General features: G+C 35.3%; 12 protein-coding genes, 1 long non-coding RNA gene and 4 pseudogenes across 20 annotated transcripts; 8 read left to right on the forward strand and 9 right to left on the reverse strand.

The window, feature by feature from the left end:
• Positions 1 to 15,152: 15,152 nt before the first annotated feature.
• LOC132068552 (uncharacterized) lies at positions 15,153 to 18,856 on the forward strand. The gene is made up of 5 exons (XM_059462176.1): positions 15,153 to 15,371; positions 16,049 to 16,119; positions 17,161 to 17,369; positions 18,210 to 18,336; positions 18,474 to 18,856. The coding sequence occupies exons 1-5, from the start codon at positions 15,233 to 15,235 to the stop codon at positions 18,612 to 18,614; spliced, it is 687 nt and encodes a 228-aa protein (XP_059318159.1). The 5' UTR covers positions 15,153 to 15,232; the 3' UTR covers positions 18,615 to 18,856.
• Positions 18,857 to 21,904: 3,048 nt separating this feature from the next.
• On the forward strand, positions 21,905 to 23,370 carry LOC132066393 (putative disease resistance RPP13-like protein 1). Its single transcript, XM_059459713.1, has 2 exons — positions 21,905 to 23,284; positions 23,350 to 23,370. The coding sequence occupies exons 1-2, from the start codon at positions 21,905 to 21,907 to the stop codon at positions 23,368 to 23,370; spliced, it is 1,401 nt and encodes a 466-aa protein (XP_059315696.1).
• LOC132068553 (putative disease resistance protein At3g14460) lies at positions 23,234 to 26,592 on the forward strand. The gene has a single exon (XM_059462177.1). It carries the CDS (start codon positions 23,379 to 23,381, stop codon positions 26,166 to 26,168), a length of 2,790 nt encoding a protein of 929 aa, XP_059318160.1. The 5' UTR covers positions 23,234 to 23,378; the 3' UTR covers positions 26,169 to 26,592.
• A 7,957-nt stretch (positions 26,593 to 34,549) lies between these two features.
• On the reverse strand, positions 34,550 to 35,381 carry LOC132066394 (uncharacterized). The gene is made up of 2 exons (XM_059459715.1): positions 35,283 to 35,381; positions 34,550 to 35,113 (listed from the first exon to the last, which is right to left on the reverse strand). The coding sequence occupies exons 1-2, from the start codon at positions 35,379 to 35,381 to the stop codon at positions 34,550 to 34,552; spliced, it is 663 nt and encodes a 220-aa protein (XP_059315698.1).
• Positions 35,382 to 37,319: 1,938 nt separating this feature from the next.
• On the forward strand, positions 37,320 to 42,904 carry LOC132068554 (phosphomannomutase). The gene is made up of 12 exons (XM_059462178.1): positions 37,320 to 37,457; positions 38,310 to 38,405; positions 39,007 to 39,051; positions 39,139 to 39,205; positions 40,254 to 40,330; positions 41,200 to 41,235; positions 41,733 to 41,788; positions 41,983 to 42,082; positions 42,185 to 42,280; positions 42,372 to 42,461; positions 42,543 to 42,594; positions 42,703 to 42,904. Exons 2-12 carry the CDS (start codon positions 38,337 to 38,339, stop codon positions 42,771 to 42,773), a joined length of 759 nt encoding a protein of 252 aa, XP_059318161.1. The 5' UTR covers positions 37,320 to 37,457; positions 38,310 to 38,336; the 3' UTR covers positions 42,774 to 42,904.
• A 3,784-nt stretch (positions 42,905 to 46,688) lies between these two features.
• On the reverse strand, positions 46,689 to 52,355 carry LOC132066395 (katanin p60 ATPase-containing subunit A1-like). The gene is given in 8 exon segments (XM_059459716.1): positions 46,689 to 47,143; positions 47,764 to 47,851; positions 47,960 to 48,109; positions 48,877 to 49,121; positions 49,758 to 49,949; positions 50,051 to 50,053; positions 51,269 to 51,586; positions 52,323 to 52,355. Coding segments are annotated over 8 exon segments (1,311 nt in total). The 3' UTR covers positions 46,689 to 46,861.
• Positions 52,356 to 57,081: 4,726 nt separating this feature from the next.
• LOC132068555 (putative threonine aspartase) lies at positions 57,082 to 67,629 on the forward strand. 3 transcript variants are annotated; one of them, XM_059462181.1, is made up of 11 exons: positions 57,082 to 57,315; positions 58,810 to 58,860; positions 59,811 to 59,978; positions 60,100 to 60,184; positions 60,871 to 60,952; positions 62,525 to 62,651; positions 63,801 to 63,970; positions 65,673 to 65,836; positions 66,048 to 66,168; positions 66,274 to 66,378; positions 67,104 to 67,629. In XM_059462181.1, the coding sequence occupies exons 2-11, from the start codon at positions 58,821 to 58,823 to the stop codon at positions 67,188 to 67,190; spliced, it is 1,149 nt and encodes a 382-aa protein (XP_059318164.1). In that variant the 5' UTR covers positions 57,082 to 57,315; positions 58,810 to 58,820; the 3' UTR covers positions 67,191 to 67,629. The 3 variants fall into 3 exon arrangements, with proteins under 3 accessions (XP_059318164.1, XP_059318162.1, XP_059318163.1); XM_059462179.1 differs by having other exon boundaries at positions 59,825 to 59,978; XM_059462180.1 differs by having other exon boundaries at positions 57,083 to 57,315; positions 59,825 to 59,945.
• Positions 67,630 to 68,253: 624 nt separating this feature from the next.
• Positions 68,254 to 68,379, reverse strand: LOC132069029 (U5 spliceosomal RNA; annotated as a pseudogene).
• A 1,875-nt stretch (positions 68,380 to 70,254) lies between these two features.
• Positions 70,255 to 71,022, forward strand: LOC132068556 (putative ripening-related protein 1). Its single transcript, XM_059462182.1, has one exon. The coding sequence runs from the start codon at positions 70,282 to 70,284 to the stop codon at positions 70,867 to 70,869; it is 588 nt and encodes a 195-aa protein (XP_059318165.1). The 5' UTR covers positions 70,255 to 70,281; the 3' UTR covers positions 70,870 to 71,022.
• Positions 71,023 to 83,800: 12,778 nt separating this feature from the next.
• On the forward strand, positions 83,801 to 86,172 carry LOC132068558 (actin-depolymerizing factor 10-like). The gene is made up of 3 exons (XM_059462183.1): positions 83,801 to 83,953; positions 84,971 to 85,236; positions 85,879 to 86,172. Exons 1-3 carry the CDS (start codon positions 83,951 to 83,953, stop codon positions 86,027 to 86,029), a joined length of 420 nt encoding a protein of 139 aa, XP_059318166.1. The 5' UTR covers positions 83,801 to 83,950; the 3' UTR covers positions 86,030 to 86,172.
• Positions 86,173 to 86,792: 620 nt separating this feature from the next.
• LOC132068557 (kiwellin-1-like) lies at positions 86,793 to 87,499 on the reverse strand (annotated as a pseudogene).
• Positions 87,500 to 90,069: 2,570 nt separating this feature from the next.
• LOC132066396 (uncharacterized) lies at positions 90,070 to 91,318 on the reverse strand. The gene is made up of 2 exons (XM_059459717.1): positions 91,259 to 91,318; positions 90,070 to 90,819 (listed from the first exon to the last, which is right to left on the reverse strand). The coding sequence occupies exons 1-2, from the start codon at positions 91,316 to 91,318 to the stop codon at positions 90,070 to 90,072; spliced, it is 810 nt and encodes a 269-aa protein (XP_059315700.1).
• Positions 91,319 to 92,567: 1,249 nt separating this feature from the next.
• On the forward strand, positions 92,568 to 93,131 carry LOC132066397 (kiwellin-1-like; annotated as a pseudogene).
• A 4,450-nt stretch (positions 93,132 to 97,581) lies between these two features.
• On the reverse strand, positions 97,582 to 108,194 carry LOC132066398 (uncharacterized; annotated as a pseudogene).
• Positions 108,195 to 110,710: 2,516 nt separating this feature from the next.
• On the reverse strand, positions 110,711 to 111,678 carry LOC132066988 (uncharacterized). 2 transcript variants are annotated; one of them, XR_009416978.1, is made up of 4 exons: positions 111,617 to 111,678; positions 111,304 to 111,369; positions 110,940 to 111,048; positions 110,711 to 110,783 (listed from the first exon to the last, which is right to left on the reverse strand). It is a non-coding gene; the product is annotated as an uncharacterized LOC132066988 (long non-coding RNA). The 2 variants fall into 2 exon arrangements; XR_009416977.1 differs by lacking the exon at positions 111,617 to 111,678 and having other exon boundaries at positions 111,304 to 111,508.
• A 2,314-nt stretch (positions 111,679 to 113,992) lies between these two features.
• On the reverse strand, positions 113,993 to 123,549 carry LOC132068559 (uncharacterized). Of its 3 annotated transcripts, XM_059462185.1 has the most exons (8): positions 123,330 to 123,549; positions 119,621 to 119,847; positions 117,582 to 117,613; positions 116,943 to 117,469; positions 116,602 to 116,794; positions 115,870 to 115,934; positions 115,567 to 115,777; positions 113,993 to 114,643 (listed from the first exon to the last, which is right to left on the reverse strand). In XM_059462185.1, the coding sequence occupies exons 2-8, from the start codon at positions 119,829 to 119,831 to the stop codon at positions 114,281 to 114,283; spliced, it is 1,602 nt and encodes a 533-aa protein (XP_059318168.1). In that variant the 5' UTR covers positions 119,832 to 119,847; positions 123,330 to 123,549; the 3' UTR covers positions 113,993 to 114,280. The 3 variants fall into 3 exon arrangements, with proteins under 3 accessions (XP_059318168.1, XP_059318167.1, XP_059318169.1); XM_059462184.1 differs by lacking the exon at positions 123,330 to 123,549 and having other exon boundaries at positions 119,621 to 119,936; XM_059462186.1 differs by lacking the exons at positions 117,582 to 117,613; positions 123,330 to 123,549 and having other exon boundaries at positions 119,625 to 119,936.
• Positions 123,550 to 123,746: 197 nt separating this feature from the next.
• On the reverse strand, positions 123,747 to 131,344 carry LOC132068561 (tRNA-specific adenosine deaminase TAD1). Of its 3 annotated transcripts, none has more exons than XM_059462187.1 (11): positions 131,180 to 131,344; positions 130,987 to 131,107; positions 129,386 to 129,561; positions 129,143 to 129,274; positions 127,122 to 127,235; positions 125,409 to 125,575; positions 125,247 to 125,323; positions 125,040 to 125,159; positions 124,665 to 124,752; positions 124,202 to 124,359; positions 123,747 to 124,110 (listed from the first exon to the last, which is right to left on the reverse strand). In XM_059462187.1, the coding sequence occupies exons 1-10, from the start codon at positions 131,337 to 131,339 to the stop codon at positions 124,252 to 124,254; spliced, it is 1,263 nt and encodes a 420-aa protein (XP_059318170.1). In that variant the 5' UTR covers positions 131,340 to 131,344; the 3' UTR covers positions 123,747 to 124,110; positions 124,202 to 124,251. The 3 variants fall into 3 exon arrangements, with proteins under 3 accessions (XP_059318170.1, XP_059318171.1, XP_059318172.1); XM_059462188.1 differs by having other exon boundaries at positions 123,747 to 124,120; XM_059462189.1 differs by lacking the exon at positions 127,122 to 127,235.
• Between the last annotated feature and the right edge of the window lie 12,835 nt (positions 131,345 to 144,179).

A 144,179-nucleotide genomic window follows, 5' to 3' on the forward strand; every position in this document is an offset into this window, starting at 1 on the left:
GTCACCCATCCTAAAATTTCTCTACTCAAAGACGCTTAACCTGGAACTACGATGAAATCACGATGCTCTAATGCTAATATGATAGCGTCCACCACCGCATGACCTTCATCGCATAACTAAGAGTAAGTTGAAGGCTTACTTGTATTTCAAAACGTTCTCATAACACATCTCCCTCCGAATTAGAAAGAGTCTCTTACTCTTCTGACTTCACAATTACTATTTTAGCCCTTTTGCAATCCTCAATATTAACTTTTCACCTATAGATATGACTACCCGTCCTAAACTTCCGCATTCCCAATGGTGATGGACACCCTGATCGCCGTTACTAACAAATACTTGGTTATCGGCCTTTGGATTTCTCGCTCGCCGCTATTAAGTAACATTCATACAAAGAAATACACATACATAAAAGTATTCCAATAAGGACTCATATACCTGTAACCGCATTTGGTGACGCCTCCTGCTCCTGTCTACTCGCCAAAGCATATAGGCGGTTCGATGGACCGCTAGAACTGGAGGCTCCGCCACGGCCTGCCACGGCCTGCTGGTGTCGGTATACCCTGCCCCATAGGGCGCATGGGTACAGGAGAAGATGATCCAAAGCCCGACCCGATGGGTAGAGCCGCCCACTTTCGAACTATCCCTATGCGGACACTCCCTCGTAATATGGCCGGACGGCTACAAGAAAAGCAAGCACCGATCGCGAAAAACCGCATTCCCCAAAATGAGGCCTACCACAACGAGAACACCGAGGCAAAGGTGGCCTCCGACCGACCCGAACTCCCTATGCATCCGTGAACTCGAAGCCCACGGAGCTCGACCGGCTCCCCGAATGCCCTGTGCTATCCAATCTCCTACCCGAAAACCGTGGGGGTGCACTCCGTGCTGGCTGAGAAGAATACCCGATTATACATTGAGGGCCGCCCCGCCTCGAAACTCCCCAAAATAACCCGGTCGATTTAGCCCTCTTGGGCGGCCTGTCTCATGATCTCCTGTCGGCCGACGCCCGTGTCGATCCTCCATCCCCTGTGCATAGGCCTGCACTCGAGCAATATCCATACCGGGCTGGGAAGCCATAATTATACAACTATCAACCAAATAATGGTCCAGCCCCATCACATAACGGTGCATCCTATCAGTCATATCAGCTACAATAGTGGGCGCATATCTGGCAAATAATTCAAACTCAAGGCTATAATCTCGAACGCTCCACCCGCCATTTACGCCTCGAGGGCGAGGAATCTATCAACTCTGACTCGCCGCATCTCTAGAGGCAGAAAATGGCCCAAACATTCCTCCACAAACTCATCCCATACTGCTGGAGGAGCATCTTCGCCCCTAGACAACTCCCACGACTCATACCAATTAACGGCTACATCACGCAACTGATATGAAGCGGCTCGACGGACTCGGTCTCGTAAGCTCTAATCATCCTCAGTGCGCGCTGCATCTGTCGAATAAACTCCTGGGGATCCTCCTCGGGCTTTGACCCGTAGAACTCTGGAGGATTACAAGTCAAGAAATCACGGGCCCTCAAACTATCACGTCGGTCTGCATGGTCACCTCCCAATCCGTGCCTGCGAGCCTGCCCTGCCACTAGTCCGGTCGGCCACCGAACCGCATCCCTCATGGCCTTGTCCTCCGCCCCCGGGCCGGGGAGCCCCGAGGCTCGGCACCGGAACCCCGGAGCCGGCGGTGGAGCCTCACGGTGCCCGGTGCTGCCGCCCATGCTCCTCCCGATAGCGGCGGCGCGCAGAGCTCGCCGACGGAGCACAACCTCGAGCTCGGGCCGAGCACGGCCCTAGTAACTCTCCCCGGCCTAGCTAGTCTCTCCGAGCTACCGTCGACTTGTTCTTCCCGGGGCGTGTCGCTTTCCTTGGAGGCATCGCTGTAAACATAACAATTCGTTAGGGAGGAGTCATCCTGATAATACAACTCTATCGCACGATCTAGGATAAGAAGGAAAGATAACATCCTAAATGTCCTGTAGCTTCCTGTTTATAAATGTGGTGCACAACACACCGATAACCAAGACTCTACTAGACACGATCTGTAGACACTCCGAGGACGAACCGCTCTGATACCACTTTTGTCACGACCCAACCCCGTGGGCCATGACTAGTGCCCGAGCTGGACACCCTACACACCTATTAACCATAATCAGCATATAAACCACTTATATACATACACAGGTCAGTCGTCGTCTCAAACTATCGTATATAAACATATGTATACATATCGCATACGAGCGCGGCAAGGCTATCACAATAACCACAACATCTCGACAAAAAACATATATATACACGCGGACCGACAAGATCGCACTTGCGGATGGGACCGCCCAAAACATAAATCACACGTACATAGCCGAACAAGAACAATTCACAACCCACACATGTGTCTACGGACCTCAGGAGTAATCACGGAACCATATGACGGGACGGGCCCCGCCGTACCCCCCCGAATAAACGTACACATATACAACGAAGGAATGCACTGCAAAATATGGGCTCCGGACAAGGGAGCGCTCCAAGACACGAGAATGGATGTCCTAAAGCGGCGGATCACCAAAACGATCGTCCGTACCGGCGGCATGAACGCACCCCGAAGAACATGTCGAGTATGTAAAACACGGAATACGAAAGAATAGAATCGTCGAAGTAAGGAGTATGGAAAATAGTACGAGCCGTAAAACCACAAGGCTTGCCTTTGAAACATAAACCATGCATGTCAATATCATATCCAATTCATTATGGGACTTAGATACATAAGTGAATAATCATCTTGTACATATATGCATACATAACGTGTCCCGCCCTCCCATGAGGGACTCGGTAAATAAAATCATCATATCATCATGTCATCATATCATATATATATATATACCGTACCCGGCCCTCTAGTGAGGGACTCGGTGAATAGAATCATCATATCATCATGTCATCATATCATCATATATATATACCGTACCCGGCCCTCTAGTGAGGGACTCGATGAAGTAATCACATATATACCGTACCCGTCCCTCTAGTGAGGGACTCGGTGAAGTAATCACATATATACCGTACCCGGCCCTCTAGTGAGGGACTCGGTGAAGTAATCACATATATACCGTACCCGGCCCTCTGGGCCGAGGACTCGAGGGAGCATCCCCCTTCATCATGTGTACATCATACTCGGCCCATCCTGTGGGCTGGCGCCATCATCACATCATCATATATATATCGTACCCGGCCCTCTAGCAAGGGACTCGGTGAACAATGCAGTGAACTGTACACGAATACATACCCGAAATAGTCTTGTCCTTAGCTTATCATGGTTAGCTCGAATTATCCCAATGTACAAAATACGGGATATAACAGAGTGGATACTCAAAAGATTGAAGCCGTAAAGAATTGGCCAAGGCCCACGACACTAACGGAGATACGTAGTTTCTTGGGCCTAATAGGATATTACAGAAGGTTCATGGAAGGATTTTCTTCTCTTTCAGCCCTACTGACTAAGTTGACTCAGAAATCACCTAAGTTCCAGTGGACAGATGCATATGAGCGGAGTTTTCAAATGTTGAAGGACAAGTTGACCTCAACACCCGTCTTGACTCTTTCGGAGGGAACAAATGGCTATGTGATATATTATGATGCTTCAAGTATTGGGTTGGGATGTGTTTTGATGCGACATGATAAGGTGGTTGCCTATGCTTCTAGATAACTGAAGAAGCACGAGATGAATTATCCAACCCATGATCTTGAGTTAGTTGCAGTGATCTATGCCTTGAAGATGTGGAGACACTACTTATATGGTGTCCATGTTGATATCTATACTGATCACAAGAGCCTCCAGTATATCTTTAAGTAGAAGGACTTGAATTTACGTCAGAGGTAATGGCTAGAGTTGTTGAAAGACTATGATGTTGATGTTCTGTACCATCCTGGGAAGGCTAATGTAGTAGTTGATACTTTTAGTCATAAATTCATGGGTAGCCTGTCATATTTGCAGCCAGAGAAAAGAGAGATAGCCCGTGAAGTTCGTCAGTTAGCTAACCTTGGAGTTTGGTTGTTAGATTCAGGTGATACAAGAGTTACAATTCAGGATACAGCGATGTCATCTTTGGTAGCTGAGATAAAGGAGCATCAGTATGAAGATCCTATTTTAGTTCATTATCGGGATACAGCTCCTAAAAAAAAAAGACACCCTTCGTGATCACAAAAGATGGAGTACTTAGGTATCGAAGTAGATTGTGCGTTCCTAATGTTGCAGGCCTCCGTCAGCAAGTTATGGGAGAAGCCCACTATTCTCGCTATTCTATTCATCCGGACACAACAAAAATGTACCATGATCTCAAGGAAGTTTATTGGTTGGATGGTATGAAAAGAGATATAGCAGAATTTATCGCTTAGTGTCTGAATTGTCAGCAAGTTATGATAGAGCACCAGAAGCCTGGAAGTTTATTGCAGGCTATGGAGATTCCGACGTAGAAATGGAAGTAATCAATATGGATTTCATTACAGGTTTGCCCCGTAATCAGCGAAAATATGATTCAATATGGGTCATAGTTGATAGGCTTACAAAGTCAGCTCACTTTCTTCCTGTCAAAACTACTTATTCAGCTGAGGATTATGTGAAGCTCTATCTTAGAGAAATTGTAAGACTTCATGGTGCTCCTACAGCCATTATTTCATATAGAGGAGTGCAATTTACAGCTAACTTCTGGAAATCTTTTTAGAATGGATTGGGGACTCAAATGAGTCTTAGTACTGCATTTCATCTACAGACAGATGGACAAGCGGAGCGTACTATACAGAGACTTGAGGACATGCTAAAAGCTTGTGTGATTGACTTCCAAGGTGGCTGGGATGATCATTTGCCTCTTATTGAGTTTGCATATAATAATAGTTACCATTCTAGCATTCAGATGGCTCATTATGAGGCTTTATACGAGCAGAGATGTAGATCACCTATAGGATGGTTTGATGTTGGAGTCCTTCTTCACATTGATTATTGATGAGTGGTTATACCACAAGTTTGTGCATCCTAGGAATGTTGGTCGATTTGCTTGTGCTGACACTAACCCTCAATTAGCTCATAACGCAAGTGTGAGGAGGGGGTAGGTTAGCTTAGTTAATGGTGGATTCCATTGTTGGTTTGTGAACCAAGCTTGAGTGCAAATACGAGTGACGTGAAGAACCGTGAGAAGTGATTACCTTCATTCATAACGGGAAGAAATAGACAAATGTATCAAAGTGATGACCGAGCATCTACACCTAATGAAGGAACACTTACTCAAGAAGCAACATATAAAGAAGAAAGCTAACCTCTGTGGCTTTTCTTGGTCACATTATTTCAGATGAAGGCATTAGATTAGATACTCAAAAGATTAAAGTTGTGAAGAGTTGGCCAAGGCCCACGACACCAACGAAAATACGTAGCTTTTTGGGTTTGGCAAGATATTATAGGAGATTTATAGAGGGATTTTCTTCTCTTTCAGCCCTGTTGACTAAGCTGACCCAGAAATCAGCTAAGTTCTAGTGGACGGATGCATGTGAGCGGAGTTTTGTATATTGAAAGACAAGTTGACCTCAGTACCCGTTTTGACTCTTTCAGAGGGAACAGATGGCTATGTTATATATTGTGATGCTTCAGGCATTGGATTGGGTTATGCATTAATGCAACACAGTAAGGTTGTTACTTATGCTTCTAGACAGTTGAAGAAGCACGAGAAGAACTATCTAACCCTTGATCTTGAGTTAGCTGCAGTGATTCATGCCTTGAACATGTGGAGACACTACTTATACGGTGTTCATGTTGATATTTATACTAATCACAAGAGCCTCCAGCATATCTTTAAGCAGAAGGACTTGAATTTACGTCAGAGGTGATGGCTAAAGCTGCTGAAAGATTATGATGTTGATATTCTATATCATCTTGGAAAGGCCAAAGTAGTAGTCGGTGCTCTTAGTCGTAAATCCATGGGTGGCCTGTTATATGTACAGCTGGAGAAAAGAGAGATAGTCCGCGAAGTTCGTCAATTAGCTAGCCTTAGAGTTCGGCTATTAGATTCAGGTGATATAGGAGTTACTGTTCAAGACACAGCAGTGTCATCTTTGGTAGCGAAGATAAAGGAACGTCAGTACGAGGATCCTGTTTTAGTTCATTATCAGGATACAACTCCTCAGAAAGAAAAGACACCCTTCGTGATCACAGGAGATGGAGTACTCGGGTATCGAGGTAGATTATGCATTCATATTGTTACATGCCTTCGTCGGCGAGTTATGGAGGAAGCCTATTATTCTCGCTATTCTATCCATCCGGGCACAACAAAGATGTATCATGATCTTAAAGAAATGTATTGGTAGGATGGCATGAAGAAAGATATAGCGGAGTTTGTCGCTCAGTGTCCAAATTGTCAGCAAGTCAAGATAGAGCACTAGAAGCCCGGAAGTTTATTGCAGACTATAGAGATTCCGACATGAAAATGAGAGGTAATTAATATGGATTTCATTACAGGTTTTCCCCGTACTCAGTGGAAGTATGATTCGATATGGGTCATAGTTGATAGGCTTACAAAGTCAGCCCACTTTCTACCTGTAGAACTACTTACTCAGCTGAAGATTATGCGAAGCTCTATCTTAGAGAGATTGTACGACTTCATGGTGTTCCTACAACCATTATTTCAGATAGAGGGGCGCAGTTCACAGCTAATTTCTGGAAATCTTTTCAGAATGGATTAGGGACTCAGGTGAGTCTTAGTACTGCATTTCATCCGCAGACAGATGGACAAGCGGAGCGTACTATATAGACACTTAAAGACATGTTGAGAGCTTGTGTGATTGACTTTCGAGGTAACTGGGATGATCATTTGCCTCTTATTGAGTTTGCATATAATAACAGTTACTATTCCAGTATTCAGATGGCTCCTTATGAGGCCTTATATGGATGGAGATGTAGATCACCTATAAAGCGGTTTGATGCTGGAGAAAATAAGCTAGTAGGCCCAGACCTAATACAGCAAGCAGTTGACAAAGTCAAAGTGATTCAGGAAAGGTTACTAGCGGCGCAGAGTCGACAGAAATCCTATGCAGATAATTGGCGGCGTAAGCTAGAGTTTGAGGTAGGCGATTGGGTCTTCCTGAAAGTTTCACCTATGAAGGGAGTAATGAGACTTGGCAAGAAGGGTAAGTTGAGCCCTCGATACATTGGGCCATATAAAATCATTCGTACAGTGGGTAAAGTGGCATATGAGTTAGAGTTACCTTCTGAGCTGGAGTCTGTACACTCGATATTTCATGTGTCCATGCTCCGTAAGTGTATAAGATATCCTTCGAGAGTTGTGCCGGTAGACGATATCCAGGTGACCGAGCAGTTATCATATGAGGAGACTCCAGTGACTATACTGGATGCTGTGTTCGCCGATTGCGAACAAAAGACGTGGCTTTTATTAAAGTACTTTGGAGAAATAATAATATTAAAGAAATGACTTGGAAAGCGGAAGAAGAGATAAAGGCTAAATACTCGTATTTATTTTCGTCATCTCAGAAGGCTCATTCTAAGACATCATCTTCCCCAGGTATTAGTTATACTTATAGTTGTTGTGATTGGTCGTGTGAGGCCATAATGTTGTATATTTTGGTATACGGCCCTGTGTGGCATTATTTTGCGTACAGGTTAGATTGATGTATTTACAGGGGAGACTCTAGCGAAATTTCTGTAGAATCCCTAAGAGTCTAACATTCAAGGACGAATGTTTCTAAGGGGGGAGAAATGTTACACCCCGTGGTTTTGTACTTTGAGATTCGTCATGCGTTAGTGGTTCTAGTCTTGGATACGAGGGTTATCAAGGTTAAACGAGATTAGACAAGCTTATTCCATGGGTGTAAAAGATCAATTTCATGTTTAGCAGGTGTTGGAAGAATTAGAGATTCAATGAGTTAATGAGAGAATGGTTTAGAAGAAAAAAAATTGAGATTTACGGTCAAATGTACGGACCGTAAAATGGTTTAGACTCCACCATAGAATCAAACCAGAGAGTGGTGGTCTTCTGTTTGGGATTTACGTTTGGATTTACGGACCGTATATTTTATACGGATCGTAAATTCCATAAACCCCCCACCGTATAATTTAATTCAGTGGTTGGTGCCTTCTGTTGAGGATTTACGGTCCAATGTATGAACCATAAATTATTTATTGTCCGTATATTGAACCGTACATCCGAGGCAAAGTTGATGCTTTTTTTTTTTTTTTTTTTTTTTGGATATATACCCGACCCTCCTTCATATTATTTCATTTCCAACATTTCCCAACTTCTTGAGAGCTCTAGAACCTTCTCCCTATTATATTTAACAAAATCCAAGTGAAATCAATGATCAAAGGGCAAGGATCAAGAGATTCAAGTGTTGAAGGACTCACTAGGGTTTGTAGAACCTAAGAATTTCTTTGGTGTTGAAGTTAGGGTTTCACTCAAGTGGGATAGTTGACCCAAAGCTTTCTCTTGTGTGATTAAGGTAAGTTTTCACATCTATTTTCATGTATTAAGAATGTTTAGTAGTTGAATAACTTGATTGAGGGAAGAATGCAAAAGAGGAAGTTCAAATGTGGGTTTTGATAATATTTTCAGTAATAAATTGACTTGAGCTGTAATTGTTGGAATGTTTTGAGTATAATCTTGTTATGAATGGTGGTAACCATGATGAGGAAGTATGGTATACGAGTGTATATAGCATTGTGTTGAAAATGTTGTTGTGTGTTGATGATGAAAAGGAGTTTTGGGCATTAAATGAGGTCTCTTGATTATGGTATTAATGATAATGTCACTGTGGATTGGGAGCTATTTTATGATTTAGTGGAAGTCGACAAAATAGGGGAAAAAAGCTGCCCAAATTTCGTTAATTCGTTAAATTACGCTAGTTTGAACTTAAGAGTGTTTTCAAGACTTAACCTTAGTATGATCCTCTTGAATGTAGACTTTGCGAACTTGGAAGGAGAACGTTAAGTGATTAAGGAGACGTTAAGGTATGTTAAGGCTTACCTTTCTTTAATTTTGACATGATCTTATTATATGAACCAACAAGCGAGTAAATGAGCTTCCATATTACTCTACTCTTATAAGCACTGGGAGTACTTCAGTCATTGATGTTCCTGTACCCTTTTATGACTGATCCTATTGTTCATGACTTGAAAGTTCTTATATTGATGATATTAGTTCAAAGATGTATATCGGAGGTAGTACGACCTTATGTCACTCTGATAGTCCCATGTATTCATTTTATTTATGCATTGCATTCACTTATACATATGCATATTGACCTATGACCAGAAGGCGTTATATACGCGTCTATCATATGTGTATGGGGTATGGGTAAAGGGATAGGCGTTATATACGCATTACCACTTGATCAGCTGGTGCACAGTGATGATGATGATGATATATGGATCGGGCCGTACGTTCCTCGGCACTATTATATGATATATGGATCGGGCCATACGTTCCTCGGCACTAACATATGGGATATAGATCGGGCTGTACATTCCACAACACTAACAGTTATATTATGACCTATGCATGTCATACGCCCTTAGAGACACTTTCATGTTATACAGAGTTATATAGATGTTCCCAGATGTTCAGGCACAGATGCATTCAGATGTTGAGATTTTCTTCATGTTTTAGATGTCTCTCATGATTCTTATATACTTGATGTTCTTATGCCTTGCCTACTCGGTACATTTTTGGTACTGACTCCCCTGTTGTTCGGGGTGGGGGGCGGGGGGCATTCGGCGACCGTAGATTCGAGTGTAGACGGACAAGCGGTCCCGGCTCGCAGGCTTTATCCGGCGGTGGTCGGCGTGCTCTACTTGATCCCCGAGTCATAGCTTCATTTTGGTATGCTACTTTTGAGATGTAGAGGTGCATATGGGTATGACGGGGCTCTGTTCCATCCTTTCTACAGCTTTTATTCCAGTAGAGGTCTGTAGACAGTTGTATGTAGATGACATGTGATGTAGCCTTGTCGGCTCTTATTCTTTTGTGTACAGCATATGTAGCGGCCTAGTAGAATAAGGGATTTCATTTGTCAACTTTGAGGATTTTGAAAAATTGAACCAATGAAAGAAAGAAAAGTACCTAGAGCTCAATTCTAGAATTAAAAAAAAAAAAAAAAAGGAAAATAACAAGACATGATCGAAATTTGAACGGCCAATTTCACTTGTAGAGGTGCACACAATAATTATTGCATCGTAGGACATGCAACTTGAGTTTGGGTGTACACATATATATATTGAAGTAGTCCTAAAATATAACGTTGCTATAAATAGTCTAATGAGAGGAGAATGATTCACATAACTCATACCCCTCCACCTAGAGTGAATGCTATAAATTACTACTATAAATTTGCTTACGAGGCACCTTACATTTGATGTGAATGCATTGAATGGATACAGATTGAGAGCAATGGATGATCAAATCCAAGTCCATAATGACATTGAAGATACTGAAAGTGGAGAATCTGGTTGAGTATAGGGGCACGTCGAAAGAAAGACAATCATACTTTTCGGAGTGGAGCTAGTGAAACTTCAAAATACGCATGATAGAAAAAAAGTTCGAAAATTAAAAGCAGATGATTGGATAGAAAAAAAAAATACATTAATGATTGTGGTTCTCTTATTGAAACCATGGCTTTTCAATCTGGTCTCAACCCTCCTAATGGATAAGTTTGGCAAGAGGATTCAAAAGGTATCTAAGTACTTATTAAGTTTAGCTATTAAAATAATTATTGTTTTCTACGTATCTTTTCACACTAAGTTAATCAAATCTGTTCATGAAAATTTAAAGTATGATTGCTTGTGTGGTATTATAACTATATTACAAGTACTTCTTCTGGTCAATTTTACTTGTCATTCTTACTAAAAATGGTTAGTCCAAAATATTTATCATTTGTGATGATAGGGTTATTTGGAGAAGTAAAAAATGTGTACGGCTCTAACATACTACAACTATGTATATGTAGCCTATATATTTTTATACTCTATATCCTTAATTACAAAAGATATGAAGCTAAACTGCAATATCAAGCCATCCATAAGCTTCTCTAATCTTACCTGGTGACTCTGTCGTCAATGCTATTGAAACATGATAATATTTTTGCACTTAATGGAACACCACTACGCCACCTATTCCATCTGTGATGGAGATAATGATTTAAATATACATACAACAGGTTCATCAGTGATGGCATATAATGACCCACTATTTTATAGTTGATATGTGGTGTCTGATATAGTGGGGTTTATAGCATTTGAGCATTATTACTATTGATAAGTAGCTTGCCTTTAAGGAAGAGAGGTTTAATGTGGATATTGATGTTTATCATGTGGATCGCCTTTTCTGCTATCGTACAAGGGCGGTTTAAATGGAATTGGTGGCCTAAAGCCAAATATTAATAAGTCGTCTCAAGTATATTCAATATCATTAGCTTCTGCGTGCACCTCACGTGCATCTCGTGTGCCGTACGTGAATCTCTTGCATGTGCATCCCGTGCGTCACATGTGCATCCCATGCGCCGCACGTCCATTTCATGTCAATTAGTAAAAATAAAAAATTGAAATCACATGTATATTGTTGTTAAACATGTGTGAGGTATACATCTAAGTAAAAGGAAACTAATTAGTGCAAGCACCAAATGATGAAGGATGATCCTATTTCAGCAGACGTTAGGGGTGGGCGTTCGGGCCATCGGATTGAATATGAATTTTTCAGTTTGTATATTCGGTTTTCGGATTGAAGAAATTACAATCCAAATCCAATCCAAATTAGTTCGGATTTGATTGGATATTTTAAGTTTCGGTTTCGGATTATTCGGTTTGGATTTCGGATTTTCGGATTTGACTCTTGAGACTTAAGACAGACTTATTAGGAACGAAATCCATGTGTTAGTTCCACAGAGGTAAATCTAAATCTTAATTGCACAGTAAAAAAAGCCTTCCAGTTCAAATTAGGATTAATAAATCCAAATCATGTCCAACATAGTAAATTCATACCAAATAAAAGCATTCTGGAAAAGTGAAAATGAACAAAATAAAATCTAAGTAGTCATCTGGAACAATAACAAAGAACTCTGCCGTGGGTGACACTAACGTGAGACTTTTGGGACTTTAGAAGTAAGAAAACCCTATATTATATTTGATTTAGTAGAGAATTGTATATTGAATTTAATATTTTGATGGGCAGGGCCTTAGATACTAATATATTGGACCTTTAAAAACTAGACTTATTAGTACTGGGCACAATAAATGTATAAAAAATTTGGATTTTCGGATACCCAAAAATCCATAGTACTAAATCCACATCCAATCTGAAATCCATAAATTTTAAAAAATAAAATCCAAAGTCCAATCCATAATCCAAATATCCAAACCAAATATTTTAAGGGTTCAGATTTCGGTTTGGATTTCGGGTTGGCCCAAACTGTGCTCACCCTTAGCAGACGTGATAGTTAAAATCCAAAATTATTGGATATTGTTTAAACTTGGGATAGTTTCACCATTCTAATTTTACAAAACCAATTTCTAACCACTATTTGAGCTTCAAATCCAATAATAATTTCGAGTTTGTCGACTAACATTCAATATGACTCACAATTTTTGGATTCAGCTTTAAAGAAATAACTCAAAAATCTCAACAATGAAGATTATGAGATTCGAATGAAAAAAACAAATACGGATTCATTGCTTGTCTACAACAATAAGGTAGAATTCATAGAAAAAAGATAGAGAAAAGATGATGAAGAAGAGAAACGGATTAAAAGTTATGTTTCTTAATGGCTTGTTAATTTGTGAAAATATATCTCAAATTAGGGATATTAACATTTATATACAACCCATAGCAATTGTTGACATATTTTTAGTCAAGATTAGGTTCCGCAATTGAAGTCCAAAAGAAATTGGCATGTATAAAAACATCCAATTAAAACCAACTAGCTAATAGGAAATTTGAAGATTCCCCTCCTAATTTCATGCTTGAAATGTACACACCTTTCCAAAATTACCTAACCATTTTCATCTCGTATCCAGGAAGAGAAGAAGCAAAAAAAAATTTTTTTAAAAAAAAAAAAAAAGAAGGAAAAAGGAATTTTTTCCCCTTCTCTCCCCCAAGACTGTTGGATTGAATGAATGTGACAAGGTGTATTTGAAATTGGTTGGAAATACCTAGACAAAACAATGCCTTTGCGTTATATGTATATCACGTACAACAGTGAACAATATAGAGAAATTTTCATGGACGCCACAACGATGTATGTATATCACATTGCATATCGTGTATATCTGTCACATATTTCCATGAATGTATACATGATATACAAGAAATAAACGAATATACCATGTGATATGCACAGATATATATATATAGTATATATATATATATATATATATATATATATATATATATATATATATATATATATATATATATATATATCTATGGGGGTATACAAGGGATACAATAGGGGATACACATGTAGAGTTGTCTTCAACCAGCTCGAGTTTTTAACATTACAATCAGCTCAAATTCGCCTTAAATTTTCTAAAAATTAATATTAAAGATCCTTAGTGATGTTTCGACAAAACCTAATATCACCAATCAATACAAATTATAAGTATGCAGATAAAAATTTTCGGCACCTCCAATTTAAAGCTACCAAAAAATTACCACAAATGTTAGTATCATTTTTCACCAAAAAATGTTAAAACTTTTCACCAAAAAAGTTAATTGTCTTCTTTCCCAATCCCATCGCTGCCAACATATTTGCTCATTTCTTTAGCAATTTCGGCAATCTTGAATCTATGTGCGTCATCCAAGATTACACTAACTTTTTTGGTGAAGAGTTTTAACATTTATTACATGTTTGACTTCACATGCTCCATTTGAAATTGTCTCCTCTTTAATTCATTTGTAAAAGTAGCTCTTATATCCTTTTTTTTTTTTTTTTTTTTTCCCAGTGTTCTTATATCCTTTCCTACTCTAAAGAACGCACATTTGCATGCTGAAAGACACTTGAGAATTGAGATCACGCTTTATGAGCTCGGTCACCCAAAACTTAATCAAAAGGTATTACCACCAAATCATTTCAAGTTTCCATAATGAAGTGTTCCATATAGGTGAGGTTGTAGCCTTAAATATGATCATGGCTACTGGATGCCAATTTCATAAATGAAGGCTGTTTTATACCATATAAAGAGCTAACTTGATATATGGTGTCAAATTCTCTTCAAACTATATACAAAACAAAAAAATTGCATGGATTGGCCTTCATATGGATGGTCTTTAATTTTTGCCTCTCAAATCGCTGGTCTATAATTTGTGCCCCTACTTCTCATTTAATGAAAAATTGTGCCTTTATTCGTTGGTCTATGAAACCAGATATTATGGGTTCGAATCCAGGCATAGTAAAAATAAAAAATAAAAAAAAATCGCAAGATAAGGTTTTTATGAAAACCATGCCTATTCGGGGAAAAGGGCCTTAAGGTATAGTTCTGTAGGATAATTATGCCTTGTCCAGCATAATTTTGTGTAAATTAAATTATACTACAGAACTATGCCTTACGGCATAACTTTGCCCCAAAATATGCATAATTTTATAAAAACCTTGCCTTGCGATTTTTTTTTTTTTTTACTCTATTACGGTTTGAACCCAAAATATCAGCAATATTTTCGGTCATTTTTTTATTACTTAAAGTGCTAAAGAGTAAAATTTAAAGACCACCGATTTGAGGGACCAAAATTAAAGACCTCCCCAGAAATAGGATATTTGTGCAAATTGTCCTATACAAAATTGGCCAAATGGGGAAGGCCCGAAAATATAGCCCATTTTGGTTATAAGATTGGCCAAGTCAGGTAAGGTATGAAAATATAGGCCCGTTATAAGCTTGGGTCAAGTGATAAACAAGCTAAATCAGGATTAAGTTTGAGATTAAATTTATATTGTATTTGATTGAAGTTATATATTTATCGCAAACTTAATCATGAACATCTCACCTTATCCCAACTTGAATTATTTTATCCTAACTTCTAAATGAAATAAATTAATCCCAGGACTATTAACGAGCCATATCTTAAAAACTTGTAAGTCCTCCATTTAACCATTTTAAAGAATAAGAGGACCTGTTTGTATTTAACAGTGCCTGCTTCAACCCTGTAAAGAAGAGTACTAGGGTTTAGCATATTTCAAAGAGAGAAGCAAAGATGGGAGGGAAAGGGAAGAAAAGAAGAGAGAAAAATTACAGAGCAGCCCATGGTGGCCCCACTAGACTACCACCCCCACCCACCCCCTCCTCCATTGATGCAGTGCCCTCTAAACTTCGTCAACTTATGGCTTTTTCAGGTACATATATTTGCACTGTCTATAGTTTTAATACTCGTTCTGTCCTAATTTATGTGATACAGTTCGGATTTTCAGAATCAAACTTGTTTATTTTGACCGTAAATTTGGACATACATTCTTTTAAGTGTTTTGAAAAATACAACAACAACAACAACGAGTGAAATCTCACAAGGTGGGGTCTGGGGAGGTTAGAGTTTATGCAGACCTTACCCTTACCTTCAAAGGTAGAGAGGCTGTTTAACTGGTTTGAAAAATAATTTACATATTTAGAAATTACATAAAAAAGTATTATAAGTTGCAATAATTAATAATTTAAAATATTTAAAGGGCATACGAATAAATCATCGTCAAATATTTTCTTGTTTGACCGTCGAAACTCGGAATCATAATTGTATCATATAAATTGGGATAGAGGGAGTGTGTATTTGGTGGAAATTAATAGTTTTTCTTAGTTTTTAGTGTTTGTTATGAAGTGGGTGTTTCATGTTTTTTTGTCTTTTGTTTTAGGGGATGGAAAAGCTTCATCAAATAATGCTCTTGTTTTTCTTGTAATAGCTGTACCTTAAAAAAGATAGTCTTGTAATAGCTGTATTTGAGGAAATATATAGTTTTTCTTAGTTTTCAATAATTGTTACGAAGTGAGGTTTTCAAGTTTTTTTTTGCTTTTTTTGTTTTAGGGGATGGGAAAGGTTCACACGATAATGCAGAAAGGAAGAAAGGAGATGGTGGTGACAGTGCTAATGGGAAGGTAAATTCTGGATATTGAAACATGCCTTTCTAGAGATAATATTTATAGTTTGGTTGTACAATTTGGTTTTAGTGCTGAGTTTGGAATTATTTAGTCTACTAATTGTAGGTGCTGTAGGGATAGCATGATTTAGGGAACCTCTAGTCTCAGAAAACCCATAATTTTTTCCAAGAGACAAATTATTTAGTTTATGAATTTTCTTAAGGAGCCAGGGTGGGGGGCTTATTTATTGCTTTGGTCTATGCATATTAACACATACCAGGAAAAAATGTCATTTCAGATGAATATATGATTGTATCTACAATCTACCTATATTATAAATTTAATGATCACTTTGAGAAATCAAAAAGGTCTGACTTGGAAAATGTTGCAAGTGTAGTTTATTGTCATTAACACTCTTCGAAAGCTCAGGTTCTGTGATAGGTTTTTAAATCTATGATCAGCTCAAGTTATTAGTCAAGCTTGAAAACACCAAGTTCAATCAATTAATTAGATATTCTTTCTCGAGAATCATATATTTATGTAAGGTTCCTAGTTTTGTAGACATTTTTTTTTTTTTGTGGGTTGGGGTTTTTTTTTTGGGGGGGGGGGGGGGCGAGGTTCTGTGTTACATTAATAGGATAGTTAACTTTATTAAAACATAAATTTCAACTTATCAAGATATAAATCAATAAAAGGTGTACTTGAAGTGTCTTCAGAATTATTTTGACCAAACACGATAGCCAATGCTCATATGTATGCTATGTTTGTTGACCTTTCCAATGCAGGTGATCTTTTCATCACTTTCTCTTGTTCCAATTATGGTCTTTAACTCTTCGTCACTGTAGATTCGTATACTTTCACTCTCTCTTGTCTCGAGTGACTTTCATATTGTTGTGAATCATTTTTAAAGGAACTCTTGTGTTCTCTCTCCTTTCCTTCTGTTTGTTCTTCTAAGACCTCCAATTTCTTTTTTTCTTGTTTTTTCCCCCCTCTATGTGAATGTGTTATGTGTTTTATATTAGGTGTTCAAACTTTGTACTTATATGTGTCCCTGAACAGAGAATACATTCAGAAGATCGAGTTCAAGCTAAAAATGCGGGTAACAGAAGCAAAGATGACAAAAACAGTTTGAGTGGTGTTGAAGTAGCAGAACTTAATGCACATCAGAAGAGAAACAAAAAGAGAAAAAGAAAGGAAGTGAAGGACCTTCGGTTTGATACGGCTGAGCTGGGCATTACTAGTTCAAAGAGAAAGGAGCGAAAGAAACAGTAAGAACAAATGCCTCTGAAAAAAAATATCCCTCTTTTACTTTCCTGGCTTAAAGATAGTGACATTTACAGAGAGCATATGATATAACATAACATGAAAGTTGGTTCCAAAGAAAACTTGGCTGTTATAGTGAAATGTTGTTATAGAGAATGACTGTTATTGGGAGGTCTGACTGCGCTTGAAATAAACTTTAAGTAGAGGCAGAGCCATTGTTTGTCATCTTAAATATTTATGCTACGTATCTTATTTAGGAGAACAACTAAACCAGCTCTATTTCATGAGGGAAACAGCGGTATCTATTTTAACCTGGGATTTTCAGTGGAGTCAAATCCGTAAAATTACGGTTATGGAGCTTCTTAGGAGTGCTCCTGGACCAGAAGCCATTAACTAATAATTTATGCTATCAAAGAATGGCTAAGATCATTGTGCGGTAAGGTGGTTAATTTGCTGAGGCTGGGCGTTATTCTATGACAAGTTTGACTCGAATCAAATTCAGTATTAATGTAGCGACTAACCTTTGAGCACCATTACCTGTTTTCTCTAGTTTAATGGATCACTTGCTTGTTTCTCCTTTGTTTGCGACGATTACTAAGAAGCAGCTGAGGTATTTTCTTTTTCCAGATAACTTGCTACTCCTTAAGACATAACAATTAGTTGATCATTGTTCTACTATCTATGTTTATATTAGCATAATGTATTCTGTTCAATTTCACATTTTATAAGCAATTTGAAATTTGGGTAATCGAGCAACTTCTGCTTTTTGTGTGTGGGTGGGTTGGTCTCAGGCATCGCATTGTCTACGGGTTGTTACTGAATGGTTTTTATTTGGATGTATGCAGGCGTTTGGCAGAAATGAAGAAGAAACACAAAAAGGGCAATGCCGATGAAAATATGGATTTTCCTGGCCGTGAAGAAATAAAATTTGGTGAAGTCGTTGAAGCTCCACCTAAGTTGGTTGTTCCAAAGGTACATCTGGATGGTTTTATATTATATTGTACATACTAGCATTGACATCTGAACTTTTCCTATGCTTATGGCATTGACCTTGGTATATACTTACTGCTATTGATATGGTAAGTCGTACATGTGTTGTCATTATGAAGGCATTCAAGAATAATGTACATGATGCTTCGAAAGAAAGACTTCGATTGCAAGCAGTTGAGGCCTATAGGCAGCGGAAAGGATGGACATCAAGACTCGGGATTCAGATTACTCCACCAGTAACAGGGTCGCCATTGGTATAGTTATCCCAGACAGCTAGTGTAAAAGATCCACATTGTGCACCATATAATATCCAAAGCAGAAGTAAGGAAATACTTGTCACGGAAAAAGTTGAAAGAAAAAAATGGAAAAGGAAGTGGAGGGTCGGTTAAATTATACAAGCTATGAGTTTTTCTTGTAGTTTTGTAAGCACCAATGTCACTGGAGGAATGTACAGGGATGTACTGTCGATGCTAATTCACTTTTTATTCAGTTTACCCCTGCATGCCTTTATTGTCAACCGGCTTATGTTTATTTTTGACTTTTCTTTTGTATCTTTACTATCAGCACGGGCCCAAAATTTAACATTTCCAAGTGATGTATGCTTTGTATAGTCATTCGGTGATGAAAGATAGCAGTAAAGAATAACAAAAGGATGAAAAAGTAGTACATGGAAAGACATAAAGCTAATATTGCATAAGGTTATAGCTGGTATGATTGACGCAGGTAAATGACATGTATGTGAAATGGTTGATGTATGGTAGATGGCATGTTATAAGAGTATATATAGTGTATTAGTTAATAAAAGTTCATTGCTCACAGATTGTATGCATTTGACTTGGACGACTGTTATAACATAAATTATGCGTGAAACTGACTGTGCATACATACTATGGAAAAATCAGGATTTGGTATGACATAATGTTATTTTAAAATCTTTAAATAATTTTAAAAATCTGAAAAAATTTAACCCATCTTCTCTCCAGGTAAGCCCACTTCACTGCTGCCATTTGATTCGCTTCAAAATCTTTAAATAATTAAAAAAAATCGGTTTTTTGTTGGAGATTTATTTAAATAGATTTAAAACGGTGGTGGTGGGGGTTATGAGGAAGCATAAGCAATACTATAATAGGGGATGGGTTATTTTTCAATTTTTTTTAATTATTTAAATAGATTTTAAAATAGAGTTTTTGTTAAAATTAATTTTTAATGATTAAAAATTTTAAAAAAAGAAAATTTGGTAACTCACGCTTGCTTAAAGCAATAAGTTCTACGCGTGTGCCATGGCATTTGGGTTCAAATGACACATTTTATCTTATGTTCGAGAGTCCAGAGATGGTCCGTATAACTTTTTCAAGGGACTTTGTCCTAAAATAAATTATGCGTAGCTTTCTCTCCGATCGACTTGGTATGACATAATTATATGCTCTCCATAACAACATTTGATTAGGATTATCGGTTTGGTATTTGAAAAATCAGAACCAACTCCGTTCATGTACACCCCTACTTATACTCCTTATTTATAACTTTTTCCCAATTTGTGTGTGTGTGTGTTTTTGTTTTTTTTTTGTTTTTTTTTGTTTTTAGGTTCTTTTTTGTTTCTCACAGAAACTACTCAAAATTACAGCACAGTCAAAATCCTTGTCTTGTGAAACTGTTTAATAAAATAACCATTTCCAATTCACAATGCATGATAACTTTCAAATGTTCGTTCATTAATAATAGTTTATTTTGGCCAAACTTTTAGGATCTGTTTAGTTCGAAAAGCAGTTTTTTTAGTTAGAAATGCTTTTCAAAAAAAGCACTTTTGGAGAAGTTTGTGTTTGGTTAATCAATTTCAAAAACATCTGTCAATATTAGATTTGTTATCAAGGTTTCAAAAGTGCTCTTGGGGAAAATATACTTTTGCCAACCTTAGATTTCCAATAAACCCTCCTTTAAATCTTTGAGTAATTTATTCAAAACCTGATCTACTTTTTCTTGCATTAGATTCTCAGCATCAAATAAGACCCCTATAGCCCCATCCATTGCACACAAACTGAATTCTAGCTGCTTTCGTTTTCAGTGTTCCTTTTTCGCGTTTCATGATCTTATAGTATTACCTGTAACTTCTAAAGGAATTTTGAGAGTTTTTAGTAGTATTGCAAATGCAAGGCGTAAACCTGACATGGAGAATTTATCAACTCAATAATAAGACCAGCTTGTATCCATCCATATAAGTAGATTATATTGCAGACTATATGTTGAGTATGAATTTACATGCTTGAACACAGACCTTTTTGATGGTGATTGATAAACCTTGTGTTTGCATTTTTTGAAACTCATTCTTTGTCTTGTTTGTTTAAGCTCTATGGTTTGAGTTAAATTTCAAAAAATCTCAAATTTCATTGTAAGAAAGAGAACCTTACAAACTATCTTTGTATGAATATCTAACTATTTTGCCAGAAGAATTTGGTTTTATTTGTTAAAAATGTCCATGGTAAATAAAATAAAAATGATTCTATGTAAGAGGACCTTGGAGAAACTGTAAAGGCTATCCCTCATATTACAAGTGCCATAAAACAGGCATCAAACTCATTCATCATCTTCAGACTTAAAGTACTCAGAGACTGAGCGATCATTTGGGAAATTTACCGAGCTTTAACCGAGCTGAGTTGAATCAAGTCGAACTGAACTTGAACACGTTCCTAGCCGATCTAAAATGGAGTCGGACCGAGCTGTAACCAGGCCTACAAGTGTATAATTGAAGAAAACTGGAAAAACATTGCCATTGCAATGTGAAAATATACTGTACCTACCAGGGGAGGGAGGATTGTTAATATTCCCTCTAACCTAATTTATGTGTCGTACTTTCTTTTCTAGCTTGTCTCAAAAATAATGTCATACTTACTTATTTAGAAACAATTCTACTTTAAAGTTCCTATTTCACCGAGCTGAGTTGAATCAAGCTTAACTTTGACCTGAATCAAGTCGAACCGAACTTGAACACTTCCTAGACTAGCCACCGAGCCGAGCTAAAATGGAATCGAACTGAGCTGTGCCCAGGCCTACAAGTATATGATTGAAGGAAAGCTGGAGAAATATTGTTATTGCAATGTGAAAATATACTATACCTACCAGGGGAGAGAGGATTGTTAATATTCCCAATTTATGTGTCATACTTTCTCTTTTAGTTTGTCTCAAAAATAACGTCACACTTCCTTATTTAGAAACACTTTTACTTTAAAATTCCTATTTTACCCTTAATGATATATATATATATATACCTACACAAATTTTTAGACCATAAGTTTTAAAAGTCTTTTTTTCTTTCTTAAACTCCGAGTGCCCAGTTAAACTTCACCACTATAATTGGGATGGAGGGAGCATGTTTTTTTTATTTTTGTCCTATAGGCAGTTGACTCACCAACTACTTGTTAAAAGTCTCTGCTGGAAAACAAGTTCATCCAATAATTGATCATCAATACCCTTTCTGGAATTTCTCTTTACACAGTTGCAAGATTTTCTCTATACACAGTGTTCTTTCTGTAAATTTAATCTGATAAAAGAAACCATGGTTTGGTGGGAAGCAGTGTTATCTCCAGCTCTGCAGATTCTTTTTGACAAATTAGCTTCAGGGGAAATCCTGAACATACTTAAAGTATGGAATGTTAGTAAACTGTCACTTGACAAACTCAAGATTTCTTACTTCATCAATACAGCTGTGCTTGATGATGCAGAAGAGAAACAGTACCTGAATCCAGCAGTTGAGACATGGATCGACATGCTCAGAGACGCTGTGTTTGAAGCTGAGGACACTCTTGATGAACTGGCTACTGAAGCCTTGAGATGCAAACTAGAACTGAATCCTCAGATATTTTCTCAGCAGGTGCGTAGTAGTTGGAACTTTATTGGTATGAAATCAAGAATAGAAGAGCTTATAACTAGACTAGAATACATTGCAAAACAAAAAGATATTCTTGGTTTAGAAAGTAACAAAAAGTCTTGCTATGGAAAGATGTACAGGGCTCCAAGTACTCCATTGTTACTTGGATCCCATGTTTATGGAAGGTATACTGAAAAAGAGGAACTAATTAAGTTGTTAGTTTCTGATTGTGATCATGATACAAATAGAGTTGCTCCCTTTTGTGTAATTCCTCTTATTGGTATGGGAGGGATTGGAAAGACAACTCTTGCTCAGATTGTCTATAATGACAAGAGAATTTGTGAGGCGTTTGACGTAAAAGCTTGGGCTTGGGTATCTGATGATTTCAATGTAACAAGTATAACCAGGTCACTGCTTGAATCTGCCACTGCCAAACCCTTTGACACAAATAGCTTGGAAATTATTCAGAATGGTCTGAAGCATCTGTTCAGCAAAAAGAGATTCTTGATTGTCTTGGATGATATATGGACTGAGAGCTGGGATGACTGGAATGAGCTGTTGATCCCTTTTTTCGAGGGGGATCAAACAAGTAAAATAATTGTGACAACACGAAATGAAGGGGTTGCATCAATCACTGGAACGCTTGCACCTTACCGTCTACAGGAAATGCCACATGATGCTTGTTGGTCTTTGTTCTTGCATCATGCTTTTGGTGTTCGAGGCTTGCACATGCATACGAGTTTGAAAGATATTGGAAAAGAGATCGTGAAGAGGTGTAAAGGCTTGCCTTTAGCTATCAAGACACTAGGAGGTATGTTGGCCTTGAAATTGGACGTTGCTTACTGGACTCAAGTCTTGAATAGTGATTTGTGGGATTTGCCTTCCAAGAAATATTCTGTTCTACCATCTTTAAGATTAAGCTACCATCATCTTCCACCAAATTTAAAGAGATGCTTTGCATACTGTTCAATATTCCCGAAAGGGTATGAGTTCAACAAGAAAGATCTAGTCTTGCTGTGGATGGCAGAAGGATTTGTGCAGCCAGTTACACAGATAACTATGGAGGAAGTGGGCAATGGAAATTTTACTGAACTGCAATCCAGGTGCTTTTTTCAAGAATCCTCGCAAAATAGATCTCTCTTTGTGATGCATGATCTAGTACATGACCTGGCACTTAGTGTTTCCAGGAAAACATGTATTCAGCTGGAGGACAATTGGAAAAGCAGATTGTACCAGAATTGCGAGAAGGCTCGCTATTTTTCATGCATTCGTAGTAACTAGTAAATATGATGTCTTCAGAAAATTTGAAATGCTCAGTGATATGAAGCATCTACGCACGTTCTTACCATTAGCACCATTACAAGGAGCTGAATTTTGCTATTTAACAAAGAAAGTACTGTCAGATATTTTGCCTAAGTTAAGCTGCCTTCGGGTGTTATCTCTGAGCTATTATTGTATCACTGAGATTCCGGAATCCATTGGATGTTTGAAGCATCTTCGCTTCATCAATTTTTCATACACAGAAATTAAATGCCTTCCACAGTCGTTCAGTAATCTTTACAATCTACAAACCTTGCTCCTACACAATTGTGACTATCTCATTGAGTTGCCTGCTGACATGGGGAAACTGCTCAATCTACGCTACCTTGATGTTAGTGGAAGTGGTATACGAAAGATTCCTCTGGGACTAGATAAATTGGTGTGCCTCAGGACATTACCAGAGTTTGTAGTGGGTAGTAATATTTCTAGTATCACGACATTACCAGAGTTTACAGTGGGTACTAATAGTTCTGGTATATCCGATCAAGAAGATAAAGGTTCTGGTATAGGTGCATTGAGAAACTTGTTGCACCTTGAGGGTTCACTTTCAATATTGAATTTGGAAAATGTGGATGATGTTTGGGATGCACACAGAGCTAGCTTGATAACTAAGAAACACCTTACTGAGTTATTGCTGCAATGGAGCAACGGTTTTGAGGACTCGGAGAAGGCTAGAATGGCAACTGATGTTCTTGAGTTGTTACGACCCCATCGAAATATAGAGAAGGTTACCATCAATGGCTATAGTGGTACACAACTTCCAACTTGGATCGGGAATCATTCATTCTATAAGCTGGTTTCTTTGAGTTTAAGCGATTGCAGAGGCTGCCGGATTCTACCATCACTAGGTCAGCTTCCTTCACTCAAAAATCTCATGGTTAAGGGACTTAGTGAGATAAAAAGCATCGGTGATGAGTTTTTTGGCCATAATTCAACCACATTGACCCCTTTTGCATCGTTAGAGACTCTAACCTTTACAGAAATGCTGGAATGGGAAGATTGGTTGTTTGATTGTGATGGAGATATGGAAGCATTCTCTAACCTCTTGGAGCTCCACTTGGAGGAGTGTCCTAAACTGCGAGGCAAATTACCTGACGTCCTTCCTTGCCTTGTTAAGCTTGTGATTTATGAGTGTCAACAATTGGATTCTTCTCTTCCGCGACTTCCACAACTTCATGAGTTGGAGCTAAGGAGATGTAACATTAGGTTGATTAGCAGCCCATGTGAGGTGACGAAACTCGCTTCTTTGCAACTGTATAATATTTCCAATGAATATCTACCAGAAAGTTTCCTGCAAAACTTGACCACTGTTGAGAGATTGATTATCAGTGATTGTTGTGAGCTTGTGCATTTATCGAGGAACAAGAATGAATTGCAGTACTTAACATCTCTTCGACGGCTGGTAATCAGGAACTGTGACTTACTTGGGTCCCTTTTTGAGGAAGGGCAGAAGTTGCCTCACGGATTGGAATATGTAGAACTGGATAGTTGTCATAATCTGCTGAAGTTGCCATCTTTACTTCATACTTTAGCGTCCCTCGAAGAAGTTCTAATCACAGATTGCCCAAGGCTGGAATCTTTTGCAGGAAAGATATTTCCTTCTAACTTAAAAGGCCTTGCCATTCAAGGATGCAGTTTGGAGTCTTTACCTGAATCTATGATGAACAGGATCTCATCTCTCAAGTACTTGTCCGTCTATGGGTGTTTAATGCTAACTTCTTTTCCAAGAGATAGTGAGTTGCTTCCAACCACATTTCAGCAGCTGACAATTGAGAAATGCCCGAATCTGGAGTTTCTTCCTGAAGGGATGATGCATAGCAGCAACACATCTCTTCAAGTACTGGAGATTTTCGATTGCTCTTCTATCTCATCATTCCCGGGAGGCCAACTGCCAAAAACTTTGAAAACGCTCACAGTTTGGAACTGCTTCAATCTCGAGGCATTACCTGATATCAGAACCGAAACAATGCTTCTTGAATCTTTAAGGGTTGGGAATTGTACAAATCTCAAGCACTTGCCTCATGGCTTGCACAAGCTGTTGAATCTTAATTACTTGGAAGTTGATGGTTGCCATGGTATCGAATTCTTTCCCCAAGGAGGCCTTCCACAAAACCTTACAAAAGTACTAATCCTCGACAGTGAGAATCTGAAGTTCCTTCCGAAGTGGATGAAGAACCTCACATCTCTTGAAGAGCTTCAGCTATCTAATTGTCCTTCAATCACATCTTTTCCGGAGGGCGGTCTTCCCACTAACCTTGTGTCTTTGGATGTCAAAGATTGCAAGAATCTTATGCCAATGTCTGAATGGGGATTGCACAGGCTTGCCTCTCTTAGAAGGCTGACAATTCATGGGATCAGTTCAAATCTTTCTACTTTTCCTGAATGGTTGCTTCCATCAACTCTAGAAACACTCGATGTCGTTCAGTTATCAAATCTGGAATCTCTTTCTCCCTGGATGCAAAATCTCACTTCACTCGAAAATCTGAAGGTCAAGGATTGTCGAAAAGTTCTTTCTTTGCCAAAGGAAGGGGTGCCACCAATGCTATCCTATCTAGAGATAAGTGGATGTCCCTTGCTTGAACAAAACTGTGAGTGGTCCAAGATAGATCATATCCCTTGCATTGTGATGTAGGCTTCAAGATGGATTGAGTATGTCCGTTTTGGCCCAATAGACCTCATGGATTTGTCCCTTGGGTTGCACCATCATCGGGTCCAAAAGCGCGCGCACCATGTGAACTTATGATGTGCCTTATAAAGTTCTTCACTTTCCTCTCCCATTCCGATGTGAGATTCGTCTAAGGTATCATTTGTCCTTCTTTAGAAGCTTGTCAGCCGAGAAGCCCGCTTGTCCTTCTTTTTGACCCGTCCTCGGCGGCCCGCCATCCGTCATGGGCGTTACACAAATGCATGTTTATCTCTTTGAGTCTGATATAAACAGTAGTGATCTTGATGTGTTAACAAGAGGTATGACAATTTTCATCTGCATGTACTTTAACATATCCTTTAGAATTAACATCTTTATCCAGTTTTTTAGTTTATATCTTGCACTTACACAAAGTTTTAAATAGTAATAAATAGATCGATGAAGTGGACAACCATCTTCTATGTTGCTCGGACTTTCCAAAAAAGCTACCGCACGTGTGTTGGATCCTCCAAAAATTGCACTAGTTTTGGAAGATCCAACACGCGATGACATTTTTTAAGAGTAGGAGCAACATAGTCCTCGAGCAATCGTTTGCAGGTTTCTTGAATAAAAAATTGCTTGATTGAACTGATGCATCCAAGCAAGTGAGCAACAGCTCAAAAGTTTTTACTTTTGGTGTTTCTGTAGGATAAAATTAGACTTCAAGGCAAGAGTAAGGGTTCTGCTAAGTGAATAATCTCATCACTGTTACAAGGAAGTGCAGCAAAACACTAGTATTGTATGATAATACTCGAATTGACATCTGAACTTTGCCTATGCTTATGGCATTGACCTTGGTATATACTACTATTGATATGGTAAAACGTATTTACCTTGGTATATACTACTACAGATATGGTAAATTTTAACTCCTGGTACCTGGAAAATATATTTTCGGTGCATATTACAAATTTGAGAAATTCTTAGGAGTCAAAACTAAAATAATTTTTTCCTGGTTTGAACTAATAAAAGGTTTCAAACTCCATGAATTGTTTCCGTAGTAGTTGAACTGAACACTTGAAACTCGAACTCCAATACATTATGCGAACTCCAGTACATTATGCTGGAGTTTTACTTGTTAGAGTCATGTGTTGAAATTGTTCCGAATGAGGGGTATTTCGTCCAAATATTATTTCCAAAAAGTGACTATTCTCAATTACATCCCAATAGTGTCCAGAAATTAAGAAGCAATCCAAAAACTAGTCATCCGAGCTAATTTTTACAACATCTTTTGATTGGTCACTCTACGTTTCCTTCAAGCATCTCGAGGAAAATATGTGCATATGGTCGAGGTTATAATTGACCCTACACAATAATCCAATAACTTGGAAATTTCCAATGTGCCTTCGTTGTTGTTTCCTTTCTCATACTTTTATGGTTTCAAAAATCCGTATGGTTATATTGCACTTTCATATACTAGTACGTTTTTTCCCCATCCGATGTCAATTTCAGGTTTATTGTTTTTCTTTAATATTATTTAAAATTTTAAGGATGTTTAACTTTGCTTTATTATAAAGTATCACTTCTTTCATTGGCATTTGATAGTACTCTGACTCATTTGGTACGAGGGATAAGAGATAAATAGTCTCAGGATTAAATTTGAGATAGGTTTATTTCACGTTTAGTTGGGATAAAATCATAGTATAACTAATCCTAGAATTGGTTATCCTGGGATTGTAGTGTTATTTTATCCCTGTAAGAAGGTGGAATAACTAATCACAGGATAAATAATCCTGAGATAACTTGTTTCCAACCAAACGAGCCTGAACTTCCTTTTTTTCCTTCCTACTACAGTCTAAACATCATCTAATTTCACTTGAGTATTTGTTTTAATGCTCAACAAATGAATTAAAAGCTTACGCAAAGTAGTGAGACTTCATAAACAAATTATACATTGAACTGGTTAAGCAATGTTATGGTAAAACTTGCAAAATTTGAATTCAAAGGATATAAAAATCTAAGAAAAAATAAATCAATATAGTTTCTAATGTTTTCATTCGTAAAATAAAAGGAAACCATCAGAATTATGAGTTTTCTTGCATATCACGATGTTGTCCCCACTCTCATGTTGCTTTGTTTCAACTTCCAACTTCTAGATATTCTTAATGTCAAATAAAGTGAATGCCACTTTACCCCTCTGATATTTAAGGGTTGGGAAATGATACCCTCTCTCACATATTAAATAGGAACGATAACCCCCTATTAAATATTTTCCGGTGAGAATCTTTTGTTTTTTAATAAAGATTTTTTTTTTCTTTCTAGAATTAAATACAAAAATATATATCTCTTATTATTGTCCCATTCACCTATTTCGCTGAAAATGTATAACAGCTACTTGAAAAAATCTGTTAAAAAATATCTTTCTTAAAAGGGTGAAAATGATTTTCACCCCAACTTTGCTTTAAAAATCAAACTCCCCCCTCAACTTTGAACAATAACAATCTCCTCCATTTATTCTATGCAATGACTATTTCATCCTTCTTCTTTTTTTCCATCCTCCATTTATGTAATACATTTTTATATTATATATAATAATTATTTTTTAATGTAGGTATTTATAGATTCTTATTTAAGTTCATTAACATTATAAGTAGAATAATAATTTTATGAATTTGTAACAAAATCTAATGCTATTTTTTATGGTTGTTATGCAGTAAGTATATATATATATATATATATATATATATATATATATATATATATATATATATATATATATGTATATATATATATGTGTGTATATATATTTAAGTTTATATATATATATCTCTTACTCTCTATTGTTTGTATAATATAAAATTCATTTATATATATAAATAAATCATTTTATAAAAAAATTTACCTCTATTTTTTAATTGTTTTTGCATTACCTGCATATAAATATATTTATAAAGTTATGACGAACCATTTTTCACTTGTATAAATAAATATTAAATTTTTTATTATTTTTAATAAAATTATTTTTTTGTTTATATTAAAGTTTTAATTTATTTTATTATAAAACATCATTAACTTATATACTCAATTAGTATTCTCACTTTTTTCTTCGACTGCAAGATAATATTTATTTGTTATAATACATAAATTAAAAAAATTAAAAATATCATGATTTTAAAGAAGTAAAAAAAAGAAGACAAAAGTTGATAATGTAAAGGGTGAAATAGGCATTTAAAAAAATCAATTAGGATAAAGGGGGAAGAATGTCTATTGTTCAAAGTTGAGGGGGGAGTTTGATTTTTAAAGCATAGTTGGAGGGAGTAAATGATTTTCACCCTTATTAAAAACAAAAGATTCTCACCGGAAAATATTAAATAGGGGGGGTTATCGTTCCCATTCAATATGTGAAGCGAGTATCGTTTCCCAACCCTTAAATGCTAGGGGGTAAAGTGGGATTCACTCTGTCAAATATAATACCCAAATAAAATGAAAAATTGAGTAATAATGTATTACTCAAAATTGCAAGCTAACATCAAAGCTCACTAAACCCACCACAATTAAATAATCAAATCAAAACAAACTTGGAAAAACACATGTTACTTCTAATGAGTTAGCGGTAAAAGTTTATCCGCACTACATGTTTATAGCAAATTAATAATAGATGTATGACATGTATTTGTATATACACTAGTGAAAAGGTTCGCGCTTCGCACGATTATAACAAATATATATTTTATTATAATTACAAATTGAATGTAAAAAAAAAAAAAAATCATAGATAAGTAAATAGATGTATATTACATTAATGTCTACACTCAGTTTAAAATGATTATCTCTACTAAACTGAGGGAATTGTACAATATAAATGCACAAAAATAGAGCTAACACGTTAATACGCATAAAATGATAGATTTATGTGCTGAAAAAATAAAAATATGAAGGAAAGGATATATGGAGGGGAATAAGAATATAGCACGTGATCGCTAGCCTCAAACTCCACTCTCTGAGAGCATTGACTTGGTACCAAAATAATGTAAACAAAATTTGAAGGCATAAAATGCCACGATATATGACTTGCCATTAACAAAACGAACAGGGAAAAAAGAATAACATAATGTAAAAATAATTTTACTTTCAGTAATGACTAAGATTGCCATTTAAAATCTGTCAGTTGTTTTTGGAAACCTTCATAATCCCTTCAACTTGTTGTTTTATGGCCTGTTAACTTTTGCAGTTTTGTTCTCTTCTGTTAAACACATTTCATTGTATCATTTATATCAATGAAAAAATATTTCTTTTAAACGAAACTTTATGCATAATATATATATATATATATATAAATTTTAGACATATTAGTCTCTTCTAAGAAACTATCCAACATATATACTTACACACTTTGGTAAAATACATGAAAAATTAAAAAATTCCATGCTATTTATACATTGCAAATATAGGAAGTGATGAGAATAAATTGTTTCAAAAAAATATATAAGAATTGATATCAACAACATCAATTATATAATACCTTAATAAATCTGCTTTCATTTCAAGAAAATTCATACCCATTTGAGATTAAAAACGAAGCTCCACCTCCAGGTCCCCAAAAAGAATATGAAAAGAAAAAAAACGATGTCAATTAAAAATTAAATTATCGATCAAAAACAACAAATTGATGAATTAGCAAAAAAAACAGAAACAGGGTAAATAAAAGACATTCACCGAATCAGAGAGACATAAGAGAAATATAGGAATCTAACACATTCAGAAAATTAAGAGAAGTACTAAATAAAATAACATTCAAAGTAACAATATTATAAGCCAAACAAAATTAGAAAGATAAAGAACAAATCGGGAAAAAATAAATGAAGCCAAATGACGAACAGAAAGACTTGTTTGATGATCAGAAAGAGGGTGGTAAACATATTGAGTAACTGCGAAAAAAAAAAAATCAATATTAAGTGTATGAATTGTCATATAAGTAATCATTTTGTAAACTCTACGTTACACGTCCTTTAGTAAATCATTAGTAATTAAAGGAGAAATTAAATGAGACTAATTTATGATAGAGTTAATAGGAAAGGATAATATTTTTCAGGAAATCTTTTAGAAGAAATAAATTAGATAAATGAAGGGGAAAACTCAAAAAAAAAAAGAGAAAAGAGATAAATGCTTTTTAAGGCCATGACCTCATAGGTACCACATCACCTTATATGTGCCTATTTGTATTATATATATAGATTTCTTTCACTTAGCCATTGATCAAAATACATGTTTTTACTTTATTAAATTACTTAATCATAAAAAGTGGGTAAAATTTGATATAAGTACTCGATGCGTGTAATTTTCACATGAGCTTCTGCTTGATAAGACTTGCCCACTACTGCTTTATTTACGTATGGTTAATAATTTAGGGCTGTCCAGTGAAAACCAAACTGCACCAAATTAATAATCTGAGTCAAATCGAGAAAAAAATCGATTAGTGGTTTGGTTTGACTTATTTTGGTATTGGAAAAAAATCGACCATAATTGGTTTGGTTTCGTTTTAACTAAAAAAAGTCAAATCGAACCAAACCAACCCGACAATTCATATATACATTTTATGAAAATATTTTATACATAAAACTATTTATTTGTAATACAACAACAACAACAACAAGCCCAGTATAATCCCACCATGTGGGGTCTGGGGAGGGTAGAGTGTACGCAGACCTAACCCCCACCTTGAAAGGTAGGCGTACATTTCCGAAAGACCGCCTCTCAAGAGAGGAAAACAAGACAAAAGGTCGTATAGGATCGAGCATATCGAAAAACAATATGAAAACAAGGAATAACAAAAGCGAGAAAGTCATGGTAGAACGGTCCGAAAGAAAGGAGCATTAACTACTACGGATAAATAAGCTAATCAAAGTACAACGTCCAACAAATATAAAAGAATCAAATGCAGAAATCAAATGGCAATAAACAAATGAGCAAAACTACAACTACTATGGTGAAAGGATAAGCCACCTAGCCTTCTATCCTAATCTGAGTCCTCCACAACCTCCTATCCAAAGTCATGTCCTCGGTGAGCTGAAACTTTGTCATATCCTATCTAATCACCTCTCCCCAATACTTTTTCAGCTTCCCTTTACCTCTCCTGAAACCGTCCATAGCCAACCTCTCACACCTCTGCACTGGAGCCTCTGTGTCTCTCCTCTTTACATGCCCAAACCATCTCAGCCTCACTTCCCTCATCTTGTCCTCCACCGATGTCACTCCCACCTTGTCTCGGATATCTTCATTCCTAATTCTATCCCTCCTAGTGTGCCCACACATCCACCGCAACATTCGCATTTCCGCGACTTTCATCTTCTGAACGTGAAATTTCTTGACTGGCCAACACTCCGCCCCGTACAATAAAGTCAGTCTAACCACCACTAGTCTAACTTGCTTTTAAGTTTCGTGGCACTTTCTTATCACATGAAAGACTTCCGAGGCGAGCCTCCATTTCATCCACCCTACACTAATACGACGTGAAACATCGTCGTCGATATCCCCATCTCCCCGTATAATAGACCCAAGACGCTTCGAAACTTCCTTTCTTTGAACGTCTCGGGTACCAAGCCTCACTTCCTCGCTCACCTCACACCGCACGCCATCGAACTCGCACTCTAAGTATTCTATCTTGGTCCTACTCAATTTAAATCCTTTAGACTCCAACGTTCGTCTCCACCTCCACCTTATCGTTAACTCCGTTGCGAGTCTCGTCAATCGTGACTATGTCATCCGCGAACAACATACACCAAGGCACCTCACCTCGTATTTGTCGCGTCAATACATCCATCACCAAGGCGAATAGAAACGGGCAAGAGTCGATCCCCGATGCTACCCCATCGTACCGTGGAAGTGCTCCGAGTTTCCTACCGTCCTTACCCCGGTCTTAGCTCCATCATATATATCCTTTATCGCTCTAATGTACACCACAGTACACCTTTAGCCTCCAAGCATCTCCACAGACCTCCTCGCACTTTGTCGTAGCCTTTTTTAGGTCAATGAATACCATGTGCAAGTCCCTCTTTCGCTCCCTATCGCTGCCCTCCGCCAATCTCCTTACAATATGAATGGCTTCGTAGTCGAGCGCCCCGCATGAATCCAAACCGGTTCTCCGAAATACACACCTCTCCTCACCCTCATTTCCACCACCCTTTCTCACACTTTCATAGTGACTTAGCAAAACTCCATACCTTGTTTGCGGCTTTGAATGTCTCCCTTGTTTTTGTACACGGAATCATTGTACTCCACCTCCATTCTTCCGGCATCTTCGCTGTCTTGAAAATGACATTAAACAACCCAGTCAGCCACTCCAAGCCTACCCTGTCTGCATTTTTCCAAAATTCCCTAGGAATCTCATCAGGTCCGGTCACTCTTCCCCTGCGCATCCTACGAACGACGCCTCCCTTAACCTCCTCAACCTTTATACTCCTACAATACCCAAAGTCGCGACGCCATCGCAGTGCTCCAAGTCTCCCAACACAATGTCTCCGTCCCCTCATTCGTTCGAAAGTTCATGGCGAGTATGACCGCCATCTCTCGTCTAACGCGGTTTCCTATACCAACACTTGGCCATCCTCGTCCTTGATGCACTTCACTTGATCCAAGTCGCGTGCCTTCCTCTTTCTCGCCTTGGCGAGCTTAAATAGCTTCTTAGCCCCACATCTGTCCTCTAGCTCATAAAAGGCGTTCGGCTCGGGCCCGCTCGTTTTAGCCGCCGAAACCGCCAACTTCGCCTCCTTTCTCGCCATCTTATACTTTTCCCTCGTTCGTCCGCTTCTCTTCATCATCCTCGCTATCTACCAACTTCGCATATGCCCGCTTCTTTGCTTCTACCTTCCTTGGACTTCTCCATTCCACCATCAATCCCCTCGGTGCCTACCGCGCGCCCTACGAGACCCCCAATACCTCTCTAGTCGCTTCCTAACGCAACCGGCCGTCCTATCCCATATACGCTTCTTCGCATCCCCCCTACTATCCCACACTCCCATAGCCATCAACTTCTCTCCCATCTCTAGGGCACTAGACAGAGTCAAACTCTCCCACCTAATCCTCGATCGGTCATCCACGACCCTCTTCTTCTTCTTCCTTCTTATCTCTAAATCCATCACCAATAGCTTATGTTGGGTCGTAAGATTCTCACTCGGTATGACCTTGCGTTACCTTACGGCGGCCTTTGTCATCTTTTCTAAGAAGCAAAAAATCTATTTGCGTCGCAGCCACCGAGCTACGGAAGGTTACCAAGTGCTCCTCCTTCTTCGGAAAACTCGAGTTGGCTACCACCAATCCAAAAGCTTTTGCGAAATCCAGGGTGAGACTCCTCCACCATTTCGTCCCCGAAGCCAAATCCTCCACGCACCTCGTCATAACCTCTCGAAACGGACCCCAATGTGCCCATTGAAATCTCCTCCTATGAATAACTTCTCAGTAGGCGGTATACTTACCACCACTTCGTCCAAGTCCTCCCAAAAGCCCCTTTTTACCTCCTTGTTTAAACCCATTTGTGGCGCGTAGGCACTAATAATGTTCAAGGTGAACCCTCCAACGACTAACTTAATCGCCATCATCCTGTCATTGATCCTTCTAACCTCTACCACCTGATCTCTAAGCTCACTATCTACTAAGATCCCTACCCCATTCCTATACCTCGACTTGCCCGAGAACCAAAGCTTGTACCCGTCCACATCCTTAGCTTTAGGTCCTACCCATTTAGTCTCTTGGACGCAAGCTATATTAATCCTCCTCTTCTTAAGAATCTTAACTAACTCTATGGACTTTCCCGATAAAGTCCCAATATTCCAAAACCCTACTCTCAACCTAGAAGCTTCCTCAACCCCCTTAGCCCCCCCAACCTTAGCCCTCGATCCCAACCGAGAACATGACCCTAGTCTACCATCCCTCACCAAAGCCAGTAAAGCAAATATACGCTAGTGAAAGGTTAATCTAAGACAAACGAAGGATCAATACTAAAGCACAAGTTAACAATAGTCTATAAGCAGTGAAATAGGTATTCAATTAGGCGGAGCAAGCAAAATTTATAAGGCTAAAAGACAGGAAAATGGTCGATTGGAGGTACCGACTCTAAGTAGATAAAACCTGTTCACCACCGAGAAATCTCTGTGTTGCCGTCGGAAAATCGTTCTCTACCGGAAAATATTGTTCACCGGCGGAATCACCGTTCACCGGCCGAATCATCGTTCACCGCCGAGAGCCGCCGGAAAACTCGAGTACAGTGCGTAAACTACCCGAAAACCTGCGGTGGAGGGTTTCGTCACGCGGTGGAGAGAGAAAGGAAAGAGAAAAAAAAAAAAACGAAAAGGAAGAAGGAAAGAGAGAAGAGAGAACGGAGGAGAGAGAGGGAGAGATCCGGCGGGCGAGAACGTATTACCAGTGGTGGTCGTCGTCGTTGCCGGTTGCCGGTGGCCGTTTGTGGTGGCTTGGTTGGGGGATGGGTGGGGTGGGGGTTGGGAGGGGGGAGCTGCAAACTTACCGTTGGTGGAGATGAGAGGAGAAAGAAGATGAGATTTATAAATATTTCTTAAATTTTTTCATAGTTTTTATCTTTTAACATATTATTTCAAACTTAGACTTAGAATTTTGAATGGTCCAATAATTTTTATAGCCCATAAATGTTAGCAACTCAAATGAAGTTCAAATCAAAACCAAATCAATACTAATGTTAACAAAGAAATTCAATTCTATCACAAGGAATGACAATAATGTTGGATATCTATTCTTTAGTTTTGCATTGGTATAGATAGTGAAAATACATAACTTAATTTTATTTTCTTTTTGTCATGTAATTAATTCTTATTAACCGTACTTATTTTTAGCATGATTTATTATTTTTAGATTTGATCATTTTCATTATGACTTATTAATTAGCAATATTTATTTTATGCAATTTCATTGTCTTTTTTGTTGAATATCTTATTACAATATCATCACTCATCTCATATTTTGTGTTATTTTGTTAAGAAATACCTTAATTATATAAGCATATCTAACTATGACTAAAGAAATGTTTGAAGTAAGAGTTAGTATATGTCTTGTATGAAGATTTTTTCGAAAAAAACCCCGAAAGTCCGAGAAAATTTGAGGTTGAAAAACCCAACTTATGTTGGTTTGGTTTGGTTTATAGATTTTAATAACCGACAAAATTGATTTGGTTTGGTATATGGAAAACCCAAACCACTTCTAGATCATATTTTGATCAAACTACAAAAATGTGTCAAATAAAGAAAAAAGAAGCAAATTATTCATTTATCTCAAATCATTTTTCTCATCCATTTTGGGATTTGACTAATTCGAATTCGTGCCGAAAAGTCTCATTTTAAAGGTAAAGCAATTCAATTTTCTTTGCTCGAACCCAAAATATATAATTAAGAATGAAATAACACGAGCTAGTTACAATTCCACCACAATTTTGATGGTTCATATTTTTTTTAATCTTTCAACAATTTACCAAAACTATTTAAGATAATGCCACAAATCTGCTAATTAAGTAGATCTTATACTTGTATTGAGGAAAATCCCATTGCGAAGAAATTGTCATCCGAACCACTGACCATTAAATATCAAAACTTCTTATAAGTTTTGTTTCAAGTCAGAGAACAAAACATATTCTAATAGGGAGTGTTTTTCCTTTATTGAACATACTCGACATCAATTTGAATCTTATCAAACTAATTTAATTTTTCATGATTAAATGATTTAACATAATAAAAATATGTACTATCTTTGTCCTGATTTATGTGACACCATTTCTTTTTTAGTCTACCCTAAAAAAATATCACATTTCTATAATAAAAAACAATATAATTTAATTTTAAAATTCTCCTTTAACCCTTAGTGAAATGATTTATAGCCACGCAATTATCTAAAATTTATTTTAGATCACACATTTCAAAAGTCAACCTCTTTTTCTTAAATTTTGTACCAAATCAAATTGTGCCACATAACTGAGATGGAGAGAATATTAATTAATCACAATTAAGTGACCCCAAAATTTGGTGTAAACTCCACATTGGGATGGTTGTTTAACAATCCGTATGACACAAATGAATGATTTGGCATAATATAATTGGCTAATTGTTGAAAGAAAGTGTCAGTTGGACATAGATCTAAAAACTCAGTGGCAGTAACTTACACCTTTGAGTGAAAAGACCACAACCACCACTCCCATATAGTATATCCACAATATAAATACACACAACTCTCTCACAAAGTTTATTCGATCTCAGATCTGTGTCCAATTCAAATTTTGTTGAGGTAAGCTTAATAAATATTTCATACATTGTACACTTATTAACATCCTGTTTTTTTTTGTAAATGCCAAGTGTTTGAATTGTGTGTCGGTGTAAAATTACTCCCTTGCACGTCTCCTCTTCTTCTTCTTTCCAATCGGTGCATATTTTGCATTTTCTTTAACTAAAAGTATATTACGTCATCTATCGTCTTGCTGTTTAATTGCTTTTTTAGTACATGTATCAATTACTCCATCCGATTTATTTTTATGTGATATAGTTTGACTCGGCGCGAAATTTAAGATAAAAAGAAAGACTTTGGAAATTTGTAGTTCAAAAGACGGTAAATCATTTCATTAAGGGTAAAATAGAAAGTCTTTAAGTTAAATTATATTTTGAGGCAGACTAAAAAGGCAAGTGTATAACATAAATTGGGACAGAGGAGTAGTACATATATATCTATTTTTGGTAATAACATTCAAGTACTAGACAATCTTGTGATATTAAATTAAAGATACGTGTAATGTATCAAAATGGGAATAGTTAATTGTTAAAAACATACATAGTTGAGGCGTGTGATAGTTCAGGTAGGAAAATGAAACAACTGGTAGGTAGTTCAGGTGTGTTTATGACGATTATCTCAAATGGAAAATAAGACACGGAAGTTGAAGGAGAAGTAGTGCTATATATGATAGGAGTATAATTATATATAGAGTAGTTAGAAGGTATTGGTTAGCTTGCACTCAGTGCATTCAATGTGTATCAGCCACTGATTGTAGGTGTTTTGTTTCCATAATTGGAACTTTATGTGTTGGATCATATTTTGGTATTAAGAAGTGTAGCTGAAAAGGTTGAAATATTGGTTGTTGAAATGCAGGAAGATTTGCTAAGAAGTATAGATCAAATGGCTGCAAGGAAACCTGGTTTGATTGCTCTTTTCGATGTTGATGGAACTCTTACAGCACCTAGGAAGGTATGATTACCTGCTTTATTTGCTGGTTTATTAGCATTATTATCGTAGTTTCTTGTTCTTTGATTTGTGTTACCACCTGTTGTTTCTTCTGCTTCGGTTATAGCATTATTTTGTTGTTGTTACTGTTCCTTTTTTCTGAATGCTATGTGTGTCTTCTTCATTTCCGTATTTCCTTTTTCAAACTGCTTTGAAATGCTTTACCTGAGCCGAAGGTTTATCAGAAATAGCCTCTCTACCTCCATGTTGTTGTTGTATTTGCTGGTCATTAGTTTGATTGTTCCTATTGTTTCATTTACTAATTGTAGATTTGGCTTTATGGACAATTATATTCTTGTTGATGGGCTTGAATAAAGTAGAATGATATATATGATTTGTATACTTCACTCCGACCTGTTTGAGATTGAGGTGCCGTTGATTGATCCACTATATTCTTGCTAGCCTGTTTATTTTTTTGTGAAAAACAATTTGTCATGAGTTTTATGTGATCTGATCTTACTTTCTTCCTTTAATTTAATAGTAGTAAATTTACGAGTAGTGACGGTTAACCATCTCCATAAGGATACTGATTTTCTTCTTTGGAAAATTTCCCTTAAAATTTCAGGAATCTACTCCACAAATGTTGACATTCATGCAGGAACTTAGAAAGGTAGACGATTCTTTTGCTCTACTCCTTTTTCCATATATTTTTTTCCCCACAAGGACTCTTTGGCTTAACAATTCTGTCCACCTGCAGGTTGTTACTGTTGGAGTTGTTGGAGGTTCTGACCTTGTAAAGATTTCAGAACAGCTTGGCAAGACAGGTTAGCTAAACTAGCATGTATACTAAACTTGGAGTTGGGATGATGAAAGGTTTACAAAAACTTCAGACTTTGTAGGTAGGATTTGTAACTGAGGAGCTACATCAGCTTATTAGAGTTCATGTTTCTAGCTTAGTATCTAAAATTCCACTCAGCATTAGGCAAGAGTAGAACGGGTGATTTACTAGACTGGCCTTGGAGGTGAGTGGTCTTGAACTTTTGACCCCATTTGCCTCATGGGGAAGTTTTCAAGTTCAACAAGTTTTGACTTCTGACCTTGAAGGTTTGCCCATGGGGCAAGTGGGGTTCAAAAGTTCAAGGCCACCCATTTCCAAGGTCATTAGGTGTAATTCCTGGAGTAGAATTATGGTTTCACTAGCCAAGAGCACTGAACTGAGTTTTGATTTAAAAAAAAGGAACTGAGCTTTCTACTAGCAATCATACATAGCCTTATGGTTGTAGCTCCATGTAAGCTGTTGAAATGTTTTTTTTCTGCCTAACTTTACTGCTAAACATTCTTTGAGGTCATGCTTGTCCATATGGAGCTGGTATGATTTTCACGAGAACTATCAGTGTAGTAAGCTGGTACAACCACCCCCCCTCCCCCCCCCCCCCGGGAACCAAGAAAAAAGAAGGAAAAATAATAAAGTTCCCTCGAAAAGTAAGAAGCAAGAACGATAAATAATTATAATTTGATCTCTCTCTTTTCTTTTGCTTTGTGCGTCACTATCTTAAACATTGATGTCTGGTGAATCAAAAGAAAAGTCTATAATCATCTTCATGTAGTAAAAAGAAGTCTATCAATGATATCTCGTGGTTCTATTGTGATTCTTTCCATCTCTATGGTTCAAACAGTCAAAAGAAGACAAATGATTAAGCCACTTAAAGTAATGTCTTCCTTCTCTTTCTGGAGTCTCATGAAAGCCAGCCTGAAAGTTTAATTCGCATGAGGCGCAGTTCTTCCGATCATGCAAATCTGAACCGCACTTATACAGAATCCTTGGTTCTCATATGTGGCTATTAACTGATCTTTCTAATATTTGTGATGCAGTTACGACTGATTATGATTACGTTTTCTCTGAAAATGGCCTAGTAGCACATAAGGATGGCAAGCTTATCGGAAAACAGGTAATGGCTAAAATTTGACATCCTATCTATATAAATTTACTTGTGCGGGCAGGTTCATTTTGTCACATGATGAGATCTTTGGATACTGTCTTTATCCTCAAACTTAAAACAACATCGCTGTTGCCACTACATAAGCACTCTGTACCAAGTCAAAACTTCTTAAGATATGCAGCAAGCACTCAGTTGCTATTTCCTAACGTACTATAGTTGGGTTCTAACTTCTTGTTCAAATTTAGATATGATTTACATGGAAGTGGGATCCTCTCTCAATCACAACCATTTGACTAGATAATAGTCTCATCAAATATGGAACAACTGTATCTGGTGGACTGTGTGGAGAGAGAGGAATAGTAGAAGCTTTGAAGATAGGTCCAATTCCATTCACATAGTTAAATGGAATTGTATTGTATCTTTTTATTTTTGGTGTAAAGAGAAAGAAATAGAGGAATCAGAGCTTGTAGATTTGTTAGGCTCTCTGTAAGTAGTATCTTTTTTTTTTATTTTTTTTTTTTTAATATTTTTTATTACATAGGGGGTAGGGGAAGGGATTACAACGTGGGGATTCGAACCCTCACCAACAAGGTGAAAGTTCATGTAGCCAACAAGGTGTAAGTAGTATCTATCCCTTTTTCTTATCTGTTTTTTTTTTTTTTTTTTTTGGTTTTTGTCTTAAGGTTGCCAGCATATCCTTAATGCTGAGGAATACAACATTACCAGTTTCAAAAAAAAAAAAAAAAAATATGGAACAACTGAACAACTTGAAGAAATTTTCTTTTCGTCCATATTCAAGTGCAGCGCTTCTTTCATTCTCCTTAGTTGCTAATTAGCAGGGTGATTTCTTTTGAAATGACATGATTCCCTGTATGCAGAGCTTGAAGACATTTCTTGGAGACGAGAAGCTCAAGGTTAGTCAATGCGCTTTTCTTATTAGCGAGGAAATGTTCTATTTTTGTAAAGTGCAAAGAGGGGAACATACCCAACCAAGTGCAGTTTGATAAAGGCTTAGTAATCTTTCTAATTATTTGTTGATAAGATAACTTATGAAAAATAATATCGTAGAAACGATAAATTAGTCTCTGTGTGTATGCCTATATGTATATGATAAAGGCTAACTTGATTAAGAGCTAAAAAAAAATAGATCACTGGGTAATTTATATTCTGTTGAAAAACTGCTGTGACGTGGTATTTCGTAAGTTCTTGGAGTAATGTTTATGATTGTTAATGAAAATCTGAAAACCAGATTATTATACATTCAATGAAGAGTTAATTCTGTATGTTTGTTGCATACAATTGGGTGAGAATTCGCGTTTTTATTGCTTACGCGCTCACCCAATTGAATTTAGAAATGAGTTTATATGTAGACGGCCAAAACATATCTTGATGGGATGCAAATGATATGCAGGAATTTATTAACTTTACCCTCCATTACATTGCTGACTTGGATATTCCAATAAAGAGGTGAGCATATCAAAGGCTACTTTGCTCGGATCCTCCAAAAACACAGCCGCACCCATGTCGGATCCTCCGAAAATAATATTTTTGGAGGATCTAACACACACACGGAAGCAGTTTTGAAGGATCCAAGCATCATAGATCAAAGGTTGAATTATCTGCTTCTTTGTGGCAAACTTCTTAATCATTCTCCTTTGCAGAGGGACATTCATCGAGTTCAGAAGTGGCATGCTAAATGTGTCACCTATTGGGAGGAACTGTAGTCAGGAAGAAAGGGATGAATTTGAAAAGTATGACAAGGTATAGACAACTGCTCTAGTATCACATATACATTTTGCAGTAATGTACCTCCGGCAGATTCTTTTTCTCTGTACATTAAAGACTATTTTAAACTATATTCAGGTACAGAAGATACGCGAAACAATGGTATCAGTGCTCAGAGAAAAGTTTGCACACCTTAATCTAACCTTCTCCATCGGAGGCCAAATTAGTTTCGATGTGAGCATCTTTAAGCCTTTACTTGTGCTTATTGACCCTTGCATGTTTAAAGTGTACTATTGACAGATGATTCGGGATTTGCTCGTGACAGGTTTTTCCCCAAGGCTGGGACAAGACTTATTGTTTGAGATACCTTGAAGAATTTAATGAAATTCACTTTTTTGGAGACAAAACATACAAGGTAATCTTTAGTTACTGATGCGCTTGAAGCTTTCTCTTCATGTTCGGGCTGAAATAAGAGGCCTGCTTTTTACTTGAACAGGGAGGAAATGACCATGAGATCTATGAGTCTGAGAGAACTGTGGGTCACACAGGTCTGCCTAAAACTTCATTCTTGTGATGTTTGAATAATTATTCGCTTGCATAGTTACCCGAGGAATCACATTACCAGTTATTTGTTTCTTTTTCTCTCGTTTTTCCAGTTACTAGCCCAGAGGACACAGTCAAGCAGTGTTCTGTTCTATTCCTCGGCAAGGACAATGGAAGTTCTTGAGCTTGTTGTGGTTTCCAATACACGATTGTATGCTTGTGACCAATGCACCACAGAAATGAATAATTGCAATAATTTTTGTATTGAGTTTACTCATCAAAATTATAATATGAATGTTGTTCTCTTTTTGTGTACATTTCCGTTCAAGGATAATTTCTATACCGCTCTTGTGGGGCAAAATAGCACAATATAGTTTTACTTCAGGGATGTGGTTGATCTCAGCACAGCCATAATCCCCTCCTCTACACTTGGAGAGATCCTTATGTGAACATTAACCATAATAGCCATGCTGGTTTTACAAGGAATCGGCTTTTCCCACCCAAAATTCGAGCCTTACTCTTTCAATAAGGGCAGAAACTTCACTCATCGAGTAAAGAATATCATGAATTGAAAAGCAAAGTGTGGCGGAGCATAAAATTCTGCCATCTGGGGATCTTTCACCCACTTTGTGTACTAACCTAAACCTTTTTAATTTAATAAATATAGGAAGCAACTGTATTGCTGATTGCTTCAACCCAACCTAATGAATTATACAGTAACTCTCCTACTTTGGTTACTTGTCGAGCAGGATAAAATGCTTTTCCAAAGAATTCTTAGAGTGTAGAAGATTCAATCGTTGCTTCCAAATAGGTACCTCTATAATGATTTCGTTGGGGTCAGTCTAGAGTCGGAATCATGATTTGAAGTTTATAGGTTCGAAATTCTACTCCTATTGAGTTTTAAATTAACAATTTATACATGTCCAATGGATTTCTTGAGACAAATATAAAGTTTGGATCAAAGTTACTCGGTTCGAACAAACCTGTAACCTGTACTGTAGCTCCGCCCCTGGGGTCACCTATACCAGGACAACATATTATATTGCCATGGATGAGCCGAGAGAGCTTGAACAGAATTCAGTGGTGTTCATTAAACTTTTCGCCTTTGCTTTGAGCTTGGCAACGTTTTGCTTGGTAGAATATACAATGCCCTTAAATATTAGAAACGGCTCAAAAATGTCATCCTTGTACCTATTGGATTAAATTTGCCCCTAATGTTATTTTCAAGCTTAAATTGTCTCTCCATTAACGGTACAATTATATAACATTTGATTAAATTTTAATTAAACACGTGACCATTATTTATTGGTCCACATTAAATTCTGACCCAACCAATCTACGATCCAACCCAACACAAAACCCGTTTTAAATTAACACAGCTATACATGACTTACAGCATACTCAGATTTACCAACAGCAATCACAAAAGGGATGTATTAATACCATTGCTCAATGCAGTGAAAATGAATGCATATCAACAATATAAGCTGAAGATTCAAGGAAATCACTGGCAGCGTAGTATAGGATCTTGTTCAGAATTAGATTAAACTGAAAATACAATAGACAGGGCTAGAGTTTAAGAAAGAATGAAAACATTTTTTTGCACGGATTGCCCTTCGTTTGGGGTGGTCTTTAAATTTTGCCACTCAAATTTGTGATCTTTAAATTTTGCCCTTCATATTTGTGGTCTTTAAATTTTGCCCTTTGCTTGGAAAGATAATACATGAAATTCTGGGTTCGAACCCCCACTCAAGCATAAAATAAAAAAATAATTTCGCAAGGCGGGACTAGGGAGTGTATGCGCTTGGATCCAAAGATACAATCTTTAAGAAAAAGTTAAAGTTATGCCGGATCGCATAACTAAAAGTCTACCCCTCAAGGCAAAGTTGCCCTGGCAGTACTTTTAGTTAAACATAACTAAAAGTCTCGGAGGGTAGGGCATATAAAATTTAAACTTTGCCTTATAAGGCAAACTTTTTTTTGGTTGAAAGTCTATTTTATTCCATCCAAAAAACTTGTACAGCACAAAGTTGAAGCTGACCTTCAACTGTACATGGTAAAATTCCTACTCACTAACTTGTATAAGTCAAACTAGGAGCAACTATTACATTAAAAAAACAACAGCCAGTTTTAATCAACTACACTTAGCTAGGGATAGCAATTTAGCAAAGAGCTCTTCGCCATTTGAAATTGTTCGCTTGGATGTGAATATGTTGTGCAATCTCTCTCTCAGTCTATCGGAAGAAGGCGAGTATTTTGAAATGCGAGTAGGTTCCTTTCTCTCCAAACCAATGCCACTAGCATACCAAAAATGCTAAAGAAGTAATGGAGCGTGGCACGATTTGTGTCTAGCAATGTGTGAGATCCATGTGATTTCATCTTGCCCCTATTCTTCTAGTGTACCCCAGCCATACCAACAATCCGTACCACAATCCTTTTGTGATGGAGCATTCAAAATAAAGATGGGAAAATATTTCTTGGGTCTGTACATGTAAGATGCAAGATGGGAAAATATTTCAAGTCTATCAACAATTGCTAATCTACCTTGTATTGCCGGTAAAAGTGTGAATTATCAAAGTTATCTGGGATCCAAGCATAAAAGTTTGCCATTAAAAGTGCCCCTTCGCATAACTTTGTGAAGGAATTACCAAAGTATATGCGGGCACCGCATACTTATGCCCATGGGCGTATTACGTAAGTATGCCGGGGTCCGGCATAACTTTGATAATTCCTTCACAAAGTTTATGCGGTCCCAAGATAAAAGTTTGCCCCCACCCCGCATAACTTTGTAAAGGAATTATCAAAGTTATCGTCGACCCGCATACTTATGCAAGTCCGCCCATAAGGTATGAGTATGCCGGTCCCGCATAAAATTTGTAATTCCTTAACAAAAGTATCGGTCCGGCATACACGCGAACCAAACCTTGTCTTGCGTTTTTTTTTTTTAATTTATGTCGAGCGGGGTTCGAACTCGTAACCTCATGATTTCAAGGCGCGAAAGCTCAAAGTTGCAAAATGCCAAGGCAAAATTTAAAGAGATGAATACGAAAGAAGATAATTTAAAGACTACAACATGAGGTAAAATTTAAAGACTACTTTAAAAAATAAGGGCACCCGCGCAAAAAAATGTTCCTTAAGGTCTAACTTTGGCCCAATTAGGCCTAACTTTGCTACAAAACTCTACCTTGCGGAATTGTCTTTTTTTTTTTCTTTTTTTTTTTATTGAGCCGGGTTTCAAACACTAAACCTCATGGTATTAAGCGAAAGGGTCCAAAATTAAGGACCACCAATTTGCCTGCTTCTTTCTAGTGAGGAAACTGCAAAATCACCTCCGAAACAAAACAAATACCTATATATATATATATATATATATATATAAATAAATAACACAAAAAATAAAACAAAAAGAAACGAACAATAAAAATCAAAAGAAATTGAGCAAAAAAGAGAAAGAAGAAGAACAGAACCCAACCCGAGAAAGAGCAAGCAGAGCAAATGATTGACAGAGAAGGATAGAACAATCACATGAAAGGCTATAGGGACCAGGTTATTCCAGAAAGTAACCTTGGTTTTAAGCTCCAAGACTACAGTTGGTTTAATTTTAGGAAATACTCTTCGTTGTCTAACCGACTCATGCTTATTATCTAGTTAAATGAGAAACCACATCATAAGCAAAAAATTCTGAGAAATTTGAATGATCATAAAGACATATCACTACATTATATCAAGCTGCCGTATCATACTTAATAAAAAAAAATTGCTCATTTTTGTAAACTAACTTAACGTGATAACATAAAACTTTATACATTATCCGTAAACCTAAACATATACTCCCTCCGTCCCAATTTATGAGATATAGTTTGACTAGACTTAGAGTTTAAGAAAGAGGGAAGACTTTTGAAATTTGTGGTCTAAAACAAGCCATAAATATTTTAAGGATAAAAGGGGAAGTTTTAAGTTATATTATTTCTAGATATAGAAATGTATCATTCTTTTTGGGACATACTAAAAAAAAGTGTATCACATAATTTGAGACAGAGGGAGTACTAAATAAAAGATGGTGCTCGATCTTTCACATCGTTCCCAAGATTTTCTTTGATACCCCATATAACAGTAGCAGTGTCATTGATATTACAAGCTGAAAATCATCTAACAAAAATAGTTCCTAAAATATCTGCCCACAGCACGAAAATTGGAGGACTCTATATCATAGTTTGTCCACAAAGGTCAATTAGAAAGAACAAAAAAAGAAGCACTTCTAAACTTGATCTTCTATGTTGATCCAAATTCTGAATACCATTTCTCAAGTCGTTCAGTGTCCCCTGCAGAAACTGTGGGCTGTATTTTATCTAAAGCTTCTAGGAAGTCATCCATCGTAACTGGAATTTTCAGAATCTCTTCCTTGGATATTTTCTTAATCTCATCTGCGGTTTTCCCTGCTATCTTTCGTCTCATCCCATTTAAAGAAGCATCTCTGCAGATGTTTGTTAGATCGTCTCCACTGTAACCTTCTGTTTTTCGTGCCACTTGATCAATATCCAGCCCAGGAGCTAACTGGCATTCAATTTTAGAATCAACAAAATTTTCGAGGAGCAATAATTATAACCGGACACGAATCTAGGGCAGTTCAATCGAACACATTTCTTTTGCGGAAAATAGCAAAATTTATACAATATAATCAGATCACACTCATTTTGAATCCACTAACTGGATTTCCCTTAAACAAATGAGTAGCAGTTCTCCATCACATCTCAAAAGCAGAGAACATAATTGAGTTTGCTTTCAAACCGCAATGTAACAAAAGCTTATGTATAAAATTCAGACATCACCCTTCCTTGTAATTTTAGTAACTTAAAAGCTCTATTGAGATGTAACCAAAAGGTCTGTTTATTCTCTTTTTTTTTTTTTTTGGGTTTTGAGAAAGGTAACAACTAACAATAGAAGGTCTTTTATTTTTTTATTTTTTATATCCTAATACTGTTATATTAATAATCAACGGAAGCAATACCATAGTATAGCTTACTTAACTAGCTAGTTCAGTTATATATATGAAAATTTTCTTTGAAAGTCAGCAAATTTTCAGTCTTATTCTTTTGAGTAGAGATATATGATGATAATATAGCAGAAGAACAACTTATAACAAGACAAAACCAGCCGAAACAATGATAGCTTACAGCGATTGATCTTAAGTTTATATTTATAAGCTCCTTGCGGCTCTTAAAATCAGGAAGTGGGATGTAAATCCGCATTTCTAGCCACCTCCTACAGTAGCACATGAGTGAATCACCAATTAAACAAGATCAAGAGATGATCAAACCAAACACAAACCAGAATAACATATTGACTAGGAACATAAGGAGTAAAGTTAACCTTAGTGCCTCGTCAAGATTCCCGGGGAAATTTGTTGCTGCCAAAACTATCACCAGTTTACCTGATGTACTATTAGAGTTGTTTAATCCATCGATCTAAACTAGAAGTTCAGACTTCACCCTTCAGGATGTTTCATGCTTATTAGCAGACCTGAGAAACAGCTTCAATGTATTATAATTAAAACTAAAGAATTATAAGCTTAACACACCAAAGAACCTTTTATGCACAAATTAATGTTGATTGTTGAGCACATACATAAATGTTATTGGGGGATGTATGCAAACAAGGAAAGAGGAGCAGGACAAAATATTTAGAGGTTTATGCAGTGACGTTATACAAGAATCATACTACTTATAATATAAATTACAACATCTTAATGATAAAACATCAATTGGTGACCTGATAAGATAATAACTACTATATGCTATAGATATGATCTAGCAAATAACAATTTAAACTCACTGCAAAATAGTAATTGCATTGCTCAGATGCATTAATTGGTAGCTTGATAAAAATCTCTATGGTCGGAAAACGCATACATGCCAGTATGTATCAATTCAGAGCAGACTTAGCTGCTCAAGTGAAACTGCAGTATGATTCAGTTTTGATAAAACATACACCATTATTTTCCTTCCTACTGGGTATTCTTTTAAGTTTTAAACTTCTCTGCTCTCTGCAGCTCCTTTGCAAGGCTTGGATAATTAGTAGAGGCACTTCACTTATTTATTTGGGAAAAAGCAAGAACAAGCTGGTCATCTCTCTAGTTACTAGGATTTGTAAACCCGTAACATATATCTACATACACCTAGAAGTCTAATATATCGAACATGCTAGGAAAATAAACCTTACAAGACAATTAATGAGAAAAATACTCAGCTGTCACATGTATATTTAGAAAGAAGACACTATATAATTACCCTCTGGCACTGCAAAGAGAATCAATCTCATCAATGAAAATTGTAGTTGGAGCATGAGCACGGGCAAGGTCAAATAAGCAGTGTGTCAATCGTTCACTCTCCCCGTACCATTTTCCACACAAGGAACTACAAGAAACACTCTTAAATGTTGTCCCACACTCTGTAGCAACAGCTTTGGCCAAGAGTGTTTTCCCTGTGCCAGGAGGACCAAACATAAGAATTCCTCTCCAAGGTCTCCTGATTCCCTGCAAGTAACATTCATATACAAGTTTCATATTAAGTCTATTTGTTATTGTGCCATGTAGTTACAACATGCTCATAGCTGCAAGTCAGAACTTGTATATTAGCAAGAAATTGCAACTTCCATTGGTTCAGATTCTATCCTCGTTACGTGACTGACAAATATCTGAGATAATTCAGTTTCAACAGCAAAAACTATTACCAGTTTCTTTTCTTAATTATCTGCGAGGACCATATCCTCCTACCTCTGATGAACTGTTTGTTAACAAGGCAAAATAAAAGGAAATATGAAGTGTGTTTGGCATTGCCGGAAGTCATTTCCCTCCAAGGAAAACATTTTTTCAGGAAATCAGATGAAATGTTTCAACTTCTTTCGGTTTTTGGTTGGTCAATATTAAAGATTAATAATAATAAAACTAGCAAATTCGGAAATATTTTGACGAATATTTTTAGAAGTAAGATTAAATAATAATGTCTAAATGTGTTAGCTGGAGCGATTGATATGAAGTTGAAAGTTAAGATAGTCATAAATTAAAGAAAATGATGAAAAATATTTTCCTGAAATATTACTTCCGTTGTACCAAACATACACCCATCGTTTATTAGTATGCTAATATTCAGAATCAACTATCTCACAGTACCTTGAAATACTCAGGCATCAACAGTGGGAGTACCACTGCTTCCTGTAAAATCCTCTTTGCTTCACTTAGTCCAGCAACATCATTCCATTTCACCTCTGGATTTGTATCCAATATTTCCTTTTCAAGCTTAGCAGCCAATTCAGGATGAGGTCCATTGTACTTTCCTTTTGACTTAGCGACTTCTACAGCATTCTGATAGTTGTAAGGAAGGGCAGTAAGAATATTATAAACAACTTAAGGTCTCAGCTTAGAACAACTGTAACAATACATAGAAAATTTGATAGTTTAATTACATCCTACAATAGGTTATAATACACTGATAGTTTACAGAAATTTACACTGTCATTGTATGAAACAATGAAAAAGTCTTATTTTTAACAGCAAACAATTCAGTCTATCCGAATGTCATATCCATTAATAAAGTGCAATATAATACAGTACAAAACGACACATTATGTGTAACAACCATCCAAACAGACTGTAAAGATTATTTAAAATTGGAGCTCTGTAAATTACTTGCCCAAACTTCGAGAGTTAATGGTCAAAAACACACCTGAACTATCACTTTTTCGCGAGTTTCACACCCCAATTATCATCTGTTCCCTTTTCTTACCTGCACTATCACCACCTAAATATACACCTCAAAGCTAACTAGGCCAGCTATGCGTTGTTCACTTTTCCTGCCTGAACTATCACCATTTATGTATTAAAACACAACTCGAAGTTGACTAGACCAACTATCAGTTGTTCTCTTTTCATCAAATAGGTGTTTTTTAATACATAGATGGTGATAGTTCAGGGAAGAAAAGGGAACAACTGATAGTTGGATGTGAAATCGCGAAAAAGTGATAGTTTAGGTGTGTTTTTGATCACTAACTCTTATTAAAACCCTAGGCTAGAGCCTCAAATCCAAATTAAACTGATCTACATACTAATTGAGTAACTTTGCCTTAAAATCATGTGACATGAAAGGCTTAAAAAAAAAAAAATACTCCCTCTGTTCCAATTTATGTGATATTTTTCGCTTTTTTAATAGTCAATTTGACTAAACTTTGAAGCTAAATTAGATTAGATTAACTCAATATATTAAAATTAAAATTTATATATTTGAAAACTACGCATAATACATAAATAAGCCCTTAAACTTGGCCTCAGCTGGCAAGTATGCCCTCCAACTTTGGGTCTGCACAATTAGACACCTCAACTTATTTCCACAAACACTCAAACTTAAAAAATGGTCATCTAGACACCTCCAAAATTATGTGTCACGCTAGCATTTGTGTTTACGTGTTCAACTTTATACAAGTGGAGGTTCCTACTTGTGCACGGCCAAATTTGGAGGGCATACTTGCAACTTTTCTCATATCAATTTGGTGAAAAAATACATGTTAAAATGTTGGTCAAAGTTTATGCAGTTTGAATCTTGAAAAGCGATAGAGGGAGTAGTGTGTGTATATATATATATATATATGCATGTTGCTGAATTGGAGCATTAATAGCCGGCTTTCCACTGATCCAATATTAGTTTTATCTAAGCCAAGAGTATTGAAGTCATGATCAACGTTACGAAGACCGTCCATGTAAATGCGAGTAAAGCCAGTATAGCTTACGCCTTTAGAACCAACTAAGAAAGAGCTGCAAGTAGCAAAGTATAGTGAGAGGGAAGGTGGAACTAATTGCCATTCTTTATTTAATGATGGTGGAACAGCCATGATCCATGCTAACACTTCCGTCATGCTTAGATGTTTATCTTTGTTAATGTCAAACTTGTCGAAGATTTTCTTCATCTTCTCCTCTTTGCTGTTGCATGAGCTGCACGTACCTACCACCTTTTTCTTCAATACAATTGTAACATAAACAAATTTGTTAACATGCATGACCAAAGGCGGATCCAAGATCTACACTCTATGGGTTCAATCCCGATATTCTTGGCATTAAACCCATTATATTTTTAAAGTTATGGGTTCATATCTATTATTTATTACAATTTTAGTAATTTTTTCCACATAAATTTATGCTACGCATTGAAAGTTAGGGGTTGAACCCCATCTAACATGCTAGATACGCCTCTGCGCATGACTATATATAATTAATGTTGAGTTAATGGTAAAAAATACACCTGAACTATCCTTTCCCCACCAGTTTCACATATAAATTTTTGTGTTTTACCACTAACTCTATAATGCTTAGCTTGCTAGAAATAAACAATGTTGTTAAAAGTACTACAGTATATATAATGCTTGCTAAAAAAACAAGGGTTTAGGGGAAGAATAAGAAGACTTGGGGTTTTTTAATTTAGAGTTATGTATAATAATCGAAGAATGAATTTGGGGAAGAAAGCGGCACATATTTGTATTTATTAAGTTATGTTTTAGTCACAAAAATATGATCCGAATTAATTAAACCAGTGGGAAAAAAGAGAGGTTAGGTTAGGTTATGTTTTGATAAATAGGCGGTGATAGACAAACACGTGATAGTTCATGAAACTCGCGAAAAAGTGATAATTCAGTTGTGTTTTTTACTATTATCTTAATTTTAATAGAGGTCGACTGAAAGTCATTATACCTGAACGTTTTCGGCCTTCTGTTTTTTCACCATTGTAATCGAGCAGTACAAGTGTTGATTTGATATTTTCAAATTGGCCGGCTAAGAGGTATATATAGTGTGTGTGTGTGTGTGTTGTTTGGGGGGGGGGGGATGAAATTTGGTTTTGAGTTCCAAAAGGAGTTGGATTTGTTTTTTTTATCCCACAAAAAGTTAATTCTTGGTTTTTGAATCCTAGTTGGAGACTTGGAGTTGGATTTTGGTCAAGAGAAAAATATTTACTATTTCTGAATTTCATGGCTTCAGTTTCCCTCTCTCACTTCTTCAAAACCAGGTTAAAGACAAAATTTAAAAAATAATTTAAAAGTAATAAAACGAGTTTGCTAGTTTTAAGGACAAAAATGAATCAAAAAGGTAACTGAACAAGTATTTTTAGCAAAATAGATGAACAAAGAATTGTGGATCTTTTGAGATAGTTTTTGGCCATTTTTTTAACTCACTCTGTGAAACCCTAGCCCTACTTAGTAGGCGTTTGGCCATGCAATTTAGAATCATTATTTCATATTTTGACTTCAAATCAGCGTTTGTTTATGAAATTTGCACAAAATATAAACTTCAACTTCATATTATTATTTCAAATTCAAATTCTCCAAATAGTAGGATTTGAGATTCCAAATCATGACTTCAAATTTTTCAAAATGTAAAACTTGACCCATAATTTATATTTTGTAAAAAAAAAAAAAAATCATAAGTTGGTAGATATATTTATATCTACCAACCATTTATATCAAATATTAAAAAAGAATTTGTCAGTTGATAGTATATTTATAACAAATTTACTGTTACATGCTTGACGTGGTAGCAAACTTATAACAAATTTACTCTTACATGATCGGGAAACACATGTTCGACTTGAAGAGATTGTCCGCATCATGCAGGAGGATTATATTAAAGAGTATTTATACTACAACTCATGTTCAATTTTTCTTTTTATTGAAATAAAGTTCGATTAGTAGATGTCGTATTTTTTAGAAAGGCTTTTTGGTAAACGGCGCTATTTATACCTTATTGCTTTTTATTTGGTAAGATTGTATAATAACTGGAGAGTTTTGATAGTTTTCACAACTTATGAGTTTTCCAGATTTACGAAAAAAAATACAACTTAAGAAATTCAAATTACATATCCAAATAAAATTTCATCTTCAAATCAACCTGATTTTATAGGATGATTTCAAATCTTGTCGCGAACGGAGCCTTAGTAACACCTTCCATTAAATTTGACATTTTTAACTTGTACCATTAAGTTTTAAGGTTTAGGATCAAAGTTATAGATTGTTTTTATACATTAAGGATAATTCTTGCTAAGCAAGTATATTGGGGTAAAAAAACAAATCAACCCTATACATTAAGGACTATTTAGATAACTTTCCCAGAACTTTTAGGTGTCGTTTGGTAGGTAGCTAAAAATTGCCCTCCGCGGATTATATTTCCTAACTAATTTATTCCACTTCTTGGGATTATTTTATACCATCTAAAAGATGGTATAAAATAACAGGATAAGTGGGATAAGGGATATCCACTTTTTAAGTTGGGATGCATTTTATACCTTGTTTGATACAAGGTATAAATTTATCAGAATAAATTTATACCCTACCAAACGTGGACAAAATTAATCTATGATATCGAAGATTTATGCCCCTCCCAGCGACCCCTTACAAGGAAGTGGTCCGATTTCTTATTCATTCCTTTCATTTGTTTAACCCCCGTTTGGATGGTTGTAATTTTATTTTGTGAGTCACATAATCAAACTACTTATGTGAGGTCATTTCTTTAGTTGACAAGTGGACACTTGCTTGTTTTAAACATAAAACAAAAAAGGCAATGTTAAATTTAATATTTTTCCTTCCCTAATTAAAATGTTTCGGTAGAAACATAAAAAGAAATAAAAAAACTTAAAATGTTGTAAAAAATTTGAAAATTCAATAATGGTAAAAAAACTTTTCATTAGGTAGAATTTTAATTGCAATGTTTTAGAACCTTTGCTTTCACTATTTTTTTATTGAAATTTTAAAATAGATTATTTCTCTAAAATTTTAATTATTTGATCGAGTATTCAATTGCCAAATATTAACAATCATAGACAGTAAAATCTATTTATATGTTTATAAACTAGTGTTGGTTCGTATCATGCAAACGTCCTTATCTATAACTATATTTAATTAAAAATCATATGTACATTTAACATTTCTAAAATAGATGGAAAAAGCAACTAGAATTTAATTTAACAATAGAAATTCACACATGCAATACTACCTGGGTGGTTATTAAATAAAAAAAGAAAGATAGGATATCAATAATATCTAAAACCAAATTTTGAGAAATTAACGATGATTATTTTGAAAAGTTTTTTCACCATTATATAATAGATATTGATGATTACATATTATAAAGTAAGAAAATAATATAGAAAGATCAATATCATAGAAACCACTCTCTAACAGCCGATATTTTAAATTTTTTATTTTTTTCCTTTTGCTTCTAGCTAAGAAAAATAATTAAAGGAAAATGTGGACTTTAAACCCATTGCATTTTTTGGTTTTATGCTTTAAAACAAGTAAATGTCTACTTGTCAATTAAAGAGATAGCCTCACATGCGTAGTGTTGATTATGTGACTCACAAAATAAAATTTCTCGTTTCCCGTGCTTCATTATTGTATTGTTTTCTGTAAAATCATGTTTGTTTTTCATTATTTTTAAAATTATGTTGTATGGTGTTGTAAATCTGTTGTAATCCCGTGGTTATACAATCATAATTTTTTTAACGGAAAAAGGGCCATCTGTTTTGAACTATGGAAAAAAACAAATATATCGCTCGTTATATTTTGGGGCCAAATATCTATCGTTTATCTAATTACAAATATACCCTTCCGTTTTTAACGGATGACACGTGTCATCATATTATTACCTATATTAACAATTTTCAAATTAATTAAAAATTCAAGCAAACTCATGTTACCTTCGCCGCCACGCATTGCCATAATCAAAAACATATTCACCACCACCCCGCCACCACTATTTTCCGCCGCCACCTTTTAATCACCATAGATTACCACCCCTCACCGCTAAAATTCATTAATTATTTCATCGGCCGTTACCAACCGCCCATTGAAAACCGACAAATTTTGCTAGGAGTGCTTCCTTTTTCTCCATCTTCCTGTTCGTAAATGTTATCATCAATAACTCCGCTGATGAACTTGAATTAAACGGATCAACCGTTTACCTTTTCATTATCACCTTAAAAAAGAGAAGAACAACTCCGATTCATCAATATCTCTTTTGATAAGGAAAATCATTTAGATCCCACATGGTTCTCTAAACTCAAAAAATCCAAATATCCCAAAACTATAAAATGGAAATTAAACCAAATTTCGAGAAAAATTTTGCATTTTTTTTTTTTTTCACCATTATATCTTTTCGATGGGGTGGGCATGGGTGTGGTAATGGGTAATGGCTATTTGCTAAAAAGGAAATAGCCATTTCTTGTTCTTTTGGGGTGGTTTTAAAGTGGTGGTGAATTTTTTGACTTTTGCCCGCTAGCTAAGAAAAATAATTAAAGGAAAATGTGACTTTAAACCCAGCTTGCATTTTTTAATTAATTTAAAATAGTTAAAATAGGCCAATAAAGATGACACACGTCTTCGTTAAAATGAGGTGATATTTACCACAAAAGATAAAATGGTAAGGATATATTTGACTTAAAGATATAAGCCTGATATTTAACCCTTTTTCAATAGTTCAGGGGTATATTTGACCCTTTTCCGTTTTTTTAACCATGAATTTTATAGTTTTTGTATGGTTACGTATTTTATTTTTTCATTATACCCCCACCCTACCCACTCATCTCCATCGCACCAAAAACCACCCCGCTCCACCCTAACCCCTCCATCACCACCCCAACCACCCCAACAACTCCCGCCCTCTGCCACCCACCAACCCCACTATCCCACCCCACAACCACTCACCCCCACCCTACCACCCACTAGCCCCCTCCCCAACCCAAAACCACCAACCCACCTATTAAACACCCTCACCCATCACCTACTTTTTTTTTAAAAGTTTCTATTTTATTCTTTTATCTTAGTTTTATTAAGACTTAATGCACATGCGCACCCCTAAACTTTCCTCTTTTATCTATTTTGGCACCCCAACTAAATATTTTTCCTATTGAACCCACTGAACTTGACTTCAAAGTGTGTATCAAACACAATCCGACTTACACAACATATATGGTGAGTTTCATTTTTTTTTTAACTCAAGTACGGTTGGCACAAGACCCTACAAATTACAAAATTAAAACTTAAAATAACTGAAAATTAAAACTTATTTTACAAAGTGAATCAAGAATTCACATATGAATACATCATTAGCATAGCATTATCTTTATCAACATAGTCAAATTCCATACATATATTAGCTTAACTTCCAAGGATGCATCATGTGAAATGTTATGTAAGTCGGATTATGCTTTTGATAACTACCTGTAGAGATCAAGTTCGGGGGTTGATAGACAATGACTTAGTGAAATCTTGCGTAAATGAAAAAAAGGAACAAGTTTAAGAGACCGCATATGCATTAAGCCTTTTATTATTAATAAATATATATAAACTAGTTTGTAATTAAGGGTTAAAGAGTATTTTAATAAATTTACATGTTATTATACGATACTGATTTATTAATACAGTACAATACAATACCCAAAACCATGGGTAGACCATCCGAACAGAGACTAACTTTCCTGGATATTTTCCATTTATTAACCAACTATATAGTCTATACCGGCGATCGAAAAAATAAAATAAAAAAAAGAGTTATGGCAACTGATGAGACTCTCTCAACTCCGACATACTTCGTGGCGGTACACGTCGGCGCGGGATATCACGCGCCGTCGAATGAGAAATCTCTCCGTTCCGCCATGAAAAGCGCGTGTCTCGCCGCCACTTCTGTTCTCCAAAAGGTCTCTCTCTATACTTTTCTTTTTAGTTCTGATTAAAAAAAAAAAAATGTACAACTCTTTAATCTCAATTTTACACGTGACATGCTAAGACCACAAAAAGAAAGGGCATTTTGGTATATTCCATGAAGATTCAAAAGTTTATCTACTTTCTTAAAAGTCCGTGTCAAGTCAAAACCGGATAAAAAAATTAAAATGGAATAATTGAAGTTTTAACTTCTAAAAGTTGATCTAATTTATGTGGCACTTTTTGCTTTTTGAGAGTCAATTTCATTAAATTTTGAAGTTAAATTGGATTAGATTAACTTAATATTTTAAGATTAAAATTTATATATTTAAAAAATACATGAAAAGTACTATATTTGCAACTTTTCTCATATCAATTTGATGAAAAAGTACATCTTAAAATATTGGTCAAAGTTAACAGCTTGAATCTATGAAAAGTGTCGCGTAAATTGGGACAGAGGGAGTAATTGATGTGTCACAAAATGAAGAAAGTATTTAGTTGGAGTAATTGATGTGTCACAAAATGAAGAAAGTATTTAGTTATCTTTTCCCAATTTGCCCTTGCCATATCCCCATATAATTATGTCAACCTAAAAAGAAAAGAAAATGATAATTAAGAGTATATTAGTCAAAAGCCCTCTTAACTTTTAGGCATTAGTGAATTTTTTAATTCATGTGCTCAAGCTTAAAACCTTAATTATTTTGAGCCGGAGGGAGTATTTAACTATAAAAGCGTGCAAAATTTCAATTTTTTTTGGATGGTCGTTACACATGGTTTCATAATGTAGGTATGGTATAGTATATTATTGTATTGTATTGTACACAGGGGTGGATTTAGAGGGTGGTGAGGGTGTTCACCCGGCAAAAAATTACATTGTATGTATAGGGTAGATTGTCCGTGTTTATGTATATATATTAACTTTTGAATATCCTGAACAAATGTAAAAGATTAGTTCAAGCGGTTCAGGGTGTTCAAAATTGTCTCTAGTGTCCTTGGTTCGATTCCTAGGGTCAACATTTTTTTTTATATTTAGCTTTTGTTGTTTTTCCGAACCCCCTGAGTGAAAATCCTGGATCCGCCACTGATTGTACAATAATATTATTGTATGCTTTTATAGTTAATTACATATGCATATTGATCCGTGCATTCAACTCCAATTATATACTCCTTTCTTCCCAATTTATGTGACACATTTCAAGATTCAAACGAGTTTTTCTTTGACCACGATTTTTTCAAATTTCTTTAAATATTTTGAATTGTAAATTACTATAGTACTTTTTGCCTAGTTTCCAAATATGTAAATATTATGTCAAAAAACTTACAAATTCTATGTTTGAATACACGAAATCCAAAGTGTGCCACATAAATTGGGACAGAGGGAGTATGTAGTTGATTTTTAGTCTTTTATCTATTTTGAATCGTAAATTTTGCCAAAAAAGCAACTAACTTAATATTTTGGATCCGCCCTCTTTGTGTTGGTTTACTTTCAGGGTGCTGGTGGATGCATAGATGCTGTTACCGCCGCAATTCAAGTATTGGAGGTACTTCAGTAACTTCATACTTCTCTTTCTGATAACCTTATAGTGGAATCTGTTTTCGGTCATGTACTTTTCAACATCTGAAGACTACATGAATGTGTTATAGAATCTTGTTGAGAATTACGCACATTTATCAAATTTGTGACGCATTATAATGCAAGGATGTTTTCTGTTAGTCAATTTCTTAAGAGGTGAAGAAATTTAGATAAAAATGTGGTGCTTGTAGCATAAATAAAATCTGATGGAAAGATGGTCAGATAAGTGCAAAGTTCCATAAAATAGGCTCAAATTGTCTTGACATTGATTGTTATGTTCGTGGTTAAATCCTGGTTAATAACTAGCTTTAGCCTTGAGATGTCAATAAGTTGGAGAATAAGCTTTTTTAATTTATAATTGTTGGTCTCTAATTGAATGTCCTATTTTGAAGTGGCTTTGTTATTGAAATGGTTAACAAAGAGTTTAGTTAGAAGGGGTGCATGTGGAGGCACTAGTTACTTTTGATCTTTAGAGAATAGATTAAGGACGAACTGGTTTTTGGAAGAGAAAGTGTCACTCTAATACAGGTTTCTTGTTGCATAGTAAAAAAAGTACCTTTATTGGTAAAACGATGAAATTAGTGAGTAGCTCTGGACAAAGCTGGGTATAATATTTGGGACAGAGCCACAGAGGTAGTAACAAATTTTACTTGAAATGTAATTATTATATAAGTTAGTTGCAATCTATGTCAAAGTTGATTGAAGAAGGTATTCAATTACCGAAGAATGTAATAGGGTGAAAAGTGTATGATGCCTGATGAGTCACTTGGGGCAAGTTTGTTTCTGCTGTTCTATAAGCTTGTAAAATGTCGAAATTGTATTAAAGTTTGTTATAACTTCTCAAAAAAGAAAAATTGCACAAAAAAGTCTCATTTCTGAAGTCTTAAAATCCCTTTCAAGCATTGAGTGTAGGTGAAGTTATATTCTTGCAGGATGATCCATATACAAATGCCGGACGGGGTTCAAATTTGACAGAGGATGGTCACGTGGAGTGTGATGCTAGTATTATAGATGGTGATTCTGGAGCATTTGGTGCCGTGGGTGCAGTGCCAGGTATTCTCAGAGACAATGATCATGTACTTCGAGGTCATGCATTGGCGATGTATTCTAAAGTTTGTCGTTATTGCTTTAGATTTAATACTCTAGTTCTTGTGGCATCCATTTTGTTTACTCTTGCTACATCTTCTGTGAAGTTAACCATTACCAGGTGTCAGAAATGCCATTGAGATTGCTGCTTTGTTGGCCAAGGAACAGATCTCTGGTTCTTCACTGCTTGGACGAATATCTCCAATGTATACTTTCCTTTAGATGTCTTGTAAATAACTCTATATTTCTTTGAAAAACCTTTAGATATTGCCTTTTGTATTGATATATAAATCGTCAACCTTTTTCTAATATCATGAGCAATATGAATGCATCATTGGCCAACTATATTTGTTTAAGAATCAAAGAAATTGGAATTTGCTAAAAAGGAAGCGGGTCCAATAAACTTATGTGGACCGAAAAAAAAAATTAGTTGAGAGACGTGTCTGTCAGTTTTGATGCATTTGTTATTGCAAATTTCTCATTGTTCATCTATATGATAAAAGATGTTTAATGTTTTACATTATTTATCAATGTTGACTACTTTGATTCCATTGGCTGAACTTTTTTCTTTTTAAATCTTAGGGGACATAAACACTAATGATGATGAAAAAATTGTTTTTAGAGCTCTTGTTCCACTCATTGCATCATTCCTTTTTCAGAGTTTATTTATAGATAGAAGTCCATTACTTTGTGTCTTGTTTGACTTGTTTCTTTTGAGCTGAGGGTCTATCGAAAACAGCCTCTCTACCCCGTAAAGGTAGAGGTAAGGTCTGCGTACATCCTACCCTCCCAGACCCCACTTGTGGGATTACACTGGGTATGTTGCTGTTGTTGTTTGTTTGACTTGTTTCTTCGTCCAACATTATATGCTAATGAAACTTTTCTGGTCTAGGTTTTTAGTTGGTGAAGGTGCCCGTGCATGGGCGAAGTCAAAAGGTGTTGTTTTACCATCAAGTATAACAGAGGCTGACGAGGTAGAATACACTCTTCTTAAATGTGGATTTTTTTTTCAATGCCAAATACTGGTAATTAGATTATGTAAAATATATTGAAGTGTGTAACCATCTCATCTAAAAGCTTAAGCTATTAGAGAGAGTAAACTTTTATCTACTTATAATTATCTCTAGATGCCCCCTCATGTGCAAGCCTGATTCTTTATGATGAGCCAAGCACGTGAAAATTATGTTTAATAATAATGGGTGCAGTGAGACTCGAACTTAGGACCTCTGTCTGCTCTGGTACCATGTTAAAGAAAAATGACCTTTAGCCTAACTCAACTCCACAAGCTAGTTTATGAGGTGAGGATTGTCCAAGTTCATATAAAGAGACATTCCCATCCCTAATGAGCCGATGTGGGACTTAATAATAATATTATTATGATAATTGTTCCTTCAATTGGATTTTTTTTTTTTTGGCTTACTCATATTAACTTTGTAGTTTTTGATTTGCAAACTCCAGTTGTTTCACCTCCTTGAGTTTGAGAGCAAGAAGGCATGTTGAAATTCTAAAGGAACATATTTATGCTAGATTTGTCTAGATCCATTTTTAGGTCTATATTAGTTGTATAGAATATTTTAATGATTGTTTAGTAATCGAAAATCTTGATAACTGTAAAGTGCTTGTCCTTGTATTGAGGTATATCCAAAAACGAGTAAAAGTAGGTAACAAAAGGAGAGGGATTGTTGTCCTTTATTAGTGAGGGCAAGCAGCTATTTATTATTATATACTCTCATATGTTTATCAACCAATTGAATAAAAGTTTTTTTCCTCCTTTCATTATGACATCTAAATATAGTTGAAAAGACTAAACTTTAAAAATTACGACACCCTAGATTAACTCCCTTTGGTCTTTCTTAAAAGTTTAAACCCAACTTTATCACGAGTTTTCACTACTCACTTCAGCTATTTGTGGAGCTAAATTGGTTATCCATCACATTCCACTTTCCTACTTTTTATCTTAATTGGTTCTGTTGAAGTGTGTGACCATCTCCTCTAAAAGCACACATTTATTTACTTACATTCTCAACACTCCCCCTCATGTTCAGGCTTGATTCAATTTTATAAGCCAAGTACGTGAAAACTCTTTTTGATGAGGGGTGACGCCGTGACGTTGAGACTCGAACCCAAGACCTTTGCATGTTCTGATGCCATGTTGAAGTGTGTGACCATCTTATTTAAAAGCTTAAGCTGTTAGATGTATGTAATTATATCCTCAACAGCTTCCTACTATATGATTTATTAATTAATGCTTGAAATTTTTCTTTAAATATCGACTTCTCGGGTCAGCTAATTGCATTTTAAGGCTAAGATTATTAATGGACATTCTTTTGCCAATACTCTAAGTTTGAGGGTGTCAATGACACTTTAACAGTGGGAAGATATGTATATAATTAAAGGGAAGCGCTTAACACTTTTTAAGCTAAAAGAGAGGTCTCTTGAATGTCAATCAACTAGATGGGTGGTCTATCTAATTGTTTGATTTTCCTTTAATCAGTATTCTTAGTTTTTGCCTTGAAGTATTCTATTTATTTTTGATACGGAGACAGTGGCTTGTGACCGAGAAGGCAAGAACCCAATGGAAAAGATACAAAGCAATGCTTGATGATGCCAAGGCTGTTAATGATGCTTCTGACATGAAGATGACTCATGCTAAGGAGACTAATGCAATATCTGGTAAGTTGTAGCATATTGTTAGTCAAGGTCTTTCGACTTTGTAAGACATATTCTCTATGTTTAAGATTTTTCTCGGATTTCCTTATCATGATGTGGGGAAACAAATCGACATCTCGATATGATACAGCCCTTTCACTTTTAGTTGGGAAAGAACGGCGAAAAGCCAGAGAGTGGACAAAAGTACTTATCTCTTCCAATTTATGGGACATATTTTGAATGGCACAGAGTTTTAAGAAAAAACTGAAGAGTTTTGAAACTTGTGGTCTAAAACATGCCATAGCATTTGTGTGGCTTGAAAACTTTTGAAACTTGTGGCCTTAAACTGTTAAACATGCCATAGCATTTTTGTAGTTATAAAAGCTTCTCATTAGAGGTAAAATGATTAAGTGCAAAATCAGTGGTCTCCAAATTTAGAAGTGTTATTCTCTTTGGAACAGACTGAAAAGGAAAGTGTCACATAAACTGAAATGGATGGGGTACCATTTTGAGTTCTGATGAAACTGGCATTACATAATATGAGGTCTCAAGTGTCTCAATTTTGCATTTAGTTAACATTAGGCGAATCTTTTTTTATTTTGTTTTCTGAAAAGGACATTAGGCGAATCTCAAACCCTCTGATAAGTTGTATCCTTAGAAGTTGTTGCTGCTCATATACAAGATTGTATGTTTCTAGTATATGAAATATTTCCCTGATATACAATTTGCAGAGTCTAAAAGATATCCTCTACGAAATTTTCGAAGTGTTTCTTGTGCTTTAGGCTGCTTGTTGACTATGTTAGTGACCATACTATCTTTGACATAATTGATATCTCAAGTAGTCTGAATTGAGTGGAGATGGATTTCCTGTGATTGTGCATTTTTGTCATAGGGAATGACTCTAATCTTCTGCAAGCTACTTAGATACTCCAGGGGCATGATATATATGCATTTTACTTTACTAGAAACTTGCTTAGTCAACAAGGTTTGACCAAAAATAAAATGCTTCCATATAAACAGTATTTTCTTGTTGACATATTCTTGTTGGCTGGACCATCTTGGTTTTCCAGTAATTTTTCATATTCAGTAAATATTAGTGTATTGTTAGTTTGCTTGTTTCTCTTTCCCTCTTCCCGGTGTATGCGTGTCTCATACATGTGCATTCTTTTTCAGAAGTAGAGAGCCAACCATCTGATCAATTGAGGGGAAATGGAGTGGGTGACCAAATCTCCTTGCTAGATGCATTAGATGAGGATTTAATTTCAGACACTGTTGGGGTTATCTGTCTCGATTCGGAAGGACATATGGCTTGTGGAAGCTCTAGTGGTGGGATAGCACTGAAGGTGATGCATCTAGAAATGATTTATAAACTTCTATCTAAAAAATGATATATAAACTTGAAGATTTTACAGATGTTTCTCTGCCCGACTTCTGCTTTTTTCTGGTATACCCATATATGTGCTTGTTTTGAATTTATACACTTGAAGGTTTCAAAATAAGAAGGATTGAGACTGGTGCAGTTTTATCTGGGTGTTAGTTACTTCAGTTGGTGGTGGTGGTGTTTTGAATTCAGGCTTTAAATTTATATGATGAAGATTATGAATTTAAGATTATAGGTCACGGGTTCGAGCCTTGGAAGCAGTCATTAATGCTTGTATTAGGGTAGGCTGACTACATCACACCCCTTGGGGTGCAACCCTTCCCCGTACCCCGCTAAACGCGGGATGCTTTGTGCACGGGGCTGCCCCTTCAGTTTTTCTCTTATCAGTAAGATTACCTTAAGTTGTACTTAGAGCCTGAATATGGCTGACACTGCTGTTCGGACCTGGAAAGTAGAAAATTCTCATTATGTCATAGTATAAGTGAAAGGTTGTAATTGAACACAAATGCTGTTCTTGAACAAGGGGGTTGCATTTGTCAATGCATATGTCTTTTGGGAAAGAACCAGTTATCCATATTGGTTTTCTCGGTAATTCTAACAAGACAGAATTGTCTGTTGATCAACATTTTCAGGCAGTCTCTTCTCCTTCTGTGTCGATTTTTAATGGTCTTGTCTATCTAAGGAGTTTCTGAGGACTTCCATCAAGAACCAATGCAATTTTCTGGTCAAGCAGCAAGAGCTAAAACACCCCAATGCAAAGCTAATTGGTGTACCCTCTAGAGAAAAAAGGGAGGGACAAAAATACGACTCACATTTGTTAATAGATAAGAGTTAATAGTGGTGGATAGTGAGCATAGGGCCAAGCAAGCTAAAGTGCTAACAACACTGAGATCCTTGAAGTTGTTTATTTGCATCTTCTCTATAGCTAGATAGATATACACATATTGCTGTTGAACAAATATAATATACACATATTTTCCCATCTTCTATACCTCTGCTGCTTCTACTAAACTTCTTAGTATTGGTTAAAGGTTACTACTGTGTATAAATTAGCTTTGTCATTTCGTTGGATAGTGAGAGGCTTTACAAAATTGTTTGCGGCCTGAATTTGTCCTTTTAGTTTGATATGAGCTGCTGGCTTTGTCATGTTCACCCTTTGAATGATCAGATCGTTTTCTCTTACCCTCCTCTCATTTCTTCTTCATAGTTCTTCTGTATATCCTTTTCCTGCACTGGACTCTCTGCTCTTGACTGACTGCTTGAAAGGCTTATTTCATGCTTCAACTTTACAAGTACCATTTAAGTGAAGATTGAAGAACTATGATATAATTGAATGAATTAGTAAGTTGTACCACAGTTTTGGTTTCCTCCAAGATGTTTGCTTCTGGTTGAGCTTTGAATTTCTCTTTTGCTTGCAGTATTCATACAATCTACTCGGAGTGTACAGCTTTCTTGCTTTCGATGTCTATTATTTCCTTTAGCCACCTAAATTGTTGTGAAACTTCCCTGGTTATAAATCTTAATGTATTTGCAACAGCAGAAGTCCTTTTCCATTTTTTCTTTATATAAGTTGATACATTCTTTGGTCCTTTTCCATTTTTTCTTTATATAAGTTGATGCATTCTTTGGATTGCTTATTTCTTCAGTCTTTGAACTTTTAACAGGTAAGTGGGCGTGTGGGTCTCGCAGCAATGTACGGTTCCGGTTGTTGGGTATCGTCAAAGGGACCTTTTGGAGCTCCATTTTTAGTGGGATGCTGTGTCAGTGGTGCTGGAGAGTACCTAATAAAAGGATTTGCTGCTCGAGAATGCTGTATTTCGTCATCACTGTATGTTTGCCTTGTACCAAAGATACTTTTTTCCCATTTCTCCACATTACTTTTTCTCCCTATTATTAGCTGTGGCCAATACGATTGTTGATTTCCTTTACATGGAGAAAATTTTACCATTGTTGAATTTGTGGACTTTAACATGCACATAAATCATAATCCATCTCACATTTCACACTGGAATTTGATATTGACCCGTTTCTTTTTGCAGGTCTCAAGCTGGTCCATCTTCTGCCTGTAAAAAGGTTTTGCGAGCTGTTCAAGAAAACAGCCAGTATGGCGCTGAAAGAAGTGCTGGATTCCTTGTAGTTCAAGCAGAGCCTCCAAGATTGGTGAGGCTGCCAGTGTTTCCTTATCTCTCTCTTTTCCCATGCTTTTATCTAAAGGAAAGAAAATAAAGGAACTTACACATTGGCTGGCAAATCCATTGTCCATAGGTCGGGGGCAGTTTGGCTAAGTTGGAAGCTGTTGAGATTGCAGCTGTTTACTCTACCTCATCTTTTGGAATAGGTTATTTTGGCAGCTCTATGGATAGGCCCAAGGTATCATAAATCTGCATAAGCTCACATTTTATGCAACACAAAACCTATTTTTTGTGTTTAAGCTGATGGTCCTAGTTAAGTAATCGTTTCTCTCTGTGTATGTGTATGTGTCTGTGTATGTGTGTCTGTTTGCGAGGGGTGAGGGGAGCAAAGGCAGGAGCATCTGCATGACAATCCATTATGTTGCTTTAATGATAATTAGATTAATTTGGAGCAGGTTGGCTAATGGTCAAAGTTGATCACTGAAAATATAGATATCCTCGTCTTGGAACTTTTATTTTCAAGGAGAATCCCATCCTCTAGACAGATATCTGTTTGATTGGTGGAAAACACGAGAGATTAGTTATATACTTTTTTGAATTGTACAATACCTTTGCCAATTGACAAAATTTGTTACTAGTATGATCAACAGCCAATCTTCGAGCTTAATAAATTTTGAACCTAGAGAACTCAAGTTCGAGTTTTGGATTGGTGATGGGGTTGAAAGATGATAAGAGCCTGTTCATACACTTATCATATAATATAAATTGTTACAATTGGTTAACTAAAAGGAACCAGACATTGCTCAAATCTAGCTTTGCTTTGATATGTTAGGAGAGGGCTTTCAATTTTGCAGATCTCACACAGCTTTCACTGATTCTGTTCTTCAAAATACTAGTACTTTTTATAACATTCAACATTTTTAGCCGACCATTATTATAGTTATCATTGTGAATCTTCTACAGGTTTCAGTGCTTAGGAGTAAAAAACAACAAAATAAAACTGGAATTGATGAGTTTGCAGCACGAGTCAATCTTGTGGCCAAGAAATAGTAGTGTTGCAGCTGGAGAGCACAGTGGCATTGGAATAAGGACTTTCCATTTCAATGGCACCATCACTGAAACTAATTATTCAATCAGCTAAGAACTGGAGAGCACGATGTCCAAGATACGGCTGAGGCCACTAGAATGCAGTTGAAGGAATGATAAAAACGTAGTTGAGCCAAAAGGAATTAAGGATTCAAATGAAAAAATAGTTAAGAGATTGTTGCAGACATGATCAAGTAGAACTGATTTTGAATTTTGCTAGAAATGTTGCAACTATACATAACTCTTATTAGTATTTACATTCTGAGACATTCATTTCTGTCTTTGGTTCTTGCGGAATATGTTCTGGTAGCCTTGTGTGAAATACATTGTCCGAAGTCATGTACATTAACAAAAATTTATTTGATGAATGGTACAATAACCAAAACAAGGTTACAAAAGGTAAGGCAGCGGCTGAGAATTAATCAATTTAGCAAGGGAACTTCCCATTCTTTATATGCGTTTCATTTTTTACGATAAAACTACAAACTAAATTTATTATTCTTCGTAGTTGTTATTTCTTTCTTCCTTACTCTTTGTAAGTTTGTGCAAATTTTCTCAAATCAGTATTTCCTTCTGATACACAAAAGCTTTTTTTCAAATTAGAATAGTAGAATTATGTTTTTTAATTTGTTATAAATTATTTTTTTGTTTCTTAAATTTTAATATAAAAATATGGAGGATTCACTTCATTTAGATGAATCCAGAGGTATTATATCTGAAGTTTCGCCTTACATTTTCGAGTGAGTAAAGAAATTTTCAACTTACTTTTTCAAACAATGCTAAAGACTTTTCTTTGTTAATAATGTAGTTTTGCCAATTTTAATAGGTCATTACCCATAGTAATAATTCTCTATATGCCATTAAATCTAGTCATATTTTCATTTGCAGACAAAGAAAAACTACAAACTGGTATTGGGCAAGGTCTACATCACCAAGTAAAGACTTTCAAGTGTTATAATATCAAATCTAAACACTTTATTACATTTAATTAAAACATGCATAAAAAGTTAAAATTAGAATTGTAGGGGGCACTCAATAAAGAGCACCCCTCCAAAAATAGGCGTATGCCACTATTTGTAATGCGCACACGGTATTCTTTAGTAAAAAGCGAAAGAATAGTTCCCCTTTTCTCGAATTGGTCCATTTCGAGTTGGCCCATTCCCCTTCGACTGGTCATCAAAGGAGAAGAACTGAGAGAGTATGCTATGTGTGGGCTTTGTTTTTCATTCATTTTATATTGTACGAAGAACAAGAGTACAAAAGTAATAAGAGAGGCGGCTATGAAATCTGCTGCTCTGGCCGCTGTTCTGTTACCCGGTCTTGGTGGCTTTGTGCTCACTGCGTGGCTGCGTGGATGTAATGCAATAGCTTGGGAGTGAGTTAAGAATAATTATACAAGTTATGAAAAATTATACAACAAAAAATATAAAAAATAAAGCAAATTATTTCAAATCTAACACGAATTATAAAATATTAATATAAAACTAATTTTAGGCGTTAAGATTATTTTGCACGTACAACTGCAAGAACCCAATTGCATAAAGAAAATTAAAACGTTTTTTTTTTTTTGGCTGAACGTTAACATCATGGCTGAAAGTAACACTAACTGAACGAGGTAATAATTTTCCCAAGTTTAATTATGAATCCACAATTTACAAGGCACGCTTTTAATTGATTTCGGAATCACATTTATAAGTAGTGTATGTTTTGTCTTTGATGCTACATATGTCATCACCAAGAAAGGTTGTGGTCAGCGATAACTGATATTCATTCTTAAGGAGTGCCGAGGTTCGACACTGCAAGATAGAATCGCCTTTATTATGAAACGCTTTACCTTAGACGTGAAACTTCCTCCAAATTTAATCGAGCGTCAATAGTACAGGTACTGGACACTGGAACTGCGAGGTGTTTTCAAGTTCCAATATCCTGTAGTTAGGTTTGTTGTATGTTAAAAAACATGCCCTTCTTAAATTGATGTCTCCATCATTTTCATCAACATTATAACTTCTCTTGTTCTGCCGTACAAAAATTCCTATTGGCATGAATTTTTTCCTGACAAAAAGACAATATATTCCCTCCGTCCCACATTATTTGTCCACTTTTCTTTTTATGCACCCTTTAAGAACTCATAAATAAAAATGTAATTTTACTATATTACCCTGGTCTCTCTCCAATTAATTGTACTCTAATCAATATTAGTTACTTCAAAAAACAAGTAATGTTAATGGAAAAGTAGGAAAAACTTAATTAATTCTATCTTGACTTTGTGAATGGACAAGTATTTTGGGACGAATATTTATAGTAATGTGGACAACTAATATGAGACTGATGGAGTAATTTGGAACCAAGGATGGTCTCTATCAGCTTAACTAATTAACTCCCCACTCTATAACAATGCTCTCTTGAACACACGTATCTCAATCGTATACTTCTTTTTTACTTGGTTATATCAGCTCTTGCATAGTTACATTTGGCTTTTAATACTTTTTCCTTCTTCTTTTCAAATTTTAAATTAAGCTGGTTCTGACATTCTATCTTTAGTACTCTTTCCATTCTAGTTTATATGTTTTACTTTTAATATTGAGATGTATCAAAATGTTTAATTCCATTTTAATGGTTATATTATAGTATAAACAACTTTCAAGATGTGTTCAATCATATGAATTTTCACTATCAATTTAATGTTTTTCTGCTACTATCATACGAGTCAAAATAGCATATTAAAGTCCCCATCAAAAATCAAACACTGTCACATAAATAAATAAGACGGAAGATGGGTTGAGGGGCAGCTCACTTGGTAACAGTGAAATGTACAAAGAATCCCCAACACAGATTCAACTTAGACTAACCTTGTTAGATAAAAACCAAGCATCTTCAATAAAACAGTTAGTTTGTCTTGGAAGATCACGAAATAACTGTCATAATTAATCCATATACAGCTGGTAGATACTTGTGTCGGACAATTTCACACTATAAATAGTTCTGCTTGTTACCTATATTATACCCCTCTCAAAGACAAGCAAAACAAAAGGAAAGATAGAAAATTTAGAAGAAAATGAAGAAGGGCATTAGTCCAAAATTTGCCATTCTCATTCTCACTATAATTCTTGTGAGTACAGTAATTTCATCTGCCATGGCACTACAATCGTCGTGCAACCCTAGCGTGAAGATTAAAGGCATAAAACCACCACCAGGGAAATGCAAAATAGGTTATCAATCAGAATGTTGCAAGCCTGGAAAATCTTACACCACTTACAAATGCTCCCCTCCTGTTTCTGGCAAGACGAAAGCTGTTCTAACTATAAACAGTTTCCAAAAAGGCGGTGATGGTGGTGGAAAATCCGAGTGTGACAACAAATACCATTCAAATAACAAGCCGGTGGTTGCACTCTCAACAGGTTGGTTCAGTGGTGAAAAGAGGTGTATGAAGAATATTACAATTTATGGGAACGGAAGGCAAACAAATGCTATGGTAGTGGACGAGTGTGATTCCACAATGGGATGCGACGATGTTCATGATTATCAACCACCGTGTGATAACAACATTGTCGACGCATCCAAAGCTGTTTGGAAGGCATTGGGAGTGCCTAAGAAGCAATGGGGACAACTTGATATATTCTGGTCTGATGCTGCTTCTTCTTGATTTTAAATTTATGTTTTTTTCAAGATTAATGAACAAGATCTAAATGTGATAAAGCTTATGTAACTAAGCAAAAGCAAGCAAATAAAAGGCTAGCTGATGAGTAAACTGTTTTCAGTTGTGAATCTTATGCTAGAAAGTAATCCTGCTATCTTCTTTTCTTAATCTAATTGGGGCAAAAGAGAAATCTAGTTTAGAAGTCAAGTAAAGAGTACTTTGGATTTCAGAGAATGATAAACAGAGGGCACCAGGTATAAAATTCAAATGAACCTATAGGCTTATATTATGACAATATCATCATATTAGTAGCCTACATAGACAAAATTGAAAACCATAATCAAGGAAATAACAAATGACAAGGGCCTGCAGGAACTACAATTGCCATAAGGTAATTATAAGTAAATCTTCATTATAAGTGAACCCTCGAATGTGTTCAAAGATCTTGAAATGATCTTCCAGTTTGGGGAGAATTTGCCAAACTATACTGCTGGCCTCGGGCTCCAAACTGATGGTGCCACAACATAATGGAAGTAGATGGTCTTAACAATTAATCAAATGAATGAAAGCGAAAGAAATTTTGCGCTATTGAGATAGTTGAAAAGGAATATAACGATAAAAGTAACTTGGCAAAAATGGTAACTAACCTCTTATCACAAGTTAAACTACATTAGTTATTGTAAAAAAGAAAATCTTTACATTTTCAGTATGTATAACTATGTAATGCGCTTATAAATCTAGACGAATTATCCTTGAAAAGGTGGGAATTAAAATTTACAAAGAAATAATCAGGGCCAGAAAGACATACATGTCGATACACAGAGATCAGCATGATTAAATCATTGTAGAACATTAGATGGAACTACGGATAAAAGTGTGTTACCAAGCTGTTTGAAAGGCATTAGGCGTGCCTAAGAAGCAACAAGACCAACTTTTGATGTATTCTGATCCGATGTTGCTTCTTGATTTAATGTTTGTTTGAGGTTATAATGATCTGCATGTTTTTATTCACAAATGATGAGAAGTACTTAATTGTTAAAGAAGTGTTTATTTATCAAAACTCTTGCTTGTAGCTTGTCTAATGCTTGGCACTAATCGTAGTCTTGTGCCTATCCTTTTGATGCACTAATGGTTCCAACATTTTTTCCTGAGCGGGGAAGGAAAGTTGAGAAATTGGATTTGGAATATAATAGTTCAGCTCCAAAGTAAAAGTTAGTTTATGAGGCATATTCAAATGTGAATATGAATATTTAATAATTGAGACTGTTCTTTTTTTTTTTTCATCGGAATGTATAAACTCGTCTTTGTTGAAAGTTAATAAATATAAAATTTAAATAATATAATAAATTAATCTAATATTATATCAATAAAGTATTTTTTAAAAATTATACGGCAGTTGGTAGTGCCGATCGATGGCTAGCGATTGTGGTTATGGTTGTGGTTGTGGGTGCAGGTGTTGATTGGGGATGGTATAGGCTGATAATGTTGTCAGTGATGTATATACCTCTAGTAGTTAGAGGTAATAGTGGTTGACAATAGTTGTTAACAGTGATGGTTGATGGTGGAAGTTCATGGCGGTGACCGGTAATTGTGGTGGATGATATTGTGATAGCTAATGATGGTGGTGAATGATGATGGTCGTTAGCGAGATATAGTGGTAGCTAATGTTGGTGATTGATGATAGTGATTGATAGTTGTGGTAATGTTGATTGGTGGCGATGATTTTAAATGATGGTTAATGATGATTGCGGTTGAGAGATTGTGATTGGTGGAAGATGATAGTTGATAATGGTAGGCTTAACGGAGGCGATTATCGGTGAAAGTGGTGAAGTGGTGGTAAACATTTATTTTTGTAGAAATCCTTGAATATAAACATTTTGCATACCCCTCAACTTTGCGATGTCACGACCCAATTCACGAGTCGTGGTGGCACCTACACTATCCCTCCCGAGTAGGCAAACCACATTCCCAATAACAAGTTAAATAAGCGAAAAATTGAATAAGAAGAAGTTATCAAGTTTTAAATACTTATCATAACTAGAAATGTCACGACATCTCCAAAATCTGGTCAAAGGGTATAAGAACGCTAAACGTAGTCCGGAATACAAGTTTGAAAATACCCGAAGGATACATATTGTCTGTCGAATACAAAAACAGAAATAAATAAAGAAGGTCCTTCAGGGGCCATGGATGACCAAGTAGCTCACCCTGAATGACTGAAAGATGTCACCCTCGCGTATCAACCACGGGCTAGAGCGGAGGTCGGATCGTACTCTACACTCAACAAAAAGTGCGGCAAAAGAAGAGTAGTATCGGTACAACACTACATCGCTAAGCATCATAGGCCGACAATGATTAGATAACGCGTGAAGAAATGGAAACTAACAAGTAGCACATAGAGCAAACAGGCATGGTCACGTATCATATACAAGTAAACTGTAAAGGAATCATGAAGTCAACCAAGACAGATATAGTTCACCAAATGATCAGTCAAATATATGAGTGGATGAATGCAATGCAATGCAACAGTCACCTCTCTCACTCCACTCTCGTACACACATGCTAAGGGCAGTGCCTCAAAGCCATGACCCATGGGGGACCCGCGAAGTCCATGTACCACTCTTGCTCTCCGGCAGAAACCTCGGAGTCTATCAATAACTCTCAATCTCCGACAAAGACATCGGAGTCTCTCTGTCACTCTCAATCTCCGACAAAGACCTCGGAGTCTCTCAATCACTCGCCTCACCACTATCACAAGAATAATATGGAAAGCATGTCATGCATGATATCAGTCTCAACAATATCACCAATATACAATCAACAAGTACAAGTCATATTACTGTCCACTGTTCAATTATCAATATTACAATTCCTTTTCACGTGATGAGTGAGCTAGTATGTGACGGAGATACAAACAGGTAATAATCACAGAAAATAACACATGTGGCGACAAGCCCACATAACAGCTGACAGAACCAACTCAATTGGAATTCACTTCCACTCTATGCCCGAAGGCCTAACATGCTAACCCCGTCAATTTCTACAGCTACATACGATTCTCTAATCAGAGTCTAACTAAAGTAGACCGTAACCTACCTCAATGCCGAACAGGTGCCACGAACTCTCACACCAAAGCTTTTCCCTTCCGAAGTGCTTCCGAACGGACAGTGTCTATCAAATATATAACTTACGTTAATTACGAGTCTAAATCCTAACTTAGGATTAAAATCTCACTTCCCACAACTCAAATACCATGAATTTGAAGGTGCTCATATAATCTAATACACCTATATTCAAATTATATATATCCAATATATTAAAATTTAACGTTGTAACCTAATACACTAAGTGAAGGACGAAACCAGAAGCAATTCTTTTGGACACAGTGATCGACGAAAGCAGAAGCAGTTTTTATTATTTAAAGAAACAGTGGGCAACCGGCCTTAAGCCAATAATAAGGAACCATAAATCCTTAACTTTAACAAAAACAATACCATCTTCTTTTATGCCTTTGAGTGCGTAAAGAATGAATGCACTGGAACAAAAAGACACTTTGTAAAACTAAATTAAAGGCCAAACCCATCGACAGACACCTGTGGTCGTCCACTTCTTTCATTTGAGCACCTAAAGTGACCCTTGTTCCATTTAGACACTTCAGGTGGGTCATTCCTATTCCACTTAGACACTTTTTACACAGTTATCGGAGCAAAACCAACACCAAAGGGGGTGCCACCTCATTGCACATCCAACCAGCCCAAAAGCCCCAATTTTTAATGGTCAAAACTCCACGAATTTACAAATTAGTGAATTTACAATTAAAATGAGTTGACACAATTTAAATGAGCTGGCACAATTTAATTGGCCACTTAATCCACGTAGGAGACGATTGGTGTTTGTTTTGCTCCGATAATGGTGCAAAAAGTGTCTAAGTAGAATAGGAATGGCCCACCTGAAGTGTCTGAATGGAACAAGGGCCACTTTAGGTGCTCAAGTGAAAGAAGTGGACGACCACAGTTGTTTGTCGATGGGTTTGGCCTAAATTAAATAAAGTTGTAGATATGAGGTGAAAGTGCACACCATCTCCATAAAATAAATATGCAGAACCAAAAGCCATACATTACCCTAATATTATTGCTCAATCATTACTCTTATCATTGTACTGTAAAGATGGTGTCATTGAGATTTAATCTCATTCTTCCTCCAAACAGTATACTCAGTCAACAAATTAGGACCTACAGTGGCAATGACTAATTTGCTACAGACACAAACTAAAGTAAAATAGAGAAACAATTATAAGGACATAAAAAAATAACTCTAAAAGAAAAAGAAAAAAAAAAGAAAACTGTGGCTTCAGTAATAAAAGTTGAAACTCAAGAATTGCTTTTGACTTTAATAGACCCAATATGCCAAAATTGAAGTTGTAATCATGATGAACATAAGAGAATTTCAAAACCAAAAGAAAAATAGGGACCCACTGCTTCCCATCAAACAAGAAAACGTACAAATACCATTATCCAACAACCATTCTACATTATTTTATCATTAAATTAACCCTCCAATAATCATCATTATGCTACCCCTAAGTTTCACCAAATTCTAATATATACGGACAACAACTGCACACGAATTAATGGTCTCTGTAAACTTAACTTCATCCTACCTCTACATAATTATAAATCTAGTACTATGAAGAAATCAATTCAATTATCTAACCTGAAACTAGTATTTGATGGGAACTGCACTGCCAATTCTTCTTCTCACGGTGAGCAGTTTTTTTTTTTTTTTTTTTTTTGGTTTCTTTCTTCTTTTCGTGCAATCTATTAATCCCAAAAGCTAATAATAATTCTTTCACCCTAATATATCACATATTCTAATATGTGGACTTGGAATAAATGGGCCTAGCCCACTCTTATAAATTACCTAAATTACTTAGTCACCCAACTAACATGTAATAGTGTAAATTAGGCTCACTAGCCATCAAATTAATTCTCCAACTCATACCTTATATAAGTGCAAATAAAATTCCTATGAATAAACTATTCACACACATTAAATAAATATATTCCCAAAATTACCCATTAATTATATAACCGTGCCACCTATCCCCGCAAGTTAAGAATACCATTTAAAGCTATGGAAAGGGTATTTTAACGAAAAAGAGTCCAAAAGTGCTAAACGACCAAACGGGTCGTTAGATGCGATTTAGAGCAGATATACCCCTCATTACAAAAGTGGTGTATATATACCCCTGCCGTTATAAAATGGTGCAAATATACTCTTATCGTTACAAAATGATGCAAATATACCCTTTTCGCTGACGGGAGTTCTTTTAAAAATCATTTGGATTATTTTTTAATTAAAAAAATGTCACGTGACTTTAAAAAAAGTCTACCTATATTTTATTTTAGTAGATATATTTTTCTAAAGACATGATAATTTTTTTTCTTGGTCTGTCGAGTATGGTTCGTTTAAAAAAATATCTCTGTAACTTTAAATAAAAATAAGTCTACCCATTCTTTTAAACAAACCAAACCTGACCCATCAGAAAAAAAAATTACTATGTGGCCATCTAATATAAATAAAAATATAGCACACTTAATGATTAGGATTTAAACCTAAAAACAAATATAGATTTAAGATCCAGAACTGATTAGGATTAATACCTTCAGCAAAGAAATTAGGATTATTTTATTGGCTCTGATACTAATATGTTAAGAAAATAGAACCTGACTTAGTTAATTTAACTCCAAAAAATAGTTCATGAAGTAAGATCCTAGTGGCGGTGGTAGTTCATGGCGGTGACTTGTAATTGTGGGGGATGATATTGTAATAGCAAATGATGGTGGTGAATAATGTGGTCGTTAGCGAGATATAGTAGTAGCTGATGTGATGTTGGTGATTGATGATAGTGATTGATGGTTGTGGTAATGTTAATTGGTGGCAATGATTGTAAATGGTGGTTAATGATGATTGCGGTTGAAAATGGTGGTTGTGGTTGGTGGATTATGATAGTTGATAATGGTAGGCTCAACGGAGGCGGGTAACGGTGAAAGTGGATTGAGTAGTGGTAAACACTTATTTTTGTAGAAATCCTTGAATATAGGCATTTTAATTATATTAAGATTTTATTTTAGATATTAATCATTCGGATCTATTCAGACTCATTAAGTGGTTATTTAATATAAATAAAAATATAGTGCACTTAATGATTAGGATTTAAACCAAAAAACAAACATAGATTTAAGATCCAGATTTGATTAGGATTAGTAGCTACAGCAAAGAAATTAGGATTATTTTATTGGCTCTGATACTAATATGTTAAGAAAACAGAACCTGACTTAGTTAATTTAACTCCAAAACATAATTCATGAAGTAAGAGCCTAGTGGTGGTGGTAGTTCATGGCGGTGACCTGTAATTGTGGTGGACGCTATTGTGATAGCTAATGATGGTGGTGAATGATGATGATCATTAGCGAGATATAGTAATAACTGATGCGATGTTGGTGCTTGATGATAATGATTGATGGTTGTGGTAATGTTGATTGATGGCGATGACTGTAAATGGTGGTTAATGATGATTGCGGTTGAGAATGGTGATTGTGGTTGGTGGAAGATGATAATTGATAATGGTAGGCTCAAAGGAGGCGGTTAACGATAAAAGTGGATGGAGTAGTGGTAAACCTTTATTTTTGTAGAAATTTAGACTCATTAAGTGGCCATTAAATATAAATAAAATATAGCGCACTCGATGATTAAGATCTAATATGATTAGGATTTAAACCTAAAAACAAATATGGATTTAAGATCCAGATCTGATTAGGATTAATACCTTCAGCAAAAAAATTAGAATTATTTTATTGGCTCTGATACTAATATGTTAAGAAAATAGAACTTGACTTAGTTAATTTAACTCCAAAACATAGTTCATGAAATAAGAATTATCCTAAACTATAACGGGGGTGGGGGAATCAATCCCAAGGATAAGGATCAGTGACTTGGATGAGGAATGGTGAAATAAATATTCAACAAGTTCGCTCAAGTAATAATTTCACTGATATATTCACTAGGGAATTGAGAACTTTAACATTTGAGAAGATGATATACAAGATATAAATATGCCATCTCCGAGACATAAATTGATTTTTTCATTATGGGGAATAAAATACACGCTGCACTCTTTTTCCCTTAATCAAGGTTTCGTTCCACTGAATTTTTTTAGTAAGATTTTTAATTAGTGAACAAGTAATGTGTACTAGGAATAACTGTATATACTTTTTCTTTCATTATAATTTTTCTTTGTGAAAAGAACATGAATACTCCCTGCAAGCAAACTATTTACACACTCATACCGCTTTACTTTTGATGTCACCCAAAATATCTACGTCTTTTGTGTTCCCATTTTTCATTCTCTTTTCGGGTTGATATCATCATGATGTCAGCGCTGCATTAGTTGCCCAGCGGCTGGAAGAGCACCGCACGTCGCGTGGTGTCCGGTGCGCTCCCGGCGGCCCTTGAAAATCCGGAGGACCCTTTTCACGTGCAGTGCTTTGCTTGTTGCTTTTGTCATCTTTTTTTTTTTTTTTTTTAAATCTTTATACCTCTTTGTTACTTTAACTTTTTGTTAATTCTTGTCCTTTCTTTTTTTTTGTCTTTTTTTCTTTACTTTTTAAAAATAAAAATAAAAGATAAAAATAAATACACTAATAACTACTTTTAGACTAATAAAAATATAGAATAATTAAATAATTAAACTACAACAAGAAGTAATTAAGAAAAATACTAAAATCACTACCTTATTTATTAAACCTAAATTCATAGAAAAAATATTTTTATATATCAAATATTTCTTTTTTCTCCTTTTCTAATTTCACTAATTCTTTCTAATTTTTTTTCTTTATTTCCTTTTTTCTATAATCTCATTCTACACATCTTTTGGCTTTATATATATATATATATACAAAAATAATTGCTATGGTACATTTTTAAAAATATATTTTTCTATATCTCAAAAAACAACTTATTTTAGCATATAGTATACCAAATCAGTAGCAGTTGAAGTATACTATTACAATATACTTTGATACCCACATGGTATATATTATACACAGACAAGGTAATATAGAAGATTCGGTCATTTATTCAAAAATTACTACTCAGTCCTCTATGATATCACATAATATATCATATACTGACAAAGTATCGTAGAGGACACCCAGTTCAATCCTTCAAAAAAGCATCCAGTCCTTTATGGTACCCACATGTTATATGCCATATACTGAAAAGGTATTACAAAGGAATGGTCCAATTTTTTTTTTCAAAAATTCTCCAGTCTTTTATGATACCTACGTGACATATCATGTACCGACAGAGTATCATAAAGGATGATAAGTTGGTATTTTACCAACTATAATCTTAGATTTTTTCTACGTTTGATTGGTAAAGTAGTGCATTTAATATCGTTTGCTTATATTTTACAGGTTTATGTGATTTAGAAGTGATCGAGAGAGAAAAACAAGTCAAAAGAGGCCAAATTGAAGAAAACGAAAAAAGTTGGGTCAGACTTGCAAAACTGAAAATTAGGGGCTTATTTTGTCATATTTTGACTTTGGAAAATTGGGGAATTATAAGAGGAAGACTTAGGGGAAATTTCCCACATCTTTGGCTAACTCTTCCAAGCTTGGAGCAAGAAACTTCAACCACACCTAGGGTTTTAAGATTTGGTGGCACACAATGAGAAATTCTTTACTCATTTCTTCAACTCTTGCTATGTATTGAATATATTAGTGTGTAGTATTCCATTTCAATATTTGAACCTTGTTTATGGAAGTATACATTGTTAAAGTTTGGATTGAATCTCTTATTTTGCTTATGTATTAAACGATTTTTATTTTTAATGAACTAGGTTAATGTTTCTCTATTTGCTCTTCAAGCTTTAATGTCATTTAGTGGTTGCAAACACTAAGTGTGCCTTTTTGCCTTGGCTTTGCTTGAAAAAGAAAGTTAGGGTTAAGAAAAGAGTAAATAGTAAGGATTTGAGGCTTTAAACCTCATCTAATTACTTGAGCTAGAAATAGGATAGTTAACCTGAGGTTAAATTGATTGTGCTTAATATCACACTCTAAGGCTTGGAAAAGCTTAGAGTGAAATTCATTGATTTAGTTGGAAGACTTTCAATGAGATTTTAGAAATTATTATCTATTAACATAAACTGGCTCTTAGTTGTAAGATTGTAAAATACATTGGATCGTTACTTGAGAGTAATTTATCTTGTTTTCCTTTGCTTGTGACGCCATTGATCACTTTACCCGCTTTCTAGTTAGTTTTATCTTTGTTAGTATTTTTAAATCAAAAAAATCAAATATTGAAAAAGCATTTGACTTAGCTTAGTTGGTGATAATCCTTTACTGTCTTAATCGCCTTTATATTGTTCTCTGTGGATTCAACCCCGAATCATAGTTGGATAAATTATATTGCGACGACCGTGTGCACTTTCTCTTAAGGAGTGGATTTGGACATTATCAAAGGACAAGTTCATTACTTCAAAAGAAAAAAGAATTTATAAGAAAATACAAACAAAATAGAGATTAAGCTTATTTTTGATATTTTAATTTTTATATCATTTTTAGCAAGTGTTAATTGTGAAAAAAAATTAAAAAAAATAGAGTCAAATTTTAAATATAAATTTTATTTTTATTTGTAAAAGAATAAAAGTATAATACATTTTCTATTAATTTAGGTTTTAATAAATAAGTTAGTGACTTTAGCATTTTTCTTTCTTCATATTATAATTTAAATATTTAGTTTTTCTATAGTTTTACTGGTCTACAAATAGTTAGATACTATATTTAATTTTATATTTAACAAAACAAAAATAAACAAGAAAAGGACAAAAACTAGAAAAGAAAAGAATCATTTTACCTCACTCACAACAGCTTGGGTCACTCACATCATCATTAAGCTGCTTCGGTCAATGCAGGTGCACATCAAGTAAATATTTTGTCCCGTGCAGGTAGTAGCTATAATTAATTTTATGGTGGTAAATTCGTGTAAATATTTATCTTTTAATGGGTATTTGGTGTAGTTTTTTCCTTTTTCTTTTGCATGGACATCCAAGGGGGAGCGTTGTGAATAGTTGACTGATGGATATCCATGTTGCCCATCCCTACAATCAGGAGCGAAGGGGGCCTAAAGCCAAACTCTAATGGGGGCCTTAACTTGAAAAAAAATATTTATTTATTTAAAATCTATTTTTTTAAATTCTGAGACATAAAATTACTAATACTTTTTTATAATCAATATATATATATATATATTTTTTTTTCTTTTTTTTCTTTTTTCTTTCAATTTACTGTATAGCTAATCTGTTTAATATCTCTTGAGATATTATTGATCTTAGGTAAGATTTATCAATTTCAATTTTGACAAACTTCTTTCGGTTAAGGCAACCGTAAAGGGAGCTGTCAACATTATTCTATAAGCAATAAAGGCATTTGAAAAAGAATCAAGTCGTTTTATCTGATTGAGTATATCAACTAGAGTATTAGCTTCTACTTTTACTATCTCCCTTAACACTTTCAATTAAGAAAATGAATCTAAACCATCAATGTTAGAGTGATTATTATGCATTAAGGAATATTCACGATTAAAACAATATTTTTTCATATTCTCATCACCTAATGATCTCAATTTTGACCACTAAATAGAAAATTAAAAACATTAAGATATTATCATACGTACGTTTTGAATTGATCGAATCTATTTTGAAGTGAAAAAATAGCTTAATCAACTATGTATAAGAAATAATCAACTCTAAAAGATTCTTTTAGAGACTTTGAGATTTCATTATCAACATTCTCGTCGAATTGTCAAGTTCTATATTCAACTCAACAATTTCCTCAGGAGAAAATATAACAACCCCTTCTTTACATATTTTTTTAGAAAAAGAAATCAAACTTAGTTGATTTATGACAATATCAATATGCATATCTTTTGATTGTAAATTTTTGCTAATTGAATTAACAACGAACAATACAGCCTGCCAAATAGTCATATCCAATAGAAATTCAAAATTTTCAAGTTGTTTCTAAACAATTAGCTTCACTTTTAGTTTTTGGATCATCATTGATTTTCACTAATTTCAATAAAGCATATCTTATTTGTGGAGTTTGAAATCATACCGCATTGATACTTTCAGTACAACTTTTCCAGCGTGTTTGTGATAATGCTTTAAGAGCTAGGGATTTAAGATACTTTTAGTGCGATTTTCCCCCACAAAATAGTGGCTGGTCAATTGATTTTGAGCCTACAAAAAATGAACATTGAAGACTTGAGTTGAAAATTGAAGAAATAAAAATCAAACAGAGCACTGAACGAGATATGTTTTGTGTTTGATAAGTGATTAGTATTGAGAAAAAGTTAATAATGTAACGACCCGCTAGGTCTTTTGAGCTTTTCGGTTGTTTTTTTCGGAAATATCCATCCCATTCTCTAAAATGATATTTGTGACTTGCGGGGATAGATGACGCGGTTATTTAATTGACGGATAATTTTTGAAATATATTTATTTAAGAAGTATGATTAGTTTATTCATAGGAACATTATTTGCATTCATATAAGGTATAAGTTGGTAAATAGAGTTTGGCGGAGTGAGTAAATTTTTAAAGTGCACAAAGTAGTTAAGTGAATTGGGAAAACTATTGTGATAAGTTATTGAGCTAGACTCACTTCTTATGACCCATACATCTTCGTATCCTAGGGTTCCAAAATAATGCATTTACTTTTGCCATGAAAAAGAAAGGAAAGGAGAAACACTTTGGGACAATCAAATTGGATGATAACTACTGAAGAAATCGGAGACTAAAATTGTTGGGGCTATATATATATATATATATATATATATATCTTTAGGAAAAGTGAGGCCTCCAAAAAGTTGGGACCCCACACTATTAGTGGCCTATTCCTATGCTGTGCATGCTTATCTTCGCAAGGTACTTCATACTCTTGATGATTATAAATAACCTTGTATTTTAAATAGTATAGCACGCTTAACGAAAGAAAAATAAAGAAAAGTTGCACCTCTCTTTCTATTTTTCTTGCTTATATTTGCTACATTGCTTATATTTTATAACAATACCAACTTAATTGGATTATTCTAGCAACATCTTTTTATTTGGTATCAGAGCTCCAAAATTTTTTTTCTCTTTTTTATTTATCTTGAGTTCTCTTCTTAATTTGCTCTTCTAAAGTATGTGAAAGTCAATCGATCTTTTATTTATCAAGAATCAATCAAATACAAACGACTTATTTTGAAATGTCTCATCCTAATCTATTTTGTGTGCAAACCAAAACATTTATTGAAGACAACTATTTTCAAGAAAAGGTGTGTATATGCTAATTGAATAGATTTTGGATGGTGTGAAAGTAGTTAAATACTATTTTCTAATTCTATTTTATTTGATACTATTTCTTTATTAATCCATTCCAAAAAGAAAGACACATTTATTTATTTGGAAATAGTAACTTTAAATTAGCCATCTTTTGGAAAGTATCAACATAAACCGTGAGTCATTTTTAATTTTAAAATAAAATGGAAAATTGGTGACAAAGTTATCGATATCCTTAACAAGCATGAGAAACTAATGACGCAAAACCATTAATACTCTCTTCGGTTCAAAATAAATGAATTTGTGAAGTATGTATGGCAAACCCCTTAATAAAATTAATTAATAACACTAATAAAAAGGTTATTCGAGAATCTTGGTTAAAAACTCTAACACCGTAGATAAAGGATACTTTTGATTTAAAAAAAAAAAAAAATTCTAACAGTTAGCATAAAATAAACTAACGTTATTGACGGAACAATATGATTCATCCAATTAATATTAAACTTGTTTTGTGCAAAACAAAAACTCCCTGAAAAAGCTCTCAGCCCTTTGAACATTTCTTAAGCACTTACCAAAACTTCAATTCATAATTCAACAATCCAAAATCAAGGATCTCTTTTCTCTTTCCGTTTCCTTGTCTTTCTTTTGCAAAGTTTGCTTTGTTTCTATCATTTTAGAAGCTTCATCGCTCGCCACTTACCCAAATGGTACGTTATGTGCAGTTCCTTTAATGCATGGATATATGAGATATACATATTTGTTCATTTATTCTATTCTCCCTTCTTTTTCCTTCTTTTGTTTAATTAGTCGTGTGAGGGACATTTAGTTTTTTTTTTTTTTTTTTTTTTAAACATATTGGTGTCAAGGCAGTTTGCGCACACCTCTATCTGGTAACTCCGACCACGGGCGGAGCTACCCTTGCCCGAGGGGGGTCAAGTGACACCCCTTAGCCGGAATAGGTGAAATTTTGATTTTATAGGTATGTATACAAGTATTGACACCCCTTAATATGAATCCTGGCTCCGCCACTACCTGCGACCTCTCACAAGCACATGTATCGGGTAAACACCTGCAACCTCTCACAAGCACATGCATCGGGTAAACAGTGGAGGAGCAGGATTTTGTATAAGGGGATATTTTAGAAAAGAAATACTAAAATGTAATAGTAGGGATTCGAACTTGTGACCTAAAGCAATTTTTGGACTCCCTTTGTGACTATATCATAATTATCTATGTCAAGGAAATTCAACAATTTGTAAATTATCAAAAAAAAAAAAAATTAGTTTCACCCCATTTGGGAAGTTTAATCTGTTGATGAAAAGAATTCAATCGCCCTTGGCGGTAACTCTGCCCACCAAAGAGGCTTAGGTAGATGAAAACGTCACATAGTGTTTTTTGTCTCTACTGGGATTTGAACTTAAAACCTCATAATTCTTGTTTCCCTACATTGATCACTAAGTCACACTGTAAGTACGGGTAAGAGTGGAAAATTGGGGGCGGGGGGGGGGGGTGGTTGGCGGATAAAATATCCACCCCGTTCATATTTAACACAGATAAGAAATGGGTCGGATTGGATTGTTACTAGTATTTGTTTTAACCATTTTGCCGAGGTACATTTCCGGTGCATATTGGACATGAGTAGGGAGGCAAATATGTTCATACATTATACGTCTATAACATGAACTGAATTTTTTATTTTTTTCTCTTTTGTGGCATTTGCATAGGCGAATTCGGCGTCAGGGATAGCAGTGAGTGATGAATGCAAGCTGAAATTTTCAGAGTTGAAAGCGAAAAGGGATCACAGATATATAGTATTCAAGATTGATGATTCAATGTACCAAGTTGTGGTTGAGAAAGTTGGGAGACATGACGAAACTCATGAAGATTTTGCCAACAATTTACCTGTCGATGAGTGCCGCTATGCAGTTTTTGATTATGATTTCACCACAAATGAAAATGTCCAGAAAAGCAAGATCTTTTTTGTTGCTTGGTAACACTTTCTTCCTTAATTCCATCTGGTTTTATGCTAATGATTTCATCATGTTGATCTCTAGTCACATAAATGTTCTTATGGCTCTGATTATTTCTTTGATATTGAGTTCCCAAACTTTTCACATTTTGGAGGATAATACATTTAATTAGATTTTAATGTTTTAAGTTATGTATACTGATAGCGTAAAGATTATTTTTACAGTATCAGCCTAGTTTAACTTGTGATAGTAAGTTAGTTACCATTTTTACCCGTTTATTTCTAGCTATTCACCCCTTTTCAACTATCTCAAATAGTGCACGATTTCTTTCACTTTATTCACTGTTAATATCAATCTATATTGAATGACTAACTCCATCGTTTGTTACCCCATCGGTTTGAGCCCGAGGCCAGCAATATTATTTTGCAAATTCTCCACCATTTTGAGATCTATGAACATATTCGAGGCAATGTAACAAGAAGGCTAATCACCTTCCTTGTTGAGTCATCTGAACTGTCCAATGAAGATATATTGATCATTATCATATAAGTGACCTGATACGTAAATAGTTTTTGTTTTTACACTGTCGGTGCATAGAACTTAAGCTCTAATTTTGCATGGAGCTAAATCATGTTACTTTTAACATTGTATCGAGGATGTAGGGCACCAGAAACAGCAAGAGTAAGAAGCAAGATGTTGTATGCGAGCTCCAAAGACAGATTCAGGAGAGAATTAGATGGTGTCCAGGTTGAATTGCAGGCTACTGATGCAAGTGAGATGAGCTTGGATACGTTCATCGGAAGAGCTCGTTGAAATTAATATAACTCTTCCCTAATATTTTTGGCCTTTATTCATTGATAATTGTATTTCCTACAAGCCCTTGTCTTTTGTTGTTGCTGTGACTATGGTGTTCAATTTTGTCTATGTAGGCTACTAATATGATGATCTTGTGACAATTTAAGAATGTCCTATATATATATATGTTCATTTGAATTTTATACCTATTGTCCTCTTTTGCTATTTTGCTATCTTAAAATTCCTTTGCTGTTCCAAAACTATCAAAGAATTTTCAAGAAAACACAACCAATTTAACAAAAATTCAAGTTTAGCTGATCTACTTTCAAATTCACTAAACCAAGTAAATACAAATTGATAAAAATATTAGTAATAACATATGGAGATGCAGGTTTATTTTTTATCTGCTCAATAGTAGTTCACCAGGGTATGTTCCTCCAAGACCTACAAATAATAGAAGCGGAGCTAGAATTTTGAGTTTATGGGTTCTTAATTCTAGAAAACACAACTTATTGTGTTTTTGACAAAATATTATGCATATTAAGTGGATTTTTAAATACTGACGTGGTTTAAGGTTCGGCGAAGCTCTAGCTCCACCCCTGCTTGCAATTATGAGGCAACTTCATGTTTTTGACTCATTTTATTTGAATAACTGGTTTTCTATGCTTATCGAAACATTTATGAGAAGATAATTTATTCAATTTTTATCCATGGACTCTGTTTATCATTCTCTGAAAGCCAAAGTGCTCTTTACCTGATTTCTCTTTTGCCCCAATTACAAATTACAAATCACAACTGAAAACAGTTAACTCAGCAGGTAGCTTTTTATTTGCTTAGTTCCATAAGCTTTATTCACATTTAGATCTTGTTCATTAATCTGGAAAAAAACATGAATTTAAAATTAAGCAGCAGCAGCATCAGACCAGAATATATCAAGTTGTCCCCATTGCTTCTTAGGCACTCCCAATGCCTTCCAAACAGCTTTGGACGCATCGACAGTTGTTATCACATGGTGGTTGATAATCATGAACATCGTCGCATCCCATTGTGGAATCACACTCGTCCACAACCATAGCATCCGTTTGCCTTCCGTTCCCATAAATTGTTAAATTCTTCATACACCTCTTTTCACCACTGAACCAACCTGTTGAGAGTGCAACCACCGGCTTGTTATTGGAATGGTATTTGTTGTCACAGTCAGATTTTCCACCACCATCACCGCCTTTTTGGAAACTATTTATAGTTAGAACAGCGTTCGTCTTGCCAGAAACAGGAGGCGAGCACTTGTAAGTGGTGTATGACTTTCCACGCTTGCAACATTCTGATTGATACCCTATTTTGCATTTCCCTGCTGGTGGTTTTATGCCTTTAATCTTCGCACTGGGATTGCACGACGACTCTGCCATGGCACATGAAATAAGTGTACTCACAAGAATTATAGTGAGAAAGAGAATGGAAAATTTTGGACAAATGCCCTTCTTCATTTTCTAATAATGAATTCTCTTTTTTTTTTTTTTTTTTTTTTTTTTTTTGTTCAGTTGTGTAAAGAAAGGGTAACAAGCAGAACTATTTATACTGTGAAAAATGTCCTATACAAGTGTTTACCAGCTGTGTATGGATTAATTACGATGGTTATTTCGTGATATCCCAAGAGAAATTAACTGTTTTATTGAAGATGCTTGGTTTTTATATAACAAGGTAACAGCAAAGCAAATATTTGTTGGGGAATCTAATTTGTTCATTTCAATTATAAATCTTGGAAGAAGAAAGCAAAACGAAAAACCAAACGTAACAAGAGCAGAAAAGCTGATATTTTGAACAGATTATGCAGAAGCAGACGGGAAACACATTTTAGGACACTGAAATATAACCAAAAAGTATATGACTGATTCCGAATTTGGGAATGTTGTTCAAGAGAACATTGTGATAGAGTAGCCGTTCCAGTGGCGGACAGCAGAAGACAACAGTCGCTAAATGCCGTGGCGTCTTAGTTAACCTGATGGAGACCATGCATCTTCGATTCCAATTTTGTTTTTGGATCAAATTTTGTAGTCTTTTTGTCATGGGAAGATTCATGCCAATAGGAATCTTTGTACGGTAGAACAAAACTAGTCATGATGATGGAGACATCAACTTTATAAGGGCCATTTTTTTTAACATACAAAAAAACTTAAAGAATATTGGAATTTGAACACAAGCTTGGAGTTTTATGTGACCAAACATTATATAGACTAATAAACCAGCTCTCCAGTACTATCCAATATCAAAGATCTCCTAATTATGATTCACAGAGAGATATCATGAAGAACTTTAGGTTTTTTTTTTTTTTTTTTTTTTTTTTTTTTTTTTAATCAATCCACTAGGCAGTGCCTAGGGGTAATTTTATTAATCACTAAAAGCAAACCTCAAAAACAAAAGTACAAGCAAGGGGGGCTAGGCCTTACCTTACTAATCCTAATGAGGTAATGAAACTCTGCTAATTAACAAGCATGAAGAAAATAAGAGCTAGAGACAACTAGATATTCTCTGATCATCACAGAGTTTATAATGCACTCTATGATGATATTGCGAATGAGGATGCTTAAGAAATGCAAAAACAAAATTAAGAATAAAGTTGAGTTACCAACCTCAAACTTTATGTTATATATGTATGACCTAAAAAAGATAGCTCGCCCGTCTAAAGTAACTTGAAGTATTTTCTTTTTGTTTTCTTCTTCCAATCTTTCCAACAACACTTGACAGTTCATCACTTCTTCTGAGATTTATTGGGTCTTGTTAAAGTTGTTGACACTGTCATATGATTCTGCTTTGCCAGTCGCATTGGTAGGTGCCTTGGAACAAATTCCTCGTTCACCTTACCATCCCAACTATGTTGTCTTCCATGTGGCTTCTTTTGCTTTTGTTGCTTTCACTTCTTTGTTGCCTAGGTGAGAGATCCCCATCCTTAGCCACCTTATTAAAACATATATCCAAAGATATCCTCCTCATCATCCCCATCGAACATGTCATAGCCCAAGTCAATATCATAAGTTGTAGTTGAATTAACTCCTGAAACTACAGCTCTTAGCTCAGGGCTCTTTGCCAATACTCCCATATCCTTGGTGTTAATGGACAAGCTCTTGGTAGAGTTATCAATTACCTTTAATGTATCTCTAGTTGTCATAGATGGATTTGCCTTACTTGAAGGCACAAATACGGGTGCTTGAGGACTTAACTTACTCCTAGGAGGAGAAGTAATATGCTCCTCTTCCTCAACTGAATCTGCCCACCTATGAGGGCTCGTTTCCCCTGGTTTTTCCTCCGAAACAATCAAGTTGTTTGTAGCTTGCATAAAAGTATTATTTTTCTCCACACACTGCTCCAAAACGAAATTTTTCAAGATCGTACAATGGTTCAAAAACATTTTGAGTTGGTAGAATTAAATTAGGATCGATGCACGACATCGAACATTTCCGTCGCACCCTTTCCCCGACTTGGAGAACTAGCGAGGAACCAATACGACTTCCGCCCGAATTTTGTGTGCAACCAATGTCCAATTTTCAGCTCCATTCTCGTTTTCAACTTGCAAAACATGCCGCCTGTAATTTTCAGCAATTTTAACATCACCGTATCAATCGCTTTTTGCCCCGAATCAACTCGCGACGCATTGACCACAACTTGGTGTTGCCCCCGCTTTTTCGATTGCATTGTTATTTAATTGCGACCGTATTCTTCCATATCAAGAGCACCAATATTAAGAGCCATTAATGGCGATTTATCTATCGTAACACCAATCGGTTTTGACACTAAATCAAGATCCAAGTCCGCCTCCATTCGATTTTGCAATGGACTCTCCGATACACCTCCTTTCCGTGCTATTTCATGGACAATATTACTTGTATCAACCTCTTGCACGAAGTTGGCACCACTATCGATCGACGTTTGCGACTTGATTGCGCTTTTCGCTTCCCTAATCGTCGTCAACCGGCTAATTTTGCGAATGAAGCTCCGAGACACCTCTATTTCCATAATTTTCACACGATGCACGATTTTGCTCATAAGTGGGAGCAACCAAGGCACTAGTTCCTCCGTTTCCAAGTTGTTCTTTTCGATTTGCTAATCGACACACCATTCAAATTCGCATCATTATTTTGAATTTCAAATAATGCATTACTAACAGTGGGACTCGAAAGATCTACTCCTTTTACTGCCTGATTAGTCCCTTTTTTAAATTTTTTCACATCTAAAATTGTACGCAAATCGCCTTGAAATTTTTCAACACTTCCATCATCTTCCCCATTAGCTTGATTGTTATTTTTATGTGTTTTCAATAACAGACGACAACTACCTTCATCATGACCTTGGTGCTTACAATAGTTGCAATACAAAGGCAAATTATCATAGACAATCTCCTGGAAAATCTCGACAACTTTACCAGATTTTCCATCCACGAACTGCAGCCTTATACGATTTGGAAGCTTATCTAATAGATCGAGTATGACCTTTACCCTAGCTGTGCTAGGTCTTGATTTGATTTGAGTTGCTTTATCTATAGCTATTGGTTTCCCAACAGCGGACGCTATAGACAATAAAGACTTCTTTGCAAACAAATCAGGAGATAAATCAGGTAAAGAAATCCATACCACAGCCTTAGTCGTTTCCTCCTTAGGATTAAATCCAATGGACCATGGAAATACCCTATATTGATGTTCTTGTCCATCAGTAGAGCAGATAGTTAACGAGCGAGATAGAGCTAGTACAAAATCTTCATATTGGTCAAACCTCAACAAGATTTGCCTTGGAGCAAGTAAACCAATTAAGCAATTGGCCTTGGTACCAAGAAAGTGACCTTAAATCCTTTAGATCGGCGCTCCATGAGATAATTTAACCACCTTTCGCTTGATGCAATCCTTCTTCGATGGCAAATTCTTGTCTTTCCTCTATTGAAAACGTGATGGTAGGTTCTCCATGAACTGTTTTGATGGGTTTTAGTATGGTTTTTGTGGTAACTTGGGCAAATTGTTTAGGATTTAGGAGATTTGCATAAGAAGTGGGTGTATTAGAGGTTGGATTTGTCTCTCCCACAGCCAAAGGCTGGGGAGAGGGCGTTCCATGGCGCTCTAGGGTTTTCAAAAGTCATGGAGAAGAGAGGAGAGAGGAGAGGAGACCGGTTCCCAATTACTTCATTCAGAGGCGAATTTAGTATTTCATGAGGATGGGTTCACCATTGCTTTGAGATAAGAGATAAATTTTTATATGCGAACTAACAGATGGATGGCTACTAGAACTTGGTTGTCCAATGTACAACTTAGTCACGTATTTATCCATTTTGATTCCTACAAATTTAAATAACTATTCAAAGTAGTCACAAATTTATCTCTTGCAAATTCATAATAAAATAGGGGAATCATACCCCTTTCACATTAAAATATAAGGGTATCGTACCCTTCCAAATTTGTATAATAACATAGAGGAATCACACCCCCTTCGCATTCAAAAATAATGGAATCACACCCCTTTCAAATTCAAAAATAAAGGAATCACACCCTTCCAAATTTATAATAAAATAGAGGAATCACACTCCTTTCGCATTCAAATATAAGGGAATCACACCCTTCCACATTTATAATAAATTAGAGGAATCACACCCCTTTCACATTCAAAATTATAGAGAAGTGTTCATTACCATCTATCGAGCTCGAAATTTAGTGCAAATATGATCCAAGAGGTCCAAAACTTTACGGCCGCAATGCAAATGGTACTTCTCCTTTGAAACAAAATGATGTCTCTAACCTAAAAATGAAAATTTGTCAAATTCCTTTAAAACCCATAAACCCCAAATTACTTTTGAAATAAGCTTTCAAAAGTAAAAACTCATAAACCCCAAAATTCAAAACCTCAAAAAAACCAATAAAATTCAGAAACTCAAATTTAAAAATCAATAAAAAGACCAAAAGGGTGTTCTAAATTCGAATTCAAGACTTACCAGACACCTGGTTGTTCTGAAATATTTTTTTTTGGGATTAGAGAATAATATTATAATAGAGAATAAATATGGGAATGGAGAATAGATTTTGCCTTTTGAAACTTGGGACTTTAATTTTACTTGATGGATTTTGGTGGGTTCATTGCTGGCTTGCAGCTTAGCTATCAGCTATGGGTTTCTAAGTTTCTTGATTGTCATGACTCATGAGTTCATCGTGTGCAGCCATGGAGTTTTTTTTTTTTAAATACTTTTTGGGACTTGGTATAGTTAGCAATAAAGGAAAGAAAAGTATATGATGCAATATGAAGTAAAAACACTTTTTTACTTGAGTAATAATATAAAAAGGAAGGTAAAAAGGTAGCTTTAGAAAATAACAACAAAAATTAAAAAAGCTGCCCGAGCTAGGGATTGAACCCGTGACCTTGAGAATACAAAAATAGCCTTTGATCAGTGCTCCACTCAGCCTATTATGACCATGTGTTCACTTAGCTAATATATTTTCAGAATTATACACATAATATATCGAGATTGGTCGAATGACCATGTGTTCACGTGACCCAAAATTTACACACAAATTCGTCCCTGACTTCATTCCTTGTTGTGTTGCAAATTCTTTCTACTCTTTCTAGTTCCTCAGAGTCAAGATCGCAAATCTGCATGCCTAGCGGAAAGATAAAGGCCAAAAAGCCCGCCCACTGGGCATTGTAAGATCGAAGATGATGACATATGTTACTATGTTAGCATCAAAGATAAAATACACACTACTTTCAGATGTTCGCTTCCAGTGTCTAACAAGACGAAAGCGATTCTCACATTGAATAGTTTCGAAAAGGGTGGAGATCAGGAGATGGATATGGACCATCAGAATGTGATAACAAGTATCATTCTGATCATACACATGTAGTAGCTCTTTCCACTGGTTGGTACAATGGTGGAATGAGTTGCCTTAGCAACATTACTATAAAAGCTAATGGAAGAAGTGTAAAGGCCATGGTTGTGGATGAATGTGATTCAACCATGGGTTGTGATAAGAAACATGATTATTTACCACCTTGTGCTAATAACCTTGTTATAGCTGCACAAGTAATTTGGAGAGCCTTACGTGTGCCCATGAACGAATGGGGCGAGTTGGACATAACTTGGTTCGATGAATAGATACCGAAGGGGGATTCAAAATTTGAAGTTTATTGATTTCTACAGCAGCCTCTGTTGGGGTATATACCATTAACCATGCGTTTAGACATGGTATATTCTAACAATTATCATGGTTAAAAGTCTAAGTGGGAGATTGTTGGGATATATATACTATTAACCATGTGTTTGGATATAGTATCTATTATAGAACAATTATTTATTCATTGTTTAATAAAGAATTAAATAGATCATGTACTAGTATGTGTGCCCTTTACTTATATAGTGGATGATTTAGTGTATAGAGTTTAGCTTATACACGGAAGATTAAATCGTCGGTTCTTATAAGTATAAAATTTATGTTCACAATCGAAGATGGAAATTGGACAAAGCCATCGGTATGATTGTAGCGCAAGATTAATATAATGTATCTTCATTATGGGAACGGTGTAGTTCCGTCTTCTTGTGCTAGTACATTTTGTATGTATTGAACGGACCAAGTAGAGATAAGTGTTTTTGTACTGAATATATAAAACAAATTCTCTAGTTCATTAAATGTACTTATACTCTTAATCTTGATATAATTATTATGATCAATGTGATTTGTTCATTATTTTGATTTATTAAAAGGTACGACTCAATTGTGGGTCTATGTATTCTGGTAAATTGGATAATGGCAAATTACATTTGTGAAATAATAATTAGTTGATAGAATCCGTGTCTCGACTTTGAGATTGATGATACCCCTTTATGGATGCTTATAAGTCTCATGTGTGGATTTTGTATCCGTCACATGATGTAAGTTAGCGAAATATAAAGGATTAAATTAGTCGATGAATTAAATTGTCGGTAATTTAATTTATTTGATTGGTGTCCGTAATCTTAACATGGGGAGTTAAATAAGTTTTTAATGAAGGATTTCGAAATTAAACGAGAGGAGTGCAATTATTTTTCTAGTGGAATAAATTGTAATTTATTGTGGTAGGATTAATTCATTCATATTCGAATTAATACCACAATAGGAAGCCTCGTTATTAAATCCGTGGTCCGCCGTGCTCGAATATTCTAGAACAAGGAAAATAAAAGGAAAAATAATATCCTTGGTGGGTTAGGAAAGGGCTACACGTTTTTTGTTAGGGTTTACCCTAAAAACGTGTGTATATAAAGAAAGCCATTGAACCCTAAGTAAGCATGGTTCTTTAGCCGAATACTTGCCACTCAAGTATTACGTTCATAGAACTTCAGGATACACAGTAGAAGACCGTGGAACTAGAGGATGAACGTATGGATGGTTTTTGCTCGTGCTTGAAGGCTAAATTCGAGGTTGCATTCACGCTTCAAGAGATAAGTATCAATTTTATGTTTGATCAATATCTTTGATTATGTGTTGTCTATATTACATGCAAGTTCGATCCCGTTATTTGCTTCCGCTGCGTATGCCTGTATTCCATCAATTAGCATCAAGAGCCTACTTGCATCTAAATAGATAACTAAGATTATATATAGATATATATGTGCGTGATTATATATATGTGTCATGATTTACATACAAATCAGAGGAAGAATTATATGTAAAGTGCTAAGTGTTGTCCCATATTCTGTTTGGCTGTGAAAATTACCTAATTAAGCCGTCGTTGTATTGTTTTTATTATTGGTGGCGGCTGTGTAGTGATTCTCAATGCCAATAGTTTTACAGAATATTTCACCTTATGACGGCGGTGGGTTTTAACCCAAGTCCTTGTGAAAACCTAACACGGTCTTTACTTTTGATTGGTATAAAGAATGAAACATGGGTCTCTGATTGTTCTGTTGGTTAAAATAAGCCCTCCCAAATCCCAATTCGTTTCTAATGCAATTGTTTGCATATACCTTGAAGTATTTTATGCTAGGCCAGTATGAATAGCCTTTACAGCATATAGAATTTTAGACTTGTGATGAAGAAAAGTCATCAAAGGGGTTTTGTGCTGTGAGGTCTAGGCTTTTTTATATGGGCATTATTTTATTTTAATAATATTGTGCTTCCTGACATGTACATGTTTTAGTAGTACATAAATTGAGAACTTATGAGTAATTAATTGTTATCATCAAAGTGGCCTATTAATTTTGGTTGATTGAAAAAGTTCTTAGTACTTTAAACACGTGAGGTTATATGACGCATTGATTACATGAGCATTAGTATCTCCTCGTATGTGTATAATCTTGTATAAATAAGAATTTTTTGATAAATAAATAGTGATTTTCGAGTTGGTTTATTTATTTGGAATCATTGAAAATTCTTAAAGCTTTGTACATGTGAAATTATATCAATACATGAATTGAGAATAATGATTAATAAATAGGATCTACGAAAGTAGATTATTTATTTGAGTCATCGGAATATGCTCAATGTATCTTGTATAAGTTGTCCTGGATTATATAAGTGTATACTCATAATGAAGGTTTATTTACTTCAGAAAAAATCTACCTTTAGACACTAGTAAAGCTTAATTAATTCACGAGAAGAGATATTGAAGATTTCACTCAAAAGGGAGAAACGTAATATCTTGATTCTCAGGTGTATTAATTGTAAGGACAATTTGTTGTAATTAGGTATTGTTTGTCTTACCCAGAAGAAGGGACACAATATATGCCTTGAGCTCGTGGGATAATTATAAAAGCAGAATAGAAACCTAAATTAGATTATTTAATCCATGCCTAAAATGGTTATTTTGAAGAATTTGGTTAGTTGCGGAGATAAAGAATTTTATGAACTCTTATTGACTTGAAATTTGGTGTGTTCATTGGAAACGCCCAGTAAGAAATAATCTTTGAGGCTGTTTAGATGGGTTTTATGTTGTTCTTTCGGATTAAGAGTATAAGTACATTTAATGAACTAGAGAATTTGTTTTATATATTCAGTACAAAAACTTTTAGCCCGTTCAATACATACAAAATGTACTAGCACAAGAAGACGGAACTACACCGTTCCCATAATGAAGATACATTATATTAATCTTGCGCTACAATCATACCGATGGCTTTGTCCAATTTCCATCTTCGATTGTGAACATAAATTTTATACTTATGCATTTAATCTTCCGTGTATAAGCTAAACTCTATACACTAAATCATCCACTATATAAGTAAAGGGCACACATACTAGTACATGATCTATTTAATTCTTTATTAAACAATGAATAAATAATTGTTCTATAATAGATACTATATCCAAACACATGGTTAATAGTATATATATCCCAACAGCCTCAAGTTAATATACAATATTCAGTGGATCCACAGTATAGATATCTAGTAAATTTCTTAATACATATACAAGATTTGGGTAAAAGCTACTGTATTCACTTGAACCGGTAAGTGGTATCTTTTACAGTGTAAGATACTATATTGTCCATACAGTACTCTCTTGGTTTCAGCTTTCTTGTAATCGGATCTCTATCTACAACACATTCCTGAACGACAATACTAATTCAGAACTACATTTTAGAGATAACATTGAACAAGCAATTGAGCCTGACTTAAACTATTCATGTAAAAATATTTTAACAATATCACATTAAGTACTAAATTATTCATGACTAACAGTCAAACTACAAGTATTTGTTTTTACATTAATATTGAAGCTTGACTAAGAACTTCTCTGCTTATGGAAAGATAAATTATTAGATTTGCATCCATGTAATCTGTTTCTCATTTATTTTTGTAGTAGATTTCTCTTTTGCCCCAAGATTCAGAAAGGAAGGAAGTAGTACTCCCAAAAAGTTTAAAGGTCTATTAACATCCAGAAAGTTTTCTAACGTGAAAGGATGCAACTTTTGTTGTTATGACAGAAGGAGAGCATTGCCCTATTCGTCTAATTCGTGCTTAATTAGAAATTGGGAGACTGAACCTAAAAATATGTGGCATAACAAATTGATTATAAACAACTCCTGAAGAGATACCACCAAGGGGTGTGTTGGATGATACGGATCTATTCTATTACAGCACAAATTGTTGGCGGTTGGACTAGAAAATGGGTTCGCTATGAAACTTGCTAGGTAAATCCCACATTGGAATGTTAAGAGCCAATATAAGGACGAGTTCAGGATTCAATTGTTGAGGCACTTTTTGGGTTAAAGCCCAAAGGGGCAAACCCGTGAGTCCCCAAAGATTGAGTTAAGAGCGAACAATACCTTGACATTTTAGTCTTGATCGTTACACATTCACCATTAATGACAAGGGTCTTGAGTTTGATTCTTGGGAATAAAAAACTTCTTGGTAGGGAGTATTTTATCCACTTAATAAGCATATCAGACTAGTGGATTTCGAATACCTAATAACTCATATAGGAAAAAACAAAAAAAATTCTTGAAGAGATAGCTTTTGTAAACAAGAACACTAAAATCTAAATTCCTAGTTCTTACTCCATGACAAATAGAAGTTGAAGTTCTTTGTGAAGAGCACTAAGATAATATTGTACATGAGAATACAAATAGCAAAGGCAATTCAAGAAAGGCCCTAGGTAGCTAGTGCTTCTTGTTTAGACCAATATTCGTCCTCCCATGCCTCCACTTGCTTTGTGGCCTTAACTTTGTGTTCAACAAATTCCTTAAGTTCTTGAGGGTCATAAGTTGGTGGAAGGATGCAAGGATTAGTATAACTAGGAGATTTCTCCAAAGCTTCTTCCATGTTTTTTCTCCATAGACCATGTCAAGGACATGCCAATGACTCTGAACATATTTCAGTAGCACTTGGAGGAACAATTGGATCAAATTTCTGCAACTTTGCATATTCATTCAGTAAGTGATACATGTAATCAAAGACATGTTCCATCTTCATATCTTCATGAATGAAATTGCTTCCTGCCTTCCCTATTGCTTCTGCCTGAAAATTCTCAGATTCAAATGAAGGTTGTTAAATTAAAGAAGCATTATGTTTTCTGTGTTCCAATTTTATGTGAGTACTTTTCTTTTTGTTATGTCCAAAAAGAATGGCATACTTCCTTATTTAGAAACAATTTTAACTTTAACTTTTCAATATCCTTAGGTAAGTAGTTAATTTATAGTCACACAAATGTTTGTAACTTATTATATACCATAAATTTTAAAATTCTTTTCTTCTATCTTTCTTTCTTGAACTCATATGGTCGTATGACTCGACAAAGAATGACCATATAAATTGGGATGGACGGAGTATATTATTAATCGAAAAGTGACCGTGAGCGTTATTTCTACATATTATATAGGTGTGGGAAATTGAAAGCATACTGTACCTTGTCAGTGTGATTGTTTCCCCCACTGAACAGCAAATTTGAGAGATTTGCACTTATCAGTGTCTCTAATTGGCCAATAATGTTTCTGTGGTATCATTCCTCTTATGAAGAAATCATAGTAGTGAGGTGTTATGTATAATGTTGGTGAATCGCATGCAAATATATACTTCTCACTTCCTGACCATGCCCATCCTTCTACATATATCTTGAACCTAACAATACAATTTTCATCCATTTTCAAATCTCAATCAGCCCCAAATGCATTTTTTTGAAAAAAATAATTAGCAAAAACAAGAAGAGTAATTAAATATTTGGAATATATATATTAACCTGTGGGTGCATTGATCTTCGATATTTGAATCCTCGTACCCCTTTTTGGGTTGATCTTTCCAATCCTGACTCCTGAGATTGTCCCATTATTTTTTTTTTAAAAAAAAAAAAAAAAAGAAAGAAAGAAGAGAAAACATCATGTTATCATGTAAATGTACCGCAGTAAGAAAAATTAAGAAATAAATTATGATAATTCAGTTTAATCATGTCAATTGGTAAAATATGTAGTAGAATCAATAGCTAGATCTCCTCTTTTTTCTTATTCTTCACTCACACACACATAAAAAAAAAAAAAAAAAAAAAAAAAAAAAAAAGAAAAGCTATTTCTCTCTCCTTCCAAAAAAGAATGGACAATTTGAAGCAGGCGAATTTAAAATGTTAATTTTAGGTGTAGACGCGAGTTTTATTGTTACAAAACGATTCAAATATCTAAAAAGATGCATAATTTAACAATATTATAACTCATAACTTTTCTTAAATATATGAAAAAGTCAAACTAAAGAAAATTTTGTTGATTTTTCAAATTATATGGCACCGTAACATCATTCACAAAGTATCACCAAGAGTGGTTATGGGATAGATATGATATCCTTCCACCATTAATCAGAGATTTCGAGTTTATGCCTTATTCCGTGTGTCTCCTGAGACGATGCATTTCTCCTTTATGGGCCTTATGCCGTGAGTCTCCAAACTAATCACAAATCAAAAGTGAGTACCAGATATGGAGAAAAACACATCACCTAGAAAGTGAAGCAAGTAATGTAGTGGTGGTAGTGGTAGAAACAATTACCTGGATATATAAGAGAGTGTCCCAATTCTGTTTTATCAGTAACATTACACTTCATAATGTCTTTTCTGATAGGAGAAACATTAGGATTTCCTCTCCAATAAGCAAATGGTATCCTATCTTTCCAGCTGCTTCTCTTATTCCCTTCTTTTATGTTCTTTATCATACTTCTCCATGGTCTTATATTTAGCTCCGCCCTATAAACAATAAAACCAAAATACAGTCATATATTGAGCTCCAAAAACAGACATTTGAACCTCAGTCATATAATAAACAAGCTTCATCTTTTACTTTCTTTTGCAAAGATAAAATACAGTATTTAATATTTAAAGAGAAATAATAGGCATAGGAGACACACTACCTAGCTAGATTATGGGCAGAATTTGTTAGTGAAAGTAATACATTTGTCAGCTCGATAAAAAATATTTATATTTGTTAGCCAATATATATATATTAGATATTTATCGACTGTTTTTGCTGGTGAGCAGCTATGCAAGTTACTTCCCCAAAAAAATTAGCCGCACATATATTGACGGCAAACCAATAATTCGCTTCGTAGAAGCCGCACAACATTTTTATATTGATTTTCATATCTTAATTACGATTAAGTTAAATAAAATCTGTGAGAACTTTATAAATTAGAATAAAACATTATAAAATTCATAGCAAGGATTCGTACTAACTAAAACCACAAAAAAATAATGTAAGATTTATGAGAACTTTAGAAATTATAAGAAAATATTATAAAATTCATAGCAAGGATTGGGGACTAACAAAAAAAAAAAAAAGAATGTTATGGTAACCCAGAGATTGTCTTTTAATTTTTTTCTTAAGAAAGATTTACACAGTAATTTTAAGAAGATTTATTTCCTTGACATTTTGACATATTAATAAGTAAATTGTTTTTCTCCACTTTGATAATAAATAAAATGTTTATTTACCAAAAAAAAAAAAAAAATAAGCAATTTGTTTAAATACTATTTCCTTTAAAAAGGGAAGAAGAGAATTTCAGGACTTTCTATATAAGATTGAAGTTAGATCTTTATTTTTACATATCGGAGATATATATGAAATTAATAAACAGGAGATCTTTAAAGAGCCATTTTTTAATATTCAAATTGTAAAAGTTTGTGTTCACCGATTTACTCAAAATATATTAAGGGTGAGAGAGAGAGAGAGAAAATTACCAGCCTCAGTACGTATGTCGAATTTAGAAAAACAATATACATACTCTGCCAATCTGAACAATATCGAAACAACGGTGGTGGACCGGAATCAGGTTGCCGGAAGTCCTTGGCCGGGATAACCGGCCGGTCATCGGTATCAAACATGATCTCTAAATTAGGCAATTTCCCATGATACAACCTTATAAGTTGTACAATCTCATACATAGTGGATACATGTCTAGTTTCAATTGCATGCTTTGCATAACGCTCAACATAAATTTTTCCATGCTATATTATTAGTCTAAAATGTGCATGTTTTTTCGATTTCTCTAACATTTCTCGAGTGATTCCTGTGTTTTTCCAGTGCCTTAAATCTTCATAAATCCATCAAAAAATAGTCGGGGCATGTTGAATTGTTAGGGTTTAAGGGGTTATAGGATGTTGGATAGGTTCTTGGACATGTACTGGTTTTGTTCCATACATTACAATCCAATGGATATTCAAGAATTTAAGGTTTCATTGATAGGTTTGGTACTTTTCCAAGAAATGACCCGAGTACTTTGCCTGCACAAATTTTCACAAAAAAAAAAAAAAAAAAAAATTAATTGAACATGAAAAATAAGCTACAACAGATTAAAAATAAACTTAAAACTTATGTAAATTATTTTTTTATCAGTATATAGTTAACTTATCGAGGTACAATTGTAATAACAAGGCTTTCCCTTTCCTTTTCCTACCCATGCCCACCCAATTGGCGAATAAATTTTTTGTTTTCAAAAGAAAAAAAAATGAAGTTTTTATTTTTTTTATTTTTTTTTATTTTTTTTAAATGAAGTTTACTAAAAGAGAGAAACCAAGAAAATTAACACTTCCATAAATACTTAGCCTGGGCAAATCTTCCTCTTATGCGACTATTTAGTCCAACTATTTTGTGGTTCTACGTTTTAGACCCCAAGTTTTATAGTTTTTGGGTGGAATGATTTTTTTTTTTTTTTTTTTTTATATTTTTTTTTTTTGGTAAATAAGTACCCATCCTTTATATACATGTTTTCAAGGGACCTAATATTACTTCTACGGGTAGTGAAGCAAAGCAAAACCCCTAGAAAGTTGGACATACCCCAACCTTCAAACAAACAGAAATCCATCCCAGTTACCCATCATACTTCCTTCTACATGTTTTCAACATTACACCTAATATTACTTCTACGGGTAGTGATTCATGTTCTTCAGCACACCAGCCAGTTTTGAGAACCTAGCACTTCGATAATGTATTTCCTGCACTATCATCTTGCATAATACTTCATGAGGCTTAGCACTTTTCTGGAATATTCTATTATTTCTTTCCTGCCATATGTAGTAGAACCACAGCTTGCCAACACCATTCTGTACACCATAGTTCTAGCATTTTTCCCAGTCACAAACTTACCCGCCCATGCTAGTTCTGCATTCCAACCTAGGGCCTGTCGATACAGGTGGAATGATTATTTATTATTCTATTTGTTCCCATATATTTGTCATGTCAAGTATATCAAAAATAGATTTTTTCCTTTTACTTATCTACTTTAGCAAATCAAGATAGATCTAAATACTTTACTTCAATTTACCCTTATTGTTAAGTAACCACTTCTCAAACTTAGAGCCCGTTTGACTTAGATGATTTAAAATAGCTGATAAGCATTAAGTGTTGATTAGCATTTTTGGGTGCTGAAGCTGATTTAATAAATAAACAGTTACGTTTTTGGATAATAGTGTTGAAACTGATGATAACCAGCTGAAGTGCTCGGCAAAAAAAGTGCTGATATATAATCACCTTTTATGTTAAAATGACTTAAATGTCCTTAAAGTTGTTTACACTAATAAAGATATGATTTTTACAAGGTTTTAGATTCCAAATTAATTTATGTTTCATTTTACTTTTAATATAAAGTTGATTAGATAAGATTATTTTATAAATATAAATTATTTTATAATTAATAAAGAATATAATCTTAAGCTATAAAATCACAAATCAACTCCATTGGTGTCAAGTTCGAGATGAAGGAAATTGGCAGCAACTTGTATGCAGATCAAGAAAACTAACAGCTTGAGAGCTCGGCCGTGGAACTTGAAATACTAAAAAATATTAGATGGAACTGTAATCAAGTAATCTTAATTAAAATGTGAACCTAGTTGGGGTTGTCTCTAGCACGTAGTAAGATCGAACAAAAATATTTAACAAGATACCATAATGTACACTGCAACACAAGAACATCATAACAAAATTCAACGCATGGAAGTTCATGACAAAAAAAAAAAGCAAATTATATAAAACGAACGAACACAAGTGCAAGTAAATGAGTTGATTTTCTATTACATGAAAAATCTATAGAATTGTCGTTAACGTTGAAGAGGTTGGAGGAAGTTTTAGGTATGGAAGAACAAGCGAGAGAGAAATCATGAAAAGGATTAGGGGTTTTGTTTCAAGAAATGGTATTTCAAGGATTACATAAAAATATCGACTTATTTTGGAGATAAAATACCAAACGCGTAGATAAAAAAGTTTGGTCAAATCAAAGTGCTTATAAAAAAAAAAAACCAAAAAGCATTACAATGGTAAAAAGGTTACAGGGACCATAAATTATAAGTTGGGAGCTCTCTCATTACTAATAAGTTATCATCTAATATGTTCTTGAGAAGTGATAGACAGAAATTTAATGACTTATTTTGGCTTATAAGCACTTGACTTATAAGAACTTTTAACATTTACCAAACGCGTAGATAAGTTAAAAAAGCTTAGCCAAACACCCTCTACATTTGTTTGTCGGGATTTACCATTTTCACATATTGTGTATTTGAAATTTGACAAACTAATTTTTTTTTTTTTTTTAATTTTCTTAGAAAGCAAAAAAAAAAAAAAACCAAAAAATTAGAATGGTAAAAAGGTTACAGGGACCATATATATCTTTCTGTCCATCATGTTTTGGGATAAAACGTTTGCTCTCTCATTACTAATAAGTTATCATCTAACATGTTCTTGAGAAGTGATAGACAAAAATTTAATGAATGCTTATTAAAATTTCATCTAATTGAGTAATCCTTGACCATCTACATATGTTTGAAACCAATTGATAATCTTATAATTGACATAATTATATTATTTTATCCATGATGTTAAACCATCTACATATGTTTGAAACCAATTGATAATCTTAAAATTGACATAATTACATTATTTTGAGTTAATTACACTAAGTACTCTTGTAATATGATTTAATTTCGGATACATCCCTGTATTCTAAAATCAATCATTCACATCTCCTATCCTGAAAATCCTATACTTACATCTCCTATATATGAGGTATATTTATTAGCAAGTATATCAAAATATAAATTAGAACTTTCATTATTTTAAAATTCCAAAAGCGGATAAACATTTTTGTTGAAAAGTTTTGTCCTCATTGATTTAAAAACAGAACAAATATTTTTGAAATTTGTATCTTCAGAAACTTTTAAATAGGAAATGAACAAAAATTACTTAATAAGATGACTAGAACTTTTTTGTATTTGAAAATATTTTTATCTTTTGAAAGTCTTAAATATATTGTTGTATCCCTATTTTTCTAAGAATAAAAATGTTTATCTTCTTTCTTAAATTTCATAAAAATAAAAACTTTGAAACCTTTTTATTTACAATTTAATTGTCTTTTAATAATATATTTTAATATACTCGGTTATGAATATACCTCAGGAGGGATGTATAGCTAGAACTTGATTTTAAATCACCGATGTATATCTAGAATGTAAGTGCTTGATTTTAAATCACAGGGTTATATCCAAAATTGAATCATATTACACAAGTTAGTTTAGTGTAACTAACCTTTTTTTATTTGACACTATTAATGCATAAAACTTTAACTCATTCTGGGAGATGTTTTTTGATTAGCTGATGCAATAATTATACAATGCATAGGAAAATGATGATAGTGAGAGAAAGTACATCCTCTTTCCCAATTTATGTGCAAATAACAGTTTGGATTTCGAAAGTCAAATAGTTTAATTTTGATCATGAATATGGGCATGGAATCAAATTTTTTTAATAAAATTTACATATTTGAAAACTACATAAAAAGTATTATAAGTCACAATGATTGAAAATTCAAAATATTTAAAAGATATATGAAAAAATTACGGTTAAAGAAAGAGTTGACTTACAAAAATATTCCATCCAGCAAACGACAAGATGGAAATTATGAGGAGAAACAAGAAAAGCAACGATGTAACGCAGGTTGTTGCTGTTGAGATGTTCTTCAAATATTTGCACTTTGCTCTCATCACTGAAATAATATTCTTCTGTAACACATTATTAATGCTCCTGACCAAAAATACATTCAACAACTTCTCCTTCCTGTCTTTCATGTTTCCACCTATAAAATTCAACTGACAAATCGAACTTGAGTTTAAGAAACTTGGAAAAGTCTCCTTTTCTAATTTAATTTTTTTCCAAGAAAATAAAAAAGGTTTAAGAAAACCTCAATTTTCACATTTTTCATTAAAGAAAAGAAAAGGAAAAAGAAAATGTATTTTATTGTAAAAAAGTAACATACCAAATTGATGGCACTGTGTATTAAGGACTGGATCCAATAGCAGTTGTAGTTGAAGTTGAAACTGATTGGCAAAAAAATATAAGTGTTGTGAAACTATATATTGTTGTGAAAATCATAAGAAATTTTAACTTCTAAGTTGATCTCCATAATCTGATGCCCCTTTAGGTAAGTGTTTAATTTCTTGAAAAACACAATGCCACGCGGCTAGCTAAACTTTTGCATTATACACTCTAAATGGCATGATTTTGAAGCTTAAAGACTAAAATGGTATGTCAATTTTTTTACATGCCAAGTTGGGTTGTTCGCTGGTTAATCTACTAACTGTTACTCCTTTTGACGGCAACGCTAAAATTAATTTTATTACAGTTCGTTCATTAACCCACGAACTATAACTTAAATTTATTAATTTATTTTTTACAGTTCGTTGATGTATGAGCGAGTTGCAATTTTTTTTTTTTTAACAGTTCGTCCATTGGCCGAACTGCAACAGAAATATTTAATTTTTTTTTTTTATTAGAGTTCATATAATGACTTGCGAATTACAATAAAACGAAAAAAAAAAATGTTGTTTACTTTCGGACAGTGTACTTCTTATTCCCAAAATTTTTTTACTCTTCGTCTTCATCATGAAGTCTAGCCCAACAAACTTGTTCTTCCCAAAATTTCTTCTCCCCTATAACCCTTAAAAAATCACTCTAAAACTATTCCTTTTTCCAAAATTTTGATAGAGACGGGCCAAAATACAAGTATTTTCTGCAATTTTGACGTCAATCTTCCTCCGATTTTTTAATTTTTTTTTTTTGCATTAATAATTTAAGTTAGTCATTTTAGATCTACAATATATATTTGATTAGTCATTGTAGATGTACAATATTTGATATTTTTATATATTTTTTTTAATTGTACGTAGTTACTGATACAGAAGTGGATGAGTTAGTTTAATATGACATGTTATTAACTAAAAAACAAGGGAGAAAAAGGTAGATTCATCCTTTCCATAATCAGGAGCGCTCAACGAAATTAGTGGCCTAAAGCCAAATCAAAATAAGATGCCTTAAGTTTATTAATAAAATAATTTTTTTGATTAACAATTTTGTACATATCTTGATTTTTCGATGGACTATATGCTAGCTGCCACCGTAACTTTACTTACAAATGCTTGTTTACTATTTTCTTTTAAAGAAAAACACTATTTCTTTATATAATCCGCTTACTCTAATAATATCAATTCATTTATCATTAAGTATATGTCAACATAATTTAATACATTTGTAATAGTTGTCCATTTAATTTGAAGTGAATAGTGACTTCAAATTAAAATAATCAATTCTAAAAAAATACTACAATTTCTTTTGAAAAAAAAAATTCTTTTATCAATAAGGTCATCAAATTAGTCATTTTATACATACATATTTGTTATGAAATTTAAGTTATTTATCTGAAAATCATCTATCACATTAAAAAATTATAATATCTTTTTTATTAATAATATTTTTATGATATATAAATAATATATAAAACAATAAATTTTGGGGCCCTCAGTTTTGGGGGACCTAAGGCAGTTATCGTAGTTGCCTCCCCATTGAGACCGCACTGCCCATGATAATATACTTTTAACATAAGAATTCGCCTTGCAATAGCGACATCTAGTAAGGATATAGCAAGACACACAAACAACACATTTGAAATAGAAAGCCAAACTAAAAAACACAATGACCCACAAATAACAAAAGGATGCCAAAAAGAACATAAAAGAATCAAAAGCCAAATTCTTGAAAAAAGAAATTAACGAGAAGAAAACCCCACCAAGGACTCAGTGAACTATGAGCAATGAAGAAAAGCAGAGGCTTTTGTACTGAATTAAGCAAAAGCAAATAGGATTAAAGACAAGAAAATGAGGTTTACATGCAAGTAAGCAGTGGTTAAGGAACCACTGAGATTAGTTGTAAATTTTAGGAAGAAAAAAGCTTTCCCTTTTTGTCTGTCTTGCAATTTATTCAAGTAACGTTAGCATTGCCGTTCGCTGAGCATATTTTGAGCTGCCATTTCAATTAATAAAATATTGTTAAAATCGATTAACTAAAAAAAATTAACTAACTGCACCATATTATAGGTATGGATCGTTCAAGAGTGACTATACCTCCCGGTCCAGAAGCGTAAGATGTGCTAATACTCCAGCAGAACCATCGATCCCAGGGTGTGTGGGAGGGACCTTGACTGGATAGGAAACGTGTGTAACTCCATGCCGAACAAATTTTGAATTCTGACATTACGTGAGGCAGCACCCTTTGCACAGTGGCGGAGCCAGAATTTTCACTAAGGGGTGTTAAAATATAAAAAAGTAAATTCACGAAGAAGCCAAGGAGTGTCAATATGTAATAAATATGCATAGAAATAAAAAATTTACCTAGCTACACAGTGTAATTTTTCAGCGAATGGGTGTCAACCGACACCCCTCAGCTACATGTGGCTCCGCCACTGCCTTTGCATCACCCCATCCTCAATTACTTTGGGAGATGTGGATTTAGGAGAGTTTTAGAGGTAGGATATGTGCAATTTGATGAAGGAATCATCACTGCACTTATTGAGAGATGGCACCCAGAGACGCATACATTTCATATGCGCGCATGTGAATGTAACATCATATTTCAGGATGTCGAGGTCTTATTTGGCATGGTCGTAGATGGTGACCCGTTTTTGCTGAATGGTGCTAGACTAAAAAAAATCAGGGTGGCAGCAGTTGATGTACGAGCTTACTGGTTGGCTACCCGAAGAGGGATTCATTAAAGGTAATGCCCTGTTTAAAGTAAAAGCATTAATTAATTACATGGATAACTTGGATCATATTACAAACGATACCGATGAGATTGTGTTGCAACGGAGGGTCGGGTTATACCTGTTATGGCTGTTTGGTGGCACAATATTCCCTGATAATTCTGGTGCAAGGCTTAGCTTAGACTTTTTGCTTGACATGGTGGACCTTGATGCAATGGGTAGGCAAGCTTGAGGAGCAGTGTCATTATCATACTTGTACAATTCTCTATGTCGTACTTCAATATCGAATGTCTGTGATATTTATGAATTTGTTTCCTTGTTGTATGTAAGTGACTTTCAATATTAAGTTGTTCTATTTTTATTATCTGTCATATCTGATAGTTACAATCTTATTATATTTTAATTTACTTAATGCAGGTATGGGCTTGGGAGCGACTTATCCCCATGCAACCATCATTATGTACTCCAAGAGTAAACGAGCTAGATACGGTATTTGCATAAAAGTGAACTCGGCGTGGAAATAGCGAAAACGAGGCACGAAATGTGCTAGCACTTTGTAGGAATTGTTAGACGACCTAATTGATGATCAGCTATTTCCCTTGTAAAATTTTTGAAGCTGTAATTTGATAAGAAATTTGCAAATAATAATAATAATAAGAAATTTGCAAATAATAATAATTATAATAACAATAATAATAATAATAATGATGATGATTCTTCTATTTATTGCCTCTACAATAGAATTACTGTTGTGAATTGTACATAGTTTACGTAGGACTCCATTTATATATAAGGACTTAGTAATTATTAGACTACTAGATGGCCTGTGCTCGTGCTGAGCACGGGCCTACGCCCCAGAACTTGTTAGTGTTATTTGCCCAACTTCAAGATTACCAAAAGATCCAACGAAAATAATACTATAATACTTGTTCTATTGTTTAGCAGGATTACTAAAAAGGAAAATAATGTTATAAGTAATACTTATCAATCTAATAAAATATGTATTGACACATTAGAGTTTCATACTATGTGCATTGATTTGAGGAACAAGATTAGACATATATGGGATATGCATTTACTACACAATAAGTTTAAATACTCCCAATTTAAGTGTCTTAGTTTGACTGGACACAAAGTTTAATGAATAAAAAGAGACTCTTGAATCTTGCCGTCCTAAATTAAAGATGTGTGTAATGTACTAAAATATCCTTTGAATCCAGTGGTTTTAAACTTGCCACATATAATATTTGAATCGTCAACTTACTGAATATAGATACAGGCAATCTAGACCAAAAAAGAAAGTAAGACACTCAAATTGGGATGAAGTATATACTATTTACATATTGATTAGTCATCTTGCGTGCAAGTTTCCATTTGTAGAGGCATCCGGAAATAATCCTGTAGGAAGTAAGAAAACAAATTTTAACCATCAAGACGAAAACGGAAAATAACCCACATAAATCCAATTTCAATTAAACAGTGCTTCTAGCTTTAAGTGTAGATTTTTCTGCCAAGTGAAAGCTTCTTTCGAGGAATGAATTCAATTACTTAAAAAGAACTACTCCGTTCCATTTAATGTTGTATTGAGATACCAAATGATATCATATCAGTACATAAATACTATGCTAGAACCTCACAGAAAGAGGTACCAATGGTGGGAAAATAAAGATAAGTATGCGAGGATCAGAGAAATGCCCTTAGCAATCAAAACATGTACAGTAACATATATAATGAAGGGAACAGGTTACTAAATAGTACAACATGGTGAATGTACAATAAATGTATTAATTAAGCTAACAATATTGTCCTACAAGTAATATGTATTTTGAAATACATTCAGCGATTCCTCTCCGTTCAAAAGTAATAGAAATTAATGATTTTGAATCATTCAAACATTTTTAATTCTATTGCAGTTTTCCCTTAAACTGCACTTATAGGTGAAAATGCTCTTCAACATCTGTCTTTACTTCTACTCTACTGCATTCAACTAATGTTTATTTTGTTGAGAAATTTGTCATTTTCAAGTCACAAAGAAGCTATAACAGGCCTTAAGAATCCTTCCATGACAATATAATCAAAGGCAAAGTATGCTCATGGACACCAGAGGAAAGCTACTAAGCACCACTATTCTGAAAACAACAGAGTCGCCTTTTATATAAAGTTTTAAGTATCCATGTAGATGTTTCATATGGATATCAAAAGGAATCTTTGTAAGTGAGCATTTTATGTGAATCATATTAGACAGGGCAGACAACTTATTGCACAAGACAAATATTATGGGGAAAGATACGAGCAAAAGATTCAATTACCACATTAATTGGATGTTTTTTCCAAAAACATTTCTCCATTGCCTGTTTGTCTATGTTAAATACTTCTCTCATAAGGCCTTTAAGGTCCCTCGAATGAGCAGTTAGGTGATAGAAGCTAGCACATAGACACTAAACCTAAATTAGGTAAAGAGCAAGTTAGATCAAGTAAAGTGTCGACTGTCCGGACAGGCTATAGTGACAGGCTCCAACTGATTGCACAAGACAAATATTATGGGGGCCAAAGATTCAATTACCAATAATTGGATGTTTTTTCAATATTCTTTTGTCTTGAAAATGTCAAGTTTGGCATAGACACTAAACCTAAATTAGGTAGACAAATGTTACTATTACCTAACAGGAACAACAATATATTACAAATGTGAAAGAGAAGAGCATATTAATGATAATGATTTTTCTGACGAAGTTCTCTCAAGTTACATTGTTGTTTCTTGCAGCCACTTCCGCACGAATAATATACCTATGTGCCCAAAACCAACAGGAAACATCTACCCTTTTTATATACTATCAATATCGAAATCCCAGTAAATGAAATATCATGACCATTAATATCAAAATTAAAGTAATTCAAAAAAAACTCTTACAGTTTATTGGGGAAGCAAAAGGATTATGTAACCTATTAATATGAGCTGTCTGCAGTTCACTATCAAACAGACCATGCATCTGAACTACACCGATTACCTCCGTGCTGCATAAACTATAGTGAGTCCATCTCCTGTATTGACCTATGACAAGAGAACCTATTTTTAGAGGTCACATGTCATCAAGAAAAATTCAAAACACAAACATAATATTTCATTTATAAAAGAAAATAGGAAGGCAATTAAGGAGTTCAGATATCACAACTACATCATTTAAACACTATTAGTTTCACAAACACATCAGAAGAATTGTCCAGATACACATTTCTACACATATTTCTATATATCTAGATATCAAATAAAAAGAAGGAAAAATCAATGAAAGTTAATCATGTATACCTTAGTGTCTAGATAGATACTCCACACATAGAGATAGAACGAAAGCTTTCTGCTAATAATGAATTCCTGGCAAAATGTAATTACTAATTGTAGCACAATCAAAATGTAGAGCACCATAAAAGAATTATCCAATAGTCATTTTCTTTTATGAAAAAGATTCATTCTTTTAGAAAAAAATGAATTTGCAAATACATCCTAATAAGGGAAGTATTTTAAGAAAAAAATGAATTTGCAAATAAATCCCAAATAAGGGATAAGCAGCATATTTCACTATCATACTTTTAGTTGCCAAAAAATAGAATTAAAGGTCTACCTTCTGACCAAGAAAGTAAAGAATGCAAAAGATCAGCTGGAAAGAAAGTCACGTGGTGCTTTGTACATTCGAGCAATAACAACCACATGCACAGTATCTACCCAATCGTTTTTAACGACCAAAAAAAAAAAAAACGAGTTGCTTATAAACCACTAATCCACATATATATTGAATTAAGAAAAAATGAAGCACAGACGAAAAACGAGCTTTATAGGAAAATGAAGATTCTAAATGCGAGAGTTTATAAAAAATAAAAATAAAGAATTAAAGCTCTACCTGTTCGCCAAGAAAGTAAAGAATGCAAAAGATCAGCTGGAAGGAAAGTCGCGTGGTGCGTTGTACACATTACACCTGGAAAGTTAAAAGACTCAATTTAAGCCCAAACACAAAATGACAGGATTACCCTTCGTCGTCCAAAAAGCTTCACTTATTAATAGTTTAAAAATTAAAAAATTTAACAGTTCGACACTAAATCGATTTCACAATCAATGTATATTTATGACTCTTATGTTTGAATTCAATTGATTTAAAACACCTAAATATTAGCGGAAAATTTAAATGACAAATTTGCCCAAGTATTTTTTAATTGCATATATAATATACTTGCTAATTATATTGTCCATGCATGCAGTCTTGTTCTTTATCACCATATAAGTATGTCTTTAAATATACATGTAAATAACATCTTTAGTTTTGTGAAAACGCGTAATTTAATTTTAAATTCTCAATTAATTGACTGTATAATATTTTTGATATCATAGTTTGTGTGGGAGCCTTATACAGAGGCCATCAATAATGGACTTCCAGAGTGGTGCCGATGTGGTCAGGACATTTGGAGGGTGCATGTGTCACTCATTTGTGGGATCTACTGTGAGGCACATGATGGGTCGGGTCCTCATACAATTTGATAAGAAGCAGCGTGTTTCGGGACCATTTCCCTCACATGAACCATTTCATTTTGAGCTGGACAAACGGTTTAAGGTAACACACAAAGATTGGAACACATGCTACATACTTGGACAAATCATCAGAGACATTTGTCGTCATACCCCCCACCTACGGCCACCGTTCTTATACATTGTCCATTTCTTCTCCAAAAGATTTATTAACCACAAATGTGTTGGAGGTGACAACATTTCGATTTGTTCCATCTTTATTTTGTACTTCTTCTTCTCGTGCTCTATAGCCGTGAACCACAAAATCTATGGAGTGTGACGGGTGGCTGTAACCATTCATGTGTTTGGATAGATTGCAAGATGTCTTGATGACGGTCAGAAATAAGTCCAATTCCTTGTCTATCACAAACAACATGTCTCCACAACAACCTGAGAAACCATGTCGATGACTCAAAGCTCTCACATGCAACTACATCATATGCAAGTGGAAAAATATTGGCGTTCATATCAATTCCAACAGCAATCAACAACTTCATCTCATACTTACCATAGACATGAGAGCCGTCCATTGAGATGATCGACCTGCAACTTTTGAATCCATTGATGTTTATCGATACTTAAAGATGTGTTCACCTTGCATTGTAGTTGACTTGTGCTTCCACTCAACCTTGATAGTTGGAGCTTGGCCGTTACATATTTACCTTTAACTAGAAGTTTGGAACGAAGAACTTCTTGGTAGGAAGCATATTACCGATTTAATAGGCATATCCGACCAGGCCGACTGAAGCCTAAAGCCACCAAAGCAGTGGCTTTAGGCCCCAAATATATTAGGGCTCCAAAATAATTTGTATTATATTTATGATTTTAAAAAATTATATATTTATTATTAGTGATAAATAATTTTCTGGATCATTTTATGTCAATTATTTATCTTAGAAATATGATTGATGTAATTACTGTTAGAAGTTGTAGACAATTAAATTTATAATTAGTTCCTACTTTGTAATATGGTTTAATTCACTTCAACTTAAATCAATTTAGTTTATAATTTTGACTTTGTAAGATCTTCTATAACTCTTTGAGTGCCGTTTTAGATATTTTTCAAGCTCAAGCTAAGTAGATTATTAAACAATTAGAATAAAAAAGACATTATTGAGCCCTTAAATATTTTTTAAGGCATAATAGTCTCTGGCAGTTTTAATCTATTTTTATAGTTAAAGTCATACGAAAATATTTATATGTAGAAGATGATACTCTTATTGGCCTGAAGTCTTACTTCTATTTTTAAATGTTTCCATTGCTTATAAAATAATTTTGAAAAGTTTTTTGTAACAATCGCTTGAACTAAAAAAAAAATGATGAAATGATCGTAACACAGAATATAAGACTCGTGATTCAGTTAATGTCTCATGAACAATTACACGAATTGACTATATCGTCAATTGAAAAAAAAAAATACACTTTACAAAAGCTATAAGAATAAATAACAAATAAAATATATTAAAATTTTACTAAATAAATATAAGGCCTCCTTTTAAACTCCGGCTTTAGGCCACCGGCTCTCTTGAGCCGCCCCTATATCCGACCAATAGGTTTCGAATACCTAATGCCTAAAGAGGAAAAAGGGAAATTCTTGAAGAGAGAGTATTTGTAAACAAGAACACTAAAGTCGAGATTACCTATTCATATATGTTATGTGAAGAGCACAAAAGGCATTGTACATTAGCTTACAAATAGAAAAGGAAATTCAAGAAAAGGCCCTAGCTAGCTAGTGCTTCTTGTTTAGACTAGACCAATAATCATTCTCCCATGCCTCCACTTGCTTTGTTGCCTTAACTTTTTGTTCAACAAATGCGTTAAGTTCTTGAGGTTTATAAGGTGGTGGAAGGATGCATGGATCAGTATGACTAGGAGATTTCTCTAAAGCTTCTTCCATGAATTTCCTCCATACACCATTTGAAGGACATGCCAATGATTCTGAACATATTTCAATTGCATTTGGAGGAACAATTGGATTAAATTTTTGCAACTTTGAATATTCATTTAGCAGGTGGTATATATAATCAAAAACACGTTCCATCTTCATGTCTTCATGAATGAATTCACTCCCTGCCTTCCCTATGGCCTCTGCCTGAAAATTTCAAATTCAAAATTAAAAGGGTTGTTAAATGAAAGAAGCATTATTAAGAAGTTGAACGGGAAAAAAGCATATACTCATCTGTCCGCATTTATGTGGCATATTTTCCCTTTTGATCTGTTCAAAGAGAATATCATACCTTCTTATTTAGAAATAATTTAATTTTAAATCTCTCACTTTATAATTAATGAAATGATTTATAGCCACACATTTGTATAAACTTGTTTTAGACCATAAATTTTAAAAAAAAAAAACTCTCTTTCTTAAAATTTATATTCAGTCAAACATCGTCACATAAATCGGAGGAGAAAGTATATTAGTATATACTAATGTTGTCAAGTGTTGGTATGTTTTCCAAACATCCTCCAAGTTAAATTACAATATAGTCTAACTTTATGTAGTTTTAGTTGTGTAAACTTTATTACAAAAGAAAACGATTGTCCAAAATCACTCTGAAACTTTTTAGTTTCAGGCATTCGATATCCGGATTTTATGTTCCACTAATCTGAATTCTCCCATAAAAAGTTTACTACGAGGGGTTTTAACGTTTAATATAGAAAAAGATTTTCTTCTCGATAAAATCAGAGACCACTAGTTAAGAAAGAAGGAACATACTTTCCACCGCATTCGGGTTAAATCACACTTCAAACTTAAATGCTTTGACTTTGAAATGAAAGAACTCCATATATATGGGGTAGAATTCACAAACAACCGCATTTCTGCCTTTGTAATTGGAAATCAGTCACTTGCATGAAATTTTAAATTTCACAGGTGAAACTCAGGATATTGTAATGGAGTTTCACCTATAGATTTGAAACTTCATGAAAAAGCTATGTTTCAATGACATGACTGAAAAATGACCAGTGAACATTATTTCTATATATTTATAGGTGTTGAAAATTGAAAGTATACCATACCTTGTCCGTGTGATTGTTTCCCCATTGAACAGCAAATTTGAGAGATTTGCACTTATCATTGTCTCTAATGGGCCAGTAATGTTTCTGTGGTATCATTCCTCTCATGAAGAAATCATAGTAGTGAGGCGTTATGTATAATGTTGGTGAGTCGCATGCAAATATGTACTTCTCACTTACTGACCATGCCCATCCTTCTACATATATTTTAAATCTAACAATTTCCACCAATTCAAATTTATTACAATAACCCGAAAAAGCATATTTAACTAAATAATTAGCAATAGAAGAAGATTAAATATTAACCTGTGGGTGCATTGGTCTTCGATATTTGATTCCTTGTACCCCTTGTTGGATTGATCTTTCCAATCCTGAGATCATCATTTGAAGAAGACCAAAGTCATGTTAGTATGTAATAATGTAAATGTATTACTTGAACAAAGAAACAAATTATGGTGAGTCAATTTAATTATGGGAATCGGTAAAAGTACATGTATGAGAATTAATAGGTAGATCTCCACTTTTTACTTATTCTTCTCTCTCACACAGGAAAAAAAAAAAAAAGGAACAAAGAAAAGCTAACTCTTTTTCCAGAAAAGAATGGACGATTTGAAGTACGCGAATTTAAAATTTTAATTTTTGGTGTAGACGGAGAGTGTAGTAGTTTAATTGTTAAAAAGATTCAAATATCTAAAAGGATACATAAACTTACAATAATTAGAACTCATAATTTTTCTAATTATAAATATTTGAAAAAGTCAAACTAAAGAAAATTCTGAATATGTCAAACGCAATGTGGCACTTAACATCACCTAGAAAGTACCATTAAGGGTGGTAGTGGGATAGATATGATCCTTTCACTATTAGCCAGAATTTAAGTCTTGAAAATAAAATTAAAAAATCCTGAGCAGGAACATTTCTCCGGGCCTTATGTCGCATGTATCCAAATTAATAATGATAGTACCAAATACTGAGAAAAATACATCACCTATAAAGTTAAGCAAGTAATGTAGTGGTGGTAGTGGTAGGGATAAAAACCTGGATATATAAGAGAGTATCCCAATTTTCTTTGATGGTAACATTACACCTCATAAGGTCTTTTCTGATTGGAGAAACATTAGGATTTCCCCTCCAATACGCAAAGGGTATCCTATCTTTCCAGCTGGTTCTCTTATTCCCTTCTTTTATGTTCTGTATCATACTTCTCCATGGTCTTATATTTGTCTCTGCCCTACAAATCATAAAACCAAAACAGTCAAATATTACTAATTATGTACTAGTTATGTTCTTTTGAAGGCGTAAATTCTATCTCGATAATATGTAACGAAATGCAACTTAGTACCAAAATATTAAGGAGCAAGAAAAGGTTAATTAATTACCAGCCCCAAAATGACCAATCGGGAAAAACAATATCCATACTCTGCCAATCTGAACAGTACCGGAACAACGGCGGTGGACCGGAATCAGTTTGCTGGAAATCCTTAGCCGGGATAACCGGCCGGTCATCGGTGTCAAACATGATCTCCAAATTAGGCAATTTCCCAGGGTAAAACCTTAGGAGTTGTACAATCCCATACATAGTGAACAAATGTCTAGTTTGAATAGAGTATTTCGCGTAACGCTCAACGTAAATTCTCCCATCCAATATTATTAATCTGAAATGGGCATATTTCTTCGATTTTTCCAACATTTCTCTAGTAATTCCTGTGTTTTTCCAGTGCGTTAAATCTTCATAAATCCATCTAAAATACTCAGGGCATGTTGAGTTGTTAGGGTTTAAGGGTTTATAGGACGTTGAATAAGTTCTTGGACATGTATTTGTCTTGTTCCATATTTTACAATCCAATGGGAGAATTTGAGGTCTCATTGGTAAGTCTTTTTTATAGAAATGACCTGAGTACTTTGCCTGCACAAATTTTAACCAAAAAAAAATAAATTAATTATATATAACAATAAATCAAGTATAATCTCATAAGTGGGGTATAGGAAAGATAGGATGTACGCAAATCTTACCCTACCTTTAGGGGTAGAGAGCTTGTTTCCGGATAGACTCTCGACTCAAAAAATGTATCCAACACAGGATAGTAAGAAAAATAAAACAACAAAATAGCATGATACAAGCTAATTGCAACAACAACACAAAATAATTGATTGAACAAAAAAAGACAGATTACCTGTTACAACAGATTTAAAATATATTATAAATTGTGTAAAATATTAGCATGAAACCTGAAAAAATAAATTCTAACTAATACCTCCACATTTTATCGTGGACCATATTCTTATCCTGGGCAAGCCTTCCTCTTATGCAACTATTTAGTCCATATTTTTTGTAGTTCTACGCTTTCGACTCCCAAGGTTTTTATAGTTTTTGGGTGGAATGATTATTTATTATTCTATTCATTCTTATTTACTTGTCAAGTATATGAAAAATAATTTTTTTCTATTTACTTGTCCACTTTAGCAGATCAAGATAAATTAACTACTTGTCTTCAATTTATCCTTATCGTTAAGTAATCATTTGTCAAGTTTATTAGATTGTCATTGACTACTTGTAACCAAATAATTAGATTTTCAGAATATAGTAAAAATGGATAATTTACACTTAATTGATATTGCTTAAAGGAAGCGCAAAATGCATACTGGACAAGCAGAAGAGTTGCCTACCCGTTGAGAGAGATTATTATGTGTTCGAAATTTTTTGACAACTTCAATTCTTTTTTTTAAAAAAAATTTTATTGGACCAAAAGGTTACAGAGACCATAAATCTTTGTCCATCATGTTTTGGAATAAAAAGTTTGCTCTTTCATTATTACTCCCTCCAGAAGGGCTCAAAAAATATGAAAGGTGAAACAAATTGTCAACACCTACCATATATACATAAAAATAATTTTAACCTTCAAATTATTTGTAATTTTAGAAGTTTAGAAAACATAAATTATTATTTTTTTCATTTTATATTAAGTATAATACTTGTTCTTAAAGACTACAAACACCTCAATAGCGTAAATATTTAATGAAAAGAGATTATATCTTAAAACAAAAATGAGAGTAAAATAGTTAAAAACTATTCCAAATTATATTTTCTTTAGAGGCATGTAAAAAAAAAAAAAAAAAAAAACGGCAGATAATTTAAGAAAGATGGAGTAATAAGTCAGTGTCATCTAATATTCTCTTGAGAAGTGATAAACAAAAATTTAGTGAACCGACAATAAAATTTCATCTAGATGAATAATCCTTGACCACATAAGTTTGAAACCAATCGAAATCGAACGTCTCTTTCATTTTGACAACTACTAACTTAGCAGTGAATATTAATTTGTAATAGTACCTGTAGTTATCTTATACTCCCTTATTCATTTTTACTTGTCCGGTATATTAAATAGTAGATGTCCACTTTTATTTATTTAGTTTGAAAAATTAAGAAATAATTTATCATTTCATACCTGTTTCACTTTATTATTAATTATTGTCATTAGAAACTTCAAGCAATTGTTAGTGGTTGCATAACTTTTAAAGTATATTTGATCAATTTCAATTATTAGATAACTAAGTAATAATTAGGGGTGATATAGTAAAATTATCTTTCAACTTATAGCTAGGATGTGCCAAATCAATACAGGACAAGTAAAATGTAAGGAGGGAGTAAGTAACCTGATTATATAATTACTTCCCCTGTTTCATAATATGTGGTGTTTTTACCTTTTCATTTTCTTTGGAAATAAGTGGTGTTTTTACTTTTTAATTTTATTTTAAAATAAATGGTTTCCACATAATCAAGAAGCCTTTGATTTTTTTTTTCTTTCAATTTTACTCTTATTTAAATAAATGAAATTTTTACATAACCAAAAAGCTATTAAACATTGCTTCTTCTTCAAGACATTTAATTTGATTAAGGGGTGTGTCCAAACTAAAAAAATCACTTATCATGAAAAGGATGGATTATTTTTTTATGCTTTGAATACATACAACTTAAAACCTTTTTTTAAAAAAAATGTTCTTTAATAAAGTGATGATGCGACAGATTTTAAACGTGAAAGAGAGTATGAATATTGACTTACAAGGTCAATCCATCCAGCAAATGATAAGGCTGAAACTATGAAGAGGAGCAAGAAAAGCAACGATGTCACATAAGTAGTTGTTGTAGCTCTATTCTTCAAAGATTTGCACTTTGCTCCCACCACTGAGATAATATTCTTCTGTAACGTATGATTAATACTCCTAACCCAAAAAACATTAAACAATTTCTCCCTCCTCATCTCTTTCATGCTTCCACAGCACCTCCTATAAAATCCAACTGATAAAATTTACTGATATTTATATATACTTCAACCTAGGAAAAAAAAAAAATCAAACTTGACTTTAAGAAACTTGGAAAAAAAAAAAATCAAACTTGACTTTAAGAAACTTATTTTTTTTGGAAAAGTCTAATAATTAAGAGTTTTGGTGGTCCTTTTTTTTTTTTTTTTTTTTTTTTTTTGTAACAGTTTTGGGGCTTTTTTTTTTTTTTTTTTTTGTTGTGAGGGGCGCTGTGGGCGGGGGGGAATGTGTTTTATAGTGAAAAAATAACATACACAATTGATGTGCCGTGTATTAAGGGAAAATGTGTTTTATAGTGAAAAAATAACATACACAATTGATGTGCCGTGTATATTAAGGAAAAATAGTAAATGAGATCCAATGGTGGTAGTAGTAGGTGAAGTTGAAACTGATTAAAAAACAATGCTAAGTGTTGTGAGACTTGCACTTATTGTTGTGAAAGTCATAAGACGTTCAATTTCAGAGTTGATATCTCCATAGATCATAATCTGATGCACTTTAGGTAAGTGTTTAATTTTGTTGAATAATACAATTCCACTCAACAAAACTTTTCATTGTAGAGTACCACTGCTAGAAAAAATCAATTTGAAAGGATGTCCATAGTCTACCTACTTACCTACATTCTACCCTTTAGGTTAGTGATTACTAATTTCTTATGAAACAAAATTCCACGTTTTTACTCTTCAAGAAGAGATCTATTTGAAAGAATATTCAACATTTCCAGGATCGGCTATTAATTATGCGCTGCTCACCTTATATCACGTACAAGAAGATAATATTTTTGAAAAATTAGATTAAATTAATTGGAAGTGTATGACCAGATCTGGATAATTTAAACTCTTTAATTTTTGGGAAAACAACACAAAACACTCATAAAAGGTAAAATATTTCAATTTCGTCTCTACCCAGTCTAGCCGAAACTATTTAGTCGAGTATCTCCTCACCTAAACCTTTCCTTCATGATACCATCTCATTATATTTATATTCGATGATGGTATCACGAAGGACAAAGGCATATCTCATTGAAGGATTGAAGCACTCCTCCATAATATCATCTCAGTATATGTTATATATCATGATGGTATCATAGAGATTTTTTTTAGGAAAGTGTGTTGTGTATTTTAAAGGAATGAACATGGCCTTCTATAATACCCTGTCAGTATATTATATTTACCATATGGATTTCATAAAGGCTTGATGAGTGTTTTTCAAGAAATGAAAGAAGTCGTCTGTAATATCATCATGATATATAAGAGATACACTGGTGGTATCAGAGTTCTGGAAGCATCTAGGTAAATAGATTTGAGGATATGAAAATAAGGGGCAGGGCTGAGTAGTTATTTTGGGTGCAGTTGGCATTTTGTTCTTTTCCCTTTAACTTTTAGGAACTCCACAAGGCCCAGTTTGTCTTTTTATTTTTAAGATTAAGGTGTCTAAATTTCAATACATATATAATTATTAAGGTATAATCTCTGAATTTAAATATGGAGTACTCAATATCAATTGTTTTCTCAACATCGGTTGTATGGACTTTATCTATATTTAAAAAAAAAAAAAAGAGTATTACCTCCACAAAATATTAGACAAAATTCTAATTTACCGTCATGGTAAAACTGTTATTTAACTGAAGCTTAGATAAAAGCTAGTGTCACGCGGTAGCCAGGTGGCAACGCAGACAATCGTGAGGACCACGTTGGTGGCGGATGGCAGTGATTGCGGTGGTGGTGGTGGTTGGTGGATGTGGCTGGTTGTGGTAGTTGTACAGTGGTGACTAATGGTGATGAATATTAGGTGGAATATAGCTAATGACGGTGATAGTGGTGATCAATATTACAACTCCATACAAAATCTCAATACAATTTTTTGCACGGAAAATCTAAATAAACCAGACTTTTTCTAAATAAGTGATTGTAAAATAAAAAAATAAAAAAAAAAAATGCATCAAGGAAAAACCAAAGTTACTAAGACTTTGTGATATAAACGATTTAGGTTTACGTCTAGGAGAAAATTTTTAGGACCAAAACTAAATTACCTTGAGGAAAAGTTATTTAACATAACTTTAGTTTTTTTAAAGCTTTTTTCTCCTTGAGACATTTTTTTTTTTTTTTTTTAACTTTTAAAGGCACACTTTCAAAGAAACTTTTGGTTATGACATTATGGTTCGAAGTATATTCCTTAAGGAAAAATTTGCCCCATAAGGTAAATTATACCTTGAGGAAAAGTTATGCCATAACTTTAGTTTTCTTAAAGTTTAGGCACTTTACCTTGAGACATTTTTTTTTTTTTTTAACTTTTAGTTAAGGCACTTTTGGTTATGCCTTAATTAAAAGTCTTCCTACATAATTCAAGGAAAAGTTTTTGCCACCATAGGCAAAACTAAATTGCAGGATATGTAGTTGTTGAGACATTTTTTTTTTTTTAAACTTTTCAAGGCACACAGATTTTACTTAATTAAACAAGGCTTGAAAAGTTTTGCTAAGTAAATAATCTATGTCTTATGAAAAGTTATCGATAACTTTAGTTTTTTTCCTTAAGGAAGTTATTGGGAGGGCGGACACTCCCTCCATACTTTGCGAAATTATTTCTTTATTTTATGCTTGAGCGGGGGTTCGAACCCAAAACCTCGTGTATCTCAGCCCCTAAAAGGCAAAAACTTAAAACCACAAATATGAAGGGGCAAAATTTAAAGTTTAAAAAAAGTGACCAAAATTTAAAGACCACCCCAAAAGAAGGGCAATTCTGCGAATTGCCCATCTAAATAAACCAGACTTTTCTAAATAAGTGATTGTCAAAAAAAAAAAAATGCATTTACTAAGTTGTGATATAAACGATTTAGGTTTACGTCTAGGAGTAGGACCACTTTAACTATTTTTTAAAGCTTTTTTCTCCTTTTTCACATAGTGCACATCAAAGAAACTTATGACATTATGGTTCGAAGTATATTTAATCGTAAACCGCCTCTTTACCTCTTAAAGTAGGCATAAGATTTACATACACTATGCCCTTCCTAGATCTCATTTTGTGGGACTTTGCAGGATATGTAGTTGTTATACTTCAGATTTTACTAAACAAGGCTTGGGCTAAGTAAATCATCTCTTATGCTTTATCGACATAGACTACATTTTTTTGCACCGATTTCCCTTCAAAGGCACTGGTCTTTAATTTTTGTCCTTCGTTTAAAAAGTGACATAATATTTAAAAAAAAAAAAACCACTGGGCAAGGCTTCGCGAAAATGAAGTTTGCCTTGAGGCAAAAGTTTGCTTTGCGGTTTTTTTTTTTTTTTACTAAGCCAAAATTCAAACCCATAAACTCGGGATATTTTAGGCGAAAGGCAAAAATTAAAGGCCAGCAATTTGAGGGACAAAAATTAAAAACCACCCACGAATAAGGACAATCGTGCAAATTTCCTACTACATGATTTTTCTATTTGGTTTGGAAAACTAACCTTACCTTATTCTAATGTCAAGAACAAGGAACCAGCACCCAACTTAGACAAATCCGGAGTAGCGGCAGCAAAGCAATAGGATCAAAGCCATAACACCATTTTAATGAGTTGATATTATAGACTAATCCGTCATTCACACGCAAAAAAACTACCACAAATTACACTTCACAAGCCCAAGAAACTACTCTCAGAATAGTTTAAAGAGGCAAAAAGCAACGGTTTTGAAATATTACTAGCTTCATCTACTTTTCCTAAATGCCCATGAATATCTTGTGAATGCTATTGTGACGTTCTGCATTGCAACACATTATAATCACTATAATGTCACCAAGAAGAATATTAGTATAAAGTTATATTAGCATTGTGTGTCTGGTAGTGAGAAGCAAAGTAATTAACATGACACTGGAGAGTAACATGTGACTGAACCCCCAAGAAGGAAATAAAGCATTTGAGTGACTTTAACAAAGCAGCTTTCAAAGAAGTCACACAGCAAGTGTTGACAACATCCTTCACATGCCTAATGCATTAAGGCTCAAATTTTTTTTTCATTTTTTCTGATGATCCCTTCAACAACAGGCCAAGAAATTTAAATAACTAGGCAGAGCTCTAAACTGAAAAAACATAAATCACATAATTTGACCAATTCCCCTGTCAATTCAACGAAGTTGCTCACACAGAAATGGGCTCGTACTATCAGCTTCTGCTCCAAAATGACTCACGGCCCATGTTCAGCACTTCAACCTTCAAATACATTCACAGATCCACCATTGTCCCTGCAACTCTGCAAGGCACTATCTTGCTTTTTTCAATTTCTTTTCAGACTCCGTCTTCCGAATCACTTACAATAGACTAAAGTAATTTACAGAGTTTACCATGTTATAGTCATCTTCAGTCATGCAATCTATCTTCAGCGGCAACTCAACTACAGAGCCATGAATGCCTCAAAATCTTGAGGTTTCAGAAACCAATTCTTGAAATTTGAACTGGCTTTAAAGGTTTTTGAAGCTAAATGATATTCTTGCGACTTATCCTGCAAAACGTGCTAGAAATCGGTGAAACAGTCTATTTCAAACAAATTTACCTTTACTGCTATATATTAGTCTCTCTTCAGTTCATCTAAAGTGAGCAGTATAAATTATCACATAAGAATGTAAGTATCCTTGTTTTTAGGTAAAATATGCATATATTTGTATCCAATGAACTACGTGCCACCTTTACTGCTATGAAAATATTAGTTTCTTTTTAGTTCACCCAAATGAAAAGAAGAAAGTTCGAATGTAAATATCAATATTGATTGTAAATATGGAGATATTTGTAGACAAAACTACATGTCACCTTTAGTTCTCGATAAGAGTTCCCAACAAAAGCATTTTCACCTAAGCAATTACGTGATAGTGATAAGAAGGATTCCAAAAGGCGCTTCCTGAAATGACAATAATAGATGTTATTCTCAAAGGGTTTACAAAATTTCGACATACCATGAATAACCCCATGTAAACTTTTACAAATCTGAAAAGATAAAATTCTAAAGCAGATCATATTACCGAGTTGACAGAGTGGTACGCACATTAATTAGTAAAAATAACAAAATTGTGGGACTCCTCACTAAGCATCAGATTGAATTTTCTAAAATTTTACACCATCGAAATGAAGAATCATAGCATTAACAATGCTAAAGAGTTTTCTAAAATCTATTTCTGATAAGCTTACTTGCATAGAGAAGACTCAGTGGAAGGAGACATTGCGCCTTTTGCAGAAGTGCCCTGCTTCCTGCCAGTGGTTCCAAGAATGACTTCATGCAACCCGGACTTGTTCCAGCATATGGAGTACCTTGACATCAGAGTGTGTCCTTTGAAGTTAATAAAAAGCAGTGCTAACAGATTATTCACCTGGAATAACGAACATTATTCGACCTACCCGCATGTTAAAGTGGTCAGAGCAGTTTCAGAATGTTGAAACTCCTCGGGTGGAATTGGCGCAACAAAGACAAGTGGCTACCAAAGGCGAAGGGAAAAAATGTAACATACATACAGTGAGGATAAGATGAAGAAGCATGGCTAGATAAAATTGTGTGGAAACCTTGTTCACTTGAAATGGATCCATTAGCTTGGACAATGGTAAGATTCGCTCGTGCATAACTCTTATCATTTCATCTTTGATAATGGAGGATTTAGAAGCTATATGGGATTGTCCAACGGTCACAGAAGAAATATAAATTGGCTCCAAGAAGTAAGAAAGTAGAGCTCCTGCAATAAGAACGGCATTGACTGAAAGCAGAAACAACATAGGACTTCCGGCTAATATTAAAAGATAACTACAATAAGTAAAAGCAAAGTTCCTGCAATATTAACAATAATGATTGGCTTCAAATAAAAACAATGACAACCATCAGAAAATAATTAACAACCACCTAAAATTTTCATTACAGCACATCTTGAAAGCACGCTATAGAGGAAGTCTTCACAAAGTTGATAATACATGAATAACAACCAGAGCAGATCACCGGTTTCTCCATTTCAAGAGACAATCTCATCAGAAATTTAAAAGCCTAAGCACCAGGATTATTTTTTTTCCAAACGTCATATGATGATACATCACAAACTACTCCCTCCTTTTCATTTTACGTGTCTTAGTTTGACTGAGCACGGAATTTAAGAAATATGGAAGACTTTTGAATCTTATGGTTTTAAACTAAATAATGTGTATAACGTACCAAATTGCCCTTCGAATCTTGTGATCCAAAATATCCTATGACAGATAATTGAATAAAGAGCTACTGAATATAGAAAGTGGCATTCTTTTTAAAAAAGACTTAAAGGGAAAGTAAGACACATAAATTGAAACAGAGGGAGTACTTCAGAATCCCGTGAAACAGACAACAGACCAACCATGTCATTGCATAATGAAGAGTCAGATCTATCCAAGTGTGTTTTTGAAAAGACTTTGCGGATGTGTTACTAACATGCTGACATGTAATGGGAATTCATGATAGAGAATCTGAACTCCGTGAAAGATGGACATTTACAAAAGACAATTCAACAATCTGGTAAAACATTCAATAATTACATATAGCTGCTAATTTCAATTAATTAAATGAAATGAAAAATTGATTTAGCACATCATTAGTAGTGATGAGAGAAACAACTTATCACCACATATATCAAATGCAGTTATCGAAATTCATAAATGCAGTTTAAATCAGCGTACAATATAAAAACAAGAAAATAGTGAACAAGATAAAGAACATGTGTTGGAACAGCTTCTATACTATTCACATATTTTGAGAAAGCTAACAGTTTCCATACTATTCATATATGTTAGTACTTAGTTATTTTTTAAAGGTTATTTACTGAGGACATGACCTCAGATAGGAGATTATGGAGGTCACGTATTAGGGTACAGGGTTAGTTAGTAGTTGAGTGTTTTCCTACTTATCCTTGCATACTAGTAGTTGTAGTATTAATCTTATAGGCCCTTGTGTTTGATAGTAGCTTACTATGTCTTGTTGTACTGCTTTGGATTGCTTGTTCTTTTTTTTAGCTATGTTGTCCTATTATCTTGAGTTATTACTGCTTATTGTTACTGATACTTTTTCATCTCTCCTTAAGCCAGGTGTCTATCGGAAACAGCCTCCCTACCCGTCAAAAGGTAGGGGTAAGGTCTGCGTACACTCTACCCTCCCCAGACCCCACCTGGTGGGATTTTACTGGGTATGTTGTTGTTGTTGTATTTCCATTGGCTTTGGATATTATATTACTGAAAGCGTATCTAACAACTAGAAATATAAGGAACCTTGTACACCGACCACGTTCCAACGAGCAATCTTATCAGAGCAACTGACTGATAAAGTTGTATCTCCACGACCAGGTTTTCGCATGACTGTGCCAAAGCCCAAAGGAATACAACCTGAAAAGATAAAAATCTAAAAATTATTCTTAAGCAAAAACTAAAACAGATATGATCACTCCCTCCCTCTCTTGTTTTTAAAAATTGTCAGAGGGGGATAGCACTTTGCATTTCCTAAACCAATTTTCTTACAACACATCAACCACTAATTAGCACTTGCATAAAAATCCTTCAAGTGAGCCAACATCAATTTTTAAACTTTGGTACTTCAGTAAATTATGGTTAGACTGCTACGCCAAGCATTTGTTCATAATGACTACTATAAATTAATATTCAAAATCCATACGATTTGATCTGCCTTTTGCACACTGAACTGCGGCTTGGTTAATTTCAATAAACATAACTCCGGGAATTCCTGCAGAAGACATCATAATGTAGAAAATCCAGAAAGGCTAGTACTTCGAATTTATTAGGATGCATCGCATAGACATTATGATCAGTTCTTTTTATTTCTTTTCTTTGGGCTATAATTTGGTGTCCTAAGTCACTTAACTGCTGATGTGACACGTATTTACAGTTAGTATTTATTACAGTTTACACAACAATTTTTTTTTTCATGCCCAGAAGATAAGTGATGAACACTACACAGTCACAAGCAGGATACTCTCTCAGCTTTAACTAAAAGATCATGCTTGATCCTGTTGCTTTTAAATCTTTAACCTACTTGGTCTTCACTAAAGAGATAATTCTTGGGACAAACACTATGGGCTAAGAATTTAAAAGCAAAAGGATAACGGTGTTCGTCCAAAAAAAGAAAAGATCAAATCTCCTTTAGTGGTCGTCCCAAAATACTATCCTAAGTTAAATATTAATCTTTTCAACACAACAGTTTCATTTTTCTATTCTACTGATCAAAAAGAGAAAAAGAGAAAAAGTCTTCATTATTCTATTCATCAGAGATAAAAAAAGAAAAAAGAAAAAAAAGTAGTAACATGTTGATCCATGTAAATCACTTTAACAAATATTAAACAATGTACACAATCATTCAGTTGAGAAAGGAGTTCTAATTTTTTTGAATTTTTTACATAGTACCTTCTTTTTTTTTTTTTTTGGACAGGTGATCTCTAACACATAGCACCTCACAAGGAAGAACATAATTTCAAAGAATGTGTGACCACAGTTCATATTTGTAAAAAGGAATAAGGTTTGGTGATCTCATCTGTTCCAACAGAACTGGGCCAGGAAAAGAATCTCATTCCATAGTTTCGGTAATGCACTAGTTCTAGATGATGAAACCCCAATAGATCTGTTTTAAAAGTTGCGCTTAGTTTATTTCCTTTCCAAGCGAGCCATTTGGAACTTTACTGCCAGTCTTGACTTGCACCCACGCTCAATAGGATTATTCATGGGTCAGAGGCCCCACAAACCCATCAAGACAGCCAACAAACTTAATGGGCTTGGACTAGATATTCAGCCCTATGGATTGAGCTTGAACTGCCAAAAAATGAAGAAAAGAAAACCCAAAAAATGAACTGAGTGCTTGCAGTTGGACAGACTGGAACGGGGGGATAGGCTTGCAACGCCGACCAGGCTTGGATTAGAAAATGCAGCTTGGTACTCTTATCTTAACCAACTCAGCCTGACCGGTGAACAGAGCTAGCACTAAGCACTCTAGCAGATCTAAATAAATGAAAAAATTTACCCCCACCTAGGATTACTCTAAGAAGCAACTCCGCAAACAAATCCGAGTAACAAAAGAAGATCCTACATGAAAATAATGGGTGCAAAAAAGGCATTAAAGGAACTAGGTATCTATGTTACTCAGACTCTCCAAAAATGTGGCCGCAGCTGTGTCAGATCCTCCAAACATGAGACTACTTTTGGAGGATCCGACACGCATCCGTAGCATTTTTGAAGAGCTCGAGCAACATAGCTAGCTATATCCAATGTTACTAATATGGCTGTACCATCATTCACTGACATATATCCCAACGACTCCTCTTTTGAATAATTAAATTGCATAGATGAGCACATCATGCCCCCTTGCTTTGCAGGACTATCATGCAATAAAGCAAGCTCTGAACTAGGTGAGGCTCCACCTGAAAAGAAGATAGCACAAAAATATAACTAAATAGAAAAACGAGAGAGTTCTACTCTTACATGAAATGAAGAAAGGGTTTAATAAAGGCGAATTGACTACCACTACCTACACGGTAATTGAGATATGTACAAATGTAACTGCCACCCATACTTCATTTTCAATCTTTTCGGTCCTAAACCATCACTCTCCAAATGAAACATGAAGTTTTCCACATCATCGCATAATACACTTCCATTGCTATGTGCACGAGTATTGTAAACATGTTGAATCTCTGAATACAAGTACCTGGCTTGATCAAAGAAAAAATTGTCAGGTCATTGTTAGAAGTCGTTTCCTTTAACTAACGTTAGGATGTATCTCAGCCGTGTAAACCTAGACATACTCTGGATAATATTATTACACCTAGAACAGAGATACTAGCACTACAGCATAGGCACGAAATTCATAAAACTTTAGCAAAGAAGACTTCCATTGCCCAATTTTGAGTAGTCTTTCACTCTAGAAATATCATCCCTTGGAGTTTAAAATGTGGGTCTATCACTTCCTATGAATAGATGAAAGACCAGTTTCTGCTAAAGGTGAAGAGAAGACTGGAACGAGGACCAAGGTTCATTTCTTGAAGTTGTTTAGAAGGAACACCGGAATACACCACCTTTTGGGTTTTCAGCCCCTTCAATACTACCAGACAACATGAGGGGTTAGGATATTAGTTCCATCTTTCTTGAAGAAGACGATAAAATCCAATCCTTATTAGTTGTTAAAACCAAGACACAGTAATATAGTCTGTCAACTTATGCTGATTTGCCAAAGTATAGTCAGTTGATGATGGTCTCACGTGAAAACGAGAATGCTTTGATGCTACCGACACAAGTATGCTTCAATGATTGAAACTGTTTGCTTGCACACAACTTTAACAGTCGAATATAACATGTAGCGTACTACCATCTCCAATTTTTCAGGCAATTTTAACATGTCGAAGCTGCAACATATTTGCTGGTTTACTCTGTAAATCAAATTTGATACTTGTAAGACCAGTTAAAAGTGTTATTTTCTAGACCGCAATTGATATTCCCTCATGACTTTACAAAAGCTCTGACCACATCACCAAATGTTCCTCATCCTCCTTAGCTGTGGAGTGTAATCTTAAAATTGCAAAATGGGGGAATCATACTTAATATCATAGTAATAACCTTAACAAAGAATAATGTTCCCTGGATCCATTAAGTATGACACTATTATTAGCTGGTTTATCTTTGTTTTTTTATAAGTAAAGGTATTATTGATATCAAACTCGGCACCAACAAAGTACAACCAAACTAAATAGAAATCCTCTAATATCCACAGGTATACTACATCAAAAACTATGTAGTCCCCCTCAAAAGTAGTTCACTTACCAGAAATGTGCCAATCTTTTTGGGACAAACTATTAAGGAAAGTAAAACAATGTTTTGATGATTATTCTTTTTAAGAAAAAAAAAAATTCCTCTAATTCAGCAAAGGGAAAATCAGCAACAAAAGAAATACTCCCTCCATTTTAATTTATCTGTCTGATTTTGACTTAGCACAGCTTTTAAGAAAGTAAACTAACACTTTTGAATCTTGTTATCCGTTATCGTAAATTAAAGATACATGTCATGAAAAAATTTAAGAAAAAAAAAAGAGATAAAAAGAAAAATAAGACAAACAAAATTAAAACAGAGGGGGTACTACCTTAGGAGAGCTCTTCTAGCGATAATTTCAGCATGAGAATCATTAACAACATCGCCTTTCAAACTCCTTCGATTACGGCCTATACATTTCGTCCCTGTTCCCAGCGAAATCACTTTCAAGTCTGCAAAAATAATAACAAACAATTACGGATTTCTCCACCAAAATAAACGATCAATTTGTTTGGTTACTGGACCTTGTGAAGGTGAAGAGATAAGAAAAGCAGCTAAAACAGTGACTTCACGGCCTTGAGGTTTTCCTTTCTTAGGTAGACAACGGTAAAGTGAGAGCACTGCTTCTGATACTTTCTCCCCAAACGGTAACGCTGACGGACCCGTTTCTCCGGTGCTCTCCATATTTGCAGTGTCCGAGGGTGTGTGCTTCGTTGGAAAGAAAATATTTTATATGATATATTTTGGTGTTTGGTAAATAAAAGTTACCTAGTTTTAGTGAAAATAATGATTTCTTATCTGTTTATAATTATCTCAGTTTTTAACTACAACAACAATAATATACCCTGCTGTAATTTCACAAGTGCTACGTGAGAATATCTCAATTTTATGTTATTCGGAAAAGGGCCAAAAAGGCCTCTGTGCTTAGGGGTGGGCATGGTATGGTACGGTACGGTATTTGAAACTTCGATTCGATAATTTTGATTTTCGGTATTTAAAAATACTATACCATTACTATACCAAATTAATTCAGTATGGTTCGGTATTTTTAAGTTCGGTTTCGACATTTTGTTGTATGATAATTCGGTAACCATAGTTTGTTCGACCATAACTTATATATATACATATAATAAAGAATTATGACTTCAGCTATTCAAGAGATGTCTCAATTATATTATACTAACACCTTACACATGGAAAAATATTTTAAAGAAAGTACAAGCAATGCCCTTCGTTAATCAATTACACAAAAAGGGCATTTCAATCAAGATGTATATACTTCGGTACACAAAAGGGCATTTCAATCAACTATATCATACTAACATCTTACACGTAAAAATATTCAAAAGAAAGTACAAGCAATTCCAACGTCTAAACAATTAGTTTGTACTAATACTAATTATATATTTGTTAGTATTATATATATATATATATATGAATTGTATATCTAACTATATGGATACTTCGGTATGGTATTCGGTATTTTCTTTATCAATACCGAATATCGTACCAAATACCAAACTTTTCAAAAATGCATACCAAATACCATAATACCGAAACCGCGGTATCAAAAATTTCGGTTTCGATATGGTAATCGGTATATACTGCACCGTGCCCACACCTATCTGTGCTATCCGAAAAGGTTTAAAACACCCTCAATCCATACATTTTTCTAAAAATAACCTTCCTTCACCTATTATGGGTCGTTGGGTAGGGACAAGGGAAAAGATCTAGTGGGGGTGGGTTTTAATTTAGACCAATAGGGAGGGATCACGTAATAAATAACAAAAATAAAAAATAAAAAGGAGAGGGCTTTTAGTTTTAAGGGTAAAACTGAGTCAAAATAGATGGAGGAATGATATTTTTAGAAAAATATGTGGATGAAGAATATTTTAGACTTTTTCGGATAATACAAGCCATTTTTGGACCTGTTCCATATATTATTTGTTAAAACACTCTCTAATTTCTTACTTTGCCATCCAAAATATTTAAACAAGGAGTAGTTTTATTATTTTGTAAAGAAATAAATAGATTAGGCTGCAAATCATTAAAAAAATAAGATAGAGCGCAAATCATAAAAGAGAACACACATTTAGGGGAGAAAAAAAAACTCTATTTTCTAAAAGATGTTTTTACCCCACTAGTTTATTTTATTTTATTTTAACCAGTTTATAAAAAAATATTATTTGAAATATCTTCCCATAATACATGCTCAAAAAAAAAATCTCTTGTTATAAATACACAGTACTGTGGATGTTCATTCAAATACGCAATTTTCTGAATAAGCTTGCAAGTAGCTAAAGCAGAGACGGCTTGCAAATAGTTCAAGCAAATAGCATGTAAGTAGCTCAAGTAGGCAACTTGCCAATAGCTTCATGAAAAACCAACTTCCTCCGACTTGCAAGTAAGCAGGTAGCTTGTAATAGCTCAAGGAGGCAGCTTGTCAGCACAGCTTCTGAAAAGCCTTGCAGGGACTTTCTGAAAAGTCTCGCGACAACTTTCTTTTCTTCTAAGGAAGTCAATTCTATTCATTTGTACATCTATTCAAAGTTGAATAGTATATCAGTCTCTCTCAATACTTATTTCTGGTATATTTACTTTATAATCTTTATTTTATAACATTTCTCGTCTTTATTTGGGTCCACCATGGGTGTTTATATACGAAATTATGCTGAAATTACTTTTGTGACCTAAATGTGTACTGATAGACATGCAACTTATGCGCTACACGTGTAATTATGTTAATTAATAGTTAAGGGTGATAAGTTTTATTGAAATTTTTACATCTAACATGATCTTTAATTATTCTAATATATTTGGTTGCCATGTCACACTTTTAAATGCATTTTTTGTCAATTTGTTTTTTGCTAGTAATTTTTTTCTTCTTTGTTAAAACCTTGAGGATTTTTAAAATGTCACTTAGCATAAGAAGGCAATAGAACTGTATTTGGATGAAGTTTTGGAGTGTTGTAGGTTGAAATTTTATTTTCTTATTGTAGCTAGAAATTGTAATTTTAAAACTTCTCGGATAAAAAGTATAGGGATTAAGAAAGGAAGAATGAATTGAAGATTATTATTTGTACAAAGTTAAAAAAAGTTAGACTATTTTTAAATAGAAGATTTTTTTTTTCATATTTTACGGTTAGAATCATTATATCATGTGAGACTGTAAATTTAAAATCTAAAATAAGACTTCTGTAAAAGCACAATTTAACCTTTAAGTACTCGTTTGGCTTAGAAATAGATTACAGATGAATTAGTATGCAAAATTGCAATATAGAGATTGTTTTTTTATCGGGCATTTCATATACTAACAATTAAATTTATATTGTATATAACTTAAATTTGTATTAGTTTTAAACTGTACAAACATTTGTCTATAATATACCTTTGGATTTTTGTAGGACTTCCGTCACACCGTGATTCTCAAAGTCCTTTTCCTGCAGATGACACTGTATAGGGTAAAAATCAGGTCAATGTGTGACCGGTGAATTCGGAGCCGAGGGCAAATCCAAATGGGCACGAGCATGTTCGGTCTTTTCTTCACACCGGGGTATCGTACCGGATGCAATTGACCTGAGACAAGAAAAGCGTGTCCGTTGGTCTGGGTACGCCGATCCAAGATCAACGTGTCCGTTGGTCTGGTTAACCGGCTGCGATGTTGCCACGCGTCAGGAAACTGTTCTGCCATTTGCACTGAAGACCGTACGGGTGTCAGACCGTACGGTCCTACGTTATCTTTTTTAGGGTATCATTATTTATAAGGGCTTTTGTGTTGTATTCATGGCCCATAAGGCATACCTATAAATAGAGAACATTCTTCCCCTTTTGGGGTTAGCTTTTTTCTGATCTCAACATTGTAATAGTCAAATATATTGAAGCGCTCTCTCTCTCTCTCTTTCTCTTTCTCTCTCTCTCTCTCTCTCTATCAGATATTGGTCCGGATTTTGTGGTGTTCTTCCTTAGCTTTGCTTATTCATTCAATATAATATATTACCTAATATATATATTTGGCATAAACCACCAATCACAATACACGTTCTCACAGCAGTAACACACACACACACACACACACATATATATAAAGTGATAAGGGGGTTATATTTTTTGTTTCGATAGAAATATAAATATGGCTAGCAATATTGTGTGGTTTTTTGCTAATATTTTAAACAATCCTACTCGGTACTCCCTCACCCCTTGATTCCTCTTATCATGTAGGTGTTAAGAGAAAGAGATGAACAGTGTAATAAGATTCATAATTTAAAAAAAAAAAAAAAATCTTCACTTTTATTGCTATATTTATTTGGTTTTGCCCAAATGATAAGGGACGATGTTGGCCGTGGTAACCGGGGTGTGGTTAAAGAAGAGGGATATTAAGAACCAAGATTAAGAGAAAGAGATGAACAGTGTAATAAGATTCATAATATAAAAAAAAAAATCTTTAGTAAATTTTATTGTAAATCAGGATATTGGCAGGTACGAATGCATGAAGAAAGTATGTTTTAGACTATATATACTAAATAAACCAGAAATATTGGTAAGAACAGACTGTGAAGTTATAGTCAAATTCTATCAAAAAATTAATGATAAAAGTAGCAGTAGACGAAGATGGTTTTTTTTTTTAAATTATGAATCTTATTACACTGTTCATCTCTTTCTCTTAATCTTGGTTCTTAATATCCCTCTTCTTTAACCACACCCTAACCACGGCTATAACATCGTCCCTTATCATTTGGACATTAAAACGGCCTTTCAAACAAACCAATAGTCGGTTCTATTTTTATATGTTTTCCAAATTCTGCTAAATTATATATATATATATATATATATATATATATATATATATATATATATATATATATTGCAACAATATATATATATATATATATATATATATATATATATATATATATATATATATATATTGCAACAAACAAATTCATAGACATTTGCTAATTTCCGCAAAAAACGGACAGAATGGCAAGCAGCGGACAGTCCGGTCATGTCAACAATAACGAAATTGTGGGCGAAAACGAGAACAACGGTGGGTTACGAAACCTACACGGATCCAATCGACCCAAACTCGTTGATTCGAGAGAAGCCTTAACGCCGTGATCGTGAATCAGGAGAATGCAGCCTTTCCGGCCACCGATCCCTTGAATACTCATAACTCAATTACTTTGTCCCGGGCTCAAGGCCGGAAAACACCGAATACTCCGGATGAGATTAACTTACGTTTAATATTTAAAATATTACAGGAACAGGGGACCGTCATAGCCGAACAGGGGATTGCAATAGCTCAGCTGCAGAGCAAAAACGACAAGGCAGCTCCGGTAAGGTCAAAAGGGGTCACCGAACCAAGGAGGGATGAAACACGGATAGTCGAGAGTAATGGATCCGGAGCAGGATCGTCCACCGAAGTTCTGAAGATGCTCGAGACCTTGGCAAAGCGGGTAGATTTAACAGAGAAGAGGGTGAAAACGTATAACTCTCGGGTGGATCAGATTCCGGGAGCTCCGCCGATTCTGAAAGAGCCGGATTCAAAGAGGTACATTCAAAGGCCTTTCCCTCCTAGTGCGGCTCCGAAGTTAATCCCGAAGAGGTTCAAGATGCCGGATATCCCGAAATACGATGGTACAACGGACCCGCAGGAGCACGTGACTTCGTACACCTGTGCCATAAAAGGCAATAATGTCGAAGAGGATAAAATTGAGTCCGTGTTGTTGAAAAAATTTAGGGAAACACTATCGAAAGGAGCGTTGACCTGGTATGACCATCTGCCCGAGCATTCTATCACTTCCTTCGAAATGTTCGCAGATGCGTTTATCAAAGCCCATGCCGGAGCTAAAAAGGTGCAGGCTCGGAAGGCGGACATCTTCCGAATAGCCCAAAGGGATAATGAGTTGTTACGAGAATTTGTGAACCGTTTCCAAAGGGAACAAATGGAGCTCCTTCCGGTTCCGGAAGAATGGGCTGCACAAGCTTTCACCAAAGGGCTTAATCCTAGGAGCTCGGCCCCGCTTTCATTCAAGCCCCGAAAGAAAACTTGTTGGAGTATGAAGCTGTAACCTGGGCAGATGTTCATAACAGATACGAATCAAAGATTCGGGTAGAGGATGACCAACTCGAACTTCCCCTGGGACCCATAAATATAAGCAAAAACTCTGAGAGATCGAGGAAAAATTACGAGCCGGAGACGCGACCATCGAGGAAAAGGTACCGGCCATACTCTCATTCGGAAAAACCAAGCTTCAGGTCGGAAAAATTGAGGGTCGGCCCCAGTCACTTCTCGGGTAGGGGCGATAAACGGGCCGAACGCACGTCAAACAGTCGAGGCCTATCATTTAGAAGTGATGTAGGGAGTTCGGATAGAAACAAAGACGTACCGAGGATATCAGAGTACAACTTCAACATCAACACCTCAGAGCTTCGTCTCGGCTGTCGGTCGTATCACGGAGGCTAGATGGCCAAGCCACTGAGGTCAGACCCGGGTCAACGGGATTCGAGTGTGGTGTGTGAATATCATGAGACCCATAGGCACAGTATTGAAAATTATCGTCAATTAAGGGAGGAGGTGGCTCGTTTATTGAAGAATGGCCACCTTCGAGAATTCCTGAGTGAACGAGCCAAAAACCACTATAAAGAAAGGGAGAGTCACAAACGAGCCGAGCCGATGGAACCTTAACATGTAATCAATATGATGGGGGTGCGGATGCCCCACGAGGGCCGGTGATGAAACGAACAAAGGTTTCCATTGTACGAGAAAAGCGCAACCGGGACTATGTACCCGAGGTTTCCATCTCCTTCAGTAACGAGGATGCAGAAGGCATCATTCAACCGCACAATGATGCATTGGTAATTTCTATCCTTATTTTCAAATCACAAGTTAAACGTATTTTGATTGACCCAGGTAGTTCAACTAACATCATCCGGTGGAGAGTGGTAGAACAGCTGAGGCTACTCGACCAGATTGTACCGGTAGCCCGAGTACTCAGCGGGTTCAATATGGCAATCAAAACCACGAAGGGTGAAATTTCTTTGCCGGTTAACATTGACGGCACCATACAGCAGACAGTATTCTACATCATCAAGGGATATATAAAATATGATGCTTTGCTCGGCAGACCGTGGATTCATAGCATGAGAGCGATACCATCAACACTACACCAGTTGCTGAAGTTCCCTACTCCGGAGGGAATAAAAACTATCCGAGGCGAACAACCTGCAGCAAGGGAAATGTTCACGGTCGAGGAAGCACCCCTTTTTCCAAAAAAGCCGGATCAAAGAGATGATGAATTAGTCGGAGGCAAGGATACCAAATAGCAATTAAAGAATACGGGTTCGAAAGCGGAGCAGAAGGGATCGGACCCGGCTGGTGAAAAGGATGATTTCGGCGTGCCCAGATCATTTGTTCTGGGATGACTCGGATGCAACCAAATCTACCGTGGAGGAGTGGAACAAGTCATCTTGTTCGAACATCTCGGATAGAAAGGTATACTCAGGCACGGGGTTAACCTCGGAGCTCAGAAACAAGTTAATTGAATTTCTTCAAGCTAATGCCGATTGTTTTGCATGGTCCCATATAGACATGACAGGTGTGCCACCGGAAGTCGCGACCCATAAGCTCAACCTCGATAGGAAATTCCCTCCGGTGAAGCAGAAAAGGAGACCAATAGCCGAGCCAAAACATGCCTTCGTAAAAGATGAAGTAACAAAGCTTTTAAAAATAGGCTCTATCCGGAAGGTAAAATACCCGGACTGGCTAGCTAATGTAGTGGTGGTGCCAAAGAAAGGTAATAAATTTAGAATGTGTGTTGACTATAAGGATCTGAACAAAGCATGCCCGAAGGATTCGTTTCCGATGCCTCACATCGATCGAATGATCGATTCAACGACTGGACATGAGATGTTAAGTTTTCTCGATGCTTACTCTGGGTACAACCAAATCCGGATGCACCCAGAGGATCAAGAGAAAACCTCCTTTATTACCCGATACGGGACTTACTGTTATAATATCATGCCATTCGGGTTAAAAAATGCCGGAGCAACTTACCAACGCCTAGTTAATAGAATGTTCGAAGAACAGATAGGGAAAATAATGGAATTTTATATTGATGACATGCTAGTCAAGTCCTTGGAAACAGAAGACCATTTAAAACATTTGCAGGATACTTTTGATGTACTTCGCAAATACAACATGAAGCTTAACCCGGAGAAATGTGCCTTCGGTGTCCGATCAGGAAAATTTTTGGGCTTCATGGTGTTGAACCGGGAAATTGAAATTAACCCAGACAAGATCAAAGCCACTGAGGATATTGAGGTGGTGAACAACGTCAAGGCGTCCGGAGGCTGCTCGGAAGGATAGCGAAGCGATCTGCTTTCATTTCGAGGTCTTCGGATAAAAGTCACCGTTTCTTCTCACTGCGAGAAGAAGAATGACTTCGTTGGACATCGGAGTGTCAAAAGCTTTGCGAGAATTAAAAAAGTGCTTATCGAGCCCGCCCCTGTGCACACAACGGACGGAACGATTGTTTTTTATACCTTCTTGGTGTCCGAGGTAGCGGTAAGTGGTGTTTTGGTCCGAGAAGAAGCACGTACGCAATTCCCAATATATTATGTGAGTAGGACTTTAGGGGATGCGGAGACTCGTTATCCACACCTCGAAAAGTTGGCATTGGCATTGGTAAATGCGTCAAGAAAGCTGAAATCTTACTTTCAATGCCATCCAATATGTGTAGTAACTACTTACCCGCTAAAAAATGTCATGCATAAACCGGAGTTATCAGGTAGACTGACCAAATGGGCCGTAAAGATTAGCGGATATGATATCGAGTATAAGCCTAGAATAGCTATTAAGTCTCAAATCTTAGCCGATTTTGTGGCGGACTTTACCCCCGCCATGATTCCCGAGGTCGAGAAAGAACTATTGCTAACCTCGGAAAAGGCTTTGGGTATCTGGTCTCTACACACAGACGGGGCTTCGAACCTAAAAGGTTCCGGGTTGGGCATTGTTCTTAAGACCCTCGCCGGTGTTGCCATTAGACAGTCGATCAGAACTATAAAATTGACTAATAATGAAGCCGAGTATGAGGCTATGATTGTAGGTTTGGAATTGGCTCGGAGTCTGGGAAACGAAATAATGGAAGCAAAATGCGACTCTCTCTTGGTCGTTAACCAGGTGAATGGCATCTTCGACATCAAGGATGAGCGTATGCAAAGATACTTGGAGAAAACTCAGGTGATACTACACCGGTTTAAAGAATGGACCATGCAACATATACCCAGGGAGCAGAATAACGAAGCCGATGCATTGGCCAATTTGGGCTCTTCAGTCGAAGTGGAGGAAATCAACCCCGTCTTGTAAGAGCGCAATTGATGAATTCGGCGGTAGAAAACGGGCAGGCCGAGATAAACACAATGGGTCTAACTTAGGATTGGCGTAACAGATACATCGACTACTTGCAAGATGGGAAGCTCCCGGGCGACCCAAAAGAATCATGATCACTCCGGACCAAAGCGACTCGGTATCAGCAATGACCCGGTCAATTGTATCGATGGTCTTTCTTGAACCTGCGAGCCAAGTGTTTGGGTCCCGGAGCAACAGGCTATGTGATGAGAGAAGTCCACGAGGGTATCTGCGGTAATCACTCTGGTGCGGAAGCCTTGGTTCAAAAATTATCAGAGCCGGTTATTACTGGAACCGAATGGAGGAGGATGCGAAGAATTTTGTCCTGAAATGCGACGGACGTCAAAGGCATGCCCCGATGATTCATCAATCCGGAGAGTTGCTACACCCAGTGATATCACCTTGGCCATTCATGAAGTGGGGAATAGACATCGTCGGTCCTCTGCCGCCGCACCAGGTAAGGCTCATTTCCTTTTGTTTATGACTGACTACTTCTCAAATTAGGTTGAAGCGCAGTCCTTTGAAAAGATTAGAGAAAAGGAGGTTATTGACTTCATATAGGACCATATTATCTGTCGTTTTGGCATCCCAGCCCAAATAACTTGTGATAACGGCCCTTAGTTCATTGGCAGCAAGGTCAATAATTTTCTCGAAGGGTTGAAGATCAAGAAGATAGTATCGACTCCGTATCACCCGAGTGCAAACGGACAAATGGAATCCACGAACAAAACGATAATTCAAAATCTAAGGAAAAGACTTGAAACATCGAAACATAAATGGAGGGAAGTGTTGTCGGAGGTATTATGGGCTTACAGAACTACGTCAAAATCGAGCACGGGAGAAACACCTTTCTCGTTAGTCTACGGGGCCGAAGCTCTGATTCCCGTAGAAGTTGGCGAACCGAGCCTCCAGTTCAAATACATCACCTGCGGGTCAAATGAGGAGGCTATGGCCGTAAAACTCAACCTGGCGGACGAACTACGCGAAAATGCGCTGGTCTGTTTAGCGGCTCAAAAACAAAGGGAGAGGTACTACAACCGAAGAGCCAATCTTTGACATTTTCGAGTTGGGGACTTGGTACTTCGGAAAGTTACTTTGAATACCAAGAATCTCAATGACGGGAAGTTGGGTCCGAACTGGGAAGGGCCGTATAAGATAACTGAAGTAACAGGAAAAGGATTGTACCAACTGGAATCCATGGACGGACAACGGTTGAGCAATAACTGGAATGTGACTCATTTGAAGAAATACTATTGCTAAGGTATAGATGCCTACCCTTGTGATTATCTTTTATTAACCTATCATTTTTTGTAGTAGTAATAAGCCGAATGAAGTTAAGGTACGAAAACACGTGTTGCACTCTTTTCCTTAGTACGGTTTTGTCCCAAAGTGGGTTTTCCGACAAGGTTTTTAACAAGGCAACAAGTACAGCGTGTTACTTTATGAAAACAAGGCAAAGTACCCGGAAATGGAGGGTCTGCCCACCGAGTGGGGACTTAATAGTGCTTACCCGATCATCTTTGCTCGGATAAACACTAGGGAACTATCATACCCACATCGAGGCCTATCCCGGAAAGGTAGAATGTGTTCAACTCACCAAAGCAGATGAAGAAACACTATTAAGTGCTATCCCGGAAAGGTCTTCAAAATTTTATGTCTCTTATTCTCGTGTAAACCCGGACCTTCTGTGTTAGGTTTCGATGTAAGGACCAAACGATCAAAAACGAATCGTGTCAAGTAAGTATTTGCTACGGCAAAAACAGAAGGAAATGGATGAAATTCTCACTTTATTTATATACAAACACTGGTTATATAAAAGAGCGGTATGAAAGTATACGTCTCGGACACGTCGTTGTATTAAAAACTCTATACCGAGAATTATTATCAAAATTTCGCAAAGGCAGCAAGGTTGAAATGAACCAAGCCCAAAATCTTTTAACACCCTCGAGTGGGGATTGTCGTCTCAAAACTTGACAAAGGCAAGGATTCAGGTATCTGAACCTAATCTATTATACGTAAACGGTCGGAAAAGGTTTAAACGATTTAAAAACTTAACCCGAAATGCCCAACGTGATTCGGAGACGTCTGAATTCACGAAGCATAAATAAGCCCCTCGGGCAAATCATTTGATAAAATCCTCAGTCAAAAACCTACCGAACGAAATAAAAACCAATACTCAATGGTTAAGACAGCCGCACTTCGGACAAAAGAAGTGGCTCCGAACCTTTGATTATTCCTTACGGGACAAACGATTAAGGCAAATGTCATAACGTACATTCGGATAAAAGAATGAAGAAAACTAAGTCAAAAGGGAAATACACATTTCATATATAAATTAAGTCTTTACATTTGGACTTTTCACACAAGTCAAAAACAAAAACAAAATAAAGGCTCGTACAGGCCCTGATCTGCCCGGCATGGTTGGAACCGGAGTTCTCGGAAACCGTTTGCTCGGAATCTTCAGAATCAGCATCGGGAGCTTTCTTGGCCTTCTCCGCGATTTCTTTGGCTTCGAGTATCCGGGCCTGGAGGTCACCTAACCCTTTTTCAACTTGTTCGAGGGTAACCCTCCGGGATTTCCACCGCTCATACTCGATCAAAATCGTAGAACGGGCCTCGACAGTCTCCATGTCTTTAAGAGACTCTTCTAGGTCGGCCTCAGTTTTTTTCAATTTAGCTTCTAGTTCGGAGCTATCTTCAAGAAGAGATATTCTAATTTTATTAGCAGATTCAAACTCGGCTGAAAGCACATCGTGCCTTTGGCCTAGCCTCGCCGAGCTTGCTCTTGAGCTCTTCACTAATCCGAGCTCGAGTCTCGGCTTTCTGGTCGGCCACTCTCAGCTTCTCGTTGTCATTAGAACTCTCGGATTCAAGTTGGTGATGCCTTTCTGCATCTTCACGGCATCAGCTTTGATCGAGTCAAATTCACTCCGAAGTTGGGAAATAGTGGCCTCGAGTTCACCAAGCCTCGTAATAAAATTGGCATTGTCTCGGTTAAGACCGGCATTATCCGCCTCAAGGAGCCAATTCTTTTCAACCATGTCGGCCAACTCGGCCTTCAAGCGAAGGTTTTCGGCCTTTGCCGCTTTGAGCTCGGATTGAAGGTTGGGAAGAGCAGCGGCCCGGCTCAGCTGATCTGCTTTCTCCTGTAGGAGGAGTTGGAACTTCTCCGTTTCTCGGTCCTAGGCATCCAGTTGGCCTTTTAAGTCATCAACCTCGTGTTGGACACGGACAAAGCCCTCATTAACGAGTACAACACTCTGCAGAAGAAGAAGCAAATCGAGTTAAGAAATTGAATAAACGAGAGTTGAAAATCACACATCAATATTATGGAAAGACAAGCATAAAGTTTACCCGGTTGCCTGCATGCATGCCTTCGTTTATAAGGCACTGCCAAGGAACCCCGGCCATTTTTCTCTTATTCGAATTCGAAATAAGAGGCCTTAGATAGCTTGCTACTCCCACAGGGCGGGATAAAAAGCTACAATCCTCGGGGACGGTGGTCACGGCCGACCTCGTCCTTCTCGCTTCTACATTGGGAGGTGGGAAAATACCTACAAGTCCCTCGCACCCGTTTCAGTGGACCGGCTAGCCGCCCTCGTGGCTAGAGAAATAGGAAGGTGTATGAACCCAGCTGCATCCCCGGTTGCAGGAGGGATATCCGAGAATATGTCGTCCAGATTATCGGACCTCGATGCAGGAGTAGGAGAAACCGGAACGGCTCCAGCAGCCTCAGTAGATGCAGGTGCCTCGGATGTAGTGGCTTGGTCGCCACCGGGCAGTGGGCTGGTATCTATTATAGCCTCGTTGTCTGGAGCTGATTCATCCCTTTTATCAGCCTCGGTATCCGAAGACGGGACAGATCTTCTAGGCCTCTTCACCAAGGGTGCCACTTTGGGCGAAGCATCACCTGAAATGTCAATAAATTCAACAGACCTTAGAGGAATCGAAAAAAGAACATCTTCTTCCCCACCTATGTTCAGGGTCGGGATGGAATTTCCTTCCTCAGCTGTGGACGAGGGCGGAATGGTTGTTTCTTCCTCCGGAACAGAGGCGACGAAGGGGGTCGCACCAACCCTGCGAATAATAATATCGGACTCTAATTCATCCCTCAGGGT

The sequence above is a fragment of the Lycium ferocissimum genome, chromosome 8 (genome assembly GCF_029784015.1).
Source record: "Lycium ferocissimum isolate CSIRO_LF1 chromosome 8, AGI_CSIRO_Lferr_CH_V1, whole genome shotgun sequence".
Classification (NCBI taxonomy): Eukaryota; Viridiplantae; Streptophyta; class Magnoliopsida; order Solanales; family Solanaceae; genus Lycium; species Lycium ferocissimum.

Bases quoted from the DNA above. Each gene is read 5' to 3' on its own strand.
- LOC132068552 (XM_059462176.1), top strand. From the start codon at position 15,233: ATGGGAGGGAAAGGGAAGAAAAGAAGAGAGAAAAATTACAGAGCAGCC. The intron at 17,370-18,209 runs GTAAGAACAAAT...GGATGTATGCAG, and splicing joins AGAAAGGAGCGAAAGAAACA to GCGTTTGGCAGAAATGAAGA. The intron at 18,337-18,473 runs GTACATCTGGAT...GTCATTATGAAG, and splicing joins CTAAGTTGGTTGTTCCAAAG to GCATTCAAGAATAATGTACA.
- LOC132066393 (XM_059459713.1), top strand. From the start codon at position 21,905: ATGGTTTGGTGGGAAGCAGTGTTATCTCCAGCTCTGCAGATTCTTTTT. The intron at 23,285-23,349 runs GTGGGCAATGGA...CTCGCAAAATAG, and splicing joins CACAGATAACTATGGAGGAA to ATCTCTCTTTGTGATGCATG.
- LOC132068553 (XM_059462177.1), top strand. From the start codon at position 23,379: ATGACCTGGCACTTAGTGTTTCCAGGAAAACATGTATTCAGCTGGAGG.
- LOC132066394 (XM_059459715.1), bottom strand. From the start codon at position 35,381: ATGATTCGGCCGGTGAACGGTGATTCCGCCGGTGAACAATATTTTCCG. The intron at 35,114-35,282 runs GTTTTATCTACT...ACCTTTCACTAG, and splicing joins GATTTCTCGGTGGTGAACAG to CGTATATTTGCTTTACTGGC.
- LOC132068554 (XM_059462178.1), top strand. From the start codon at position 38,337: ATGGCTGCAAGGAAACCTGGTTTGATTGCTCTTTTCGATGTTGATGGA. The intron at 39,206-40,253 runs GTTAGCTAAACT...TTTGTGATGCAG, and splicing joins AGAACAGCTTGGCAAGACAG to TTACGACTGATTATGATTAC. The intron at 40,331-41,199 runs GTAATGGCTAAA...CCCTGTATGCAG, and splicing joins GCAAGCTTATCGGAAAACAG to AGCTTGAAGACATTTCTTGG.
- LOC132068555 (XM_059462179.1), top strand. From the start codon at position 57,172: ATGGCAACTGATGAGACTCTCTCAACTCCGACATACTTCGTGGCGGTA. The intron at 63,971-65,672 runs GTGATGCATCTA...AACTTTTAACAG, and splicing joins GTGGTGGGATAGCACTGAAG to GTAAGTGGGCGTGTGGGTCT. The intron at 66,169-66,273 runs GTGAGGCTGCCA...CATTGTCCATAG, and splicing joins AAGCAGAGCCTCCAAGATTG to GTCGGGGGCAGTTTGGCTAA.
- LOC132068556 (XM_059462182.1), top strand. From the start codon at position 70,282: ATGAAGAAGGGCATTAGTCCAAAATTTGCCATTCTCATTCTCACTATA.
- LOC132068558 (XM_059462183.1), top strand. The intron at 85,237-85,878 runs GTAACACTTTCT...TCGAGGATGTAG, and splicing joins AAGATCTTTTTTGTTGCTTG to GGCACCAGAAACAGCAAGAG.
- LOC132066396 (XM_059459717.1), bottom strand. From the start codon at position 91,318: ATGGATAAATACGTGACTAAGTTGTACATTGGACAACCAAGTTCTAGT. The intron at 90,820-91,258 runs GTTAGTTCGCAT...CTTGGTACCAAG, and splicing joins GTTCTAGTAGCCATCCATCT to GCCAATTGCTTAATTGGTTT.
- LOC132068559 (XM_059462185.1), bottom strand. From the start codon at position 119,831: ATGAAAGAGATGAGGAGGGAGAAATTGTTTAATGTTTTTTGGGTTAGG. The intron at 117,470-117,581 runs GTAGGGTAAGAT...AAATTTGTGCAG, and splicing joins CAAGCTCTCTACCCCTAAAG to GCAAAGTACTCAGGTCATTT. The intron at 116,795-116,942 runs GTAATTAATTAA...TATGATTTGTAG, and splicing joins GATTGGTCATTTTGGGGCTG to GGCAGAGACAAATATAAGAC.
- LOC132068561 (XM_059462187.1), bottom strand. From the start codon at position 131,339: ATGGAGAGCACCGGAGAAACGGGTCCGTCAGCGTTACCGTTTGGGGAG. The intron at 131,108-131,179 runs GTCCAGTAACCA...TTATTTTTGCAG, and splicing joins TATCTCTTCACCTTCACAAG to ACTTGAAAGTGATTTCGCTG. The intron at 125,324-125,408 runs GTTTCCACACAA...CGCCTTTGGTAG, and splicing joins ATCCATTTCAAGTGAACAAG to CCACTTGTCTTTGTTGCGCC.